Source organism: Phascolarctos cinereus, unplaced genomic scaffold (genome assembly GCF_003287225.1).
Source record: "Phascolarctos cinereus isolate Bilbo 61053 unplaced genomic scaffold, phaCin_HiC Scaffold_2;HRSCAF=192, whole genome shotgun sequence".
In the NCBI taxonomy this organism is placed as follows: Eukaryota; Metazoa; Chordata; class Mammalia; order Diprotodontia; family Phascolarctidae; genus Phascolarctos; species Phascolarctos cinereus.
Genome location: NW_027555625.1, coordinates 328,753,166 through 328,892,678, shown reverse-complemented (window position 1 = coordinate 328,892,678; position 139,513 = coordinate 328,753,166). Strand labels below are relative to the sequence as shown.

General features: G+C 42.1%; 3 protein-coding genes and 1 pseudogene across 7 annotated transcripts in view; 1 reads left to right on the top strand and 3 right to left on the bottom strand.

Annotated features, from left to right (window-relative positions):
* Positions 1 to 18,795: 18,795 nt before the first annotated feature.
* On the bottom strand, positions 18,796 to 90,588 carry L3MBTL1 (L3MBTL histone methyl-lysine binding protein 1). Of its 5 annotated transcripts, XM_020998758.2 has the most exons (22): positions 90,523 to 90,588; positions 84,582 to 84,735; positions 83,850 to 84,064; positions 83,231 to 83,372; positions 82,750 to 82,873; positions 82,113 to 82,236; positions 81,373 to 81,454; positions 53,108 to 53,199; positions 52,430 to 52,534; positions 50,125 to 50,260; positions 49,724 to 49,815; positions 48,753 to 48,904; positions 46,633 to 46,709; positions 45,746 to 45,831; positions 42,838 to 42,948; positions 39,246 to 39,360; positions 38,810 to 38,909; positions 37,008 to 37,205; positions 36,784 to 36,833; positions 29,811 to 29,968; positions 29,199 to 29,261; positions 18,796 to 23,744 (listed from the first exon to the last, which is right to left on the bottom strand). In XM_020998758.2, the coding sequence occupies exons 2-22, from the start codon at positions 84,706 to 84,708 to the stop codon at positions 23,610 to 23,612; spliced, it is 2,484 nt and encodes an 827-aa protein (XP_020854417.1). In that variant the 5' UTR covers positions 84,709 to 84,735; positions 90,523 to 90,588; the 3' UTR covers positions 18,796 to 23,609. The 5 variants fall into 5 exon arrangements, with proteins under 5 accessions (XP_020854417.1, XP_078006399.1, XP_078006401.1 ...); XM_078150273.1 differs by having other exon boundaries at positions 49,724 to 50,260; XM_078150275.1 differs by having other exon boundaries at positions 18,796 to 23,708; positions 49,724 to 50,260.
* Positions 90,589 to 101,728: 11,140 nt separating this feature from the next.
* On the top strand, positions 101,729 to 102,422 carry LOC110216802 (large ribosomal subunit protein bL12m pseudogene; annotated as a pseudogene).
* A 17,592-nt stretch (positions 102,423 to 120,014) lies between these two features.
* On the bottom strand, positions 120,015 to 126,397 carry SRSF6 (serine and arginine rich splicing factor 6). The gene is made up of 6 exons (XM_020998683.2): positions 125,981 to 126,397; positions 125,571 to 125,719; positions 123,981 to 124,108; positions 123,621 to 123,829; positions 123,169 to 123,252; positions 120,015 to 123,060 (listed from the first exon to the last, which is right to left on the bottom strand). Exons 1-6 carry the CDS (start codon positions 126,085 to 126,087, stop codon positions 122,712 to 122,714), a joined length of 1,026 nt encoding a protein of 341 aa, XP_020854342.1. The 5' UTR covers positions 126,088 to 126,397; the 3' UTR covers positions 120,015 to 122,711.
* A 13,051-nt stretch (positions 126,398 to 139,448) lies between these two features.
* LOC110216810 (uncharacterized) overlaps positions 139,449 to 139,513 on the bottom strand; it is an 829-nt gene continuing 764 nt past the window's right edge. Inside the window, 1 exon segment of the mRNA XM_078149084.1 lies at positions 139,449 to 139,513. This exon segment is cut by the window's right edge and continues 311 nt beyond it. The gene's annotated coding sequence lies outside the window, so the exon portion shown is untranslated.

Below are 139,513 nucleotides of genomic sequence, written 5' to 3'. Positions count from 1 at the left end.
AAAGGGTAGCTCTGCCTACATGAAGGGGGTGGGGCCACCCATGAGCAAGAGCCTTGATTTCTGCTAATCTAAACTCCCTCTAAGCCTAGACTCTCCTTACAGCAGGTTGATGTAAAGATTAATTGTTTTAAACCGCTTTCCCTGCCTTTCTTTGTTTGTTTCGTTTTTTGGTTACCACCCCTAGTACCTCTTCCAGCTACACACTGTTGCAGGAGCCCTGGGACAACTCTACCCTGAGGCTAACTTGAGGACTGGTAAGTCTGCCTGCAACTGCATATTATGACAAGGCCCAGCCTCTCTACTCACCCTTTCTACAACTGTGTCTTATCCCCTGCCCTGCTCTACCTCCAGCACTAGTTGCTTGGTTTCTTAGGGACAATGATAACCTGCCTGAATTCATTCCTCAATGATTGGCATACCCTTCTTATCTCAGTGATTCTGAACCCCTTGGCTATCTTCATACAAATCTTGTTCCCAGTCCCACACTGCCTGGTTTCCTTTTCCTATCCTCCTCAATCTGACCACACACCACGATGTTTCACTCAAAATCAACCCACCCCTTTCTTTATGCTCCCTGGAATGCCTGTTCCACAAGTAACAAACTTGTTTTCCACTTAATTCCTTTCCTTTCTCCTTCCATCTTCTTTCATTCACCCAGAACTGGCTCCCTCTCAATGACGCAGCATAATTGGCCCCCTGTTCAGCACTGGTTACACTTTCACTGATTGCCCCAACTTATGTGGGTCATCATGAGGGAGTTGAAATACTTTTCCAGACTCTCTCTCTAACACTGTAATTCAGGAACCTCTTTTCTGAGGTTCGTTCGATCTGTATCTATCACCCAATTAAGATTCGGTATGCTGTTATCTACTGAAATTCAGGACATTCTCTTTCCCTCCTCAATGAGTTCAGTGTCTGGCTCGAAGACTTGCTCTCCTCCCCAACTCTTCCTACTAGGGGACTTCAACATACCTATCAATTGATACTTCCTCAAACATCCTAACTTCCTAGGTTGTCAACTAACTCATTTTCCATTTACTCCTCTACCCCACCCAAGCTAATCACAGAGATGATTATGTCCTTGATCTTGTCACCATGTGGAAGTGTTCCACTTCCATGTTTGTGAACTCTGAAATTCTTTTATTTGATTATAATCTTTTGGTATTCCATATTTCTTTTTGCCTTTCAACTCCAACTATGTTCTGTGTTCTCACTGTGACCTCACCTCTCTCCACTCTTCAGTTCTTTCCCAGTTACCTCCTTTGCAGTGGCTACACTCTCCTCCGTTTCCCATCTTGACTTTTTGGATGAACCGACTCAGCTCTACACTATTTCTTTCCTTATCCTATTGCAGATCTTGACACGGCCTCAGCCTTTGATCACTTCTATCCACTGACTTTACTTCTATTCATGTGTTGCTGAACAAGCCTGGAGAAAATCATGAAACTTTGCTGAGTGGGTGTGCTATAAATCTGTTACATAATCCCATCTGAACCTTCACTGTGACAAGGCAATTCTTTTACACCTCCCTCACTGGCTCACTATCCCATTCACCACAGCAACTTTTCCAAGCTTTTTCATCCCTCCTCAAATCATCCATGTCTCTTCTCCCCTCAGCCTTCTTAGCCAAGAACCTTGCTCCATATTTCACTGAAAACCTTGAGGCCATTCCCAGAGAGCCCCTTCTTTTCTCCTTCCCCTAATCTCACATCACGCAGAGACCTTCTGCTACTGTGTTCTCCTTCTCCCCTGTCTCACATGAACAGGTGATCTTGGCAAGATGGTCTCTTTGCCAAGACAAACCCCTCTACACGCACATGTGGTCCCATTTCATCCTATCTTCTCCAAAAGATTACTCCTACTATCATTCTTACTCTCACTAATCTTCAGCCTCTTCTGGTCTACTGATTGACCTTCCTTAGGCTTACAATCACAAAAAGCTCTTACATGCATCCTGATGGCTATCGTCCTATAGCTTTTTTCCTTTTCTCCAAACTCTTTGGGAAGGCTGTCTATAATCAATGCCTGCCTCTACTTCCTTTCCTCTCACTCTCTTAACTCTCTGGTGTCTGGTTTCCAACTTCATCATTCAATTGAATCTGACGTGTACTCTGCATTATTTCTGCAACAACCTCCACTCATATCTGATCCATCATCTTTGTTATCATCGTCATACTAATGACAGCATCATAATAGCAAATAATGATAACTAACTTTAAAGTTCGAAGTGTTTTAAAATTTACAAAGCCCTTTACATGCATTATCTCATTTGAGTCTCATGATAACTCTATAAGATAGGTATTGTGGGTTATTTCCCTATTTTACAGAGTAAAACTGAGGTTCGGAGAAGTTAAGTGGCTTGCTCGTGATCACACAGATATTAAGGAATTCTTAATCTGGGGTTTGTGGGAGTCCCTCAGGAGAATCTCACCCACCAGCTGGGTCCACAGGTAATTAATAATTTCAGAGACTGATTGAAAACGGAATAATAAGTTTATTCAAAGCTATCTAAGGGTGCTATTTCACTAAAAAGTGACTTTGAACAAGGGTTTAGTTTAGCTTTTTGTAGACCTTGTGTTGTAAGGCTCATCCCCTTCCTCATACAGAGATTACACAGCCAATACAGCAGAATTTTTTTATGTTGCCTTACTTCTCTGAGTGTACGTTGTTTCCCACTAGTAAAACATAAGCTCCTTGAGGGTGGGGATGGGGACTTTCTTGTTGTTTTTGTATCTCCAGCTCCTGAAACAGTGTGCGCCACATAATAAATGCTTGTTCAATTCAATTGGGGATGAGTAGAGATAAACCGGACGGACTCATCCTAGTCTAGTGTAGAGTGGGAAATGGACACTTTAGTTGAGCAGAGGGAGTAGAAGAAATTCCTGCAGCAACAGGGAAAGACCCTTTGTGTTGAGGGCCAGGGCCCAAAGTATAAAAGATAGTAAGTTTTAAATAACCTCAAGGCATTTTAATTGCAAAAACATTCTTCTTGGTCAGGCTGCTTGAGAGCTGGCACCATTTTCTGAGGGGTGAACAGTAAATAGCAGGTATGAACGGCAAAGCGGAATTTAGGAGGCTGTCCAAGTTATTGTAAGATAGACCTATGATGCTTGCCGCGATCATCATAACATCAGGATGTTATGAATAGGATCATAGACTTAGAACTGGAAGGGCCCTTAAAAATCATCTAGTGCACCATCATTTTGCAGATGAGGAAACCGAGGCTGTGTGATGTTAAATGACTGGCCAGGGTGCCACAACTAGTGTCAGAGGTGAGATTTGAAACCAGATCTTCCAGACTCCAGCACCATCCACAAAACACTTTGGGTCCAAAGCCCACCATCTTACTTATGAGGTCTAGAGAGGGAAAGTGACTAAGTGGCCCAAGGTGACATTGATAGAGCCATGATTTGACATAGATATAGGGTTCAATGCTTCCATGTTCAGTATCCTTTCCAGCCTCCCGGCTGACTCTTAAAGTTGTGGGTGTCAGGGTCAGGGGAAAAAAACCCACTTACTTCCCCCCAAACCTGGATAGTAGTACTGCTGTAAGTCACATGGAGTAGCAACTGAGTCACCTAAGAGTAGTGGCTACCCTCAAAGGAGCCAAACTATCAAAGTTGCTAAGTTTTGCACAGGTGTGAAAAAATAAAGGTGAGTCTCCCAGATCGAACTCTGGGCCATTCAGGTCGAGAGGGAGTCTGTGACATAAGGGTTAGGAGTCATCTGGGTGCCTCTGGGATTTAGGAAGAGACTTTATAGGGAAATGTGTGGCCAGGTTCTCCCAGGGGACATTTTACTGATTAGGTAATGTCTGCCTCTGGGGTCTTGGGAACATAAATTGTGCATCCAGGCCCTCTCCCTTTCTCATTTATTACATTTAGCCACAGTCATGCCCTCCTGGGGAAGCAGGGTTGATGTATTAGAGCTCAAGATGTATGGTGACAGATACATCACATCACGAGTCCTGAAAGCTAACCTGGGGCTTCCAACCCTGGGTATGGGGAGTCAGGGAGGAAATTATTTTCCAAGGTTTGGGGGATTCCTATATCAACAAGTGCTATCTTTTCGGGGGCGGGGGAGAAGGGGGAAAGCGATTCGTTAATTTCCGGAGGAGATACAGACATCTCCATGGCATGACTTCCCCTCATCCTATCGCTGTCACATCCCTAGTCCTCTCCAGACATTTCTACTCTCTGGTTTTCCAGTCTGTGTGGCTACTCTGTGGTGTTTCCCTGCCTAGGTGGAGGAGCACTTTTTTCAGTTATTCTTTTTTGTCATCTTCAGGGGATGATAAAATTCTCAGAATTTGATCATAGGAAAGCTGCTCTTTCATAGACCTCCACAGCCAAGGACGGGCACATGGAAAGGAGAGGGGTGAAGTCACCGAAGGGGGCGGGGAAGAGGGACGGCAGAGAGGAAAAGCCTCATAAGACGGGGGAGGGGAGGCCACAGGAAGGGGCGGGGTCATGGGGAGGGGAGTGACTGGGCACTCCAGATGAAGGGCAAGTTCAGTGGTAGAGAGGAGCTCATAGAAGGGTGAGGCGGGGTCATAACAAGGAGTGAAAGCACAGAGAGGCGGGGTCACCGGAAGGGGCGGGGAAGAGAGAGAGGCAAGAGGAGAGGGAGGGAACGTAAAAGAAAGGGGAGGCCAAAGGGGAAAGGTAGGGCCACCGGAAGAGGCCGGCAGAGTGGGAGGGACCATAAAAGGAAGGGGAGGTCATAGGGAGAGGCTGGGTCACGGTAAGGGGCGTGCTTATGACTATGAAGGGGCGGGGAAAAGGCGGGGCCCCACCCCTAAGAAGGACCTCGGAGTGGCTAAGTCCTCGGGGGTGGGCGGGGCCGGAGCGCGGCGCGTGTCTTGTCTCCTGCGCAGCCTCTTTTCCGGGGAGCTCTGTGGTTGGGCGCTTTCTACCTCGTGTTGTGAGACTCCGGCTGGTCCCTCCCTCGCCCACCTGTTTTATTTATGAAGAATATCAATATATGCTTATGGAGAGAGGGAACAACAGCCACTTTAATAAAAAAGAAGAAAAATCACGGTGTCCTAATTTTTTATAATAAAGAAGAGATGGGGGAAAACCCCCCAAACCTTAAAAAAAAAAAGAGAAACACCACTGCCAGTGGGCTGGGGGTGCGAGGCTTGTCGGGGAGAGGGAGCAGGGGCATAATCACAAAAGTTTATAAAGTGCTCTGAGATCCCAGGCTGGATCTCTTGTCTCTCTCATAATAATAACAATAGCTAGCGTTTATGAAGTGCTTGAAGGTTTGCAAAGTGCTTTACAAATATCCTCACAACAAACCCTGTAGGGTAGGTGCTATTATTCTACCCATTTTACAGATGAGGAAATTGAGGTTTAAAGTTATTTCCCGACTGCCTCACCTCTCTTCCATTAATCTCTTTAAACAAAATCAAGATCTCTCACGCCTAGATACAACAGTAATACACACACACACACACACACACATGCACCCACCCTTGATGTCTTTTGTTTTTATATCAATTTCATATTGGAATTGTTCCTTCTTCCTAGGGAGCCCATCCGTTCTAACAAGAAATAAAAAAGGAGGAAAAAAGCAGTTCAGCCAAACTAATCAACTCATTAAGGGAGTTTGAGAGCATGTGTAATATTTCACACCCATAATCCCTCTCTTCTGTAAAGAAGGAAGGGAATTGTATTTTCTCATCTCTTCTGTGGCCAGTAAAGATGCACTGGTCTTTCTCAATCTTTGGGAAAAAAAATAGTTCCTTAGTCCTTCTACTTGTCCCATCCCTAGTCCTGAAAGGGACCTTAACAGGTCTGATAATCCAACTCCTTCATTTTATAGATGAAGAAATTTTGTTCAAGGGAAGTTAAACAGTTTGCTTGAAAGTCACCCAACTCTTAAATCAGGCTGAGATTCAAATCCAGATTTTCTAACTCCCCTTACTACATCAGGTAGCCTCTCTACAAGCCTCATTGCCACCATTACATAACTTCTCTTAGTGCTAAGCTCCCTGTTTCCAGATATAGCATGATCACAGATGGTGATGGTGGAGAGGAAGTCATTGTTCTGCTTATCTATCATGTGCTGGGGCAGCAAAGGATAGAGTGCTTTATTTGGAATTAGGAAGACCTGAGTTCAAATTCTACCTCAGACTCTCTCTAGCAGTGGAATCCTGGGCAAATCACTTAACCTCAGCCTCAGTTTCCTCTTGCATAAAATGAGCATAATAATAGCATGTACTTTATGGTGTTGTAAGGATTAAATGGGGGCAGCTAGGTGGCACAGTGGGTAGAACACTGGGCCTGGAGTAAGGGAGGCCTGAGTTCAAATGTGACTGAAGACACTTACTACCTGTGTGACCCTAGGCTAATCACTTAACTCTGTTGGCCTCAGTTTCTTCATTTGTAAAATTAACTGGAGAAGGAAATGGCAGAACACTCCAATATCTTTGCCAAGAAAACCCCACATGGAGTCATGAAGAGTTGGCCTCAACTGAACAAGGATTAAATGAGATAATATTTTGTAAAGCACTTTGCAAACCTTAAGGCAATAAATATATAAATGCCAGCCATTATGTGATAATTACTGTTGGGAATGCTGTCTGTATCCTGTGAGAGAGTAGAGGTCCCCAGGACTATCTGAGCTATCATGCCAGACTCCTTCCTACGCCTGCACTGGCCACCACTTTGACTTCTCCGTGCCTAGAACTTTGTCTTTCTCCTGCTCTCAGAACCACATTCTGTCTCCTGCATCCCAAGCTTTGCCTCCAAGTTCTGCAGGGGACCTAAAGAGATGAAGGAGGGGCAGCTAGGTGGTGCAGTGAGTAGAGCTCTGGCCTTGGAGTCAGGAGGACCTGAGGTCAAATACTTGACAATTACCAGCTGTGTGACCCAGGGCAAGTCACAACCCCATTGCCTAACCCCCCACCCAAAAAAAGAAAATGGGAGAGAGAGAGAGATGAAGGAATAGCCCACACATAGGGGTGGAGAACCTGCGGTCTCGAGGCCACATGTGGCCCTCTAAGCCCTCAAGTGAATCCCTTTGACTGAATCCAAACTTCACAGAGCAAATCCAATGTTTCTGTGAAGTTTGGATTTGGTCAACAGGCTGCACTTGAAGACCTAGAGGGCCACATGTGGCCTGGAGGCTGCAAGTTCCCCACCCCTGGTATTCACTACTGCCTCTGGAAGGCCTAAAGGGTAGAGAAATGACAGTCAAATTGATGAGGTAGAAAAGAGTGCTTGAGGCAGATGGAGCAAGCAGGACCCAGGATGTGAGATAGGAGATAAGATGCAGGGTATGACCAGCCAGAAGAGTGATCAAAGAAGACTACGCATTGAAGCCCCCCCCCAGTTGTGTGCTTTCACAAAGCCCCCAATTCCAGGACAACTCTCCCCCTCCCCTTTCCTATTTTCTTCGCTTATCTGTATGACAAAGGCACCTTGGGACTACCTGCCATCCCAGGCATTTGGAGCTTGCTCCTCCCATTCTCTTGTCCCCTGTCCCCCATAACATAAAATTGTATTTAAACCAGACACCTCACCCCAATAACCTCCTTTGCCTCCTACGAGAAGCAGAGCCTCGGGCCTGCCACCTGTGCTCTGCCTCCTATGTGCAGTAGAGCCCACTGGGGCTCTGCCTCACAGGGAGCAGGCCCGCTTGGGTGCATTAACCCAATAAATGCCTTTCTTTAACTTGGAGATTGTCCAAACGAATCCTTTCAGGATGTGTGCTACAATTACCCAGAAATAACACTCGGAGATTTTCTAGGTATAAAGTGAAATATTTATTATGTTCTCGCGAGAAGCAGGCTTTGTCCGGCAGTCCGAGTGAAGCGAGGCAAGGCACAAGAGTCAGAACAAAGGTTATATAGTCCTAACGCAGAGACACCCACCCATCACTGGCTGTAAATTCCCATTGGACAGGAATTTCAGCCTTACAATCTAAAACTCAAAAATCTACCCCAGAAACAAGGAATCTCCTTATAATACTACCAATCCTGGCTATTTTATCCTTATGTAGCATTAGCCATTACCTAATACTAATGTAACAATACAGATCATGTGTTTTCTAGGAACTTGAAACTTGGCCTATTCAGGCTAGCCTAACCAACCTTGAGTTTGTAACAGTCTACAAAACTGTTACACTCAGTCCATCTGAGAGATCTCACACTGTTTACATTGTCTCACTCAAGGACAAAGGGACCCACATGTCTGTTCTTCATCATTTCAGGTGGTACCCCAACATTCTTGGGGTGTGCTCTGAACTCATCAAAACTCAAATCAAACTTTAGTGAGCAAAATCACTTACGATCAGTTCTGAGGATCTAAACATGTACTTCAAATTAATAGAATAAAAATGTCCAAATTTACAAAGATGTAGTCCCAATACAGTTTCTACATTCAAAATGGCCTTTAGGCCAACTGCTAGTCCGAAATCCAAGGGCTAAATTACCTGGTCACAGTTTTCTCAACGGTATCTATCTATTCCTGTGTTTGTCCAGATTCCAAGTGAGCTTAGGTTCAATTCAGAAGCTTGTGGAATGTTTGAATATTATTGTAAGGCCTTCATTTTACAGATGAGGAAACTGGCCTAGAAGTAATTACCCAAAGTCATGCAACTAGCAGTGATAATTTCAAGCCTCTCATTTCCTCCCTTTCCTCATTTTTTTGTCTTTTTCTGGAAAATATGTTGCATTCAATTTTCTGTTCAGCCTTGAAAATTTTTGTTACTCTGGCTCTGGAGTCAAAGAACTTGGATTCAAATCCTGGCTCTATGATGTTGGACAAGTCAATTAACTTCCTTGGGCCAAAGTTTTCTCTTCTGTAAAATGAGGGAATTGGATTAGATGGCCTCTGAGTTTCCTTCCAGCTTTAGATACATGATCCTAAATTTTTTAAAAATAGGCATGAATAAAAATATCAATCACTGTTAAGCACAGTATTCAGACTTGAAAAAAGATTTATTCTGTTTTGAGCTTTAAAAAAAAACACACTAAACTAGGTATAGACCAGCTTCTCACTCTAAGTACCAAGATAATTTCCAAATGGTCATGTGACTTAGACATAAAAGGTGTCATCATAAATAAATCAGAAGTGCAAGGAAAAATATATCTTTCAGATCTATGGATAAGGAAAGAGTTCATGACTAAAAGAGAGAGAATATCACAGAAGATAAGATGGGCAATTTTGATTATATGAAATTGAAAAGCTTTTGCATAAACAAAATCAATGTGCTAAAATTAGAAGGAAATCAGGAAACAGAAAAATCTTTGCAGCTCAAGTTATTCTGATAAATGTCACATTTCCAAGATAATTGGGAATTGATTCAAACCTATAAGATAAGTTGATAAATGGCCAAAGGATAAGAACAGGCAGTTTTTAGAGGAGGAAATCCAAAGGATCAATAGCCATATGAAAAAATGCTTCTAATCACTAATAATTAGAGAAATGCAAATTAAAGCACTCATCTCATACCTATAAGATTGGCAAAGTTGCCAAAAATAGAAAACAACAAATGCTGAAGAGGCTGTGGAGAAAACTGGCACATTCATACATTGTCGATTGAACCGGTCCAGCCATTCTGGAAAGCAATTTGGAACTATGATTAAAAAAAAAAATTACCAAATTGTACATAACCTTTGACCCAATAACTAGTCTTATAATCCCAAAGAGATCAAAGAAAGAGGAAAAGAACCCACATATGCAAAAATATTTATAGCCACTCTTTTTGTGATGGCAAAGAAGTAGAAACTAAGTGGGTATCCATAAAATAGAAAATGGCTGAACAAATTATGATATTTAAAAGTAATAGAATGGTACTGTGTGTTTAGAAATGATAAAAGGAACAATTTCAGAGAAATCAGGGAAGATTTGAAGAAACTGAGGCAGAGTAAAGGAAGCAGAATCAGAACAATTTATACAATAGCAACAAATTGTAAAGACAAACAACTTTGAAAGAATCAGTAACTCTGATAAACACAATGACCAACCATGATTCCAGAGGATTATTGATGAAAATGTTACCAAGTCAAGACAGAGAGATGTTGAACTCAGAGTGCAGATTGAGACATACTTTTTGGACACAGTTAATGAGGCAATTTATATTTATACTGTATATATTTACACACACGATATATTTATGCATATTCACTACAAGGTCTTTGTTTTTCTTTTTCAGTGGAGGAGTAAAGGTAGGGCAGAGAAAGGAGGAAGAGGTAGATTTTAGACAATTAAAAAGAAGTTTCCAGGAGAACTCTTTCCCCTGACTCTAGGCTTTACCTACTGTAGCTCATCTTAGGAAAACTGCCTAAATAATTTGGTGAACACTGTTTTCTTGCACTATGCTCTTCAGGACTCAACAGTGACATCCCATGATCTAAAAGATCAAATCTAAACACTCAGATTGAATGAATATGTATCAAACGGCTCCATCCACAAAACCCTTCTTTGAAAATTGAACCAAAGTGTTTTGTTTCTTTTGCATCTCAAGAGTTTATAGAACAGCCAGACCCTGAAAGGGCTCTGTGATTCTCTGAAGACCATTTCCAGGCAGGTGGTTGGACAGAGGAAAGGATATGATTTGGCCATAATTAGCAATTCCCCCTCCTCCACATTCTAAATTAATCCAAATTCACTTTAAATATATTTAAACATAAAAGCTATGCCAACCGAAAACCTGTTCTGTTGTAACTTGAAATTCATGATGACATTTATGCATATTTGATTTTTTTGAATATTTCATTTCCCCCAATTACATGTAAAACCAATTTTGAACATTCATTTTTTAAAAATTTGAGTTCCAAATTCTTTCTTTTTCTCCCCTCCCCTTCTTGAGACAATAAGCAATTTGATATAGGTTATACATGTTTAGTCATGCAAAACATATTTCCCTATTAGTCATGTTGTAAAAGAAGACACAGACCCCTTCTCCTCCCCCCAAAAAATCAAGAAAAAAAATACAGTGAAAAATAGTGTGCTTTGTTTTGCATCAGTTCTTTCTCTGGAAGTGGATCCATTTTTCATCATGAGTCCAGTGGAATTTTCTTGGGTCATTGTATTGCTGAGAATAGCTGAGTCATTCACAGTTGATCATCATACAATATTGCTGTAACTGTGTACTGTTTCGGTTCTGCTCACTCCACTTTGCATCAGTTCATGTAAGTCCAGGTTTTTCTGAAATCATCCTGCTCGTCATTTCTTAGAGCACAATAGTATTCCATTACAATCATATAATACCACTTGTTTAGCCATTCCCCAATTGATGGATATCCCCTCAATTTCCAATTTTTGCCATTGCAAAAAGAGTTGCTATAAATATTTTGGTGCAAATAACTCTTCTTCCCTTTTAAAAAAATCTTTTTGGCATACAGACCTGGTAGCAGTATTGGTACGTCAAAGAGTATTTACAGTTTCGTAGCCCTTTAGGCATCGTTCCAAATTGCTCTCCAGAATGGTTGGATCAGTTCACAACTCCATCAACAATGCAAAGTTTTCTCATCCCAATTTTCCATATCCCCTCCAACATTTATCATTTTCTTTTTCTGTCATATTAGCCAATCTGATAGTGTGAGGTGGCACCTCAGAGTTGCTTTAATTTGCATTTCTCTAATCAATAGTGACTTAAAACATTTTTCATATGACTATAGGTAGCTTTGATTTCTTCTTCTGAAAACTGCCTGTTCATATCCTTTTACCATTTATCAATTAGGGGATGACTTGTATTCTTATGAATTTGACTCAGTTCTCTATATATTTGAGAAACAAGGCCTTTATTAGGGATACTTGCTGTAAGAAAAAATTTTTCCCCCAGATTTCTGCTTTCCTTTTAATCCTGGCTGCATTGATTTTGTTTGTGCAAAATCTTTTTAATTCAATATAATCAAAATTATGCATCTTACATCTCTTAATGCTTTCTATCTCTTGTTTGTCCATAAATTCTTCCCTTATCCATAGATCTGACAAGGTAAGCTATTCCTTGTTCTCCTAATTTGTTTATGGTATCACACTTTATGTCTAAATCATGTACCCATTTTGCACTTATCTTGGTATATGGTATAAGATGTTGGTCTATACTTAGTTTCTAACATAATGTTTTCCAGTTTTCCCAGCAATTTTTGTCCAATAGTGAGTTCAATTTATGCATATTTAACAAAATTTCTCCCATTATCTTTGTGGATGAGATACAGAAATGTAGGCTGAATAAATGAGTATATGAATGGATGAATGACAAAGTATTTATTAAGTCCTCACTATGTGTAAGCACTATGCTAAGCCCTGTGAATACAAAAACAAAACTGAACAGTGCTTACCCTCAAGGAGCTTAAATTCTAATTGGGGAAGTAGTGGCCAGTGAAGGGTATTTTAATTTGTGAAGTTATAGGAATAGTGAGTGGAGCCACTGAGCATAGGTTGACATGCCATTTTCAAGAGCAATGGAAGTATTAATTTGATTATGGCTCTGGAACTAGACAGTATGGGGGTAGGGAGTTAGGGAGGTCAAGTTTGTGGAAGCCAGAAAGCTGTTAAAAAGATGGCAAGGGAGTAAAGTGAATCATGGCTGGAGTAGCTGGCCTGAAATAGTAGACTTTTCTGATCTTACACTTGCCAGGACCTTGGGAGTCTTTTATTAACGGATTTGTTCTATGAAGTTTAGATTCAGCCAAAGGGTTGCACTGGAGGACTTAGAAGGCCACGTTGCCCTTGAGGCTGCAAGGTTCCCCACCCCTGGTGTATGTAGCACATAGTAGGTGCTATATAAATGCTTATTCCCTTCCTTTCTCCCCAATATCACTTGCAGAGAATGAGGAGGTGGAGAAATTCTATGTAGAATTTGATAAGAGCCTACAAATTAAATCAGTCTACGCTTTAATAGAGGCAGTTAGATGACTCAGCGGATAGAACATTAGGCCTAGAATCAGAAAGACCTGAGTTCAAATTTATCCTCAGACATTTATTAGCTGTGTGACCCTGAGTGAGTCACTTAATTTCTGCCCTAATTCACTGGAGAAGAAAATGACAAAATATTCCAGTGTCTTTGCCCAGAAAACCCCATGAACATAACTGAACAACTAAACAACAATACTTTAATAATAGTAATCTTCAATTCAAAAAAAAAATCTTTGTCCATCTTATCCATATATGGATAAGATGGATAAGGGAGATATGGGGATGACACTGAAGAACATGTTGGAAAATAGGGTTTAGGTATAAGAAATAAGAGACCAAAGGCTTATAGACTATACTGAAGCCTCACACCCATATATCATAAATACTTTTCTTCGGGAAAAGAACTGGTAGGCACTCAGTACCAAATAATATCATACTCAAAAATGAAATTGATCATATTTTAATAGGTAGGAAATGATTCATTATTAATGTGGGAGTCACTCCTGAATCAGCTGTCCATTTACATTCAGATCACTAATTTGATAGAGCAAAGATCAAAATTAATACTAAACCAGAAGAAATAATAAAAAATTAGTGCTGTGGTGTTCAATTAAAACAACCCCAACTGGACCAATTTAGCAAGTTATTGATGCTCAGTATCAATTAGTTTTCAGGGCTAAAATCCTGTGAGGTTGTAGTGAAGAAGCAGCATGATCTAGAGAGCAGTGGTGTCAAACTCAAGTAGGGGGCCACTAACCCCTATGTAAAGCTCTCTCTGGGCTGCATATTGACTTAGAAAACCACATTTTAATATTATCTATATTTTATTCCATTTTTAAAATTTTATTAAATATTTCCCAGTTATATTGTAATCTGGTTTGGGCTCCACTTGTGAGTGTTGCAGGCTGCAGGTAGTGTTCAAAATCTCCAAAGCCAGCTTTGGAGTAAGGAACATGGGTTCAAGTCCTGCCACTGATGAATGCTGTTGTTCAGTTGTATTGGACTATTTGTGACCCCATTTGGGGTTTTCTTGGCAAAGATACCTGAGTGGTCTGCCATTTCCTTCTCCAGCTCATTTTACAGGTGAGGAAACTGAGACAAACAGGGTTAAGTGACTTACACAGGGTCACACAGCTAGTAAGTGTCTGAAATCAGATTTGAACTCAGGAAGATGAGTCTTTCTGACTCCAGGTCCAACACTCTATGCACTGGGCCACCCAGCGGCCTCCTCTGATGAATACTGGCAGCTTGAACCTCCCTCCCAAATGACCTTGTATTTATTACATCTATTCTCTTTATATTTACTCTGTATATTTCTTTGTATATACCTGTTATGTTCTCTAATAAAATGTTAGCTCCTTGAGAGCAGGGATTGTTTTACTCTTTGCCTTTGGATCCATGGTGCCAAGTACAATGCCAGCTAAGTCATTCACAGATCATTATAATTATTGCTGTTACTAGGTACACCGTTCTCCTGGTTCTGCTCATTTTACTTTGCATCAGTTCGTGTAAGTTTTTCTCATGTTTTTCTGAGAGCATCCTGCTCATCACTTTGTATAGCACAATAGTATTCCATCACAATCATATACAACAACTTGTTCAGCCTTTCCCTAATTAAGGGACATCTCCTCAATTTCTAGTTCTTTGCCACCACTAAAAGAGCTGCTGTAAATACTTTTGTATATGTAGGTCCTTTTCCTTTTTGATTTTTATCTCTGTGGGATACAGATCTGGCAGTGGTATTGCTTGGTCAAAGGGTATGCATGATTTTATGGACCTTTGGGTATAATTCCAAATTTGCTCTACAGAATGGTTGAATCAGTTTGCCAACTTTACCAACACTAATATTTCACCAACAGTGCATTAGTGTCTCAATTTTCTCACATCTCCTCCAACATTTGTCATTTTCCTTTTCTGTCATATTGGCCAATCTGATAGGTGTGGGGTGGTAGCTCAGAGTTGCTTTAATTTTTGTATCTCTAATCCAGTAGTGATTTTGAGCATTTTTTCATATTTTTTCATATTTTTTCAGGACTATAGATAGCTTTGATTACTTCATCTGAAAACTGTCTGTTCATATCCTTTGATTGTTTATCAATTGAGGAATGGCTCTTATTTCTATAAATTTGACTCAGTTCTCTATATATTTGAGAAAGGTCTTTTATCAGAGAAACTTGCTGTAAAAATTTTTTTACAGTTATAATTACTATGTATTAGGAAATCCATCCTACTTCTGCCCCCCTCATTTATCCTACTCTCCTTTCACCCTGTCCATTCTGAAAAGTGTTTTGCTTCTGATCTTTATCTTCCCCAATCTACCTACCCTTCTATCAGTGCCCCTCTGCACCCTTCTCCAATGGTTTTCTATTGCTTTGTTTGGTTTTTTGCGTGTTTGTTTGTTGCTAGGCAATGAGGTTAAGTGACTTGGCCAGGGTCACTCAGCTAATAAGTGTCAAGTATCTGAGGTCATATTTGAACTCAAGTCCTCCTAACTCCAAGGCCAGGACTCTATCCACTTTGCCACCTAGCTGTCCCGCTTGGGTAGTTTTTAAAGTCCTTTACTACCTGGCTCTAACCTAACATAGTACATTCCTCCCCACCTTGTTTTGTACTCTGATTTAATCACTGGTCTTCTCTCTGTTCTTTACATGTAACACTCCAAGTCCTATTTCTGAACCTTTGCACTGGCCATCCCTCGTGTCTGGAATGAAGTCTCTCCTTCCCTCTGCCTCGCAGAATCTTTCTTTTCCTTTAAGATGTAGCCCAAACACTTACTTCTACATGAAGTCTTTCCCAATCTCTCCAAATGCTAGTGCCTTCTCCCCGAAAATACCTTGTATTTATTCCCTTTCTATTTGTTGTATGTATAATTTTAGCTACTTTTTATTTTTTTGTGTATAACTTTATATGTGCTTGTTCTCTTCCCTGTTAAAATGTAAGTTCCTTGAGAGGAGAGATTTTAATTTCTTTTTATTCTTTGTTCTTAGCGCAGTATCTGGCGTTAAGTACTTAATAGTTGTTTATTGATTAAGAAAGCTTGCAGTAGGGGAGTTGAGCAACCCTGGGGTCCCAACACGTTCCTGAGGCTCCTGGTGCCAAAGCTAATGCCTGAACACAAGCAGGTTTCAGCAGATCTCTAATACGCCTCAAAAGGCTTCTGCAGAATCTGAAGAGGAAGATGAAACTGAAACCTAACTTCCACCAGGCAAGTGAGTTTGGCATTGGTTTTCCTTCCCTGATATATTGGGGGAGTGAAAGGATTAGATTATAGTTGTTTGAAGACTTGTAAGGGGCTGTACAGATTTGAGTTTGGTGGTAAGGATGATTCCATTATTTGATTGCCCTGTATTACTTACTTGGCTATTATATCTTGATTAGACACTTTGACTCCTTGATTTAAGGTTCCTATTTGTTTTGTATAATTTCGGGTCAGTCAACAAGCACTTATATAAATGTCTACCAAGTGCTGATCCCTGGGGATACAAAGAAACCAAAAGAGAGCCCCTGCTCTTGGGGAGGTCACGGTCCACTAGGGGAGAACATGCAAGCAACTATGAACAAACAGAATATAGACAGGATTAATTGAAGATAATGAACAGAGGGAAGGCACTAGCATTTAGGGGAATTGGAAAAGGCTTCTTGTAGGAGGTGGGTTTTTAGTCAGGACTTGAAGGAAGTCATGGAAGCCAAGAGTCAGAGAGGAAAAGGGAGAGAATTCCAGGCATGGAGGAACAGCGGATGAAAATGTGGAGTCAGGAAGTGAAGTGTCTTGTGTAGGAACAGCAAGGACATCAATGTCACTGGGTCTCCCTTGACGGAGGGTCACTCCCTCAGAGTGGAGTCAAGTGTAAGAAGCCTGGGGTGGCAGAAGGGGACCACATTATGAAGGACTTTTGATCCTGGAGGCCATAGAGAGCCAATGGAATTGACCGAATCAGGGGGGGACGACGGGGATGTGGTCGGACCTGTGCTTTAGGAGAATCATTTTAGTGGCTGAATGGAGGATGGATTGGAGAGGGAGACGCTAGAGGGAGGCTGACTCACCAGTAGCTATTGCTGGAGTCTATGAGGGAGGTGATGAGGGCCTGCACCAGGGTGGTGGCAGTGTCAGAAGAGAAGGGAATGTATTCAAGAGATATCACAAAGGTAAAATTTTGGTAGGACTTGACAACAGATTGGATGTGGGTGGGGGTGAGAGTGAGGACACCTACGTTTGTTTGCTGGGGGGACAGAGGACAGTGGTACCTTCAATAGTAACTGGGAAGCGAGGAAGAGGGAAAGACTTGGGTGGAAAGGTGAGTACAGTTTTGGACATATTGAATTTAAGATGTCTATAAGACAACCTCGTCAAGATGTCCACAAGGCAAAGTTTGAGCTGCAAAGGTGATCTGAAAATTATCAGCATGTAGGTAATAATGGAATACACAGCTGATGAAATTACAATGTGAAACAATATAAAGGGAGAAGAAGGCCCAAGCCATAAATGGTTATAACCTAGGCTTTGAGCTGTATTTGAATAATTATAATTACCCCAAGTACCTTACCTGGAGCTATCAGGGGGTTCTAGAGTTGGGAGGGAACTGGACTGCTACGTAACTCTAGCATCACCTACCTCACTGGGGATAAAGTAAGGTAACGCTTAAGTACATAGCAAATTTTTTTTTTGATGCAGTTGGGGTTAAATGACTTGCCCAAGTCACACAGCTAGTGAGTGTTACGTGTCTGAATCTGGATTTGAACTCAGGTCCTCCTGACTCCAGAGCCAGTGCTCTATCCACTGCGCAACCTAGCTACCCCTGCATAGTAAATCTTGATGCACAATTATAAGGTCAACTATTACTTTTGTTACTACTAATAAAGATATCTCCACTAAAGTCCTATGCTGATGCCTTATTGTGGTACTGAGATGATCCTGGGTTCCCCAAGGCTATTTCAGTTGAGGATGAGTTATAGAAAGTCTTACCAAGCTGAAAAGTCTTCAAGTACCGGCAGCATATCACCAGGTGGCGACTTTTTTCTTTTTAGCCACAGTAACTCACAAAGATCATTTCATAAATCACAGAGAGATTGTGATGTGTCACTGGAGATATTCCCAAGGCTTACAGAGGCAGTAGATAATGCAATGCATAGGGCACAGGGCCTTGAGTCAGCAAGGCCTGAGTTCAAATCCAGCCTCAGGCACTTACTAGCTGTGTGACCATGGGCAAGTCACTTAACCTGTTTTCCCCAACTGTAAAATGGGGATAATAACAGCACCCACTTTCCAGGGTTATCATGAGGATCAAATGAGATATTTGTTAAGGGCTTAGCACAGTGCCTGGCAATAGTCGGGGCTCACTAAATGCTTGTTTCATTGCTTCCTATGAAATTGTAGATCCTTGTAATACTGGTGTTGCAGAACAGCAAATGACGAAAGAGGAATCTAGAAGAGAAGGAATCATAAATTGTAGGACCGCCAATTTCAGTGGTCTCTTAGAGGCAATCCAGTCTACTCTCTCTCTCATTTTTACAGAGAAAACTGGGGCTCAGAAGGAAGTTTCTTGCCCTAGGTCATGCCAGTCTCGACTCCACATCCAATGTTCTTTAGCCAAGAACCTTAGACCTCACTGCATTCTCCTTTCTGGCTGGGCTTCCAGAAAACTCACACAGAGCTAACTTTTGTGCTCCACAGTCAGAACTATTTATCCTTGGTGCCTGGTTGCATCTACTTCTCTGCCCCCCAACTTTTTTCATTGAGAAAATTTTTGTTTTGTCTTATACTAGGTTTATATAAACTACCTCAGAACCTTGTGGGAAGCAGGTGACGTGTGAATAAATATTGGGAAGCAGGCTGCTGTTTGTCCTTCGTTCTCCAAGAGGACCACGACATCAGGGAAGCAGGTGGAGTGTAAAGAAACATATGGAGAGAATCAAGACATTGTTTGATTCAGCTGTTCACATTTATTTACTGGTAATTTCAAAACACTGACAAAACACATCACACTTTGCTTGTAACTTCCCCCCCACTTAAATCTCTGTATACTTGGGACATAAAGCTCCAGATTAGCTGCATCCACTTGAACTAGAGTATTTTCCTCATGAAAACACAAAAAATGGTGCAAATATCAAAAACGTGCCCAAAAAATGTGCAAAAGAACAAAAGTGCAAAAGTTTCCTTCGTTGTTGTCACCATAGTTATCCCCCCACCCCCAAACGCCAAACTTAAATGGAAAGTTCTTCTCCCTTCTCAAGTCCAGGGCTAGGCTGGGGCCAAAGGGAGGGATTTCCCCTCCCTCAGAAACTGGTGGGGTGGGGGTGGGGGGATGTGAGGAGAGGGGTAAAAGAAGTTAGGCCAGAAACAGCCTCCATTGCCTCCCCCACATCCAAGTGCAAAGATTTCATCCTGGAGGGGTAGAAGGCAATGGCTGAATTTTCTCTTCTTCTGTGATTTTTCTTCCACTCCAAAGTGCTTGACATTGATGCAGGAAGTATGGATGCTTCCAGGTTTGGAGAGGTGAGGGCCTCTTCCTCCAAGAGTCCCTGGCTCCTCTTACTTTCTCCACAACCAAACTACACAAGTCTTTGCTGGCAGATTCATCCCTCAGTGGAAACAAATACCGTCCTAGCACCTCACCTAGGGTTCCTGGAGAGGCTAACCTAGCACCAGTCATTTTGCCTCAAGGCAGGGGGTGAAAGAGCATTTCTCTCCATTTAACAGAGTCATGACTAGAAAAAATAATGCCAGGCCCAAGAACCAGATTACAGGAGGGTCAGTCAGCCTGCTTGCCCTCTTTGCCCCAGCGTGGCCTTGACAAAACTCAGCCCCATCACCCCAAAGGACTTTAGAGCCATGCCCTTTTGGAATGAGTCACCCGTCTTCCAGGGCTGGGTTCTGAGGTCTCTCTTCACTTTGGAGCAGTAATGCAGAGGTAATGGGGTATGAGTGATTCAGCTGGCACAAGCCCCAGACAGCCGAACTCAGAGAAGTGGGGGGGGGGGAGTGGAGAGCAGGCAGGACAGTGACGAAACGAGATACCCTCCCCCACCAAGGCACCAAGCTGCCTCATCAGCTGGGGAAGAGCTTCACCACCAAAGAGGAAACCCCAGAAGTGGGGGCTCCTGCCAGGTCCTGTAAGTCCCAAGTCACTCTGGGCAAGCTGTTGCAGCTCGTTTTCCAGCCCCCCTCACCCCATCCCAAAATGCCTTTGGCTTTAGAGTCCCTGGTCAGGATAAGCAGTAGTCGCTGTAGCACCATAGACAAAGACAACAGCAAGTTCTCATCCTTCTGAGGGAGTGATGCAGGTGGCACCAGGATACCCTTTCCCACAGTTCCCTAGGACCTGCCCCATTTGCCCAAGGACCCCCTCCTCTCTTCCCCAAGAAAGGCTCCTCTGTGACTCCAGAGGTCCCATTCCCAACCCTCCACCCTATGCATCCACAAGAATGTCCTTCTGCTTCTGCTTGGCTCTCTGCAACTTGCAGACTGAGGGCCCAAGGGCCTCTCATTTCAGCTTCCCCAGCTTCAAGCGAACCCTAGCATGGCTCCACCTTGGTGGGGTGAGGGGGTGGGAATGGGCAATGCTTTGGGTTTGTCTTTGTTTTGTTTTGAAAGAAAAAAAAATTCAAATTGTAATAGCCCTTAACTTTCTCCCTAAGTCCTGACCTTGTCCTGGGCAAATGGCCTTTCAGGTCAGCACCTATGGTCAGGGCTCCTTACACCCGAAGACGTCCCCCAGCTCCACATGCTCGTAGCATCTTTTCCATATCACACACTTAACCACAATATCCCCTCACACATAACACCCACACACTCACATACCTCTCTCACTGTGTTTATACTAGCTTCTCTTCCATACCACACACAGACACAACACCCTCTCCACCTCCACAAAATAAACTCTCCGAAATTCCTACCCATAGGCTCACGTACCCCTCCATATCACCCTCCTTTCCCCTCCCCACATGTTATCCATTTTCACAATACATACGTCCTCGTATTCTTCATATTACATATAGCCATACAACCCTGTGTCAATCTTATCACACACATTTCACATGCCTACAAAGGCCACACTCACACTCATACTATATACAGATAACATTGCTCTCACAGGTGCTTTCCATACTCATTTACCTCTCCATCCACATACATACATGTATACACACGCACACAGGGAACGCTCAACTACCGGTCACATTTCAGCTAATGTGGTCACACCATGCAGATAGACATGACTTCACAGATACTGTATATGGGTCCCCTACACAGAGATATCACACCCCCAGATCATATCCCCATCTCTCCCATGTTCACATTATACACAATTTCATCCACTCATATATTTCCCTTACACACATGATCCCCTCTCCCCACCCCCCACCCCCAACATGCTCACAACACACAGACAGCTACATCCACTCTCCCCCTGGTCCACTTCATCCAGGCTTTACTCCCCTCTACAACGACACATTCAACATGTTTAAAGGGCAGAGCCTGAGCAGATCCAGGGGCCAGAGCAGAGCTGGTCTGCTTAGATTGGGGCTGGGGTAGCTTGTGTGGGGCAGGTAATCGTCCTACCTGAAGCCCAGCCCTTGGGCCCCTTCCCACTGAGCCACTGGTTCTGGACGGTAGCCTGTAACCCCAGCAGGGCCAAGGCTGGTGCTCTATGGACAGATATATACTTTATGGTCTTGGGTTTGCCTTTGTTCTCCTTGGAGGCTGACTCTGTGGGCCCCCAGAAGAAGGTGAAAAAATGGTGTCCTCCCCCTGCCCTCCCCATCTAGTACAAGGTAGGTAGATACAGGGCTTCCTCTGGTCAGGGGTCTGTTTCCCTTGGCAAAGAGCTCCGAGTCACTGAAGTACTCAGGATGGGGACCACAAGGAGGGCTCATAGTAAGGATCTGGACCCAAGAGAGTCTTTTTTGCCCACATTCTCAAAATTCCTCACCGGTAAGGCCGGAATCAAAGGAATCCCACCATTCCAGCCTAGTCCCCTTCTCAGGAAAAGGGTTGGTGCCATCTGGGTCAAAGGGCAGGTTTGGCAGTGACTGCTCAGGGCCAGGGGTCCCTCTCCTCTCCCCACTCCCTCACCCCGAAGCAGAGAAGGGCTAGGTTCCCAGGAGTCCCCACCCTTGTAGGAAACAGTTTGGCAGTGGCAGAGAGGAAGGACAGTTATGAGGAAGGGACAGATGCCAGAGAACTCATTAAAAAAGATAGAAAAGTTTGCCTACATGCGCCCCCATACACACACACTCACAGCCTCCCCCCACCCCCAACATCTCTTCTTTTTAAAAATTTCTCATGAAGAGCAAGCAGCAAATATGTAAATGACAGGTCAGAAGTGACCCCACATATTCAGTAGTAAAGAGTCAAAATGCGACATTTCCATGGGAAGCCTAGCATGAGTTTGACCCACACACCAAAGTGGATTGTAGACATGTAGCAGTGAAGACAGGTTGCTGGTGTTACATGATGAGAGTGCCCATCCCCATCCTTGGGGGGCAGGGAGGGGCAGCGATTGCAGAAATGGGAACCTGACCCTTCCCCTGGCCCCACGAGCTGCTCAGGGATTTGGTAGAGATTGTCCTGCAAGAGCTAGGCCAACCTCTCTCTCACTAGCAGTCACTCCCAAGCTCCTTTGCTTGGGGGTGGTGGGATGGTGGGAACTTTAGCCAATGAGAAGAGAGCATGTTGGAAAAGCAAAGGAGTGGTCTAAAAAAATTATCTAAACCTTTGTTTGCCTTGAAAGAGACCTTAGACTGTCTCCCAAACCCTGGGGCTGGGACCTTGGCACTGGAATTTGGAACATCACATAGCCCAGGGTTGGTACTCAAGGCATGTTCAAAAAAGGCATCTTGGCTCAAATTCTGACCTCCTCAGCAATGGGGAGGAAGGCAATGAGGGATTTGCCACAGATCCTCTAAAAACAAATCTCCCTGTGGATTAGAATATCAGAGGGGAAAAAAGAGGAGTTGGGTCAGGCCTGGGTGGGCTCTACCAGCAGAGATGGCCTAGCCCAGGGAGCCAGGCCTGTGGTCAGGCAGGGTCACCAGTGACAGAAAAGGAGCTGAGGCCTTTGCTAAGGCTGAAGGAGAAGAGGGAAGCTGTAGTAAATGGGTGGGCCAACTGAATAGAATAGGAAATCTGACAAGGAGAGAAAAGTGGGTGAAGACTTCAGAAAAATTATGTCAGAAGAAGATGCTTCCTCTTGGATGCTTCCCATTCTGCCAAGCTTTTAAAGCTTTTGAAAAGTTGCTCTTGACTGCTCTGAAAAAGTCCAGTTGCCAAAAAAGAAAGTCCCAGGGAGAGTTATTGAGGAGATTTGAGGGACCATGTGATTACAGCCATTCCAGGTATTCCCTGATCAAAAGTCCTGTCCCTACCTCCCCCAGCACCCAATAACGCCCACAACAACTTTAGAATGTGTGGGCACAGAGCTGGACCCAAGATATTGGGCTAGCTTGGAAGGAAGGCCTATCTCCAGTCCATGCTCTGCCTTTGCGAGGAACCTCAGGAGAAAACTCGGCTTCTGGAGTTGGGGACTGCATTTTCTCCAAAGTCCCTTCACTCCCACTCCCTAAGGACCAACCCCAGAAACATGGAGACCAAACCTGGGATGGAAATAGACGAGACTCCCAAAAGGGAGAGGCAAGACAGAGAGAGGATAGGGTTGTAGGTTTGGGGAGCTGGGGCCAGAAGAAGATGTCAGCAGGAAGGGGAGGACCCCGATGACTGGGAGTCCTGACCCAGGAAAACAGTCACTTTAAGGTATCGTCGGCATTTCTGAACATGAGGATGGCATTATAGATCTTCAGGGCTGGGCCCAGCTTGATACACATGATCTTCACGATGTCCGCCTGGGTCAGCAAAAGGAAGGCCTCGCCATCAATCTTCTGGGGTCGGGGAGGATGGAGAGGGAAAAGGTGGTGAGGAGGGAAGGAAAGAGGGCAGAAAGGAAAAGGGGAAGTAGGAAAAGAGACAGAAAAGGGAAGACAAGGGGGGAAGATGACAGAGAGAAAGGAAGAAAGAGGGAAGAAGGGAAAGGAGAAAAGGGTGATCAGGAAAGAGAGAAAAGGAGGAACCAGGAAGGGAAGAGGAAAAGAGAGAAAAGAGAAGAGAGATGAAAAGAACAAGAAGGGAAGAGAGAAAGAGAAGGGAAAGGGAGACAGAGGAGAGGGGAGCAAAAGGGGGAACAGGGAAGGGAAAAGAAAAAGGAGAAGAGGAGGGAGAAGGAGAAAGGAGAAAAGAGGAGGATGGGGGTGGGGGAGAAAGGAATAAAGGAAGAGGGACCAAGAGATAGGAAAGAAAGATGTAGTGGCTTCTCTCTATAAACACACAGGCATTTGCACAGGCACTGATGGTTTAGGTACAAAATGTCTTTGGATTTCATAAAAATATCTAAGGTTGGAACACTGGATTCTGTGGTTTAAAAAAAGAAATTACAAGGAGCTTAAGATTTTCTTCCCCCTTAGGAACAGTCACCAAAAACTTCCTAATGAGGAAGATGTTTGAACAATGGAAAATCAGGGCTTGCTGAAAGGTATGAAGAATCCAAGCTTCTAAGCATAACCTCACCCCCTGGTAATCTCATCGAATGGATCATGGAACTCCCTCGATCATTTCTCTTTGCATACACAGCCTGGTAGCTACTGACTGAATTATGGGACAGGGCCAGGAGTGATTGGTGCTGAGGGAGAGATGATGGGGAGCTAGGTCTTAAGGATAGAAAGGTAAAAGCCTGAAGGGTTGTTTGTGACTCTGGGGAGCTTGTGGGTCAGAGACTGTTGTGGGGGGCATGGGAAGAAAAAAAGGGTTGGGCTAGGATCATTTCCAGCTCTAAAGCTATGAAAGTCCTGGGGGCCATGTGGAGAGAGCATTAAGGGAGCTGTTGGAACCAATGGGAAGTTAAAAGAAGAGCACCCTCACCCACTCCCACCTCTGTTCCCATGAACATCCCTTCTTAAAGGGACTGGATGGCTGAGAACAAAGGGAGCCTTTAAGGGGGGAGGCTGCCTGGGCACTGAGGGTCTTCTCACTGGCTATGATGTTCTGGCTGGCCTTCTTCACTCTGAGAATGACCTTACTTACAGATACAGGGCATCTCAGATATCTGCAAGCTTTAATAGCTTAAATAGCATTAGTTATTAAATAGGAATATTAAATAGTGTCAAAAAGCTTTAATAGTATTAATTATTAAATAGGAACAGTACCTAATAGCTTAATATTAGTTATTAAATACCAGTATTAAGTAGTGTCTAATATCTTATTAAATAGGAATATTAAATAATATCAAAAGCTTTAATAGCATTAGTTATTATATAGGAATATTAAATGGTATAAAAAGCTTTAATAGTATGTTATTAAATAGGATATTAAGTAATACCTAATAGCTTAAATAATATTAGTTATCAAATAGGAATATTAAATAGTATCTAATAACTTAAATAATATTAGTTATTAAATGGCAATATTAAGTAGAATAAAATAGCTTCTTAAATAGTATCTAAAGGCTTTAACAGTTTTAACTATTAAATAGGAATATTAAATAGTACCTAATAGCTCATTAAATAGGAATACTAAATAGTACCTAATAGCTTATTAAATAGGAATGTTAAATAATATCAGAAGCTTTAATAGTATAGTTATTAAATAGGAATATTAAATAGTACCTAAAAGTTTAAGTAGTTTTAGTTATTGAATAGGAATATTAAATAGTATCTAAAAGCTTTAATAGCATTAACTATTAAATAGTATTAAAAGCCTTAATAGTATTAATTATTAAATAAGAATATGAAATAGCATTTAATAGCTTTAATAGTATTGATAATTAAATAGGAATATTAAATAGCATTTAATAGCTTAAATCTAAACTAACTGGTTTGAAATATCCTATATATGCAGTATCCTGATCCATTAGATGAGATTACTAGGAGGTGAAACTCTGCTTGGAAGTTTGGATTGTTCACATTTTCTTTTTTTCTTTTAAAACTGTATTTCCTTTTTTTTTTAAATTGTATTTCTTTTCTTTCTTTTTTTTTTTTTTTTAAGGCACAGAGATTTTTTTTTAATCCTTTTTTTTCTCCCAAACCTTTCTTCCTGTAGATTATGGCCAGATTGCAGTCAGGAGGTGACTCCCACTGAGCCAGGGATGGGGGAGCTCTCCACAGAGCTTATGTACTTAAAGCCCTCTCATTCACTTGAGATGTTGCAAGCACTTTCATCTTTCTCAACTACGATTTCCCTGTCTCCTTTTTCACTAAGCTCTAGGAGCAGAAGTGAGGTCTCAGGCACAGTCTGCATCTCCCCCAAGTGCTTAGAGAGAGCGGGTTCTACACTTTAGAAGGTGCTAAACAAATTGACAACTGAATTGTTACTGAATTCATCCCTAAAGGTGAAGAGACTAATCTTCCCAGCAGGGAACAATGACCTCATCTTAGCATGGTAGGAGTGAAATAAAGGGACACAGGGCCCAGAGATATACCCAAGACTTAGGAAATTTGAGTTTTAAACACTTGGAAAAAAAATAGACATACGATCCCATGGCTAAGGTTGAAACCACGCTGCAATGAGGTACACTTCTCGTGAGAATGCCATGCTGATCTTTCAAAATGGAAATAGAGCAAGAGTCACACCTCCCCCCTCCAACCACAGGGACACAGTGACCGAGTTCCAGGAAGTTGGCCAGAGACTTTAAAAGGGAATATAGCTATGGGAGTCTCTAGAAGAGAAAACTTTGATCTCACAGTAGCAAATAGTTGCTATATGGAAGACAAAGGGGAAGCTTGTAGAGACACCAACGTAGGGAACTCTCTGATGAGCTCAGTTAAAAGGACGTATACAAAAGATGAAAGAAGTAGCCCATAACTAAGGACAAGTACTGTCCAACAGAGTGAGCCATTGTGTGCAAAAACAGTATTGCAAAGTTCAGGGCAGGCTGAAGTTTGCAAAAAACATTAAAAATAAGAAGGGCCTTTGAAAGCCATGCTTAAGACAAGAAGTAGAAAGGAAAAGTCTGCCACTTGGAGAGATTTATGATTTTAATTTTTGACAGGGAAAAGAATGAACTAGGCAGCTCCTCTTTTGCTCCCATCATCTCTAGCAATGAGAATGGTCTTCAAATTGGAAAGGACAAGACAAAGTCAAGGAGGAATTTCATGACACCTAAGACATTGAGCATTAGATTGTAAGCTCCTTGAGGGCAGGAACTGTCTTTGGCTTCTTTTTGTATCCCCAGATGCTTAGCATAGTGCCTGGTACATAGCAGGCACTTAATAAATGTTTATTGATTGATAATATATAATTATAAGCATCATAATGAGAATAGTAAGACAGTCCCTATTCCCATTACATTAGGTCTGGTCTCCAGGCCCAGATAAATCACAACCCAGGCTACTTGAAAGAATTTTCTGATATAATCTCCCAACTAATTGCCAATAATCTTTGAGAAATTATGGAGACCAAAAGAAGCCCCAGGAGACTAGAGATTGGCAAACGTCTGTTTTCAAAAGGGGAACAGGGTGGATTTTAGGAACTACAGAGCTAGATATCATTAAGTAACAAAATTGAAAAAGAGAACATCAACCAGATGGTTTGTAAATATTAAAAAAAATGTAGTGAACACTAGGAGCTAATGTTAGTTCACTCTAAATAAGGCATGCTAAACTAACCCCCTCTCCTTCCTTTTTTGGGGGACAGGTTTCCTTTGCATAAGTAGGTCACGTCAATGTTGCAGGTATCACGTGTCTTCATATCAGTAAAGCAGTTGGTAGAGTCTCCTATGATATCCTCAAGGATGAGATGGTGAAATAAGAATATGGGTGATAATACTATAAGGCCAATTGAATAACTGTACCCAAAGTATGTAGATGAATGGCAGAATATCCTTTAGAGAGAGCTAGTGCCAGCAGGGCTTCTATCCATGGCCTTATCATGTTCAATATTTTTACCAATGACTTGGATGACCAAAGGAAGATTTTCTTATCAAATCTGCTGATGAATAGCTGAGACCACTGATGATAGAAACAAGATTCAAAACAATCATGGGAAGTCAACAAAATCAAATATATTCTACTTAATCAATTGTCCAAGTAGAGGAATGGGGTGGGGGGTGGGGCCTGGGTAGATGACAACAGCTCAGGTGAAAAAGACCTGGGAATCTTTAATATATAACACAAGGCCAATGTGAAACAACATTGTAATGCGGTTGCTTAAAAAAAAAGGGGGTCACAATTAGGCTGCCTTGGGTAAAAGTCTATTGCCCAGAATAAAGGAAGTAAGAATCCCATTGCACTCTGCGTCGGTCAGACCACACCTAAATTATACAGTATGTTGAGTTCTGTTGTCAGTTCTGGGACTCCTTTTTCAGGAGAGATGTTGACAAATTAGGGAGTGACCACAGGAATGAGGCCTGATGAGGATGATGAAAAGTCTGGAAACCATGCTATCACAGGAATACTTGAAGAACTGGTTATGTATAGCCTGGTGAAAAGAAGATTTAGGGGAGATAGAATAATGATCTTCAAATATTTGAAAGGTTGTCCTTGTGGAAGATAAAGTATGTTTATTCTGTGTCCATCCAGAAGCAAACCTTGGAACAATGAGCTAAAGTTACAGGGAAGCAGATTTCATCTCAACCTAAGAAAGACCTTCCTAAAGAGTGAAAGCAGTTTTATAACAGAATGGACTGTCTCATGAGGTAATGAGAGCCCACCACCGAGGTATGCAAGCAGAAGTCAATAGGGCTTCACCACTGTTTTGAATAGTTAGACTAACTGGCTCCTCAGGGTTTGAATTAATAGTCATGAATTAGAGATTGCTTTCTACTTCTATTTTAAATGACAACCATTTATTAGCTCAAATAAGGCCCTGCCTCTTGATTTTAAATGTCATGTTTGGATATAAACCTTTATGTTATGCCTGTGAAATTTTAGAAACATTTATGCTGATTGGCACTTCAGGCAAATGCTGGTTAGCTCAAATAAACAAATGCCTAGACTGACAACAGGAGAATAAATAGAACCTGAATTAACTTCACGAGTGTTCATTATTGTCCTTTTCAAAATCTAGCCCACACAGAGAGCATTGCTGTCTCTCTGGGGGTTTTGCCATCCCCCTTTACAGCCCATGCCTCATTCCTCCCCAGGATATGTGTTATTAGTGAGATGTAGACACTGAGGGCCCTGGGGAGCCAGTGGCCTCTGATGGGATGAGACTCTCTGAGGTCTGGCTTCCAAACCAGAGGCTGCTCCAGCCTGCTCTTTGCAGCAGCTGGCAGGTACACCTGCCTCCCCCCGACCCCTCTGCCTTGAACAGCAGCCTCCCCACTGCTTTGACCGGGCCTTCCTTACCTCATCTCTGAAGAGTTTGGCTTGTTCATCACAACCCGTCAGAATCTGGACAAAGCTGAAGACCTTGGAAATCAGGGAAGAGAATATTGATAAAAAGGGAGAGAAGGAAGCAGAGGGGAGGAGAAGAGATGCGAAGTAAGAAGGTAGAATAAACAGGCCAGAAATGCCCCCTGGCTTCCCATGAGGCACCCAGAGGTTTCCTGTGCCCAAAGCCACCAGATGAAGCTGACCCCAGGCAGGATCTTGGAATGCTGTATTTGGTGACTGCTCCTGCAAGTCAGGGTAAGAAGCGGGGCCCTTGTACGTGAGGGCCCCTGATAGGAAGATTCCCATCCCTTCCCCCTAAAAGGCCCCCAGTAGACTTGTCAAAGTACAGAAAATTGAGGCAGCACCATTGAAAAGGCCAGGCCTGAACAAGCAAGAGTCAGAATATAGGCTGGGTGATCCTGCAATTGTGAGTTGTCACCAACTTTGCTGTGTCAGGCTCAGGGAGGGAGCACCTAAAGTTGGTAGGGGGCATTCAGGACACCTCTGCAAAGTTCTTTCATTAGAGGAGTGTGGGGGCAGGTGGGAGGAGGCTTCCTCTCCCCAGACCCAGTGGTGCCCTCATACCTCCTCGATGGTCCATTTGGTCACCGATGCTGCATTGACACTTGCTATCCCCGGCAGAAGTTTGCAGTGTTGCTCCCAGCATGTGGACAAAGAACGACCCGGGTGAGCTGGCAAGGCCGACATGAAGAAGGATTGGTGCATGTTGTCGGGGGGCAAAGCTGGAAACCAAATGCAAAGCCTGACAGACAAATGGGGAGGGGCGCTTGGCCCCCTCTGGGCAGTGCATGACGCTCCTGCAGGGCATCAAAAGCCAGCAGAGAAGTTAAGCCTGGGGGAGGCGGCATGCTTGGAAAGGAATGGGGGGCAGGGTCTGAGTAGGTGGGTCAACCAAAGACAGGTCACTCTCAACCTCTTTGTCGTCACAATCCAGATGAGTAAATACATGCTCCTGATTCCTAAGAGCTTAAGGCCTTCCACTTTGTCTCTGACACAGGACATCCACAGCTTCAGACTTAAGTTGGTCCATCCTTAGCCTTCTCCAAGGGCTGATCCTGATCCTATCTGCCCGCTCCCCATCCCCATAACAATGAAAGTGTACAAGCAACTTTGTGAGGGAGGCTGATTATTAATTAATTATTGATTATTAATGATTATTCCTATCCTTCCATGTTATACTTTGATGTATCGATGTGAGCTCATCAGTGTGAGTACTCCACACTGATGGGGCAAGGTGAAGCACTGGACCTGAAGTCAAGAAAACCTGGGTTTGATTCCTGCTTTTGAGCTGGGCAAGTCACTTAATCTTTCCGGGCCTCAGTTTCCTCATCTGTAAAATGAGGCCATTGGACTAAATGACCTCGAAGGCACCTTCCAGCTCCAAATCTATGCTCTTATAAGCTCGCACCAGTGATGAAAACAGCAACCCATTCCTGCCTTCCCATCCCATCTTATGTGACTCTTGGCCATGCCCCGCATCCTCTCATAACATCCCCATGGGGGGAGGCTGTTTGACACAATGGGGATTATCCTTGACGTTGTGAGGATGCAACAGATGTATATGTATTTCACACTGATTATCCAAATGAGGTGGGTAGTGTTTGGCCATGGCAACTTAAAATGAGGATGAAGGGCCTACTCAAGATCACAAAGGTTATGATCAGGTAGGAGATGGGGGAGGGGGACAGAGGAAAAAGCATTTATTAAGCACACCTACTGTGTGCAAAGCACTGTGCTAAGTATTATTTCATTGATGAGATGATTTGTTTTATTGATCCTTATAACAACCCTGGGAAGTAGGTGCTATTATTATCATCCCCATTTTACAATTGAGGAAACCAAGGCAGGCAGAGGTTAAATGACTTGCCCCAGGACCCACAGCTAGTAAGTGCTTGAGATTGGATTTGAACTCAAGTCTTCTTGACTCCTGGGCCACCGAGATACTCTAGAAGAACACAGCTTTTGTGCTTCTGATCCAGAAGCACCACACTGCTTCTCAGCAATTGGGGGTACTTATTCTTGAGGCTTTTTTCATGCTCTTTCTTATCTTTCAGTTACTATTTTTTTTTTTCGGTGAGGCAATCAGGGTTAAGTGACTTTCCCAAAGTGACACAGCCAGTAAGTGTTATGTGTCTGAGGCCACATTTGAACTCAGGTCCTCCTGACTCCAGGGTTGATGCTCTAACCACCGTGTCACCTAGCTACCCCCATAACCTTTTTTTAAAATAAAAGAAGATATGGCTTAAATGTTTAAGTACTACCTTTTACATAAAGCCTTTCCTACTCCCCCAACTGCCAATGCTCTCCCTTACAGACTACCTTGCATTCATACTTATCTATGCTGTTTATGCATCCCAAAAATCTTAGTGCAGTTTTAATAGCTAATAGCTTGAAGATATTAAGAGCTTTAATAGCTTAAAACTGCACTGTGACTTTTGGTTTCCTCTGCATTTATTCTGCATAACGTTCAGCTATGTACTGTGGCCTCCCCAGTTAGCATCTAAGTACCTGGAGAGTAAGGTTTGTTTTATTCTTTGTCATTTGTATCCCCAGCCCAATGCCTAGTGAGTAAGTCGCCTTAATAAATAGTAGGCACTTAATAAATACCTGTTCATTGTTGATTGATGGAGAGTAGCCTACATTCCATATCTCACTATTACATCCTTCTTTGATCCACATTCCACACCTTACTGTTAAAACCCTCTCTGATCCACCCAACTCCCTCTTCCAAGAGAACAAATAATTATAAGGGCTTGTTGTGTGCCCAGCCCTGTGCTAAACACCTTAAGATGCATTTTGTGTGAACACTTGAGCCCCTGCTATGTCCTCAACAAATAACAGTCATTTAATTCATACCTATTGGATGCTCAGCATTGTGCTAGGCATTCCCCGTTTACAGTGTGCCCAGCACTGTGCTCCAAGTTTATTTAGGGCCCACTGTGTGCTTATAAGAGAAGTGTAGAGATAGTACTGCCTTAACAGGCAAGAAGACTTGGGGTTATATTCCCCTCTGACATTTATTTGCTGGGTGTGAACCTGGGCAAGTTATTTACTTTTCATGAGTCTCAATATACCCGTCTTAAGATTGACTGTATTTCACCACATAATAGTCACCTTCTGTGTTTTTTTACAGTCCAAAAATTGGTTTATACCTTTCATGAAGTAATTGTTGCATGTATAATTCTGTTTGTCAAGCTGCTTAAAAAGTAAACAGAGCAGCAATGTATTCAGCGGTGGCATACGGATACGCATTTATCTCTCACTGTGAGCCAGGAGCCTAGAATTCTCAGCACACAGCATTGGCAGTATTCAATATTAACATATATTCACCAGTATTCCATGCATCCAAATCTTGCATCAAAGACAACTTAGTAGTAAATGATTTTTAAGTAATACTGGCACATGTTTTTAAAAGCTTCACATAATGGTCACAACCCACTTTTTGTAAAAAATTTGGCAAAAAATCTGCAACGATTATACAGTAAAACACGGTTTCTGCTAAGCTATAGGTAGTTGCAGCTTACTGTTGGTGGAAAGATTCCTTACCCTGAGGGTTCTTTAAACTGATAAAAGCACAGACCCTTCATGTATTCCTGTCCCATGCACTCAAGACTGTGTTAAAGGTTGGGGTAGAGAACAACCAGGCCATGCCAGTGCCAGCCAAGACTAACCCTCCCTTCCCAAAGCCTCTCACTGGGAGACAGTGTGGTACAGCGGAAAGAATGTCGCAATTGGAGTTAGTGGACCTGGGTTCAAATGCTGGTTTTGTCATTTACTATCTCTGCACCTTGGGCAAGTCACGTCAACTCTCTGGGCCTCAGTTTCTCCATCTATAAAATAAGAGTGTTGGACTAGATGACCTTTATGCTTCTTTTCAGCTCTAAATCTGAACTCTACCTTTCCCCTCATTCTTCTCTCCTTTTTTCTACTTTCCGTTCCTCTTCTAACTAGCTAAAGAACTGAACTGTGTTTTTTTTATTATTTGCTGAACTGAGTTTTATGTTTGGTGTTCTTAAGTTAAAAAGTGGATGCCTAGAATACCTCATTTTTTAAAAATAAAAATCAAGTGACTTTTAAATATGTGAATCTCAGTTGATTTAAAAAAATTATTTTCTTGGAGGCAATTGGGGTTAAGTGACTTGCCCAGGGTCACACAGCTAGTAAGTGTCTGAGGTCAGATTTGAATTTAGGTCCTCCTGACTCCAGGGCTGGTGCTCTATCCACTGCGCCACCTAGGTCAATGAGCATCAAAATAAAAAAGGTTCCTCACTTTTGCACTGAGAGTTTGAGGACACATCTTCTTTTTCTAGCTGTGGATCCAATTATAGCTTTCTTTCCTTTCTCCTCTCCCCCTACTGAACTGTATGGTCTACATCTCCTGCCTCTAAGATAGTTTCTCCAGCTTCCTACTCATCTCTCTCTCCTCTGACTAGGGGCCCAACTTTGTCCACAGACATTGCCTTCTATAAGGTCCCAAAGGATCTCCTTGTGGTCAAGTCTGAGGGAAGTTTTCCCATTGTGCTCCTTTACTCAGTTCAAGAGAGTCCACTCTCTACAACTGCAAGGGCTTCTGCCAGACAAAATCTCTGTCCAGGCTCTCCAGGTCATCCTGTCTGTCCTGATAACTTCAAGAAGTCTTTAGCACTGTCGGGAGAAGGGGCATACTCTATTCTCACAAAACACCAGAGAAATATTTTATAACTTTTCCTTCTTCATAGCAGGCCAATAACTGGGAATTTTCCAATCTGGATAAAGGGGGTAGACTGAGTGGGGTAAGGGGAGCTCACCTGAGATGTGGTCGTTGGGGGTTGTGGAAGGAAGCATGCCCAGGGCTGGTGTTGTCAGCACCCTCTAAATTTTGATGTCCTGGACAAAGCTCCAGTCACCCCACCCTAGTTATAGCTCTGCTTCACAGTAACCCAAGCCAGGATTTCTCCCATCATAGCCAGCTTCTTCCTCATGTCTACCTGTCATCCCTCTAGCTGCATCTCAAGGCCACTTCCTTTCACTCTGACCTCAGGGGAAATGGAAAACAGGTGGTTACCCAACAGCTTTTTTCCCCAACATACCTTTCCAAAGGAAGAATTCTGGGGGTGAGCCCACTATAATAAAGCTCAAAGAAGGATAAATGAGAAACATTGCAGTTTGTTCAAGGATTGGCTTTGGAGTCAAAAGATTTGTGTTGCAATCCCCATTCATACTTATCATGTGACCATGGAGAAGTCATTTAAACTCTGAATCTCAGTTTCCCCTTCTGTAAAATGGGGAGAATAATCCTTGCACCACTTAATCTGTAGGACTGTTGCAAACAATTTAAGAACTTCAAAGTCCTGGGAGCCATTAAGAAACTCATCATCAGCTTCATAAAAAAGGCAGCAAGGAGTGGTAGGAAGAGTGACTGGGGAGTCAGGAGCCTTGGACTCTGCCACTGACTAGTTATACTATGGGCAACACACTTCTCCCCGCCCCCCCACCCCATCCTCTGCAAAATAAGGAGAATGGCTATAGAAATTGTAGCACGTGGAAGCCATGAAATATTCTGTGTTCTAAGAAACAAGGAATATGAAGAATTCTGAGAAGCATGGGGAGACTCGTATTAACAGATGCAGAGTGAAGTCAGAAGAACCGAGAAAACAATATACACAGGGACTGCAACAATGTAAATGGAAATAACAATAACAAAAAAACCCCTGAAACGGAGTGCTTGGTAATTATAATAGCCAAGCTTGGTTCTGGAGAAGACAGGAGAAAATGTATCTCCTTTTTTTTTTTTAGAGAGGATGACAGAGAAGTAACAATGCATATACCATCAGACACAGGTGATGCATTCGTTTTGTGGAATAGCTTTTTTTTTTAAATTTTTATTCTTTATTATGAGGAATGGTTCACTGGATGGGTGAGGGGGGGAAGGGTATATTTGAAAATGTAGATGATGTGAAAACAAAACAAATTAAATTAAATTAAATAATAAAAATAGTAAATCAAATTAAATTATTTTGAGTGAAGGAGCTAGACTAGAAAATGTTCCCAGAGATGCAATTTTATAAAGAATATATTATTTACATTGGCCTGTCTCCTTCCCTTTGGTGGCTAAAGCAACCTGAGAGAGCTTGCCCAGGGCTGACTCCACGGGAGTGGCTGCTCCCTTGATCTAGGTGCCCACTGAGAGGGATAGGCTGAAAATACAGCAAGAGGGAGTTAGGCTAGGCATCAAAAAAAAACCTGCTAGATAAAAGGTGAGGATATAATAAAGGGGCTAGCCTCAACACATCACAGCCCCATATAGCCTGTGGCAGAGAAGAAAGGGCAAAAGTCAGCTTGGGAGAAGTCCTGGAGAGCAATCACTTACACTGATAGGGAGAGAAAGGGCAGAGGTAGAAACTGCCCTCACTTTTACTGAAACTCAGCCTCTTCTTTCTATAGGTCTGGGATACAAGGGAAAGACCTCAAAGTAATGACTCATTTTGGGTACAATGATGAAGCCAGAAGCTAGCTGTTGACATTCTCCTTGTAGTCACCCTATCTTTCTGCTTTTCTGCCCTATGTTTGTCCTGAAGGGCTGCTATGCCTGTCTCCTTCCTCCACTCCCCTGGGAACCTCCAACTTTAACAACCAAGGAGCTGGAACTATACACTGAAACCTTCATTGGCCTCGGCTTCTTTCATGGGAAAATACCTATCTTGCTGTCTCGGGCCCACCCTTCACAAGCTGGGCCTCTTTCTACCTATCCAAATATACTTGTCATCACTCCATCAAGAAGTCATCTTAGATGTAGCCTTCACATTGTCCAGTGAAGAAGACAAGCTTGTTTTCAGTTTTGCTCATGCAATTTTTGCCTTGCATACAAACCCTCATGTCCTTTTCCCTCTTTTCCTTATTCCAACTCCCTTGAGGTCCATCTAACATCCCATTTCTTCTGTGAAGCCACCTCAGATACATGACCTCATAGTGATTACTCCTTATCTAAACTCCTACTGAATTTATGGTTTCTTTCACAGGCTCTTAGAATCAAAATGTTTGAATCTCCCTGTCTGCCCCTGGCTCCATGGTCTGGTTATGGACCTAATGAGTCCTCTCTGCCTCTTAGCATTGCTCACAGCCACCCCACACTGATGAACTCATTGTCAGTGAGTGGATGTCTGCACTGTCAGGCTGACCACTGAAGAGCCAGCGGGGTAATAGCCCTAAGCAGCCTCTCTTCAGTTTATTAAATGTAGCATCAGGCAGCATTTCTCCCTCTCTCAGGAAGAAGTCTCGACATAGTGAGCAAAGAAATAGAAAAGGAGAGACCCTTTGGAAGGGATTGGAGATGGACCAGCAGTTGCCCAGACAAGAATCCCCCAGTCCCCTCCTGTTTTCTCTGGCTTCATTCACATCGTTCATCCAGCAAACATTCACTTGGCGCCTACCGAATGCAGAGTCCTATGCTGGGTTATGCGGGGATGGCAACACCAAGACAAAGGAACAAGCCAGGAAGCTGCTAGAATTGATGGAAAATGTGGTCGTTCCATGCCAAGGAAGGCTCCTGGGCACTTACCCGGGAAATCGTCCTGCTGGATTTTCCGGTACTTTGGAGGGCGCCCAATCCTACAGAGAAACAGAGAAAGGCCGTGGAAGTTATGGGCCCGACAGGTGTGGTTGTTGTCATGATCTAGATGACCACATCCCCCTGGGCCTTTCTTACAGGACCTGAGGCCCTCCCCCCGAGGAGACACCCCTCACCCAGCCCCCAGCCCTGGGAGCTGGGGGGCCTCTTCCTACCGGCCGTGGTGTCGGGATTTCTTCCTGGGGGTGAAGCCAATGAGGTTCCTCTTGCGTGCAGAGGCCTCGGTGTCCGACAGCTCAGCTTTCACTCGGCCCTGGTTCCTCTCAGCCAGTGGGCAGCCTGAGAGGCAATGATGGGCTGTGAACTTTCCGGTGACGTGGCCAGAGCCGTCACAGCCGGGCGTGGGGCACTTCCTGGGAAGGGAAAGGAGACACAACCAAAGTGACCGGCAGTCTTGGGATCGGATCCTGCTTCCTGGATGCCTAGGCCTGAGTACCCCTGAGTCCTCTGCGTAGACACAATTCCTGGATGTCTCTGCGGCCCCTTCCTCTGATCGGTGTTTTCCTCCCAGAACCTCCATTTTAGGGAGGCCAGCCACGTTCATTCCTTCTTTCCTCTCTGGGCCCCATGCCTGACTCTCCAGCCTTCTTTCTCCACCATGCCCTCGTTCAACTTCTTTTTATGCATTGTCTTCCCCATTAGAATGTAAGCTCCTGGAGGACAGGGACAGGCTTTTCTTTTGCTTCTATTTGCATCCCCAGTGCTTAGTACAGTGTCTGGAGCACCTAATAAATATTTCTTGACTTGACTTCTGATCTGTTGCTGCATCTTCTGGTCCTCCGGAGGATGGTTATCCTGCTCATTGCTATGCTCTGTTCCACAAGGCCTCACGCCTCCATGACCCTGACTCAAACCTCCCCCCAGTTATGTGACCCACACTGGCCAGGACTATCTGGACACATTCAGGGATGGATGGTGGGGGAGGGGGGAAGTGGGGAGGAGGAACAGGCTGAAAAGAGAAGACTCACATAGGTCTCATGTAAACACAGTTATAGCTGTTTACAGAGTTCATAACCACAAAGTGTTAGTTAGAAGGGACTTTAGGGGGTACCCAGGCCAACCTCCCACTCCAACAAGAACCTCATCTATAACACACTTAATAGACAGTCATTTAGTCTCTGCTTCAACTCTTCCAGAGATGAGGAGCTCCCCATCTCACGAGGCCATTCATTCCCCTGTTAACCAGCACTGACTGTTTTCAAGTTCGCCATCATATTGAACCAAAATCTGCTTTCCGGTGGTTTCTGTCCATTGGTCCTACTTCTACTCTGAGGTCAAACGGAATTCATTTAATCCATCATCCACATGACAATCCTTCAGACACTGGAAGCCCACGTTCCATCATGTCTTCCTTCCCCAAGTCTTCTCTTCTTCAGGTTAAACATCCCCGGTTCCTTTGATTCACCTCCATATGACATGATTTCCAGTCCTCTCTCCATCCTGGGCAGCATCTCTGGGAGCTTCAGTTTGATAACATCCTTCATAAAGCCTGGTGTTTAGAACTAAAGACAATACTGCAGATTTGATCGGAGGAGTCTCCTTTCTATCTTGTTTTTCTTTAGTGTTTATTTTCAATCGAACTCTTTGAGCATCTTCTCTTTCTCCTTGTCCTTTCAGTTTCAAATCCTCTTTAGAAGTTCACCAAGTCTTCTGAAGTCCAAAAGTTCTTCCCAATACCCAGGAGATGTCCTCTGTTCCTGACAGGGGCCCCAGGGAGAGGCTAGCAGCAGGGTTGGGGGAAAAGGAAGACAGGATCACCCTACCCAGCTTAGGTAAGTCTCAGCTGCCCACCTCGCACCTTGTGGGCAAGTTTGGATTTCTCAAGGTATATGTGTAAGTGCCGACCACAACTCAGGGAATGTGCCCTATGGCATCTCTCCAGCAGAGAATGGTCATCCAGGGCAGGAGGAAGGGGAAAGTTTTGCTTGCTCACTCATTCACTCATTCACCCACCCACCTGTGGTGAAAACTGTACTTGGAGGTCTTAACGTGGGGTGGGCTCTTACAGCTGAGTGGGGGGCAGCCCCCAGGAGAGGAAGAGCTGGGTTCTCTGGGTCCTAGAAAAGAGAGAACAGGAAAAAAGGATCAAGTCAGCCCAGGTTCCTGGGGCTGCCTCCCCCAGCTTAAGGCCTCTATGTAGAGGACACAGGATTACTTAGTTCCTGAAAGCGCCTGCCCATCCACCCTCACCATCCCTCCCCCTGACTCCCAAACCCAGGGAGGGGTGGGGCTGTAGAGAAGAAAGTATCAGATGGACTCCATGAAATGGAGGGAAGGGATCTGTACTAAGGGAGAGAGATATGAGGAGTGTCTCCAGGTTTCTGCTTGGTAGGGGTATGCACAGAGTCAGGGGTATGTGCCCAGGGGTCCTTGAGGGGAGGACAGGTACATACTGAGTGGGGGCTGTAAGGGATGGCCAGTCTTGGAGCACCAGCCCACAGGGTGTATGTCAGGATGGTCGGAATCAATCCAAAAGTCGTAGGCGTGACTCCAGCCATCAAAGTGGAGCTGAGGAAGCAAGGCAGCCAGGCTCCAACTTCCCCAACCCACTGCCAGGAACTCCTCCCTCCCCCCGACCCACGTAGACTGCAGGGTGAGCAGAGGCAGACAGCTGAAGGGAGCTTTGCAGCAGGGCCCCAGAGAGCCAGTGAGGAAGCCCACAGCCCCCACTGGGCAAGAGGGGACGTGTAAGCCATTTCTCCTCCGATTCTTCATCTGAAGCTTTCTAACTCCCCTACAGGGACTCACATTGAGCAGGATGTCGATTCCCTTTCTGAGCCTCTGACTCAACCTAGCCAATTTAATGGGGAGATCCCCACAAAGTCTTAGAATAAAGAAGGACTGACAAGAGAAGCTCAGAGGATGAAGGCATCCCGGGCTACATCCTCGGCTCTCCTCTCTTCTCTCCTTACACTCACTCCTTTGTTGAGCTCATTCACTTCCATGCCTTGAACTATCACCTTTATGAAGATGACTTTACCTCCAGTCCTGACCTGTCTTCTGAGTCGAAGACCCACATCTCCAACTGCATAAATGGTGTCTCCACCTAGATGCCCTACCTGCACATAAAACTCAACTCTTCCCAGGCTAGTGTTACCTTTCCTTCCAAACCTTCTCCCTCTGATCTCCCTCGTTCTGTCTCTGACTCCACTAATAATCTAGTTTCTCATGTTTGAAATCAACTCTCCCGAAGACCAGACCTATCTCATCCACCCTGTCACTGTGGCCCCTGCCTTGGGAGTGCAGGCTCTCTGATCCCCATCTACCTCAACCTTCCCCCCAGCATCACTCTTCATATCTACTCAATCTTTCTAAGGTGCCCTCTGGAATTCCTGTTCTATAATGAACCAACTCCTTCATATGACACTTTTTTCTCTCACATATTCCTTCCATTTTCTGGCTCTCATATCCCTGGCCTTCCTTTCCAATATAGGTTGGGCCTTCTCTCATATTCCCAACTCATTGAACCTGAAGATAGGGTAGGAATATTCCTGGTTCCCCATTGCCCCTATCTGACTCTTCCTTGAATGTTATCATCCCTCAACAACCTCTCCTCATTGTATTTAAATTTATCATCCAACTTAGATAGTGGTGGCTATTATTTATCTCCCTGCCCCAAGACATGCTCCCTTCTTTGTCAGTGAGCTCAGCACCAGGCTTACAGCCTCTCTCTCCACTCCAACTGCTGCTGTCCTAAAAACTTCCAGCTTACATGTTGAGTTATCCCAAATATCTTAACCTTCAGTTCCTCAATCTATCTTACTCCCAACCCTACTCTTCCATTCTACCTCGGCTACACACATGTCACATTCTTTTTTTTTTTCTTTTTGGTGGGGCAATCATTGTTAAGTGACTTGTCCAGGGTCACACAGCTAACACAGGTCATACTCTTGACCTTGGCATCATCCAAAAGTGTTCCACTCAATGATCAAGACCTTTGCTTTTTTTTTTTCTGGTCAAAACATCTTATCATTCCATCTCTCCCTATGCCTTATTCTTCCTCACTATAACCTGTAACTTCTCCACCCCTTAGCATTTTGTCAGGCTGTCTCCCCTGCTCTAGTTACACTCTTCTTCCTTCTCAACTTTGACCTTCTGATGAACCAGTTTATCTCTATACTATGCTCTACTCTCAAATCCCTCCATTCCCTTGTCTTAATATTAACCCTAGATCCCTCCCACCATCTGTGTACTTTGTTCCTACTCATAAAGGAAAAGGAAGGGGACAAGCATTCATCAGGAGCCTACTGTGTGCAACACCCCATGCTAAGCACTTTTAAAATGTTATTTTATTTAATCTTCACAACAGTCCTGGGAGGTAAGTGCTTTTATTTTTGTTTGTTTGGAGGCAATCAGGGTTAAGTGACTTGCCCAGGGTCATACAGCTAGCAAGTGTCTGAGGCTGGATTTGAACTTAGGTCTTCCTGACTCCAGGCCCATTGCTCTATGCACTGCACCAACCTAGCTACTGGACAGAGTGAGAGCAAGTCTCGTGACCCTGCAGACTGGATCTGCTACAAAATTATGTTATCTCATCTCACCTTGGCCCTCACTGCAGCAAGGCAATCCTTTTATTCCTTCCTAATTGATACTCTCCATAATGGTTATTCCAAATCTCATCTCTCCTCAAGCTTTCAACATCATTCCCTACCCTCTCACCTGAAGTCCTCACTTTATACTTTATAAAAAAAAAATTTGGGTCATTCACTTTGATCTCCTTCTTTCTCCTTCCTCCTCATCTCATGACTTCTTGAACATCATCCCCACTATTTCCCCCTTTACATTAGTCCCCAATGAACGCACGGTTCTCTCACTGAGGCCAAACCCTCTGATCACAACCTCTCCAGTATACTGCCCCAACTATCATTCTTTCTCTCTTTAATTTTTATCTCTCTCCATCTACTGATTCCTTATCTTTTGCCTATAAATATACCCTATTTTCTCCCATCCTTAAAAAAAAAAACCCTCACTAGATCCCACCACCACTGCTACATTTTGACCTACATCCTCCCTTTCTTGGCCGAAATCCTTGAAAAAATGATTTACACTCATCACTTCTATTCCCTCCCCTTTCACTCTCTCCTAAACATTCCATAATGCAACTTCTGACCTCATCAGTCAATTGAAACTGCTCTCTCCTAAGTTACCAGTGATGAAAAGTCAAATCTAATGGCTTCTTCTCAATCTTCACCCTTCCTGAACTCTCTGCAGCATTTGACACTTTTGAGTCAGGAAATGAGAGGGTTGTATAGATGATCTAGGAAAGGACCTGAAGGTGCTTTTTCAGCAATAAATTCATGACCCTACTCAAAAATCTTCAATGGCTCCCCATTGCCTATTGAATAAAGAATAAACACCTGTCATTCAAGGCCCTCCACAATCTAAAGCCAACTCACCCATCCAGACTCTACTATTTTCTTTCATGTTATCTATATTCCAGTCACACTATGTAAACTCTCTTTTCCTCTTTTCACTTTTCTCATTCTGCCCTCTCTCATCTTTGTGCTTTTCTCATACCATACCCCATAGGCCTGGAATGAAGGCTCACATAATCCATCCCACTTCCATTTCTGTCCACTGAATTTCCTCCTTTACCTCAAGGCCCAATTCAGCTATCTTCTTCATGAAGCCTTCCTTGACCACCAGGTGAAAATTCTAGTTCCCTTCAAATTTCCCCCCAAAATTTCTTTGCTTGTAACTTTCCTTTTTTTTTTCCCTCTTACTCCACCCAGTTTCAATTATTTTTGTATATGTTTTCTTCCTGACTATCCCCTCTCCCATCAGATTATAAATTCCTTGAATACTCTGTCCTATATGTATCTATCTTTGTGTTTCTAGTACCAGGCACTGTGACTTGCATATAGCAGACACTTAATAAATGTTTTTTGATTTGCCTTAAAGGGCAGGGGCCAGGATAGAGTCTGGGGAACAAAGTGAGACTCCCACCCCATTAGTCTATTCTCCTTTCCCAGCCCCTGGTGCCACCTTTATCCTATGGTCTTCTACGTCCTCCACGCTGGCCACTCGGATCAGAGCTGGACTTCTTCGATCCACGGCTTCAAGCTTCATGTTGATGAGGAAGCCATGGGGTGGTCGCTGCAGGAGGGACAGGCCATCATACAGAGCCTAGCTCAGCAGAGTTCCAGTATGGGTCTCTGATGGAGCCACCAAACCTGAGGGTGTCTGACTGGCTCTGTCCACTCTGCTGTTCCTCTGGGGCTCACCCCACCCCTGCTAGCACTTCAGGGGGACAGTTGACGACACAAGTGCTCTGAACCTCTTCTGAGAGGCCAGACCCCATGGGGGTATTCCCTTCAGGGCTCCATAGGCAGCTATGTGTACCATTGTATGCCCTGTAGTCTGAGGAGAGAGAATGCTGGAGTGGCTGCGGAGTAAATCTACCACCTGGGCCACTGGATCTCAAAGCAGGAAGGTCACTCAGAGAGCATTTGGTCTAACTCAGTGAAGGAATATCCTCTATAAAGACAGGTGGTCCGCCTCAACACCTCCCCTGAAAGGGAGTGGCACATTCTGTTTGGGGACAATTCTAATTATGAAGAAGTTATTCTTTAAAATGAGGCAAAATCTGCCTCCCTCTATGTCCACCCGTTGATCCTTGTTCCACAGTGGGGAGCCAAGCAGAACAAGTATGATCCCTCCTCCACATGGGAGTCTGTATTTTGTGAATATTAGAGGCAACTTGGGAGCCTAGTTGAAGTACTCTGATTTCTGAGGTCATGGAAACATTATGCTTATTTCATATTTCCTTTATTTTTCTCTTGGTTGGGTGTGCGTCATAGTTAGGTAATCTCCAATTAACTATGAACTTGGGCGGAACAGCACCTTCTGTTAAGTAATGAGAAAGCTTCCTGATTGCCTAAAAATAAGCCTGGGGTTACAGAATGGTCATGGGCTCGGGCCTGAGTATCTGGGTGGGCATGCCACATTAAGAGGTGGGGAGGGATTTGAAATAAGAAACCCCATTCTCATTTAATCATAAAACTCAGATTTTATAGATGGCCCAGAGAGGTTGTGACTTGCTCCAAGCAATAATCACGATACTAACATATCATTTATAAGTTAACTTTAAAAATAACATTAACTCTTAATTAATTAAGGATGGGAAGAATAGGGCATATTAATTAATAACATTAACTGATTTGAATCTCACAACAATCCTGGGAAGTAAGGACCACAAGTATTATCACCCCATTCTACATATGGTGAAATTGAATAAACTTCAGAGAGATTAATGAGTAGTTCGTGATTATTTGACTAATAAGCCTCAGAAGTGAGACTCGAATTCAGGTCTCTCTTGGCTGCAAGTCCAGCATTCCTTCCACTACACTGAACGAGGATTCAAACTCAGGCTTCCTGACTCCAAACCCAGGATTTTTCCTGCTTTTCCACCTTGCTTCTCATTAGGATGAATGAGAATGTGGACACTCCAACCTGGAAGGGAGTCATCTGGGCCCAGCAAGGCCCAGGGAACAGCGCCTCAACAGAATTTAGCAGTTAAATACTATCCAATTTGGGACTTGGTAGTTTTGTTTGCAGTTCTAGCTACCTTACTCTGCTATATTAAATCTGAATTTGAATTTTCTCTTTGTAGATGCAACCTCGACTCTGCGCTCTTGTGGCTTGGAGTGAATGGGGAGGTAGGGGAAGCGGTAGAAGGGAAAGAAGTAGGTGCTGGACCTGGCCACTAAGATATTGTGGCAGTGGCAACATCAGAAGAGGCAGAAGGAGCAAATGCAGCTGATCTTCCTTCAAGGTTTAGCTCAGGTGCCACCTCCTACAGGAAGCCCTCCCTCATCCTCCTAACGCTTAGTGCTGCTTCCCTCTTACTATCCTATATCCAAAATATAGCAAGTATTTTAGATTTATTTATCACTTTACAAGTTGCATCTCCCAATAGAATGTAAGCTCCTTGAGGGCAGGGACTGTTGGTTGTTACTGTCTTTGTAAACCATAGAACAATACCGTGCACATATTAAGGCATAGTTCTTGTTGAACTGAATTGGATTTGATTTCAGGGATCCAGGTCGGAAAGGACCCAGGGTAGGTGACCTTTGGTTGGGGCTGATTATTTCATCCATTTATTTCAACAAGCATTTATTAAACACCTACCATGTGCTGGTCCATTAGACTATGAACTCCTTGAGAGCAGGGACTGTTTTTTGCCTTTCTTTGTATCCCTAGTGCCAGGCATATAATAGGTGCTTAATGCTTGTTGACTGACTACTAGATTCTGGGTATTCAAAGACAAAAAGGAAATTTTTCCCTCTTTCAGGGACCTTACTTCCTATTGGGAAAACAACAGGTACTCAGAAAAGTAAATATAAAATATATCAAAGAAATCCAGAGGGGTTAAAGGTCAAAGCCCTGGGGTCAAGGTAAGGGTCATCTAGAACTTCTCCAGAGAGCTGGAAATGTCCTTAAAGGCCATCTGGTTCAACATTCTCATTTTACAGGTGAGGAAAGTAAGGCCCAGAGAGGTTAATTGACTTGTCCAAGGTAACATAGGAATTTAATCCAGGTCTTCCAACTCCAAATCCAGTGATTTTTCTTTTGTTTTTCCTTTTTTTGGAGGGAGGCAATGGGGTTAAGTGACTTGCCCGGGATCACACACCTAGTAAGTGTTATGTGTCTGAGGCCGCATTTGAACGCAGGTCCTCCTGACTCCAGGGCCGGTGCTCTATCCACTGTGCCACCCAGCTGCCCCAGTGCTTTTTCTTTTGCACCACACTGGTGTCATGAAAATAGAGGGCAGGTCAGTGAGGTCCAGCATCCCTCTCTGGATTCTTCTAGTGGGTCTTCAGATCACTGAAAGTAGCAGCTATAGCCCTCTGTTAGGCCTCATTCCCATAACTGCTCCTCCCTTGACACTTACCACTTTGAAGGCCCAGGAAGGGACAGCAGAGGCTCCAGTCTCTTCTAGGTACTTTTCCCAGCAGAAACTATCAGGATCTGGATAATCTAGAGGGGAAAATGGAGAGCAAGCTATGTGGGGTGGTGGGTTGGGAGTTGCTTCTGTTCCAGGAGTTTTCAGGTATGCATGAATGAATGAATGAATGAATGAATCAATCAATCAATGGATCAGGGGCTACACTGAATAGCTCCTGCATAACTATATCCTGGACCTCACTTCCTAGGGTACCCAAATGGGAAAGGACTGAAAAACCCCTAGCCAAAGGGAAAAACAAAGCCCCCAGCTTTTATCTCCTGGCTCTAAGGCTCTGGACCCTTCAGAATCCTGGCCACTCAGGCAGGCAGGCAGCAGGCAGGCAGGCAGTACTGGGTGGAAGGAGACTGGGAATGATCTGTTTTATCCACCCAAAGAGCCCAGAAGGTCCTTTCTGAACCCTTCTCTATTTCCCCTTTGGGTTTTGCTGCTCTGGCTCTACTATCCTACTTGTCTCTCTTTCCTGATTTTTCCCTAGAGACACTGAAAAGGAATGATTTCTAGGAAAGCCTGAATTATTTAACCTCAACTTGCTTTGCTCACTGGTAGTGTCAGGCATGTGTCCTTTCGGCTGGACTCCTAGGTTGCTAGGAGTGCTGACCTTCTCTACAGCCTCTTGGAAGGGTCTGAAGGACTCCAGGATCTCGGGCTGAGACACTTTTCTCTACCAACACAAGGTAACCAGGTGGGTGGTGTCCATAGACTGAGAACCAGCATCCCTCTTACCAGAGTTTCCCACAATTGAAATGTACTTGATGAAGGAGGGGCATAGAAGGGAAGGATGGAGCATGGGGGAAGGGGATTAGCCAGGTCACCTTGTGGAGGTGTGAGGGGTTTTCCTTGCTTCTGGCACCAGCCAACAGGGTGGATGTAAGGACTGCTGGGGTCACACCTGAAACACAAGGAGACCTCAATATTCAGAGTGCAGCTCTCAGACTCTGGGCCTCCTTATGATGGTCAGGACTTCAGGGACCAAATAGCTCTGGCTTATGATTTTTTTAAAAGTCTCTTTAATGCTGAAAACATTAACAACAGAGTTTTTAAAAAGCAGATGGTGATGGAAAATCTGAATAGCATAATCTTGTCTCAGTAGAAATTATGTTTTAAATAATTAATTTGTCTTAACCTCATGATGCTTTTCAGATTAATTATCTGATTAATTAGAAAGTGTTTCCTCAACTTTAAAATAACATAAGGAGACATTTGTTTTTTTTTCCCTTAAGTCAAAAAAATCAACTGGGTGATGCTCTCTATTTAAAATGTTAGCTGGTGGAGGATGAGGAAGTTTGGTCTTTTGTTTGTGGCCTGATTGGGAACCTAATTCAGTGAGCCCCCCCACCCTCTTATTCCAGGTTATCCCAGTCCCCACATTTTCCTTCTTTCCATCTTTTCTCCTCATGGTTTTAGTGGAATTTCCTCGCTCCCCTTGTTAGCCCCGCTCTGCTAAGGCCCTCAGGGCCTTGAGACACCCTCTACCCTTGAATGCCCAGGTCTGTTAGAAAAGAGGGGATGCCCATCCATTGGGAAATGGCTGAACAAGCTGTGGGATATAAATGTAATGGAATACTGTTGTGCTATAAGAAATGATGAACAGGCTGACTTCAGAAAAACCTGGGAAGATTTATATGGTCTGATGCTGAGTGATGTGAGCAGAACCAGGAGAACACTGTACACAGTAACAGCCACATTGCGTGATGACTGATTTTGACATACTTGGCTCTTCACAGCAACGCAAGGATCGAAGACAACTCCAAAAGACTCAGGATGGACATTGCTATCCACATCCAGAGAAAGAACTATGGAGTCTGAATGCAGATGGAAGCAGGCTATTTGCTCTCCTTTTCCTTTGTTGTTTTGTTTTATTGCTTCATTCTCGTGGTTCCTCCCATTAGTTCTAATTGTTCTTTACATCATGACTAATGGGAAGATATGCTTAATACGAATGTATAAGTAGAGCCTATATCAGATTGCACGCTGTCTTGTGGAGGGAGGAATGGGAGGGGCAGAAAATTTAAAACTCAAAATCTTATGGAAGTGAATGTTGAAAACTAAAAACAGGGGCAGCTAGGTGGCGCGGTGGATAGAGCACCGGCCCTGAAGTCAGGAGGACCTGAGTTCAAATTTGACCTCAGACCAAACACTTGACACTTACTAGCTGTGTGACCCTGGGCAAGTCACTTAACCCCAATTGCCTAAAAAAAAAAAAACAAAAAAAGACTAAAAACAAATAATTATCAAGAAAAACAATAACAAAAAAAGAAAAGAGGTAGCAGCCACCTTTGAAGAAAAAGGAGAGAGGAACAAAGAAAGAATGGGTGAAGTAGAGGAGAGAAAGAGGAAGAGATGGGGATGAAGGAGTAGAAAGAAAGAGGCAAGGAACCTACAGTGGTCTGGCCTCAGAGTATCAAGTCACCTCCTCGAGCCCCTGAAATGAGGGTCAGAAAATGGAGGTTCAATTCTAGTTGGTCCTGAAAGGGTCTCCTTGCCAACATTGGTCCCAGAGTCCTGATAACCTTAATAAGAAGTGCAGGGACTTGAGGTCATAAAGGTGGTGCTGACACTGTGGTTAAAGGATTGTAGATTGAGAACTAAAAGGGCCTTTATATACTTGGATCATATATTTAGAGCTGGGACAGGCCTTAGAGGTCATCTGGTCTCACTCTCATTTTTCAGGTGAAGAAACTGAGACCCAAAAAGGACTTGCCCAAAGTCCACAGGAAGAGTGTGGCAGTGACGGGTAGGATTTGAATGCAAGGCCTCTGACTCCAGAGTTCGTCAGCATTCCCTCCACTTTACCGAGGTGACTACTGAGGGGTGGCATGGAAGTCTCAGGCTAAGACAGCACCTGTATCTTGTGTTCTGTCACCCCATTCCCCCACTTATTGGTCCCAAGATGACCACCCCACTCCCTGCACAGCAGGACTGCTCCCACTACCAGTAATCGTAAGTGTCGTCCCAGTTGTCAAAGTGCACCAAGAAACGCCCGTTCACCACGTCGGTGACACTGGCCACGCAGATGAGGGAGGGGTTCATGCGGTCCACAGCCTCCAGCTTCATGCCCACCTGGAAGCCTGTGGGCACTGAGCTCTGTAGGGGAACGTGAGTCCCTCTGTCACAGACCAAACTAAGACTTCCGTCCCTGCCCAAAGCCACTGTTCCACTCTTGAGTCCAATGACAAGAGAAGAGACAGTAGCTTCAAAGTCACACTTGGGGAGAAGAAGGCTGGGGAAAAAGGGGTAAGTTTGGTGCCAAGCCTTCAATCTAATTCGATTTTTAAAAATTATTAAGAACCTACTATGTGCCTGTCACTACTAGGCACTGAGAATACAAAACCAAAAACAGTTCCTACCCTCAAAGAGCTTACATTCGACTAGGTTTTTCAACACACTTTCAATCTTGCAAAGCTCATTCAGAGGGAGTTGGCCTGAGGGATTGAGATGGATGACTGGACAGGACATAGCATTCATCAGGGGAAACTGAGGAAGGACACAAGGAGAACGCCCTAGGGAATGGAACTAGGAATGTACGATTATCTTCTCTACCCAGAATAGAACTATGTGGCCCCCACTACTTCCCTGAGACCAATGAGCTCACTCCCTGGATCTGGACCAGGCAAAGGTGTATCCTTTTTGCCTATGTAGGGAGGAGAAATCACTCACTTTCCTGATCCAAGGAAAAGGCAGGATTCTTGGCTCACGGGTCTAGAGGTGAAAGCTACCTCAGAGGACATCTAGTCCAACTCCTACCTTTTACAGATGAGAAAATGGAAGCCCAGATAGGGTAAAGGACTGCTCAAAGTCACTCAGGCTTGGGGATGCAGTTGCCCTCTCCCTGGTCTGAAGGAAGAAGAAGAGGAAGACCCTCTCCTGGCACGGCAGGGTGGGGGAGGTGACTTGGACACTTACGTTGCTAGGGCTGGAAAACAGGTGCTTGGGGGCAGCCTGGGCCTTAGTGCTTCGGAGGTAGTTGCTCCAGCTGAACTCCTCCTCCTTGTAACCTAGTCCCCTCAGGGGGAACAAATAGAGAAGGGTATGGAAGCTGGGGCATGGCTTGGTCCTTGGGGACAGGGGAGCATGAAAGGGACAGACCCCAGCAGTCAAGTCAGGCACCTCCCTCCAGCCCCAGGAGCCCGGCAGGAGCCTCTCTCCTGCCAAGGAACACCAGACCCTCCCCCTTCCTCCAGGACTCGGTGGCCACGCGGGGAGTGAGTGGGGAGAGAGTGCTGGAGTAAGGAAGGAGTGGAAGGACAGGGCAGACACATTCCCCAGCCCGTACTGGTCGGGGGCTGGCCTCGGCCAAGCCTTACCTTTGGGGGGCTGTAGTCTGTGTCCAGTCTTCTCAAACCAGCCAGCAGGGTGGATGTTGGGGGAATCCGCATTGAGCCAGAAGTCATGGCACTCAGAGTAGCCATCAAAGTGCAGACGCATTCGGTATCCACAAACCTAGCAGGAGGGGAAACATGAGAGCTCAAGGGAAAGGAAGACCAGTGTCAGGCCAGGGGCTGAGCCAGGGGCCAGCAGGCTGACCTTGACTTCTCTCCTGCCCCTCTTCTTCTCAATCCCTACACCTTTTCACCTTCATGTTCTCCTCTCCTCTCATTCATTCATTCAACAATCATTGGTTAAGCACCTACTGTGTGCCAGGCCCTGTGCTAGGTACCGGGGGGTGCAAAGACACAGGCACAGAGTTTAGATCGTGCCCGCTTTATGGGGAAATGGGAACAAGAGGAACCCGGGAAACTTCGCTCTGGCCCTCTGTTTTCAGTCTCACTCTAAATTCTCTCTCTTGGCAGAATCATCTCCTCCCAGGGTTACCTTTACAGGGGTGACTCTCGACTTTAAATCTCTATCCTTGACCACTCTCCCCTAAGTCCCAGGTCAGCCTCAGCAGCTTCCATGGGCCATGGACACCTCCTCCTGGATGCCCATTTAGCACCTCAAGCTCAACGTGTCCCAAAATGAGCACAGCATATTCATCTCTTGCTAAAAACCCAGTCTTTTTCCTGACTCCTCCCTCCACCCCACACCCTCATTCTCCTGAACAACCATGAAACCCCAAAGCCATCACTGACTATACTGAAAGGGACACTGATGCTGAAGTCATAGGGCCCGAGTTCAAGTCTCACTATTGCTTCTGCAACCTCCGGTAAGTCACTAAAACTTCCCAGGCCTCAGTTTCCTCATTTGGCTGCTCATCTGCCTCGTCACTGACCTTCACTTAATTAATTAATTGATTAATTTATTTATTTTTTGTCTTTTTTTTTTGGTGAGGGGTTAAGTGACTTGCCCAGGGTCACACAGCTAGTAAGTGTTAAGTGGCAGAAACTGGATTTGAACTCAGGTCCTCCTGACTCCAAGGCCAGAGCTCTATTCACTGTGCCACCTAGCTGCCCCTAATTTATTTATTTTTGACAGTCAAAAAACATGTGCCCACTATGTGCCAGACTGTGAGCCAGATACAGAGGGCACAAAGACACACAGGAACCAGTCTCTGCCCTCAGAGAGCTCACATTCTCAGCACAAAGGCCACTTTTTACAAAAGGCCTTTCCTAGTCATCTCCACTGCTAGCACCTTCCCTCTGTTATCTTCCATTTACACTGCATATCTCCTGGATGTGGTGGCTGACATTTTGTCTCCCCATTAGACTGTAAGCTCCTTGAGGGCAGGGACAATCTTTTGACTTCCTTTGTATCCCCGGCACTGAGCACAGTCCTTGGCACAGAGGAGGCATCCAATAAATGCCTGCTGATTGACATTCTATGGGAGGGAGACAAGATGAGCATACACTTATAAGAAGGGGTACCCTGGTAAGACTTAAACAGAGGCTGGGGGTCTGCAGAGATAAAAGGCAGACACTGAAGGGCCTCTTCACTTGGGACTCCTGGGGCTTTAGTTCTGAGATTATCTGTTTCCTCTATGAAGGACACAGCTCTAGCCTCTGGGTTCAGATAATCCTGCCAAGCTGAAAAGCCCCTTCCCTCTGTAAGCTACTCCCCACCGGTTCTGGATCTCACTTCTTCTTCTTTTTTTTTTTTTTTGCTTTTTAGGCAATTGGGGTTAAGTGACTTGCCCAAGGTCACACAGGTAGTAAGTATCAAGTGTTTGGTCTGAGGCCAGATTTGAACTCAGGTCCTCCTGACTTCAGAGCCAGTGCTCTATCCACTGCGTACCTAGCTGCCCCTCTGGCTCTCACTTCTTGACTTGTGTCCTAGCCCTGCCCATTCTGGTGATGATAATGGCATTCAAAGCCCTTTACGATCCAGCCCCAATCTATGCTTCCCACTTATAGCTGCCCAACATGAACTCTGAACTTTGAACAAACCACTTTATGTAACTGTCCCTCAAACATACCCTTTGCACTCCAGCTTCAGTCTTTTTGCCCATAAGGACTATTTCCCCTTTACCTTTGTACCTTTCCAAATACTACTCCTCAGTGAAGTCATCCCAGGTAAGCTGGAGACCCAAGGGACATCACTCATTTGTAAGCCTGCAGCACTTACACATACCATTCGGCCTATAAAGCTTCACTGTCTGGTGCCAGGCTCTGCTTAGGCTCTGAAGGCTCCTCCCAAGCCTCCCTCCCCACTAGCGGCATGCCATACAGGACTCACCTCCACCACTGTGAGGATGAAATACATGGATGGGTGCTGAGGGTCAATTCCTTCCAGCTTCATGCCCAGTTTGAAGCCATTCTTGTTCTGAGGGAAAGCCTGGCACTGTAAGATAAGGGTATTGGGGAAGTTCAAGGGGGATGTCGAGGAGACCCAACCCCAAGGCCTAGCTAAGTATTGTTGAGGGAGAGAAAGAGAAAAGGCCTACAGGGCATGATGCTTCCGGGAAAAATCAGGAGAGAGAGAGAGAGAGAGAGAGAGAGAGAGAGAGGAGAGAGAGAGAGAGAGAGAGAGAGAGAGAGAGAGAGAGAGAAGGAGAGAAAGAGCTGGCTGCTTATGAATAAGACCAAGGCACTGAACTTTGGCGGGGTGATGAGCTAGCACATGGGTTACATCTATTACCTACCTTTTCCCCCACCAAACATACTCATGGATTGAGAAATAGACACTAGGGAGCAAGGTAGGAGAGCACAGAAATTTAAGGAACAGGAAGCCCAGAGGTGGGTCAGGGAGTTGGCCAACACCTGGGGCTCCTCGCCCTTCCAGCCTCTTCCCAGCTCTGGCCTTCTCTATCTCCTCTATTAAGTACATCAATAATATCAGAGACCACGCAGCAGTGGGCCTCCCCAGGGGTAGAAAGGTAGGTGGGATCTCCCATATGGAAATTCCAGAACTCACATCATGGAAGAGATCCAGCGGCGCAGCGATGGCCTTCTGCTCCTCCAGGTACACAGCCCACGACCACCCATCTTTCTTCTCCTCACCAGGTCCTGCATGGACAGAATCCTTGCTCACGGCAGCCCGGCACCTGACTCACTGCTCTGCTCAGAATTCCCTCTGAAATGCTCCATTAGACGCTATAACAGGGGTCCTGGCTGGATCCCAGGTTTGGCCAACAGGAAAACAGAGGTTATGGCCATCTGGTTCTGGTCTGCCAGGACAGAGCTGTGTGATGTAATGAGGGCTAGATGTGGAGTCCCGGGGCACAGTCACTGATGCTTGAATGATCAGTTAACTACCTGAGGCCTTACTTATATGCAAAATGAAGGAATTGGACTAGCTGACTCCCAACTTCCCCTCCAGCTTCCTGTTTATGATGCGATGTTTCCCCAGGCCTTTCAGATCCAGGGCCCAGAGGCACTGTGAATCTCAAGGGACTGACCAGCGCCAGTGGGTGTGGTCAGCAGACTCCAGAGATGGGTAAAGAAGAGAGGGAATTATTAGGGTTCGGGTTAAGGAGGTCAGAACAGGAAAGGAGAGGAAGGGGGAGAAAAGTCAGTCAACGAGCATTTATATTAAGCATCGACCATTTGCTAGGTACTACACTAAGTACTGGGAGTGGGGGGGAAGGCAAAAGACAGGCCCCTCCTCTCAGAGTTCACAGAGAGACAATACGCAAACAATTAGTTACAAACAAGATACAGAAAGGATAAATTAGAGATAATCAACACTAGGGAACACAGAGAATGTCACCAACTCCACAAGGAAAAGTGCTGGACTGTAGGCAAGTGACTTTCTCTCTCTGGGCCTCAGTTTCCCTAGTAGTAAAATGACGGACAAGATTGTCTCAAAGGCCCTTTCATACCTAACATTCTAAAGTTCTAAATCTGTGCTTGAATTAGGCCCCTATTTTATCCTTCCGTCTCTCTTTTTTCTAGTAATCTTTTTTTATTAATTTATTTTTAGTTTTCAACAATCATTTCCATAAACTTTTGAGTTTTAAGTTTTTCTCCCCCTCCCTCCTCAAGAAGGCATGCAATGGGGGCAGCTAGGTGGCACAGTGGATACAGCACCGGCCCTGAAGTCAGGAGGACCTGAGTTCAAATCTGGCCTCAGACCAACACTTGACACTTACTAGCTGTGTGACCCTGGGCAAGTCACTCAACCCCAATTGCCTAAAAGCAAAAAAAAAAAAGGCATGCAATGTGATATAGGCTCTACATATACATTCCTATTAAAGATATTTTCACATTAGTCATGTTTTAAGGAAGAATTAGAACCCATAGGAGGAACCACAAGAAAGAGGAAACAAAACAGAAGAAAAAAAAAGCCAATAGTATGCTTTGATCTGCTTTCAAACTCCATAGTTCTTTCTCTGGATGTGGATAGCATTTTCCATCATGAGACTTTTGGAGATGTCTTAGATCCTTGTATTGCTGAGAAGGGTTACGTCTGTCAAAGTCAGCCATTGCACAATGTGGCTGTTACTGTGTACAATGTTCTCCTGGTTCTGCTCACTTCACTCAGCATCAGTCCACACAAGTCCTTCCAGGTTTTTCTGAAGTCTGCCTGCTCATCATTTCTTATAGCACAATAGTATTCCATTACATTCATATGCTACAAGTTGTTCAGCCATTCCCCAATGGATGGGCTCCTGTCTCTTTTTCATACAAGCAGCTTTGCCCTCACTGGGTGACCCCACAGAACCTCCCTGTAAGGTTCTGTCTTCAGTGCTCAAACACTATACAAGGTAAGGAATGAATCTGAATTTCATTCCCACAGAGCTTAGACAAGCTGAGGTCTTGAATGAACAGCTTGAGTCACTCCACTGCTAGGACCCAGGTCATAGTCAAGACCCTGAGTGAGGAACTGTTTGAAGCTGACAATGCAGAATCCAACAATCCCATTCTCTGGGCATAGCCTCAAAACTACACCAGCCTATTTTCCTTACTAAAAACTAGATTGTCTCCTATGAAAAAATGGGATTCTCTAGAATTCCATTACAAGAAATGCCACTGCAAAGAAGACATCCATTTAACAAAACTGCTCCCACATCTCTGCTGTGGAATGGCTCAGAGACCCAAGCCTCTGCTGTATAATAAGCCCAGCAATGGGCTTTCTCTAGGGCGGTGGTTCTCAAACTTTTTGGTCTTAGGACTCTTTCATGCTTCTAAAAACTACTGAGGAGCCCAACAAACTTTTGTTTATGTGGGTTATATCTATATTTACCACATTAAAAATTAAACCCGATAAATTATTAATTTATTAATCATTTTAAAATAACAATCATAAACCCATTGACCATGAACATGTTTTTTAAATGAAAAATAACTATTTTTTAAAATAAAAAGAATTTACATTATTGATTAGAGAAATGCAAATCAAAACAACTCTGAGGTACCACATCACACCTATCAGATTGGCCAACATAACAAAACAGGAAAATGATAAATGTTGGAGAAGATGTGGGAAAATTGGAACACTAATACACTGTTGGTGGAGTTGTGAAATGATCCAACCATTTTGGAGAACAATTGGGAACTATGCCCAAAGGGCTACAAAAATGTGCATACCCTTTGATCCAGCAATAGCACTTCTAGGGCTATAGCCCAAAGAGATCAAACAAATGGGAAAAGGACCCACATGTACAAAAATATTCATAGCAGCTCTTTTTGTGGTGGCAAAGAATTGGAAATTGAGAGGATGCCCATCAATTGGGGAATGGCTGAGCAAGTTGTGGTATAGGAATGTAATGGAATACTATCGTGCTATAAGAAATGATGAACAGGCTGACTTCAGAAAAACCTGCCAAAACTTGTATGGTCTGATGCTGAGTGAAGTGAGCAGAACCCAGAGGACTTTGTACACAATAACAGCCACGTTATGCAATGACTAAGATTGTTAAACTGAACCCTTCTCAGCATTACGAGGATCTAAGACATCTCCAGAGGCCTCGGGATGGAAAATGCTGTCCACATCCAAAGAAAGAACTATGAAAGTCGAATTGCTATCATTTATTTTTACCTTCTGTTGAGTTTTGTTTCATCTTTCTGATGGTTCCTCCTGTTGGTTTTAATTTTTACCTACAACTTCAATAATGTGAAAATATGCTTAATAGGAATGTAAATATAAAACCTATATCAGATTGTGGGCCATCTTGGGGAGGGTGGGTGGGAGGAAGAGGGAGAAAAATTTTCAACTCAAAAGCATATGGAAGTGATTGTTGATAAATCAAAATAAACTAATAAAATTTTTAAAAAAAGAAAAAAATAAAATAAAAAGAATTTAGTGAGATGAGTGGCACTGCTTTGTACATTTTTTCAAATCTCCTTAATATCTGGCTAATAGAAGACAGTTGTATTCTCCTACCTGCTTCTGCATTTAATCAATCTCTTGTGATATGTTGCTTTGGCTGAAGTATATGAAGAAAATCTAGACTTTTGTAGCTATGTAGTTGGAAAAGAGAGGAGTATTTTAATGGGCAAATATCTTAGTATTATTACAAAAATAGTTCTGACCTTCTGGAGCCTCTGAAAGGGGTATCCACACCCTCAGTGTTTACAGACCACACTTAGAGAACTGCTCTCCTGGTTCCCTGCAGGTGCTGTGATACAGAGAGCTCTTTACTGTTCTTTTGTTCTGCCATCAAGCGAAGGTCACTCTTCAATTCCCTCTCACCGAACTGGACTCCTAAACAAAACCTATCTAAACTCCCAAGGTCACCCATCAAAACCCAGAAGGAGCAAACACCCTGCTGGGGGAAGAAAGAAGGTTGAGGAGTATGTATGCGTGTGGGGGTGGGGGGAAGACAAGAGGGGATCCAGCTACTAACTCATGCCTTCTCTCATTGGATTCTAAGCACCGGGAGGCTGAGGTCACTTGTTCCATCTGCAGCGCCTGCAGATGGATAAAACATCGATTTTATGAAATCCCATCGAAAACTATTCAGCGGCATATACCTTCAGACATGGCCAATGCGGGATTATATGTTACAAAGCCTTTTCTTATTCTTTTCAAGGGAGCGGGGAGGGAGGCAGAGTAGGGGGGAAAAAAAAGAAAAAGACCCGGGAGTTTTAGTGGACTGCAAACTAAGGCCAAATCAATGGAACAGTCCAACATGGCAGTCTAAAACGTTCCAGGCAGCATGAATACAATAACGTCATGTACAAAAAAAATAAAAAGCAAAGATTACTGCTCAATGTCACCAAAGCCCATCTATTTAACATCAGCATTATCTCACTGTTGCCATGAACATGCAAATCATGGAACACCGTGATCTCATAAGAATCAAATTGACAAATCATCCAAAGGGCAGTGGAAATAAATAGTTTGTGCATGAAAAGCGGGATAAAAGACATCATCAAGGTGACATGTATTACTGGAAAAGGAGGTAGGCCAGGCGTGTACCGACAGCAAGGGTTATCAGAGAGATGGCCCAAGTAGTACACTGAGGACCTCCAAGATATTACAGGAATTAGAAGAATGGATTCAGTATGTTAGATGGATCTTCCATACATGATTTTGGGAAAAAAAGACAGCCTAGAATAAGAGAGTAGGAAGTAGCTACAATCTGCACTGACAGAGATAATTTTTTTTTAAAGTTTACTTATAAGAAAACTGCTGAAGAGATCCCATGGAATTCACAGAGAGTCAGGGCTGGAATGATTCTTGAAGATCTTCTAGTCCAAACTTTTCAGTTTACCAATGAAAGAGCCGGAGGATTAGCATTTTATATAGCACTTTAAGGTTTGCAAAGCACTTTGCAAATATTATCTCATTGTCTCCTCACAACAACCCTGGGAGGAAGGTGCTATTATTATCCCCATTTTACAGATGAGGAAACCGAGGCAGACAGAGGTTAAGCAACTTGCCCGCATTCATACATTTAGGAAGTATCTGAGGCAAGATTTGAACTCAGTTCTTCCTGACTCCAGGTCCAACGCTCTGTCCATTTTGCCACCTACCTGCCTGTTATTATTTTATATGCTGCCCACCTGCTGACAGAGAGTTAAAGGACTCAGAGTATACAATGAGGCAGTTTTTTGTTGGGTGTGGCCAACGCAGAAATTTGTTTTGCTTAACTATACATGTTTGTAATAAGGGTTCGTTTTTCTTTCTCAATTGGGAGAAAGGAGAGGGGAAGGAGAGAAGATGGATTTTTGCTGTTTGAAAAAAATACTTAATTAAAAAAAAAAACTACGCAAATGAAGAGTCCAAGGTCCAGAGGAGAAGGGACCCAAAGGGGATTCAGTTAGTTCTAGTTTTTCTGTACACCACTAACTGGTTGGGTGACCTTGACCAAGTTCATATGATTCTCAAGCAGTTGTTTTTCCTGCTACACCTTGCTGAAATTATGAAGTTAAGAAACGTCCTCCCCCTGAACATATCACCAAACCTCCAAGACCTAATAAGAGTGTAATAGGAATTACTGATTTTTTATTTCCTTTTATTGCTCTATTGTTTAACTGCAACTATTGTTTAACTGAAAGCCTATCTTCTATTAATATCATGTAGGACGGCTAGTTGGCGCAGTGGAGAGAGTACTAGTCCTGGAGTCAGGAGGACCTGAGTTCAAATGTGAACTCAGATCAGATGCTTGACACTTACTAGCTGTGTGACCCTGGGCAAGTCACATAACCTCAATTGCCTCACCAAAAAAAAAAAATATATATATATGTATATTATCCTCATTTGACCAAAGCCTGTCCAATGGGATATAAAAATTTACTTAAAGCCTTAAACATTCCTTAGATAAGAAGTCAGAGGAGGAATCTCAACTGTCCCTGTCTCCTTGGTGACATGTAAATCTTCCTCCTCAACCAGACTATTTGTGAGCCCTCTAAATGTAGTTTAATCTGTAATCTGACTTAGTTTACCTATGAAGTGTGCTTGATGAAGTTTGTTTCCTTAGGAGATGTATGAAATTATGGACTCTGTTTGCTAAGTTTGTTCAACTTTTTTAACACTGAAGGAAATATGCTGTCTTTTCTTTAACTTTTGTGGCCTTAGAGGAATGTATAACATTGTAATATATAAAATAATTATTTCTCTGTCACTAATGCAATTTTGCCTGTAAGAGGGCTTGAAAGAATCCTAATGATTATTTGGGTTTTCTCTGAAGCCGGAACCTATGGTAGAGCATAACAACAAAATCTAGGTTTTCACCTCCATAATTTCTGCATTGTGGTAAATTTATTTGGTAGCAGTTACCTACTATATGAACTCAGAGAGGAAATATCTCTCTCATAACAAGGAGTTCCCAAAGTTTATAGCAGTATGGGGAATATTTGGTAAATATCATCACTATTATCATATTGAAATATTCCAAAAGGCCTTTTCTGTTTGTAACAACCTCTCTCTATAAATTAAGATTTTCAGCTCTGTTCTCAATCTGTTTCATTTCCAATGTGCATATATTCAATAAACTCAAGAATTTCTTCCTTTTCATATAGAATAGGAAATAGTATGGAAAGGTTTACTGAAAGTTAATGGTACACAGACTAGAAAAGTTTGGGAACTGCCCAAGCTGGTAGATAATCGTCAAGAATTACTGCGGTTAAAAAGTTCACTGTCCTTTTGCCAGTCTACTAGAGATTCTATAAACTCAGCTCTGCTGTTTCTCAGATGACAGACAGGTTTACACCGGGTCCATTCCTGAAGCCTTGACAACTTGGCAAGATCTGTGAGAGCCTCTGCTCAGCCAGCCTGCTCTTCAAGTGTCCCTCCATGCCATGATGAACTGCTCCAGAAAGAAGGTAAGTGGAGGCGAAGTGTATGATGTGGGCAGAGGAGTGATTTTATGGCTGGCAGGAGCGCAGAATTGGTTCCCTCCCCCTCAGATATGCATGAGCCGCTGATTGGTAGAGGTGAGTGCACAGGAATTTTCTCACTCTAAGTTCAATAAAGGATTGCACTCTAAGAACAGTAGCTCAGACAGAATCAAAAGATGCACTTTAAATGTATAAAGGCTTCTCCAAGTGGGTAGAATCTGCATCACAAAAGAGCTAAACTTATCCTCTGGAGCTACAAGCCCAAGAACAGGCAGAAATAACTCTTCCTCTAGTGGAGCAGGGGCTGGAGAAGTCACACCGTAACCGAAGACTGGCAGGTGGCACTAGGGAGCCGCAGCAGCTCAGCAGGAAGGGAGGACACCAATGGGCATTCATGGTTCTGCAGCATTGAAGATAGAGCTCACATATGTTCGCTTGCTACATGTTTTCTATTATGTGTCCCCTTTTTCTTTGCTCCTTGTTCCTGGTAGCACATATTCCCTACCTGTGCTCCTAAAGCAGTGATATGAACGATCTTCTCCTATGTGAATGGAAGAGATTGGATTTTATCTTATCATTTATTTTGCTTTGCTGTTTAATTTTTTTTTATCTTGAACTAACGTGTCCTCCGGTGGTAATGGAAACTCGTGAGTTAGTTTTCATAGTGCTCAGCACAGTGCCTGGCACATAGCAGGCTTTTAATAAATGTTTATTGATTGATTGGTTAATTGATTAATTCAACGTATGCTAATCCACAAAGTGCCTCAAACCTCAGGTAGTTATCTTAGGCCTACATATTGGGGAGGATACTCGGACGCTTGTTTTGTTCAGTTGTTTCAGTTGTGTCTGACCCTTCAAAATCCCATTTGGGGTTTTCTGGCAAAGATACTGGAGTGGTTTGTCATTTCCTTCTCCAGCTCATTTTACAGATGAGGAAACTGAGGCAAACAGGGTGAAATGACTTGCCCAAGGTCACACAGCTGTCTATGGTTTCATTTAAACTCAGGAAAGTGAGTCTTCCTGACTCCAGGCCTGGTGCTATGTGCACTATGGCGCCACCTAGCTGCCTTGCTAGGTGTTCAGAGGCTACCATTAAATATTTGGTACCCTCATTCTCCTCCCCCCAATACAGACACCCCCCCCCCCAAATTTTCTTCATTTTTCTCCCTAGCAGCAAAATCCATTGGCCCATTCCCTCTCAGATTCCTCTCCAACTCTAACCTGGCCCAAGAATATGTAGCCCCTTTTCTCTAACACAGGCAGAGGGTAATCTTAACTAATGAAAAATGAAGTCCCTTGAAATTCAGAGGAGTCAGTCCACTGTGTGGGGTGAAAGGAGCAGTCCACCTAGGCTTGCTTTGGCTCAAAGGCTTTAGTCAAGCCTAGCAAACAGCTGGACCTCAGCAAACTCTCTACCATGTCCTCCTTGGGCTTTGTGGTGCTGAGGCAGCCTCCATTAGTGAAATGAGCCCTGAGGGTGGAGAGGGAGGAGCTGGGTTTGAATGTCAACTGGCCACTTATTTACTACCAGTGTGACTTTGAGCAAGCCATAAGCTCCCTGGGCCTCAGTTTCTTCATCTGTAAAATAAGAAAGTTGGACTCAGTGGTCTCTCAGGTCTTTCCTAACACTTACATCTATCATCTATGGCCCTGCACCTGCACTGCTTTGCTTCTTTCACTGGCCCTTCTGACCAGCCTCAGCTCAGCCTCAAGACCTTGCTCAGGCTTGCTAAGACTAGTTATCTGATGAGCAAGGTCCCTGGACCTCTCCCTGAGCTTGCTTCCTGTGAGGGACATGGGCGGTGAGACACAAGATGCATGACCCAACCTTTAGATCACAATCTTGAGCACTAAGACCCAAACCACCTGATCTTAAATTCTAGGACACAGCATCACTGGCCAGGTTGGTCCATAGCATTCTCTCCCATGACTATGCACATTCTTAGCATGATATACTTACATACCCTCATACGCATAGTATGCATACTGACATCTCCCTCAACAATGTAGATATAGTACACATGTATACCCTTGCATACTTGTACAATCATACCCAAATCACTCACATACACACATATGCAGGTACAAGGCATACACTGATTCTCATATATATATATGTATATATATATATATATATATATATATATATATATATATATATCCACAAATACATGCAAACACACACTATCACAAATACAGAGCACACATATATATTCACATACATAAAATCACACTCCCGTACCATACACATACACATATTTTTATACTTTCACACATATTCACTAGGTATACATGTCTATTTCTAGAGGCTGGTAGGTGGTGCAGTGGATAGAGGGTTGGTCCTGGAATCAGAAAGTCCTAAATTCAAATCTGACCTCAGACAATTGCTGTTCAGTCTTTTCAGGCATGTCCGACACTTTGTGACCCCTTTTTGAGGTTTTCTTGGCAGATGCTGGAGTGGTTTGCCATTTCCTTCTCCAGCTCATTTTACAGATCAGGAAACTGAGGCAAAGAGGGTTAAAGTGACTTGCCCAGGGTCACACAGCTAGTAAGTGAAGTCAGATTTGAACTCAGGTCTTCTTGACTCCAGGCCTGCTGCTCTATCCACTGAGCCATCTAGCTGCCCTCAGGCAATTACTAGCTGCCCAGTCACTTAACCTCTGTATGCCTCAGTTTTCTCAACTGTAGAAATGGGAATAATAACAGCACCTACATGACAAAATTATTGTGAGGATCAAATGAGATAACATTGGTAAAAAGAACTTAGTACAGTTCCTGACACACAGTAGGTGCCATATCCTTATTCCCTTCTCCTTCCTTCTGGCAGGCATACCCCTAACAGGGCATGTCTGCTATTCCTTCACCAGAGACACCAATCCTGTTCAGACATTTCGCTGCTCCTCCAATTCAACTCATCTTCCCCTGGCCCTAAACACAGCATCCACTGGCACCCATGATTTTTTTCAGCCCCTTGATTCTCACACCCCCTGACCTTCTGCTTAAGCCCACTTTGTTCCTTTCCTCAACCTATAAGGGCTTCTGAAATCAAAGGCCCTTTCACACCCAAGAGAGGGCAGTCAGCACCCTGGGAAGCAGCAAGTGTCTGTATAGATGTAGGACTCACTGCCTTCTCTAAAGGTTAAAGTCCACCATCGCTCCTTCATGAGACACCAGACACTAAGGGATTAGAGTCCCACCCTACAGAAGCAGCTCTTCTCCTGGCCCACCTGTGAGCATCCTAAGTCTCTTTCAGCATCTCCTACTTAGTTGGCAGCAGCCTTAGGGTTCCCACTGGTCAACAAAGGGTCTCAGGGATGTCCACATCCTTAGGGTCAGAGACAGGGTTAGCATCTGCCATGGTGGCTCCAGGACCAGCCAAGGGGCTTATATCAGGAAAAGCTACTAGGAGGCCCTCAATGTCTATTGGAAAAGTACTAGCTTTGGTTGATTTTAGAAAAACATAGACTTTCATGAAATAATGAAGAGCGGAATGAGCAAAACCAAGCAAATGTTGTACAAAGTAACAGCTATATTGTTCTGAGAACAATTTTGAAGGACTAAGTCATTTTGAGTTTTATAAATCAACTACAAAGGACCTATGAAGGAAGATGCTATCCACTTCCAGAGAAAGAACTAACAAACAGAAGTATGTATAACATGGTTTTACACACACACACACACACACACACACACACACACACACACACACACACATTTTTTGTGCCTAATGGTAGTCTTCTCTTGGGGGGGGGAGGAAAGGAAAAAAAAGTATATTGCAGAGAACAAAAGAAAAGTTAGAAGGAAGTACAGAAAAGCAGGGTAGATTTGAGAATGATATATAGTATTTATTATATAGTTTTCAAAAAAAAGTAAACAGTGTGAAATGGAAATACATGGTTTTATATTGAATCCCCTTTTTATGTTGTGCTGGGCACATGGAAATTTTTTTTTGTCTTTTTGTATTTAAGCTCAAAATGAATTTTTAAAAAGCTAGTAAAAGAAAAAAAAAGAACCAGCTTCAACCTGACCTTTCCCTTCATCAATCAATCCATGAACATTTATGAAGTGCCTATTATGTGTCTAGCACTGTGCCTGGAAAAAGAAAGAAATCCTTCAGTAGTTCAGGAAGGGAGGGGAAGCCTCCACAGTAACCTCAGACACTTGGAGTAGTATTTGAAGGAAAACACCCACCACAAAAGTTCAGCCTGGGATGTGAATAGGTCCGTATCAAAGAACAAACAGCCTGGTGGCATTCACCCAGTGCATCAGAGAAGCTTGAATTTAGCCATACTTTGTTAACTCAGAATGTAAGCTTCTAGAGAGCAGAGTGTGTTCTTAATCATAATGATGGCTGGCATTTATACAGTGCTAGAAGGTTTGCAAAGAGCTTTACATATGACATTTGATCCTCACAACAACTGAGAGGTAGGTGCTACTATCTTCGCCACTTTATTGAAGAGGAAATAGGCCAAGACAGATTAAGTAACTTGAACGGCACAGCTCTGCATGATGCCACTTATCCAGATACTTGGAGGAAAGTACAGCATTAACAAAGACTTTATTCCACTGAAACAAAAGTAGTAACCCTCATAAGTCAATGTCTCTCATTAGCCAAGTATGTGAGGGATAGAGTCCAGAAAGCAGCCAAAACAGAGCAGCACGGTGTCATGGAGACCTGGGTTCAAATGCCTCTGACACACATAAGGCTGTGTGGCCTTAGACAACTCACCTGACCTCTCAGTGTACCCTGACAGCTCTCTAAGGATCTAAGTCACAAAGCAAGGGTTAATCTGCTTTGGCTGAGGGAGTTTCCTACCCCAATGAAATCACGAGCATGGTCTTAAAAATTACAATAATGAAAATGATAACAGCAGCTCACATCTTGATGGCTTCTTAAAGTTCCAAAGCACTTCTCTCATAACAACTTTGTGAGTTAGAGAGTGCAAATATTATCATTCTCCTTTTACAAAAGAAGAAACTGAATTGTTTGGGGATTTTTCCAGTTACACAACTGGGAAGCAATAGTGATATATATTTATATACGCACTTCTTGTCTTCCCATTAGAATCTAAACTCCCAGTAATTAGGGATTGTTTCATTCCTTTACTTGTTTAAAAATTTTTCTATTTAGAATTTTATTAGTTTATTTTCATAGACTTTGTCTCCCTATCTGACCCAGGCTGAAAATTCAGGGATGACTCATGAGCTCAATGCCACTATTAATGGACACAGGAGTTTTAATTTGCTCCATTTATGACCTGGCCCAAGTGCCTGCCCTTCCTTAGGCAATTCCCACTCCTAGTGTCTAACCACATGAATGTCCATCTCAGTTCTGACACTCCCTCAGCAGAGCCCACTGTAGTTTAGAACTCCTGAGCTCAAGATCCTCCAGCCTCAGCCACCCCTGTAATGGTGGGAAGTACAAGAGGGCATTGCCACACTTGGCTTTGTACCTGTATCTCCAGTATTCAGCACAGTGCCTGGCATGTAACAGGTACTTAATAAAATGCCTGTTGATTGTTTGGCTAATTAATCCCAACTCTTCTATCTCTAGGTCCAATCCTCTTTCTACCACACTGCCTAAAGTAAAGAAAAATTCAGAGCAAAAGATGGTAATAATATGGACCAAGGATGAAGCTGATGACAAAAAGCCATGTAGAATGCTACTCAGGCAGTGAGTGAAATGGTATACAGGGGAGATGCTCAGGGATAAAGGTAGGCATTGGTACAAGCAGGCAGAGGAAACTGTCAGACTGTAAACTCTGACCAGAATGGGTAAGTTTGGAAATTCCAAGTAATCCTTTAATTTAATCATCTTCTTTGGAAGAGAAAAGTAAGGCCCAACAAATAATAGGAAAGGGGAGAAAGGAGTAGAGAAAGGGAAGAAAGGTTGAAAATCCTTGAACAAAACTAGACAGACACTTCAATAGCTGAAGGTTAATTAACTCTGAGAAAGGTCACAGACTGTCTTTGGAAAGTCTTCAGCCTTAAGCCTTCTACAATTTGGTTGTTTTCCATTTAATAAGGCCAGAGCTACCCCCAGCCCACTCAGTCCCTAATGACTGGATCTGCAGGGTAGGAGAAAGACAATGAGACCACAGCCTGAGGAAATTCCAAGAGCCCAGTGATGTGACAGCTGCTGACAATAGTCTGTAAAGGGAATTTTATTTCTATTTTTTATTTCCTATGATTAATTTTTATTATTCATTGCTCAGGGCCATTCCTCTTGCAACTTTTGATTAACTAAAAGCCTGTCTTCTATTAATATTAACCTCACTGGATCAAAAACTGACTTCTGGAATAATATTATTAAGGGAAGACACTTGTCATTCTTAAGATAAGAAACCAAATGAAAGGGAGAAAGGAGTACAACACCTTTAAAACCTCCCCAAAATATTTTCTTTGGGGAGAATTTCCCTGATGGCAAGTCTTTGTGACATGTAAATCCCTCTCTCAATTAGTCCTTTATGATTTCGTCACAATGTAGCCTTATAGTTTTATAAGTGTAGGATTTTTCAAACAGTGTTTAATCTATAACCTGACTTAGTTTACCTATACAGCATATTTAACTGGGCTTGTTTCCTTAGGGGATGTACCTGATTGTGACTGCTTAACCTGGGTGGAAAGTTTTTCTACAGCAAACTTGACCAGAGGTCATCTAGCCTCTAATTAAAGATTTTCCTTCAAGGTGAAGTCACTACCCAATGACATTGCCCACTACACTTCAGCTGGTTCCAATGGTTAAGAAGCTTTTTCTTTGAAATTTCTCTCTTGCTAAAACTTCCACCAAATGATATCAGTTCTTCCCTTAAACAAATTAACTTTAATCCTTCTTCCACATTAATAGCCCTTCATGAACTTGAAGACAGACAATACAGGCCCTATAAGTCTCTTCCAGGTGAAACATCTCCAGTTCTTTCAACTAGCCTTCATAGGGCATGGTCTCTGGTCCCCTCACCATCCTTCCCTTCCTCTAGACCAGAGGATGCCAAACTATAGGCCAAAGGTCAAATCACCAGCCATGGGAGAAGCCCACAAGTTAAGAATTGTTTTTACATTTTATGATAAAGTTTTATTGAATTTTAAAAATTAAAATTTAAAAGCTATACTTAGCTTGAGGAGATGTATGAAAACATAGGCATAATCTATATCAACTCATTTGCCTTCTCAAGGAGGGGGTATGGGAAAGAGGGAAAAATGTGGAACTCAAGAGAAAAAAAATGTTAAAAATTTTTGTTTACATGTTATTGAGAAGAAAAATAAAATAAAAATTAAGTGGGAAACAAAAACAAAAACATACAGTTAGCCATGTAGTTTGCAGAACCCTATCTAGACATAGTCCAGTTTTTCCTCATTCCTAAATGTTGAACACTCAGAACTGAATACAATACTCCTAATGCAGCTGACCCAGGCAGAGAAGAGCAGACTTAGCTCTCTCTCATCTTGGAGACCTCACCCCTACCAAGGGGGCCTAAGATCCCATTAGCTTTGTTGTGCCACGGCCTCCATATTGAGTTTGCAGGCTACTTAAACCTCCAGATCTTCTACACATAAGCTACCGTCCAGCTCCCCCACTTTGTGCCTGCGCAGTTGATTTTTTTAACTCAAGCGTAGGCCTTTGATAATATTAAATTTCATAGGGATAAATTCAGATTTGGCCCATTGTTCTTTCTAGCCTCTCAAAACTTTTTGTTTTCTAATTCTGCCATCCAATACATTAGTTATTCTTCCCAGCCTTGTGTCATCTACATATCTGAGAAGCATGCCATTTATGCTCTCATCCAAATCACTGATAAAAAGGTTGGGACAGTAAGCACACAAAGACTGATCCCTGAGCTACTTCACTACAGGACACCCCCCCCCCATTATTGACATTGGTCAGCCTGATTCCACATAACTGTACTATTATCAATTCTACTTCTCTCCATATTTTCCACAAGGACAGCGGAAGAGGGTTTGTCAAATGTTGTGCTGAAATCCAGGGATCCAAAGTCTATGACGTTCCTCTAATTTACTAGTCCTACCAAAGAAGGAAATGAAGTTAGTTTGGCATGAGCTGCTCATGATGAAGCCAGGCTGGCCCTTAGGGAACATTCCTTCCCTTTCTAGGGGCTCACAAAATTTGCCATGAATTGAAGTCAAGCTTAATGGACTATCTTTGGAAGACTCCACCTAATTCGTTTGTTTAAAACTTGAGGAACCAGGGTGGGGGAATGAAGAAAGGGAAAAAGCATTGATTAAGCATCTCCTATGTGCAAGGCACTGTGCTTTACATTTGATCCTCACAATACCTGTGAGGTAAGGAGGGGAGTCACATAACTAGAGTCTGAGGCTGGATTTGATTCAAGGCCCAGAGCTCTATCCATTGTACCACCTGCCCAGAGCCCTCTTCCCACTGCGCCACCTAGAGGCCTCAGACATCTGCTCTCTTCAGTATTACACCACCTTTACTAATTGCCATAATTTGCCAAAGAAAATTCAGCAACTGGTCCTTTCAATGTCCTGGAATACAACTTAATCCAAGTGACTTGAGGGTACTGAGAGCATCGAAGAGCTCTCTTCTCATCACATCATTTATTTTGGGTTTTACTTCACAAAATCAGAATCCTAGAATTTCAGAGTTGGAGGGAACCTCGGAGGCCATGTAGCTGAATGAGAATCTCCTCTACCATACTGCAAGTGGTCATCTAACCTTTGCTTGAAGCCCCTGAGTGAGACTGACCCTCCTAAGGCAGCCTATTCTACTTCTGGATAACTCAGATCAATCAATAAACATTTATTAGGCCCCTATTGTGTGTCAGGCACTATGCTTAGTGTTAGGGACACACAAAAAGACAAAAGATGGTATCTGTCCTCCAGAAGCTTACAATCTAATGGACTCTACTTGTTCTGAAGTTTTTTATCTCATCAAATTTAAATTTGCCTTTCTCTAATTTCTACCCACTGCTGCTGATTCCGTCTTCTGGAGCCAATTCTTTGTTAACCATTTTTGTTCCATCTTGCTCAGTCTGAAGATAATTCTCCTTGACAAGGAAAACAGAAGCAGAATAAGGTTTGACAAGTTCTGCCTTCTTCCCTTTGTCCTTCATCATGGTCCTACCTACCCTAAACAATATCATATATCCTCTTAGTCCTTCTTTATCCCTCCAATAGCTTGGAGTGCCCTTTTTGTCATTCTTATCATCCACTGGCACCTTCATTTGAAGAATTAAGTTATTATTAAGGCAAGTCAAAAACTCATCCGATAGCATATTTTTGGCACACAGAAAGTTTCATTAGATGACCAGATAGTTGAAATAAGTTCCCATCATTACTTTCTGTGTGTGTGTGTGTGTATGATATGTATGTATGTACTATACACACATATACACATTTACATATATGCACACACATTAATGTATATATTAGACATATATAAAATCATTAGACATACATACACATATAAAATCACATATTCACATATATAATGTATATATGACATACATATACATATATAATCACATATATATTTAGACATATATACATATATAATGTATATATTAGACATATATACACATATATCATCACACATATATTATGCCTCCATACCAAGTTTGTGATCTATTCTCCATACTTAACTATTTCCCCCTTCTGTCCAAGCAGTCTATACTCTATACCAGCAATAATATCGCTTCTGGGGCAGCTGGGTGGCACAGTGAATAGAGCATTGGCTCTGGAGTCAGGAGGACTTGAGTTCAAATGTGCCCTCAAACACAAAACACTGACTAGCTGTGTGACTCTGGGCAAGTCACTTAACCAACTGCCTCACTAAAAAACAAAACAAAACAATATCATTTCTATTTCTATCTCAGCTGATCCTTATTCAAATGTTCTCCACCTTTCTTCTCCTTCCAATTTCTAGATTTCCTTAAAAGAGTTTATCTTTTTGATACAAACGAAGGTATTTTAGGCCTTGGAAAATCCATTAACATCTTCATGTAGCTTAATCTTCCCTATTTTCCTCTAGAGCTTTTAGTGCCTGGAGGGAAGAGCCAGAGGAGATGGTGATATCAGGCATTGTGCCCCACGTAGAATTTTGAAGAGAGAGCAATAGCCAGGCTGTCTCCCCTGTATCCAGTTTCTGGGCTTCTACTGGCCTTAAGAACCAGTAAGCATCCATCCTTCCTAATGAGAGTGGGGCAACAAGACAGATAAGTGTCTAAGCCTATGATTTTCAAGGTCAACGAGTTTGAAAGCTGAAAGAGCTGGACACAATAGGTACTTCCACACATACAACCTATCTCCTGGGATCAAGGAGTGAATGCAAGTAGCCTCTCCTATACCTCAGTCTGTACAGTTCAGAGGTGAGTGGACCAAACCAAGCCCAGCAAGAGTGAAAGGAGTCTCATGGACTTCAAGCCAACACACTTATTGTGGGTTAAGACTGTGTCTCCCTGGGGGCAGCTAGGTGGCACAATGGATACAGCACTGGGCCTGGAGTCAGTAAGACCTGAGTTCAAATCCAGCCTCAAACCAGACACTTGACACTTCCTAGCTATGTGATCCTGGGCAAGTCACTTAACCCCAATTGCCTCACTCACCCTGCAAAAAAAAAAAAAAGAAAAAAAAGACTGTGTCTCCTCACCCTTTGTGCTTCTCCTAGGATCTGGGATATTTACAGCCAAATATAGATTCTGATGGTCCTAGATCCCAGATTTTGGCTGGGGGGAATATACACAACAAATTGAACAGGGATTTTCCTGTCTGGGTAGTTGGACCTGTGATCAAATGGAATGTTTAAACTACATTACATATGAGTGATGCTTCTGTTTTTATTATCCTTTTTTTCCTAATCCAATTAAATGGCTTACTAAGTTAATGACCCTTCAAGGCTGACTGACATACCACACTATGAAGAAAGAGGAGTGACCAGTGGGTATAAGGGCATAAGCTACGAGACGGAATGCATTTTACTCCTTAACAGATACATTAAAATCCTGGGAGATAGATGAGAGGGCAGAGTGCCAATGGATATCAACGGCCACCATATACCTGGGTTCTAACAACTTTAGAGGACTCTGTCCTAAACTGTCCTCTCTTCCTAACTTCTCTGTAGTAAAGGGTATTACCATCCTCTTAGCCAACCACGATTGCAACCTTGATGTCATCCTCAATTTCTCAGTCTCACCCTCCTCCATTCCACTCCCCCCCCAATCTAATCTGTTGCCAAGGCTCATATATTTTACCTTAGTAACATCTCTGGTATATGCCCCCTACTCTTTTCTGATACTGTCATCACCCTGGGGGGCAGACCCTCATCTCCTCACATCTGCAATATTGCAATAGCCTGCTGGTCTCCCCACTCCATTCCATTTTCTACTCCCCTGACAAAGCGACCTTCCTGTTTTGTTTTTTTTTTAGGCAATTGGGGTTAAGTGGCTTGCCCAGGGTCACACAGCTAGTGAGTCAAAGTGACCTTCCTAAAGAACAAGTCTGACTATGTCACCCCCCATTCAATAAACGCTAACAACTCCCTAGCACCTCCAGGATCAAATATAATTCTTTACTTAGAATTCAAAATCCTTTATAACCTGCTCCCTCTCTCCCTTTCCAGGCTTCTCGTACCTTACTCACTTCCATGTACTCTGTGATCCAGTGTCTCTGCCCTAGCACAAGACCCTTCATCTTCGGGCATTTTCTCTGGCTGTCCTCCACGCCTGGAATGCTCTCCCTCGCCTCACATCTCCTGGCTTTCTTCAAGCCCCAGCTAAAGGCTTCTACAGGAAGCCTCTCCCAATCCCCCTTAATTCTAGTGCCTTCCCTCTGTTGATTGTCTCCAATTTGTCCTGCCTAGATCTTGTTTGCATGTTGTCTCCTTCATTAGACTGTGAGCTCCTTGAGGGCAGAACCAACCATCTTTTGCCTTTCTTCGGATCTCAGCACAGTGCAGGTGTTTAATATCTAACGATTAAGGGTAAAACAACTGACTGCACGCTCCTACAGCACCACCTTGTGATTTATAAAAGGTGGTTCATTACAGTTTTCTTTTTTTTCTCTCTTTTGACCTCGTAAAAAAAAAATTTTTTTTGCGAGTCTATTTGGTATAGTTTCCTGTACCAAATTTCTGTTTGACTAAAACTTTTTTTGTTCTTCCTTTTTTGTTGCTTTTAGGCTTCACTATCAGTTCAAAAATTTGTTGTTCCTATGGAGATTCAATTCTTCAATAGAACAGCTACATTTCATTCCCTTCTACTTTTATGCTTTTGTTTCTAAATTTATGCCACTGCTGTGTTGCATTGCTTGTTACTACTGGACTGTTGTGTGAACAAGAATTCCAATTAATCATAGTGCTGTGTGCAATTTAAGCAGAGAGCTCAGCAGAATGGATGCAACATGTTTGAAACACTGGCATAAAGCGAACTTGGAGCCCCCCAGGGCTAGTTTTAAGGGTACCCTATTGATGTTGATGACAAGGGTCCTGAAAGCAGCATATATGGTGCTGTGAACAACTTGGGGAGATGCGGAGGACTTATTAAAGCCCTGCTTATGTTCTGCAAATTAGTGGAATTAGTGGTGCATTCCAGCATTCCTAGAGAGATGAGTTGTTGGAAATACCCAGAAACTGATCACTAGATCTTCCACTGAGGATAAGAAGTTGCTTAAAGTCTGAAACCTCGTGGGAAGAGAAAGATTGTCTATAGATAGACTGGAATGCCTTTGGGGGAGAGGGGGAAGAGACTGGTAGCTTTTCTCACAGCAGCAAGAGATGGACATTAGAATATATTCTTACTGGTGCTGCCGACTCACTACCCCCCCCCCCCAAAGCTAAGAAGCTTCTCAGGGAAAACCCCACACCCTACCAGAGGAGGAATCATTTGAGTCCTAGGTAAGACAAGCCAGTGAGATACTGTGGTACCTACTCGGGACTGATGTGGATAAGACCAATTTAGAAAAGTCTTCAAGGTCCAGAATTTAATCTCAAACTTGGTCTGAATCACAGACCACAATGCGGGAACACTTGCAAAGATTAGACAGGCAATATGGTGGAGCAGTGACTCTGTAGGGAGGCTATGTCCAGTTCATTAATACCTAATAACATAAAAGGGGAAAACCCTCTTTGATTTTGTGCTATTTATGGACAGGCTTCACTGGAAGCTGGGAGTTAGATGATGATGAAGAGATGGATGCTCTGACCCAAATGAGCCATGATTTGCTAGGTGACAATCTATCAGTGCACCCAGCTTGCCCTGAAGGGAAAAAAAGTAGATTGCATATGACCACTGGCTGTAGAGATCAGAATGATTTGAAGAGAAGACAGAGAATGGGAAAGAGGATTGCAATGAAGAAAAATGCCTTCAACTGGCTCCGAAACACCTTGTCTCATATAGGCCATAGAGGACAAGTGAGAAACCATCCCTATCACCCCGACTCCAAGGCAGATGTACATAGAAAGTCTGCTGATACATAGAATGATGAATTGAATGGCCTATACCAGAAAGACAAAGGGCGGCGGTAACAGAAAACATGGCAGCCTGAACGAAGCTAGACCACCAGCAGCAGGATGGGTGGTAGCTGAAGGCAGGGAGAACTGTGTTACTCAATGGTGTCAAAACTCAAATAGAAAGAGATCTCTGCCCACAGCATTGACTTAGAAAACCACAAATTAGCATTATCTAGGACATGTATTTTTATTTATTTTGTTAAACATTTTTCAATTACATTTTAATATGGTTCTGCACTTGAAGTATTTTGGACTGCCTAAGGGCCTGTGAGTTTGACGTCTCCGGTCTAGATAGACATGGACATGCTGAATAGACACGAGAGGCAAATGGAACCCTGGTTTAGCAGAAGCTGATGAAATGGCAATGGGGTTGGGAAGAGGGTGCTACCCAGATTCCAGAGAACCTAAGGAGTGTTTCCCCTACAACCATTCCCGAGTTCATCCCACTTGGAAGGAATCCTGGACTTGAAAACTTGTGTTAGACATCTACTAGCTGTGTGACCATGAGCAAAGTCACTTAACCTTAGGTACCTCATCTTCCTCAGCTGTGTAATGAGAAGGATGGCCTCCAAGGTCCCTTCCAACTCTAAATCCATGATTCTATGACTTAACTGACCTGGTGAACATTCCCAAAGTGTCAGCATTGATCAAGACCAATTACTGCCTATTCAAAATATTAACAGAATAAAGGAGGCAATGACCCAGGTCACAATCCATGTGGCCCCTTTACCTTGGCAACAGTGCATCCAAAGGAAGTTGAATTTGGTGACTCTTCAGTGTCTGAGGAACAGAGGGATTATTTAAGGAGGAGACAGCATAGTGTGTCCTCACTGCAGGAGCAGGATGCGGTGCGTGCTCATGGAGCACGCAACCCAACTTACTGTTTCAAGAGCCTTCTCAGAAAGCTGCCCTCTATGAGACAGAAGACCTTAAAAACCATCTGACCGCGTTGATCATGTTAGTCAATAGCATCATTATGGCATCCTGTAGCTCACATACCTCCTCCAAAATGGTGGGACAGAAGAAGACTAGAAAGATCCAGATGTGTGTACACTCTTGGACTTCTGAATGAGAGAAGAAAAGTAGACCAGTCTACCATGCTACTACCATGCTACAAATTTAAGATGCCTTGGACTATCTGCCAGGTAAGCCACTGGTTTTCACTCCTGTGCAAAGGATATATTATTAGAATCCCAGTGGCAGGAGGAGACAGCCTTCGTGTGCCTAACAAGAGTCTTTAGGTCATCTATGACTTTTCAATAGCTTATGGAGAAGGTGGTTGGGAACATGACCTACCTAGAGGTCTTGGTGTACCTAGAGGGTATCATCATCTTTGGGAAGACTTCTGGAAGAATGTGAAAAAATGAAACAAGAGTGTCACATCAGCTGGAAGATGTTGTCCTGAAGCTGTCAACAAACAAGTATCAGTTTTGCAACTCCTTTGTTTGGTATGTGTCTCCACAAGGAGTGAATTCTGACTCAGATTAGATAGAAACATTCATTAGCTGGCCACATCCACAGACCTTCAAGAGTTAAGAACTTTTCTAGGATTTGGTTACTATCAAAAATTTTGTGAACAAGGTATAGAGGTATAGGTACAAGTATAGAAGAAATGTGTCCTGGAGACTGAGGTCCTTTTTTTTCTTCTAGGCAATGGGGTTAAGTGACTTGCCCAGGGTCACACAGCTAGTAAGTGTTATGTATCTGAGGTAGGATTTGAACTCAGGACCTCCTGGATCCAGGGCTGGTGCTCCATCCACTGTGCCATCTAGCTGCCACCAGACTGAGGTCTTAATAGAAGTCTCAAAGGAATCACCACTTAGCATTTCCAGTGGTTACACACAATGCTACAAGAATGATGTTACAGGCTTAACTCCATACCTGTTGATATTTGGGGTCACAGTTGCATATAAATCTGTCATTGGAATCTCACAGAAGACATACTCTCAACCTGGCTGAAGGAGGCCTCCCACCCAAGTTGTGGCCTCAGCTCTGAAAACTTCTGATGGCTATGGCACTCAAGTTCTCTTTCAAGTATTTCAGCAAGGGGACAGAATTAAGAAATCTTGGTGTATCGGGTAACACTTATGCTATCAGACCCATAGAAAGCTTTCCCATACCAAGGCAGCTTGGATAAAGCGCTGGAGTCAGGGAGACCTACGCTGGAATTCTGCTCTTGATACTTGCTAGCTGGGTGACCCTGGACAAGTCACTTAACCTCTCAGCCTCAGTTTCCTCCTTTGTAAAATGGGGATGATGACAGCACCTATCTCCTAGCATTGTTATGAGGAAACGATGAGATGATAATATATGTAAATTGTTTTGCAAACTTCAAAGTGTTATATAAATGTCAGCAATTACTATTAGCTACTAACCAAGAAGATGGAAGGTTGGATACATGTCATTTAACATGACAGCTCCAAAGAGTGGTTAGACCCTGTGAAGAGCCATGATTATCTCTCTATGCACAGAAAAGGCCTTTGGCAAAGTGTAACACTCATTTGTGTTAAAAACCCTACAAAGTATAGGCATAGAGGGACCTCTGTTTAAGAGTATAAAAACCATCTACCTAAAACCACAGGCAAGCATCATTTGCAGTAGAGATACACTAGAACTCTTTCCAGTAAATACGGGAGTGAAACAAGGATGCCTACTCTAATCCACTGTTATTTGATACAGTTCTAGAAATGCTAGCAATAGCAATAAGGCAAGGGAAAGAAGTTGGGGCAGCTAGATGGTGCAGTGGATAAAGCACTGGTCCTGGAGTCAGGAGGACCTGAGTTCAAATCCGACCTCAGACACATAACACTTACTAGCTGTGTGACTTTGGGCAAGTCACTTAACCCCCATTGCCTCACCAAAAACAAAACAAAACAAAAAAAGACAAGAGAAAGAAGTTAAAGGCATAAAGACAGGTAAGAAGGAGATAAAACTATTACTAACTGCAGATGATATACTTAGAAAATCCTTGGTAATCAGCAAAGACACAGATAATATAACTTCAGCAAAGTTGCAGGCTACCAAATAAACCCTCAAAAATCAACTGCATGTCTACATAATAATTACAAAAACCCAAGAAGCAATAATAATAGGGAAATCCTATTCTAAATGACTACAAAACGCATAAAATATCTGGGGTCTGATCTACCAAAGCTCACAAAAGACTTGTATAGATTCAATGACAAAGTGCTCCTTAAAGAAATAAATAACAATTTAAATAGTCGGAGTAATATTCAGTGTTCATGGCTAGGTTGTGCCAATATAATAAAAATGACAATGCTACCAAAGTTAATTTACAAAATTACATTATAGATACTTTATAGAACTTGATAAAAATATTAACAAAATGCCATTTGGAAAAAAACAAAAGACCTAGAATATCAAGGTAAATGAAGAAAAGAAGTTGGGGCAAAGGGGTAATAGTACTTCTAGACTATATTATTATAAAGCAGCAGTCATCAAAACTGTCTGGTATTGGTTAAAAAAATAGAGAAGTGGATCAATGCAACAGACTAGACAAGGGTAAATCAGAAACAACAGAACTCAATAACCCAGTTTTTAATAAGGAGGCCCTGTGAAGAGATACATCACAACCACCTACTGCCCTACTGAGAAGTTGGGTTAGCAGGAGGACAAGAGTGATGGACAGTTAGTGAAGAAAAGAGTCTATTCTTCAATTATAGAGAGTCTCTCAGAGGAGGAGAGTAGCTTGGAAGTTAGCTGAGTTTAGGGGGCACCTCTCTCCAGAGGGAGGGAAGAGGGAGTCTAGTCCAGAAGAAGCCTCTTACCCAATATCCCAACTCTGCCAGAAGGCTACCAGGAAACTTGGAGACAGAATTAGCCACCTTGGGCCATCTACATGCTCAGGATAGGGACTGCAGGCCAGCAGGTCTGAGGATGCTAACATTCAGCCTGTGTATCCCACAAGTCATGGCTACAGTAGAAGTGCCAGGATTGTTGGGCTAGTGACCAAGCTAATTAATGATACTTCAAAAGCAATAGTGGGGGAGTGGTTCCCCATGTAGCTAGAAAGCATGTAATGTGTAACTTTGAAGACCTAGGTATTTGTTATGCAGTATGCTTATAACGCTGCATGATGCTTTGTTGACAAACATGCTGATATGCTAGTGCTCACAGGCTATTGTTATATGTGCCTATATTACTCCTACATCTGCCCTCTGTGACATGTATTAATTGCACACAACCCTGTGACAGAATGCTCTGTGTTATATATTTCATGACTTTTGTCCTTGGGCTATTGATTGTGGAGTTATCATAAATATTCTTTTTTTTTTTTAAACATGTACTCATGCTTGCTGCATCCAATTCTAATAGGTTAAAGGTAAAGGACCTGCATAAATACTATACAGGGTAGTTGAGATAATTACCTGTAGCTATGTCATGGCAAATTGATAGATGTTTATAATGTATGTATTGATAGATGCTTATAATGTATGCTTACAGGTGTCTCAAATGTACTTCACTGAATTTGTAGAAGTAACAACATTTTTCCACTGGAAGCAAGCAAAAGAATGCAACAGAAGGCAGTTTAACCCTTTGTCAGGCCACTGTCCATTAGACTGTAAGCTCCTTGAGGGCAGGGATTATCTTTTGCCTTTCTTTGTATACCTACCACTTAGCATAGTTCCTGGAACTTAGTAGGTGCTTAAAAAATTCTTATTGACTGACTGACATCCTGACATAGCTTCTATCTGTAAAGAAGACAGATGGATGGTGGTGATATTGGAATCATGCATGCACTTTTGAAGGAGGAGAGAAGAGAAACATGGGTTCCCATATCCAGGCTCCAAGCGAAGACACAAATTCTACTGGACCTAGCAACCTTAGAAGCTTTTAAGCATCAACACTTCCTAACAAAGGCAGGCTTCAAGGGTAGATAAAGTAGCAGACTTTAAAAGTAAAAGAAAGTATAGAAGTGGAAACAACACGGGAGTCACAGGATCCAAGTTCAAATCTCACTTCTGCCACTTCCTAACTGTGAGGTTGGGCAAGTTACTTGGGCCTCACTTATTAAATTACCAAATAATTTAAAACTAACAACCAATAACTATTTATTTAATCATCATCAATAATTAACATTAACAATTATTGCATACAATTATTGATAATTGACATTAATAATTATTAATATTGATTATTGTTTATTGATGATTATTTAATAATTAAAAATTAAAAATTCTTTAATAAATTACTCGCTGACTTCCTCACCTATTAAATGAGGGGGTTGGACTGGGTGGCTTCTAAGGCTTTTCCCTTCCAGTTCTAGGTCAATGGCCCTATGAGTAGAGACTGAGATAGATATAATAAGCAAGTTTCTGCTTGCTAACACAGGTATTCTTTGGCACTGGCTAAGGGCTTAAATAGCCTTTCATTTGCTTGAGTGAATAATATGGAGGCAAATGGCCCAAACCAACTATAGCAGAAAGGAAAGGGGTCTTCTGGATTTCAAGCCTCTTCCCTTACGGTGAATTAAGACTCACAGAATGAGTCCTAGGTGTCTCCCTACACCTTGTGCTGCATCTGGGAGCTGGGGCATTTATGGCCATATACTGTTTCTATTCTTAGGGGATTAAGACTTGGGCTTGGGAAAAAACAGATGCTAAACTGAATTTTCTTCCAGGAGCTGGACATGGGATTGAAGAGAATGTTTTTGTTGTTGTTCAGTTGTTTTTGACTTTCTGTGACCTCATTTTGGAGTTTTCTTGGCAAAGATACTAGAGTGGCTTGCCATTTCCTTCTCCAGCTCATTTTACAGATGAGGAAACTGAGGCCAACAAGGTTAAGGGACTTGCCCAAGATCACACAGCTAGTATATGTCTGAGGCCGGATTTAAACTTAGGAAGATGAGTCTTCCTGATTCCAAGCCCAGCACCTTCCTCACTGTGCCACCTCACTGCCCTTCAAATGGAATGTACATGCTGCCTATGTTTTAAGTGATTAACATTTCTGCTTTTATTGTTCCTTTTTTCCAGTTCGATTAAAACTGTTTACTAAATTAATGAACTTTTGTGGATGAAGGCAAGTGGAGTAAACAGTGTATGTGAGCAAGAGCTGAGAGATTCATTCCTTAATATGTTAAGAACCTGGGAGAAGGAGAACCCAGAAGGGAGAATCAGTAGATATGAACAGCCTTCACACAAATGTCTCCTGCTGATGGCCCTGGAGGACAAGGCAGCTGGCTTTTCACTCCTATGTCACTGCCAATGTTCATAATAATACTCTACTTTTCTCTTATATTTTCTGTTCCCTTCGAATCAGGTATACCCTTACATAGCCACATTCCATGAAAAACCATCCCAACAAGTTTCAATGATACCTAGAAGGTTGAATTTGTCTCCTTGTATGGATTTTTCCAGTTCACCATATTTATCATCTATAGTTTTCCTATAGATATCTGAGACCAGATAGATGTTTTAGTGCTAACTAGGTTCTTAGATATTATTTACCACAATATTGTACTGGCTCCAATATAGCTTGGCAGATTACATATAAACATATATGCATATATACTATATGTGTAATTTTTTCCCCTTTTCAGTTTAAAGCCCTCATGCTTAGATTTGCAAATTCCAGGCAAATATGTATTTTATTGGTCTCGTTAGGAATACTCCAATCCTGGCCAAGGGTCCATCATTCCTAATGGTGTAAGCCGTGGTCAAAATCTCGATTCTGTCCTCAGATACTATCTTAACCAGCTTTTTCACTTCCCAAACTGACCCTCCCTTGAAGCCCCCACCATCAATTTGGCAACTAGGATGAAAATACCACCGATGATCTTAAGGAATTCCATTTCTTACCTAGGACTTCATAATTCTGAAAACTGAACAAATGTACCTATTCACTGAAGCTATAAACACACATCCGGCACAGTGCAGTCTCACAATGCACTCAGTTACGGATGATTACGCTCATGTGCCACCATGTCAAACTGATGAGAATCAATGACAGGCAGGACCTGGACAGGGCTACTTGATACTTCTAGTACATGGGGACAATGGGTGACAGAGGGTTTAAACCTGAAGTAAGCCAATAGAATAGCATGAAATAGATGAAGCTTGGAGTATTCTTCAACTGTGTGACTTTCTGTGAAAAAACTATAGAGTTTCTCATGTGAGAAGTTTAATTTTGTTCCTAAAAAAATAAATTGTATTCTTTCTTCCCCCTTTCAGATTACTTCCATTCATTCTGTATATATTGTCTATGTACCTACTTATTTACATGCTGCCTCCCCCATTAGACTGTGAGCTCCTTGAGGACAAGGGCTGTTCTTGGCTTTCTTTGTATCCCAGTGTTTAACATAGTTCCTGGCACACAGTAAGCACTTTAAAAAAATGCCTGTTGACTGACCAATTAAAATCATTCTTGTGGGGGCTAGATTGCCAAAGACTAGGTTGGAGAAACAAGCATTCTAGAGAAGCTGGGGGTGGAAAGTGAGAAATGGGGAACACCCAGAGCCAGGCACAGTTTTATAAAAAAATAATCCCACCTCCTTCTCCTCCAACTCACACATAAGGTAATGAGATGGGAATGAAAGGGGAAGAGAATAAGTATTTATTAAGCACCTACTGTATGCCAGGCATTGTGCTAAGAACTTTGCAAATATTATCTCATTTGATTCTCAACAACCCAGGGAGACAGGTGCTATTTTATCCCCATATATTATCCCTACTTGAGGAAACTGAGGCAGACAGAGGTTAAGTAACTTGCCAAGGGTCACACAACTAGGAAGTGTTAGAGGCTGGATTTGAACTCAAGTCTTGCTGACTCTGGCCCAGTGCTCCATCCACTGTGCCACCTGGCTGAGAGTAGCTGGTCTGGGGCTGTGCAGCACTGTTTCATTATAGTTTCACAACAGATAAATCTACTCATATACATTCACGATAAACATTCTTGTCTACAGACACACTGCCACCCATGTGAACTCACTGTTCCTGCACACACAGGTACCATACCAGGCTGGCTACTCCATTCCTCGCTTTCAGGGGTGTCAGCAGTGGGCTCGGCATCTAGGCTCTTCCGTTCTTCTTGTTTCTCCTGTGGAAGATAAGCCTCTTCCCAGTTTCTAGGATGAAGTCTCTGCCCCAAATGAAATTTGTCAGCTTAGCCCCCTAGATGCACTTTCAAACATGTACTACCCAAAGAGCTTTGGACCAATGAGTAGCCACAGATAAGAAAACTGAGGCCTCAAACACATCCAGTGTGCTGGGCTCAGGCCAGGCTCCCAGCTGCTAGCATGGGAGCAAACTGGACAACACTTTCTCTCTTTATTCCTCCCCAATACCCCACCCTCACTTGTCCTTAGCACCCTCAAACCTCCAACACACACACTTCTCTCTCCCCTTCAGGAAAGAGCTGTGTGACTCAGTAGCCACTGCTACCCAGGCCCGTAATGTCCTCTTCCAACAGACTTTGCTGCTGCTGTTACTCAGGTGAGCCCAAGGACTCAGAGGATGCCCATCCTATAGACATCCCCATCTTCTCGCCAAGTCATGTTATCAGCGAACTGACAACAGGAGTGGCTCCAGCCCAACTGTCCCCACCCCCACTCCCCAGCCCATGGCCCCATACACAGCGAGGACTCTAATAAGTATCTTAACAAATGGACAAAGGCATGTGTGGCACTGGGGACCCTCTAGTCCCTGCCTGGGTCACCACCATCATCTTCTTCATCTCCCCAGACCTTTCTCCCTACCAGAGGTTCAGACTCGGATTCCTCCTCGGAAGGGCTCTGGTACTCCTTCCTCTTCCTCTTCTTCACAGGCTTCAGGAGCTCAGATGTATTGGTGCTGCCCCCCGAGTTCTCCACAATCACAGACCTGAAGGAAGAAAGAAGAAACAGGGAGACCTGAGGGAAATGAGGGTCTTATCTCTCTCCATAGCACCCACCCCAGGTCTCGAGTTCTTATCCCCTCAAAATACAGGCATCTGGGGCTGCCTTCCTACCCATCTCAACCAATTCCCTTCAGGATCCAGTGAACTGCATATCTACATGAATGAATGAATGAATGAATGAATGAATGGAAAAACATTTATTAAGAACTCACTACGTGCTAAGCACAGGGATACAAATACTTTGTAGACTTTTCCTGCTCTTGAGAAGTTTATGTTCCAAGAGAGAAGACCACACATATAAGGGAGAGGAGGCCAGAGGGGCCCTGGTTTCCTAACCGGTGAGCTGGGGGGTGATCCCTGGCTGATGACCTAGATGTTTGATGATGGCCCTGAAGAGCCTCCCACTCAACGAGGGGCTAAGGGCCAAGGGATCTCGTATTCCCCAGTCTGCGATGGGGGAGTCCTTTACCCCACTTCCAGGTCCCCATTCCTCTTACCGTTCTTTGAATTGTCGATGGCATTGCTCACTGCAGAAACCCCTGATTTGCCCTGATACATTCTGACGCCCACACATGTGGCAATGGCCCAAAGTTTCCTCATCTTGGCGCCCCTGAGGGCATTCTACATCAGGACCAAAGGATGTGAAGTGGTTAGTGTCCCATAGCTCCCGGCTCTATTCCTGGCCCTTGCATCTCTGCCTCCCTCCCTCCTCTAGGGTGAAAGGTGAATTTAGAGAGCTCTTGAATTCAATGACCCAAACTCCCCTTCTACCCACCCCACCCCAAACGTCCTGCTCCTGCCCTGAACCTCTGATTTAAGCCCAGGAGGATCCCAATGACAATGGATCCTAGGAAAAGAGAATCTGGACTCAGCCTTCCTGGGAAGAAACCCCACAAAAGCCCCCTGCTTAGGGGTAGACAGAGCCTCTATTCTCTTCTCTGGCCTGAGGCCCAGAACTCAGCCTGGGGAATGCCCTACCCTGTATCTGGGAGGCAGCATCACCACCACCCACTGGGCCCTGAGGGGCTCTGTCTGGGTCCGAGTCTTCCCGGAGCAGCTCTGGGGAGGTTATTTTGTCTGTGCCCACCACCTTCAGTGTCCCGTAGTCACTGATCCGCAGCTGGTGGAGAGAGAGGAGGGTAAGCCGACTCCAATCAGCCCTCTTCCCTCTTGTTCCAGGCCTAACAAAGGTAACAATCCCCCTTCTACCCTTCATGCTGGCAGAGGCCTTCAAGCAATGGAAGGCCTTGGGGGGATGGGGAGAAGGCCTAGAGGGGGCTCCATCACAGGGTCATAGCTCAGGGTTGGAAGGGACCTCAGAAGTAACCTAGACCAACCCCCTCATTTTAAAGATGTGGAAACAGAGAACCAGGGAGCCTAGGTGACCTGCTCACAGTTCTACCAGTGTTGTGTCAGAAGGGCACATTTGAACCCAGCTCCTCTAATTCCAATGCCAGCCTTCTTAACATTGTATCCCATTGATATCACACCATAGTGGGCTTAGCCACCTCCCTCAGAAAGGCCTCCAGCCTTCCCCACCACCATGGTGGCCGCCATGGTGGCTGAGGATACTTTCCTCCCATACTGACTGACCCACCCGTAGGTTGCTCCCAGGGAGGGAGGTTGCCCCATCCTTCCACTCCAGCACTCGGACAGTGTTGCCAGCCTGCCCTGAACTGAGTTGGGGGAGGACTGTGGCTGTGACAGGCTCGCTGCCTGGGACCCGCTCTGAGCCTCCTGCACGTGTGGACTCTCTGGGGAACCGTGGGATCTCTAAGGTGTTGGTGGGGAGGCTGATGGTTGTGGTGTTGGCTGAGAGAAGAACATAGACAGAGCATGAACAAGACACCAAAGATGTAAACTGACGTCCTAAGCCCCACTTCCTCCATGTCCCACCATATTCCCTCGTGCTGGGAGCTGGTGGGGACCATCACACAGGGTTGAAATACCATTTATCCCAGTCGCCTCTTGCCTACTAGACAAAGTCTGGGAAGAAAGGGTCCTCCAGACCTGGCCTAGAGATCTCTAGCCAGGATGCTTCCAGAGACTCAGGGAGCCCAAAGAGGATGAGCTCAAGTCATCCCAGGCCTGGCCTCCCAGATCCCTGGCCCTCTGGTAGAGCAGAGGCAAGAGAGGGTTTCCAGGAGCACTGGGACCCTGGGTATACTCAGGGAAGCCAGACAACATGGCTGGAATGCGCCTGTGTGGCTCCTCGACTGACTAGTGGGAGGTTCTTTCTGAGCTCCCACCCTGCCATGAGTCATTGGAGGACAAAGGAAAGGCAGTGATGGGGCCCCAGGCTGGCTGAGGACTTGGGGCCCAGGGGCACCTGGGATGATGAAGGTGGTGGCTGGTAGGTGGCCAGTGCTGTCGTTGGCAACCAGGTGGACGCTGACCTCCCCAGCAGCAGCGCCCTTCAAGGTCCTCAACATCTCCATCTCCACTCTCCCATCCATGGGCCACGCAAGGGCCCCACCAGCTACCTACACACAAGACCGCCAACAGAAAAGGGATGATTAGTTCAATGGAAAGCAGGCCCCAGAAGAGGTTTCAGCTCCAGAAAATGAGTTTCCCCAACAATGGGCCTGACTCATCCCTGTTGGCTCTTACCAAAGGTATATTTATCACAGCATGTTGGAGTTCAAGAAAAACTTATTCAACCTAGTGGTGTCCTGCCCCAAGAAGGCCCCCTGGCCTACCTGGGGAAAATCCACACAGGCCAGTTCTCTCGATCCCAGGCCTATCCAGCTCAAGCATCAGGCGACGTAGCAAAGGTGTGCATAGGGACCTTCAAAACTGTTTGGAAGATCCTGGGTCTTAGGAAAGAGGGAGAGGGTAGAAATCCATACCCATATTACAGAATTATAGTTGTATTGCTAGAAAGGACCTCGGAGGCATTGTATCCAACTCCCTCATTTTGTAGATAAGAAAACTGAGGCCCAGAGAGGCTAAATGATTTGTCCTAGGTGACATAGGTAAGAGAAAGTAGGATTTCAACTCTGTTCCTCTGACTCCAGAGTCAGTTTTCTCCCTTCTGTATCAGGAAAGAAGCATTGAATACTATTCAATATTCAATATTCAATCCAATAGAACAAAGACACTCACAGGAAGAATCTCTGATATAACTAGATGTGCTCAGACACCACGTAATTAGGAGCAAGGCACCCTGCTCTGAGGTTACATTTCAGGAGGGACACTGAAGAGCTGTAGCAAATCTAAAGGATAATGGTTAGGATGGGGAGGCAGGAGATCACATCACATTTAGGACTGGTTGAAGGAATGAGAACTGTTTAGCTGGAAGAGGACCAGACATAGGGCAGGGGTGGGGTTGGGGGAGATGGGGTGGGGGAGAAGGTAGATATGATCACACTCTTCCACAGCTCAAGGACTATTAAGACATAGAGGGATTCGATTTGTTCTGCACAGTCCCAAAGGGCAGATTGAGGACCAATGACGAAAATTACAGGGAAGCAGATGTCCATAAGGAATGTTTTTTTAAGCAATTAGAGCTGTCCAGCAATGGAACTTGGCTGCCTTATGTTACTTACTGCCTGTGTGACCCTGGCAAATGTAGAGGTTGTATTAAATGACCTTGGGGGTCTTTTCTAATTCTAACTCTATAGACCTATGGCTCTCCATTACAGACAGTCTTTGAGAAGGGGCTGCATGATTATCAGAGAAAGTGTAAAAAGGAAGCATGCTTTGGACCAGGTGGCCTCTGAGGGCTCCTCTAGGTTTAAGATTCCACCATGGTGGAGAGGATGAAAAGCCCTAAAACCAAGAGGGCTATACTTCAAGTCCCACCTCTGACAAATTCTGGTTGTGTGACCTTAGACATGTCAATGAACCTCTTAGTGCTGCAGACAACTTCTAAAGACTTTGTAAGTTGCAGAGAAGGTCCTTCTACCTGCTTTGTTAGAAGGAATTTTCTCATCTGGGAGTTCCTGATAACAATGAAATCATAGGTTTGACTTCTATGAAGTAATCTGCTCAGGGCTCCAGGGTGAAGGCCTTGGGCCAAGGCCTTTGTACCCTGAGATCTTCCTATGACATTCTCTCCTTCCCCACTGCCTGCCTAGCTGGCTATAAGTCGACAAGCATTGGGAAGAGAGTGACCAGTCTCCACTGATGACAACAGACTAGAGCTACACCAGCCCAGGCCAGGTAAGGTTAATCTCACCATGTTAGGAATAGGAGGCCAAGGAAGTCAATCCTTGTCTTACGTGTTTAAAAAATAGGCGCATCTAGGTAGTGCAATGGATAGAGCATCAGTCCTGGAGTCAGGAGGACCTAAATTCAAATCCGGCCTCAGACACACAATACTCACTAGCTGTGTGACTCTGGAGAAGTCACTTAACCCCAGTTGCCCTCATCAAAACAAAACAAAACAAAACCAACCCCCCCCAAAAACCAAACAAACCTCTAAACCCCAACAAACCCAAATCATTAACCTGAAGCCAAAAGACGTAGAAAGAAACTGAAATTTTTCCCCAAGAAAAGAAAGGCAGGTAGAAAGCACAGTGGATAGTGCCCTTGGGATAGTGAATAAGTGGACTTGGGAGACAGGAAGGCCTGAATTCAAATCCTATCTCAGTCACTTATTCTCTGTGTGATCCCTGGGCAAGTCACTAAACCGCTCCCAGACTTAGTTTCCTCATCTGTAAAATGGGGACAATAATAATAGCACCTTCCTTTCCAGGGTTATGACAGGACCAAACAAACAAACTTGTAATATACTTTATAAATTGTAAGTGTCAGCTATGTGGAATTCTGACTTCTACGCAGATCCTGATCAGCTCCTGGGGCACAAAAGACCCAGTAGGGAAGAAGGCCTGGCCCTGGCTGTTGAATGTTCCTGATTCAACTCTAACCTGGTCTCTAGGTTTCTAGGGAAGTAGCAGCAGCAGCAGCAGCATCCCTGGGGATGAGCCTTATCAGACTCAAGCAGCTACAAATCAGCAGGGACACTGTGTAGGACAGAACAGAAGAATAATTACCCTCAGGGAGAAAACCGTTCATTTTTTTAAGTGAATGGATTTTTTTCTAAGGCAGTTAGGTACTAGTTAACATTCTAGAAAGGCATTTAAGTATAAATGGTACATGGTACCATGAAAAGTAATTTGCTTTCCCAAACAAGCAGTTTAGATAAGTGTATTATAAACAGCTTTTCAGGTGGCAGAGTGGAACAGTGGAGAGAGAAGCCAGATTTGGAGTGAGAGGACTGAGTTCAAATTTCATCTATTCTACCACTTCAGTGTATGACCTGGGAAGTCACTTTCTTTTCTGAGTCTCAGTTTCTTCACCTATAAAATGACAAGGTTAGACCAAACGAACCCTTCCAGATCTAAATCTATGGTATTGTGATCTGGCAGTAACTCCATGAGCATTTATTAAGTGCCTACTACATGCTAAGCACCCTGTGACACCCGCGGGGAAACAAAGACAGAAATGAAACCCCCTGCCTCTAGTTTACCCTCTACTGGGGTGAACCAACATGTAGGCAGATAAATCAGTACAACATACATACAAAGGAATGGGGAGAGGGAAGTTGGGAGGGGAGAGACCTAAAAAACAGGGTGGGAAGGAACAAAGGTCATCAGCACTGTGGCATGTCCCTTAAAGGAGCTGGGGATGTTCAGAAAACGTCCAACAGCATCATTCAAGGGACAAGGCCTTTTCATCTGAAAAAAGGCCTTTTCATCCCTCTTCCAGCTGGGGAGGGGCAGCCTTTGGGGACAGCTGAGACTCTAGAGTCATGAAAGGGTGGTGGGGAGAAGAGAGAGTTGTTCACCAAATCCCAGATTCTTCAAGGGGACTCAACACAAACTTGAAAGAGGTAAATTTAGGACAAAGCAAAGGAAGTCTGACCATCCACATCAGGGAGTCAACTTATGGAACATGTTATCCCAAGAGGTGAGATAGGCTGTACAGATATAATTAGCTTTAAATAAATTCACAGAGGACAGATTTTTTTAAAAAATGGGAAGTTAGGAATCTTTGGCCATCTCTTTCCCCAACCCCCATTAGGCTGGCATAAAAATAAAATAAACAGACCCTTTTCTGCCAAGTGTCAGAGCTTTGACAGATACAGAATTCAAGGGTTCAGGAACCAGAAGCCTGATTTTGATGCATCAAGCAGGAACTCAATAAATAAGCATTAAAATGAATTCTTATTTATCTTTAATTCAGACCAGTAACAGAATCTGGGAATAAGTGAAATCAGGGAAGGCTTCCAGGAGGAAGTGGTGTCATACTTGGACCTGGAAGGAAGGCAAAGATTACAAACAATTGAGATGCGGGTGGGTTGGGCCACCCTTCATTCACATTACTCCCCTCCCAGGTACTCTAGGCGCCAGACCTGAGGTTCCCCTTTACTTTCCCATTTCCTTGCTCCCAGTTGCCTAAGTCTAGAAGGGCCTCTCCCAAACCACTCCAGTGCTGGAAATTACTTTAAAGCTCAATTCTAGGAAGCCTTCCCTGGTACCCTGACTGCGTTCTGTCCTAAGATCTCACAAAACATTTTGCTTGCACCTCTCACGCCTTTATCATCTATTATTTGCTGTTATTTTGTATTCTAGTTATTAGTATCATAGATTCAGTGCTGTAACAGACCTTTGGGGACCTCAAGTCCACCTACTCATTTTACATTGGTAGAAATTAAGGCTTTGAGGTTAGGTGACATAATCAAGGTCACAGAGCAAATGGCAGACCCTAGGATTCGAACCCATGTTGCTTGAATCCAAATTCAGTATTTTTTCCCCCACTGCAGCCTACCTGCCATATTTGTGTATTTATCACACATGACTATGGTTTACAAAGTAACAATCTTTTGGAGCCTCAGTTTCTTCATCTGTAAAATGGGAGTGATAACAGCATTTCCCCCCTCAACCAGTGTCGTGAAGTATTTTATATAACAGGTTTTAAGCCTGGAGGACCTATATAAATATTATAATTATAAGTATTGAAATATGAGCTCCAGAGGCACAGCAGTGTCCCTGTTTTCTCTAAACTTTGTATCTCCTCCACAGCCTGTTTAATAAATGTTTAATGAATTGAATTGTCTCCCCCAGTAGGCTGTGGGCACTCACAATGCAGTGATAGTGTCCTAACGCAGATGGGGGACCATAGTTCCCAAGGTTTCCGGGACAGTCCGGATTTGAAGAAAAGAAAGTTTACTTTGATCTTCTTACAGAAGAGATAGGCATGTATCAGGATTTGGTTGAGAAAATACTGTCCCTTTACCTACAGGACTCTTCCACCTGCTGACAAGGCCAAGGCCACACAGCAGGGGCACAGGAAAGCTCTTTGCTGATGGGGATGGGCGGGGTGGGGTGGGGTGGCCCTTCAAGCCTGGCCGTGGACAGGCCCCAAACCTCTGCTCTGCTCTTATCGCTCAGCATACGTCTGGTCCTCTCCTCAGTCCCTCCCATTTCTATCCCTCTCTCCCCTGAAAACATCAGGGACCCTTCCCCTTCTTCTCCCCTCCCCTCCTCCCTCCCCAGGAAAAAGGGCGATCCCTGCAAACTTCCACTCCTGCAGGCTCCCGGCCCTCCTTCAGCACCTCCGGCCGCGCTCCACCCAGCGCGCTCTGCGGGGACAGCTCCCGAGCCGTGCCGGCGCCCCGGGCTCATCTCCAGGCTCGGCAGCCCTCGCCCACCCGGAGCCACCGCCCCCGCCCCCCGCCTTTGCAGCCCTGGCTCCGAGACGTTGTCATCCCGAAACCACTTTACTTTTTTTAAAACATCAAAATGGCGGAATTCTTTTTATTCCTGTCCCCCCCCGCCCCCGACACAGATCTCATTTTCCTTTCCCAGAAAAAAAAAATCAATGAAAGGAAAAAAAGTTTGGGAAATGACCCATTTTCCAGAAAAGGAAAAATCTGCCCTCTCCGGCCCCTTCCTCCTCTGCATTAATTAAAACTCTTAATGGGTTGCATTAAAAAAAAAAACCCAACACACCCAAACTCTCCCAGGTTAGCCAGAAAACGCCCCAAAAACGGGCCCAGCCCCCCCTCCACTTCCTGCCCCGCGAGGCAGCCAAACCCACTTCCACAGGGATTTTCTCGAACATCTTCATCCCCCCCCCCTTGCATAAGACGTGCCCACGGAAGGCGGTCCACTTGGCCGAGGCCGGAGTGGGGGCTGCTCAAAAACCCCTGCCCTGCCACGCAAAAGGGGAGCCGAGGCCCGGGAGCCCGAGAAGCCCCTCCGCGAGCTGCATTTTGATGATTTAAAGAGGTTTATAAATTACTTTCTTATCTGATTCCTTACCTACAATAACCAGCCTGTGGTCACTGAACGCGGAGCCTGCGGCTTCCCAGGCTGGGCGCGCGCCTGCGCGCACGGGGGGCGGACCCGCCTCCTCTGCAGAAACGTACGGGCGAGAAATTGACAAGCGAAGCATATTTAATATACACTGAGCTGGGGTGGGGGCCCAGCACAGCGCGGAACCCCCGCCTTCAGCCTGGGCTATTTGCAAAACGTAAACCTTCCATTAGAACGAAGGGGCCAATAGAAAAGATGGGCATCAGTTCAGGTGTCGGGGTGACGAGACCAGAGAGATTGCAAAGCGTATTTCAGTTCAGATTAGGAGTGGGGGTGGGAGCTGGGGGCGACCACCTGGAGTGCACGTTAAAGGAGCCTCCAAACCTGCGTCACGGCCTGCTGGCCAGAGCAACCTGTGGTCTAAGACGCTTAGAACGCGGCTGTCTGGATGTATGGATGGGTACACGGGGGCCAGGCACACAGAGTGGTGAGCTGAGTTTGAGCTGCTCCATACCGGTTTCATTACACTGCACTGGGACAGTGGAAGAGCTCGGACGCCCAACGCCTGGTTTATCTAGACAATGTATGCTGATCTCCCCTCCCCCCAACCCAGGAGAGTTGGGCGGATAGCTGTGGCCTCCCCTTCCTTGCCCCTCCAGCTTGAAGCCACAAACCCATGATCTTTTTTAGCTGCCCAGCTCAAAAGCCCGGTACAAAGTAGTTAACTCTCTAGACTGCTACCCCACGCCCTGCTGGAGAGGGAGGGTCCTGAAAATTGTACTCTTCAGGATCAGGAAAGAGTTGGGGGTGTCAGGCCTGGAGAGGGAAGGCTTGAGGTGGGGGCGGGTGGGAAATGATCACAGTCTTCAGGACCAAATACCTGAAGGTTGTTATGTGAAAGAGGGACTAGATTTTTTTCTGCATGAGGATGGCTGTGGGGAAAGAGTTAACAGAGAGATAAATTTTGTAATTTTCAGACCTTGCCGCAGGCCATTCAAAACACCTTGTCCTGTCTGGGACCTCACCTTAGCTCTCCTCAAAATGCCTAGAGGCCCATCAGCGGCTGTTCTTATTTACCTTGGGCCCCGGACCAATTCCAACCCTTGCCAGCATCTCTTCTCCTAACCTTCCTTCCCTCTCTGATTCTCTAAGGCCATCTGTCTCTTCAGCCCTCCCTATCCCCTACACTACTGGCAAACCATAGTACTCTTCGGTCCATTCACCGCTCTGAAACTCAGCGTCCTCATGTGCAAAATGAGGCAATAATCTTTGCACTGCCACCCTCGAAAAATAATGTGAGGATCAAATTAGTCCATATATAAAAAACATTTTCTGTTCATAAAGTGTTATATGAAACGAGATCATTATTCACCCACATGTGCCTTATAGCACCCAGCACACTGACTTACACATAGGTTCTCAATATTTATCAAGTGAATGAATCATGATAGTTATAGGATGACAGAGCTGTGAGATGCTTTCAACAACATTTAGTCTAACCCTGCTTCCACTGCTGGACTGGGGAAGAAAGAAGCCTAGGGAAGTCACTTGCCCAAGGTCACATAGCATTTTGGTGGCAGAACTTGGGCTAGAACCCAGGTCTCCTGATTCCCAGTCCAATGGTCTTTTCTCTATACTACATTGCAAATTGGATGACAACAACCTTTTAATATAGGATCATAGCTGGGCATGCTAACCTATTCCTGTAGTCCCTACTTCTCGGGAGGCTGAGGCTAATGAATCACAAGAGTTCTGGAGTTCCGAGCTATAGAAGGGCTAAAGCTGGGGTGTCTGCACTGAGTCCTGCATCAATATGATGAGCTTCTAAGGAGGGGCAGGCTGGCATAGGCAGTGGTTGGAAAAACAGAGCAGATTAAAGCTTCCTTGCTGATCAGTATCAGAATCAGGCCTTTGAGTGGCCACCACTGTACTTCCAACAGGGATGGAAAGACTCAGTATCATCATCATCATCATCATCATCATCATCATCAATTTAGAGCTAGAAGAGACCTAAGGAGCCATTTAGTTCAACCTCTTATTTCATAGATGAGGAAAAGGAGGTTAAATAACATACTTCAAGTCACACAGATTGTAAATGACAAAGGAGGGTTCTGAACGCAGGTCCAGAGATTTTTGCCTTCACTTCTCATCCTCCTACAGAAGTTGTGCTGGTTTGGGAGATTCCATTTGGTAAAAAGGTTCAAAAAATGGAATTCTACCAAATGGAAAGGCAGTTCTGGGAGAGGGTCATGATGGCCACAGGATTTTGGGGATTGACGGCTCAAAACGGGAAAAAGGGAACAGACCAGATTGGCAGATTGGTCCAGGGAGGAACAAAGCATGTTGGGGATAGAGTCCGGACCACTCTGTGCTGGTTTAAAATCTGGCTTCATCAACAGCTTTTATATTTAAGTGACATATCACACCCATAATATGGTGCTGCCAAACTTTTATTATTTCTGATAAAGTGGCACTACTGCACACAGATTCATCTCCAGGGAATAATGGCAAATGGAGTAATTGCTCTGGGCTGGTGTAAGGAAGCCATATTTCTGGTGTATTTGGAGTCAGGAAATTATATACTGTAGATATAAACTAAGTAGGTGTCATTTTTACCCATAGGACACGTGCAGTGGAATTGGAGCCCACAGCTTTAGAAGGAAAGAATGGTGGGGTGAGCTTCTCACTGCTATAATCTCACAGGCCTGGGGCCCTGGCCTGATTTCCAGGTGAAACTAGCTAAGATTAGGAAGCTTATCACTAGCTCCAGACATTTCTATTGATAACTCTGTAGTGGTTTTATACAGAGGTTTACTCTGCCTCAGAATAGAAAGCCTTTATTAAAATACAGAGGTGACTTAGAGTTTGAAGAGAGCCACAGCTACCAGGGACATCAGACACCAGCTCTCTCATTTTTACAGATGAGGAAACTGAGGCCCAGGAAGTGACTTGCCCAAGGTCACAGAGACAGTAAGAGGGAAAGGCAATATTTGAACCCAGATCTTTTGACTACAGAGCCAGTGTTCCTTCTAATGTACTATGTAAGAAGGGCAAGCTGTCTCACCTAGGAGATACCATGAGTGGCAACAAGATAAATTCATGGACCTAATAATAATAATGCTAGCTTTTACATAACACTTTAACATTTGTGAAGTACTTTACAAATATTATCTCATTTTATCCTCACAATACCCTTGAGAGGTAGTTGCTATTATTATCATCCCCATATTTTACAGATGAGGAAACTGAGGCATAAAGAGATTATGTGACTTGCCCAAGGCCATACAACTTGTATCTGAGGCTGAGTTGGAACTCAGTTCTTCCTGGCTCTAGGTCCAGTGCTCTATCCATCGTGCCATCTCACAGACTCCAGGAAAAGCAGATCAGTAGAGAAAGAAAAAGAGAAGGGATAGAGATTCCTACCAGAATGAATAGAATGTGTTTGTTCCCAAATCACCCAGTGACCCAGCTTGGATCCCAGGTCCCACTGGAAGTTATTCAGAGCTCCTTAGGAGACTTGCAATGTTGCTGAGACCAGAAAACAGTGACTCAAAGAGACAGGAAGTGTGTGTGTGTGTGTGTGTGTGTGTGTGTGTGTGTGTGTGTGTGTGTGTGTGTGTGTGTGTGTGTGACTCTCGAGCACATGCTCATGTGTAAAAAGGACCTGAAATATTCACCTACGTGCATATATAAAGGGTGCAGGGACTTTTTGCTGTGGCCAGTAGGATTGCAGGATGAAGGGCATCAGCTTCACCTGTTGCACTCCAGTGTTAATGTCTCCTTGAGGCTTGTTGAAATGAGGTGATTTGCATGGTTGAGCACTAGCTGCTGTGATGGACTTTGAAAAAGTAAATGGGCAGTTGTGCATACATTTATTCCCAGGCTCAGAAAGACTCAGTAGGAAGTGTAGATCACGTGTATGGTGGCAGAGGAGAGAAGCTCCAAGCCTGTACTCTGAGTCAAGGAGAAGAAATGAATTTATTTAGCCTGAGTCAGCTAGGAGTGAGGACATTGGAATTTTGGGGGCTGGGTAGGAAGGAGGTGTGGTGTAAATGAATAAGAAAGATCTTGACATCTGAGCAATCTTTTTGTGTGACAGTCAAGAGTGGTGTATATAGACATGACTAATAAAAGAATTAAAAATGTGTGGGCAGCTAGGTGGTGAAGTGAATAGAACTCTGGCCTTGGAGTCAGGAGGACCTGAGTTCAAATCTAGCCTCAGACACTTAACACTTACTAGCTGTGTGATCTTAGGAAAGTCACTTAATCCTGACTGCCTCACCAAAAAAAAAAATGTGTTAATAAGCCTTGGGCTTGTTGACTAAGAGTCATATAAGATTAAGAGTCTTATAAGAGTCATAATCCCTTTGAGGAGGAAATAGTAAGCAGACAACTTCAGTAAACAGCAACTAGATGGTGCTGGGAATAGAGAGCTGGGCCTGGGGTCATTAAGACCTGCGTTCAAATCCAGCTGCTGACACTTAACAGCTCTGTGACCCTGGACAAGTCACTTAAATCTCTTTCTGCCTCAGTCTCCTCACCTGTAAAAGGGGGATTATAATAGTACCTATTTCACAGGGTTGTTGTGAAGATCAACTGAGATATTTGTAAAGTACTTAGCACAATGCCTGGCACATAGTAGGCACTATAAAAATATTAGCTATTATTATTTTTAATAGCAATTCAGAAAAGAAGCAGTGAATGGCAGTTTGGAAGGCACAGGGAGGCACTGCATCAAATGATAAAGGTGACATAGAGTAGCAACAGCAAGGAAAGCTGCAGGGCCAAACTGGAGAGACGTCGCACAGTTTCCCTACCTTGGAGTACACATTACTAGGGGAACTGTTCACTTTCCCACTATCATGAGAATCTCCTGAATTTTTTGCTATCTCAGGTTCAGCATGGGATATTTTTGGTAATAAAAATTATGCAAGTATAGCTCCAGCCCCCATTTGGCACATTCTCAGAGCAAGCAAGAACCATCGATAAAATTGTAGATCATTTAACTGAGACAGACTAGAAAAGTAAAGAACAAAGAAAATAAAGCAATCAACTCACTCTCAGTGGGCTCCTCCACCCCACCTACACAAAAAGGATACAATCTCTCACAGTGGGAAGGAAAACAATTTTGAGAAAATCTCCAAAGTGAAGTACCAAATGCCCTTGGTGATGTCCCAAAGTGTCCCTTGTTCCTCTCTGCTGCCATTATTCATTCACGTCCTGCTTTCTGCTGCAATTCTCTCACACCAAAGCTAACACTCACTGTTTTTCCACTGAATTGTTACTGACATTTCTTTTTGTGGTTGCTTCTTCCTCAGGGGAGTATTATGACTTGGTGAGATCATCCTGGGTTAAAGTGCCTGCAAGCTAATCGATATATTCCTAGCTCTTCCATACTTGGCTAGTACACAAAAGAATTCCTCTCAAGCAATTGTTGAGACCTTTCTCTCTCATCCTCTTCCCTTCATAGAAACATTGCGGTCCTTACTCCTAGCTGGGTCAGGATGAATAAATTCCCTTTATATCATTCCTAGTTGAGAGGGTGGAGCTGCTGCTCTCCTCTGGTCTTGTAATTGTGTGTGACCCTGGGCAAGTCACTTAACCCTATCTGCCTCAGTTTCCTCATCTGTAAAATGAGCCAGAGAAAGAAAGGGCAAACCTCTCCAGTATCTTTGCCAAGAAAACCCAAAATAGAGACACAGAGTCAGACACGACCAAAAAAACGACTGAACAAATGTACCAGGCAACTTACAAATAGTATCCCTTTTGATCCTCACAACAGCCTTGGGACCTGAGCTGCCTCTCCTCTTCCTTCACTAAGCCTTTCTGATGCTGGGGCTAAACACATACATCACTTTTCATTTATCCTTCCATTTCTCATCAACATACCTTAGGCAGCTAGTGCTTATACCACAAAATTGTCCAGAAGCTTAGTAATGGGGGTACTTAGTAGGAGGACAGAAAGAGCTAGTGACCTTTGTCCTGCATTCCTGCCACCATAGGGAAAAACCCCCCAGTCTTCCTTACACATACCAGAGGCTGTAACTGCTTCACAGGTTGACCCAAGACCCCAGGGACTCTCCGCCTGCCCCATTCACCCACCTGTACCTTGAGAAGCTCTTTTCTATTTTAAGCTGTCTCTTTTAAACAGACTCAGGAGTTGGAGAATGGTGTAATTTACCTTAGAGAGAGCCCTAGACATTCACACTACAGATAACAGATAACCCAAAAAAGATTTATATTTGACTTTCAATCTGTTCCTAATTAGTCTCCTGGCTTCTGGGCTCTCCCTTTTCCAAATTACGTTCTACAAAGTTGTCAAATAATGTTCGAAAAGACATAGATCTGGTGGTGTCACTCCTCTGGTCAAAAAACCTTCAGTGGCTCCCTATTGCCTCTAGGATAAAATGCCACCTCCTGCTTAGTCTGACATTTAAGTACTCTTCATTATGATTCTACTTCCCTTCAATCTAGGCAGGTAATAGAGCTCTGGACCTGGAGTCAGGAAGACCAGAGTCCAAATCCAGCCTCAGACACTTACCAGCTGTGACCCTGGGCAAATCACTTTACCTCTGTCTGCCTCAATCCACTGGAGAAGGAAATGGCCAACCACTCCAGCATCTTTGCAAAAGAAAACCCCATGGACAGCACTGGAGTGCTATGGTCCATGGGGTCATGAAGAGTCAGGCATGAATAAACAAGAAATCACTTAGCCTCTGTTTGCCTCAGTTTCCTCTACTCTAAAACGGAAATAATAACAGTATCTACTTCCCAGGGCTGTTGTCAGGATCAAAAGGGATAATATTTGTAAGTTGCCTGGCACATTTGTTCAGTCATTTTTTGGTCGTGTCCGACTCTGTGTCTCTGGGCTTTTCTTAGCAAAGTTACCAGAGTGGTTTGCCCTTTCCTTCTCTAGCTCATTTTACAGATGAGGAAACTGAGGCAAACAGGGTTAAGTGACTTGTCCACAGTCACAGAGCTGGTACACAGCTAGAACATGTCAGAGGCCGGATTTAAACTCAGGAAGATGAGTCTTCGTAACTCCAGGCCCGGCACTTGTCAACCTCTAGAAGTTTGGTCTAAAAGAGGCAAAAAGGAATTAGGTTGTTGTATATGTGCTATTTATTCTCTTTAAGCTAGAGAAAATATACACATATGGGAGTCAAAATAATTCTGAACTCAAAGAAAGGTCAGTTAGAGGAGACTTTTATCCATACAGTAAGAATCCTTTACCTAACTCAGGATGTCTGTGTCAGCCAAAATTATAGCTTCCATATCTGTCACCCATAAACATTGGAGTATCATAAAACATGGATGTCATATCAGGACAGTATCCATAAAATATCAAGAAAAGTCCCATTATTCAAGATAGTGTCGGGTTCGAGGCACCTGGTCCTTATCAGTCATAACAGACGAATGCTCCTGGTCAGCTTCATCTGGCTGACACAGAAAGGGGCATTTTGGGTTCACTCAGAGAGCATGCAACACATTATGGTGGGCTAACTCAAAAAGTCTTTCTCCTGATTGGCCAGTCCAGGTTTTTGGCTTTTTTCTGGTGATGGGGGGCTCAAGCTGGTTCACACTCTATCCACTGCCCCTACTTGCTTGTTTCCTTCCTGCAATCTTCCCCCTCCCCAGCTGTCCAGTGGGAGGTATTGTGAAGAGAATACTGCTTCGACAGTCCGAGGAGCTGGGTTCATATTCCAGCTCTGATACTTACTACCTGTGCAACTATGGGTGAGTTGCATTATCTCTTTCCTTATCTGTAAAATGAGGAGATAGGGTCAGATGACTGCTAAAATCCTTGATAGTTCTAAATCAGTCATCCCATCATCTTTATTTCATGTTACTCGCCTTTACATAATCTCCCTTTTAGCCTAACAAGATGATTAACTCTTCCCTGAATTTGGCATTTCAACTCCCACAACCACAAGCACAAGCCATCCTCCTGCACTAGGATGTCTTCCCTCATCTCTGAGGATCTTCTATCTTCCAGACACAGCTCAGGTGCTTACTATTCTTTGAAGATTTCCCTCTCAGTATTCTCTCTCCTCAAATCACCTTCTATCTCCTGATCAGTATTATTGTATTCACCAGTACAGGGTAAACTCTGGGAAGGCAGAGATTGTTTCATTTTTTTCTTTGTGGTTCAGCGCCTTGCATGCTTAAAAGGTTCGTTGGATTGAATTGATCTTGGTCTTCCAATGTAAGTGTGTTGGATGATCTAGGGTTACACTTCAAAGCAAATAACAGAACGTACTTCACAGCATTTCACAATTAGAAGGGGGTTCAGCAGTCATCTAGTTCTGCCATACTTGGATGGGAATTCCCTCCAAGACACCTCCAAGTGTTCATCGAGCCACCGCTCAAAGACTTCAAGTGAAGGAGAACTCACCACTTTTCAGAGCATCCAATTCCATTTCTGGACAGGTCTAATTATAAGGAAGTCTTTTCTTATGTAGGAGTGTGCAGAGACCCTACGTTTCCACATAGTGATTGGGACCCAGACAACCCCCCACTTTAGAGAAATTTTTCTGGAATTAAATCACCTCCCAGAAGCCTGTGGGTGGGCTCAGTCTGTACCATGGCAATGTCACCTAGTTTATACTGTGATTGGGTAGGCTTGTTGTTAACCAAATGTAGAGCTGGCTGTATGGATTCAGCTGCGAAGGGTCTCAGAAATGGTGGCAGCCATGTCCAGACCATGTTAAGGCTATGGATGCAAGACAAGTTATCTATCATAGGGAGTGGAGATGGTAGAGACACAGAGAGAAGCAGCAAAAATGTTCCCTTCCAATATCCAAGAGAAGGTAACAGTTCTCCTGGGATTGCTGCTGTACTGACAAAAACAGTACTGTATCTGCTATGCTAAGAAGCCTCTGTTCCCAACACTGCTGCTGGGGAGAACTGGAAGGAGAGGTAACTAAGGAGAACTGCGGAGCACACTAGTCACTTTCACCTTGCTGTGTTTAGACTGGGTCCCTCTCCTGCCATTTTGGGTAGACAGAGAAGTTAACTGGGAGTTGACTAGCACTCTCAGGAGACATTTGGGATGGCAGCTATTTGGGAATGAGTGCCAAGAGCATTTCATACTTGATCCAATTGTTTCTTATTACATCATCCTGTTTTAATTAAGTGTATTTGCTTTGAATTCATGCATCATCTGGTTTGGTCTGGTATGGAGAGAATAGTAATGAGGAGCTTGGAGCTATGGATTTGAATCAGTGTGGAACCAATGAACTTGAGTGTGGTTAAAAAGAAGGGCTAATCTAGGGGGACTGGGGAACACTATATAGAGTGGAAATCTGTCTTTGCAAATTCTGCTCCCAGTTCTCGACTTCTGGGGTCTAGTTTAAGCTTAAGACCTCCTCTAAATGAAATCCTTTTAAACACTTAAAGCAGCTATCATATTCCTGACTAAGCCTTCCCTTCTCTAGGTAAAATATTACCAAGTTACCTTGATTGGTTTTCATATGGAATGGTTTTCACTCTCCTGTCCATAGTAATAATAGTTAGTATTTATATAGAGTTTTAAGACTTGCAAAGCATTTTACGCATCTTATTTCATTTGATGTACACAACAATTATTATTACCCTCATTTTACAGATGGAGAAACTGAAACTGAGAAAAGTTGAAAGACTTGCCCAGGGTTACACAGATGGTAAGTGTTTGAGGCAGGATTATGAATTCAGGTCTTCCTGACTCCAAGTCCAATACTCAATGTACTGCACCAGTTAGCTGCCTCCTTCTAGCATGTCAATCTCTTTCTTAAAATATACCAAGAACTTATATCAAACATATGTCAAATGTGTTCTGAACAGGGAAGAGAACAATGGGAATTTACCCTCTTCATTCCAGACAATACAATAACATACTAAATATTTATCAAGCACCTACTATGTGCCATGCACAAGGCACATAAGGCAGCTAGGTGGTAAAGTAGATCGTATACCAGACCTGGAGTCAGGAAGCCTTATCTTCATAAGTTCAAATCCAGCCTCAGACACTTATTAGCTGTGTGACCCTGGGCAAGTCACTTAACCTTGTTTGCCTCAGTTTCCTCCTCTGTAAAATGAGCTGGAGAAGGAAATGGCAAACCACTCCAGTATCTTTGCCAAGAAAACCCCAGATGGGGTCACAAAGAGTGGAACATAACTGAACTCCTCTACAATTTTTTATTTCCATCAAGCTGTCTTCGTAACATATTCTCAACTTTCCTAATTCCATGACTTTGCTCCTGCTATTACTTCCACCTAGAATACCTTTCCCACTTTTTAGCTCAAATATTTTCTTCCCTCTAGTGCCTTCTCTTATCTTCCACTCACAACAGAACCCTCATTTGCATCTTTCTTAGGTACTTATCCCATTCTTCCAGGTATTACATTTCTGTGTGCACATTGTATCCCCTGTACTAGATTGTAAGATCTATGAGGACATTATTTTTGGCTAATCCATTTTGTGCCACCATTAGTAACATACACAGGACTCTTAAAATAGTACTACAAGGCTCCAGTAAAGTTGTGAGTTTATTCATGTGGATATTTCCTCCATAACAGAGACTAAAATCTATCCATGACTACCCATCCCATGTGATACTAGTTCATAATCTACATACCATGACTTTGCTATAGGGAGTTTACTCAATATGCTGAGGACTGTCTTTACTTAAATTGTATATATACGTGTGCATACGTATTTACATATATTCTCTGATGAATGTATACATCATGATATATTATAAATTTTATTTATTTTATATATGTTTATGTACATGTATATATCCCTAATTTTTGCATAGATATTCATTATGAATGTATTCATTAGAAGTAATTGCAAGATTCACTGGCAAACAGGATGGAAAATTACTGGATAGTATGATTTGGGACACAGGGAAATTTCTACTTTTGTCATAATCTTCCTCATTAATCGATACTTCTAAGAGTCAGATACCATGTCTAAAAAAGGAAGAAGTCAAGATCTACAAAAGCAATAACAGAAATTAGAAGAGGAAATTTAAACTTGCTACTTTAGAAACCGTAATTCTATGACCAACAATGAAGCTAAAGAAAGAATAAATAAGTATACGGACCATGAATTAAAGAATAAAAGTTTAGGATAGGTAGAATGGCAAGAGAATTAATGAAAATAACAAGGTAAAAAATCCTTATAGAAAAGTTTAAAGAAAAAACCTTAATACTTGCGCCCACCGCAATGCTGGCTGCGGCTGCTCACCCCCTGCGGGGGACCTGTTTGAGGATCCTGCCCCGGCCCTGCTCCAGACCAGGCTACCATTATTGGGTGTTTGTGCCCTGAGGCTAATGAGAAGCAGCTGTCATCAAAGAAGAAGTGAAACTCTGCCTGGAGCTACTCTGGACAACCACCCCAAGGAGTACCCTCCTAAGATTCAGCAGTTAGTACAGGACATCGCTGGCCTCACTCTACTGGAAATCTCTGATCTCAACGAGTTATTGAAGAAAACACTGAAGATCCAGGATGTGGGGCTGGTGCCAATGGGTAGCATGGTACGAGGTGCTGCTACTGCAAAGGTAGCCCCTGAGGCAGCAGACGAGGAAGAGGCACCCAAGCAAAACACATTTCACTGTTCGACTGACAGAAGCCAAGCCTGTGGATAAAGTGAAACTAATCAAGGAAGTAAAGAATTACATCCAAGGCATAAATCTTGTTCAGGCAAAGAAGCTGGTAGAGTCCTTACCACAGGAAATCAAAGCCAATGTTGCCCAATCAGAAGCAGAGAAGATTAAAGCAGCCTTGGAAGCAGCTGGCGGCACTGTGATTTTGGAGTAGGAATTTGGGGTTCTGAAGGACTTGTGCAAAGTGGGGCTTACTCTAGTCCAGCCTGACCACTTGGGCAGTAGCCCCATGTGTATTACTGCCTGCAGACCCGAACAGATGCGTTTAACCAGTGTGGGTCGTTTGAGTGAGAACTTTCTCAGCTTTTCAGGGGAGGCCCATCTGTCCCAGGCCCTTTTAAAAGGCTACTGTGAAGAAGGACTCTGTGAAACATAAGAGTGGGGAACAAGTTTGTTCGAACAGTAGTCTATGAGGAAAATATATTATTACCCATACTTCCAGTGTGTTTAGAATCGTGTGCTGAAGACCAAAGACAGGCAGCCAAGAATTGACACAGCAATATCTTAAACTACTGAAGTTGGATGTTGTGGGGGATAACTTAGGTTTGTAGGGTGGTCTAGGCCCTAAGTCTCCCTGCTTGTCCTCTTTGTTGTGGTGCCAGGTAAATACTGTATTTCTCAAGTCCTTAAAGAAAGGTACTTCCTTCATTGTCATTTTTACCAAAAAAGAAAAGAAAAGAAAAAGCCTTAATAAACAAAAGAAGTTAGAGGGAAAAAGGGTGGGGCAGAGTGGGGATTCTGAATTAACCACTTAACTCAGAGGGGAAAAAGGAAGATTTAGATGACCAAATAACGAGAAAGGAAAAGATATGAATAAGTTAAATAAAACACCAAAACTAAGGAAAGGATTGACAGGAGGAAATAGGGTTGAAGGTGAGAGGAAGAAAGCCTGTGGGGAGGGAGTTTCCCTGAAATATATTAAGCAAAACTAACAATAGGGACAAAGTACTGACTTAAAAAGAAGAAGGGAATGAAAATAACAACAGGAGGGAGACAGAAGAATATCAGGACAACTCTTAAATTTAAATATGAAAGGATTAAACCATCCAACAATATCAAAGAGATTGGATAAGAAAACAAAACTCATAATCCATCGCTTCCAAGAAATACAAAGAAAAAGCAAAGACATACATAGAATAAATATAAGCAGGTAAAATAAAATTTACTATTCATCAGGTGAATTTCCCAAAGCCACAACTGTACTCATGTTTTCAGATAAAGCAAAAACAAAAATTCACAACATGGAGATAAATAAGGAAATTACACTAAGGAACTACTGAAAATAGTCTTTTGACTTTGATTTTTTTCTCTTTCTCTCTCTTCTTTTTTTTTTTTTGAGATTGGGTCTCCCTATCTCACCCAAGCTGGAAGTGCAGGGGCCACACACAGGCCCAACTCCAACACTGATTGTCATGGAAGATTTGACCTGCTCTGTTTTTCCAACCCGCACCCTTTGCACCTCTTTAGGAAGCCTGCTTGCCCTCTAATCCAAGGGGGCTCACCATATTGGTGCGAGACTCAGTGCAGACACCCAATCAGCTTTAGCCATACTACATCTCAGAACTCCCACATTCAAAGGATCCACAGCCCCAGCCTCTCTGGTAATGAGAACTACAGGATTACATGAACACACCCACCTTGTTTCTATGCATTTTCACTGGTTGTCTTCTATGCCTGGAATTTTCCCTCTTCTCATCTCTACCTCCTGGCTAGAGGATTCTTAGCTAAAATTCAAGCTTCTACAAGAAGCCTTTCCCAGTCTTTAATATTAATGCCTCCCCTCTGAGATTATCCTCAATTTGTCCTATACATATTTTGTTTGTACATAGTTGTTTGAATGTTATCTCTTCCATTAGACTGTGAGCTCCTTGAGGGCAGGGACTATTTTTGCCTTTCTTTGGATCCCCAGAACTTATCAGAGTTCTGGGCACATAGTAAGCCCTTAAAGAATAATTGTTGACTTGGTTCTCGTAGAGATGGACAAATCTGACAGAAAAGGAGAAATATGGAATTGAACAAACTGCTGGAGAAATAAAAGCTAAAAGACCTATGGTATCTTTTAAATGGGTCTATTAAAGAATATATATGCACATATTCTTTAATAGACCCACATATTTCTATATATAATAGACACACACATATATATTTCTCCATACCACATGTAACTTTTACAAAAAAGGAGAGGATTAATGAGTTGAATATGTATTGAAAAAATTTAGAAATATGACAAATAAACCAAAAATAAATACAAAAGCATTTTGTCTTCAAATATACAAGTCTTGAAAATGAGAGGTAGAAAATAGACAAACTGGAAACCAAAAAGGCTACAGAAATGATAAATAAAACCAAAAGGTAGTTCTTGGAAAAGATTAATATGAATTTATAAAGCTTTAGTCAATTTGATTTTTTAAAAAGAGGACAGAAAATCAAAGCAACAAAATAAAGCATTAACGAGAATTACAACAAAATTACAACAGAACCAGAAGAAACAAAAATAATTACTAGAACTTTGCACAGATATATCCTTATGAATTTGAGAACACAAAAGAAATAGAGGATTAACTCAAAAAACAGAAATTACTCAACTAACAGAGCACCAAATAGAAATCTTAAACAATCTAACCTCAAAAAAAGAAAGAAAGAAAGAAAAGAAATAGTACTAGCTGTAAAGGAATTAACAACAACTCGTGGTCTTCACGGATTTATAGAAGAATACTATCAGACTTTTAAAAAACAATAACAATCCTACAAAAAAATTATTCTCAAGAATTCCTTTCTAATAGCTAAAGAAGGTAATGACAAAGCACAGATGAAGAGCTACAGATGATAGGATTAATAAATACAGATTAAAAAGTTTTAAATAAAATCCTGTCAAAGAGAAAAGAAAAATCCTGTCAAAAGAAAAGTATCCAAATTCATCATAAACAAGTTGGATTTATATCAGGAATACAAGAATGGTTCAACATTTGGAAAAAGTCGACATAATCATATTAAGAACAAAAACATACAAAACCTCATGATTATCTCAACAGATAATAGAAAAAGCCTTTGAAAAGTACAACACTCATTTATGTTAAAAATCTTGTAAGACACAGACAAAGAAGACATTTTTTAGTACAATAAACAGTATCTAACCAAGACAAAAATCAAGCATCATATGCAATGGCAAGCCACTAGAAGCTTTCTCCAAAAAAACAGTATTTTTATTTATACACTGTTATTTAGTATAGTTCTATAAATGCTAGCAACAGCAATAAGATAAGAGAAAATAATTAAAAGCATAAAAACTGGGAAACGGGAGATAAAACTATGTCTATTTCGTGATGACATGATGGTTTTTGTAGCAAATCCTAGTGAATCAGCAAAGAAACTGACAACAGCTTTAGCATGGTCAGCCTACAAAATAAACACACAAAAATTAAAAACATTTCTATATTACGAAGGTATAATCCAAGAGGCAATAATAGAAAGAGAAATCTTATTTTTAAAAAACCCACAAGATACATAAACTTTTTGGGTGTCATTCTATCAAAGCACACTGAATACTTAGTAACAGTTCAATTATGAAATGTTCCTTGTGGAAATTAAAACTTAAGTAGCTGAGTAAAATTTAATGCTCATAGCTGCAGCATGCCAATATAATAAAAATGACTACTATCAAATTTATATTTTTAATGCTATGCCAATCAAACTACTAAAGGGATACTTTACTCAGCTAAATAAATTAATAATAAAATCCACTGGAAGGAACAAAGATCTAGATTATCAAGGGAAATCATGAGAAATAAAAGCAATGAAGGATAAGCAGTAATTACAGACCTCAAAACAAATTATAAAGCAATGATGATCAAAAGCATCTGGTATTGTTTAACAAAACAGGAAAGTAGAGCAATGAAACCAGGTAGACAAGGAAGAATGAAAAAATAATGGATATCAATAATCCAGTGTTTGATAAACCAGAAAACATTAACTACTTAGGAAAGGACTTCCTATTTGGTAACAATTACTGGAAAAACTAGAAGGCAATCTGGAAGAAATATGGTATATTCCACAATGAATTCAAATGGATATGACTTGGATATTAAAGATCACATCATTAAAAAATTAGAAGAGAAATGATAATAAATTTTTCATAGCTATGAGTAAGAGATAAATACTTAAACAAGAGATCCAGACAATTCTAAAAAATAAAATACATAATTTTTATTGTATGAAATTCAAATGCTTTTGCAACAAATACTCAGGAAGGAAGGACAATCTAGAAAAAGAGAAGCAAAAAACCACATCAAAAGAAAACATGCACTAACTGATCTTGAAGACTGTTTGCAGAGACAACTTAAAGATCACAGGTCTCCTAGAAGAACATGACAAGACAAAAAACCTGAACACTGTAATTGCAAGATATAGCACATGAGAACTGTCCAGAATTTCTGAACACAGAAAATAAAATACCAGATAGATAGGTATAGATATCATTCTATACCTATCAGGTTGGCTAAAGTGATGGAAGAGGAAAGTGACAAATGTTGGAGGGGATGTGGAAAAACTGGCACCTTAATTCATTGTTGGTGGATCTGTGAGCTGATCCAACCATTCTGGAAAGCAATCTGGAATTACGCCCAAGGAATTATTAAACTGCCTATGCCCTTTGACCCAGCAGCACCACTGTTAGGTCTGTTTCCCAGAATGACTGGTGAAAAAGAAAAAGAACCTATGTGTTCTGAAACATTTTAGCAGCTCTCTTTGTGGTGGCAAAGAACTGGAAAATGTGGGAATGCCCATCAATTGGGGAATGGCTGAACAAATTATGGCATGTGTTTGTGATGGAATATTACTGTGATATAAGAAATGATGAGCTCAATCATTTTAGAAAAACATGGAAAGACTTGCATGAAATAATGAAGAGCAAAATAAGCAGAACCAAGAGAATGTTGTATGTAGTAACACCAATATTGTTTTAAGAACAATTTTGAGTAACCAAGTCATTCTAACTATTATAAATACCCAGATTAACTGCAAAGGTCTTATGAAGGAAGATGCTATTTCCATCCAAAGAAAGAACTGACAAACATATGCATATATACATATGTATATTTATATTATATATACATGTAGATACATACATATTTGTGTCTAATGGTAGCCATGGGCAGGGGGAGAATAGGGAGGGAGGTGAAAAAGAAAGTTAACAATAACTTGGTTGTATATTTAAAAGGAATAGCAAGTTGTACATAATAAACCTACAGTTTCAAGTGCAATCTTCTTTTTTCTATTCCACTTTGTTATGGAAATGCTTGTTTTATTTCTTAAGTTCAGAGGAAAAATAATTAGAAAAAAATGGAAAAAAACCCCTTTAAATGTGAATGGATCAAACAATTCAGTGAAACAAAAAAGCGTGAAACATTTGTTAAGAAAACAAAATCTCACAATCTATTGCTTAAAAGAAACACATTTTAAAAAAATACAATAAAACTGAGAGGATGGGGGAAAATCACTACATATCAAGTGAATACAAAAAAAGCAGGAATTGTAATCATGTTATCTGACAAAGCAAAAACAAATATTCAAAGAAAAAAAAGACAACTATATTATGTTGAAAGGAACCATAGATACAAACCAATATCAGTAATAAACTTATACTCTCCAAATGTCTTAGTATCCAAATTCATAAAAGAAAGTAACACAATAGTGACAGGAAACTTTAATATTCATCTCTCAGTTTTGGATAAGTAAACAGAAAGATAAAACAAAAGGCAAAATGAACAAATTCCTGGGGAAACTAGAGTCATAAGATTTATGACATCTTCTACATGGGACTGAAAAAGAATATGAATATTTCATAGCATCATATGGAGCTTTTATAAAAACTGACCATGTATTAAGGCACAGAGATATTGCAGACAAATATAAAAAAAGCAGAAATAGCTTGGTCCTTTACAGACCATAACACAATAAAAAGAGTCGTCAGTTCAGAGCCCACAAACAAAAGACAGAGACCCAAATGGAGACTTAACAATGAAATACTAAATAATGAGTGGGTGAAAGAACCAATCATAGAATCAATGAATTATTAGGTGAAAGAAAATGAAAATAGTAAAACAATATACCAAAATTTCGGGGATGGAGCTAAAGCAGTTCCCAGGGGAAAAATCACATCCTTACAAACATACATTAATAAAATAGAAAAAGAGAGGATTAAGAAACTAAACATGCATTTTTTAAAAAAATCAGAAAATTAACAAATAAACAAAGCTAAAATAAGCCCAAAAGAGGAAATACTAAAAATTATAAAGGAAATTGATATATTATAAACAAAAACAATAGAAAAGATAAAACTAAAAGTTGGTTCTTTGAAAAAACTGATAGATTGGATAAATCTTTAGCTAATCTGATTAAAAAGAGAGCATAAAATTAACTCAGTAAAATGGCAAATGAGCAAGATGAAGTTACAGCAAAACCAGAAGAAATAAAAAGAACAATCAGAATATATTATGTAGTTACATGCTAACAAAACTGAGAAAACAAAAGAAATAGAGGAAGACCTTAAAAAACATAAAATATCCAAACTATCAGATCAAATAGAGAACTTAAATAACCCAGTCTCAGAAAAGGAAACAGCTCTAAGTGTAAAGGAATTACCAAAGGGGGTGAAAAAAACTCCTGGTCCTTAGGGACTCACAGGAGAATTCTATCAAACTTTTAAGGAAAAATCAGTGCCCATACTTTACAAATTATTCTCAAAAATTGCGAAAGAAAACACTCTCCCAGAGTCCACTTATGAGACAATTATAATCTTAATACCTAAACCAGGGAAAGATAAAACACAGAAGGAAAGTTTATTACTGACATTGGTTTGTATCTATGGTTCCTTTCAATATAATATGGTTTTCTTGTTTATTTCTTTTTGTTCTTTGAATATTTGTTTTTGCTTTGTCAGACAACATGATTATGATGCCTGCCTTTTTTGTATTCACTTGATACATCGTGATTTTCCCCCATCCTCTCAATTTTATTGTATGTTTTTTTAGAAATGTGTTTCTTTTAAGCAATAGATTGTGAGATTTTGTTTTCTTAACAAATGTTTCACTCTTTTTTGTTTCACTGGATTGTTTGATCCATTCATATTTAAAAGTTTTTTTTCCATTTTTACTCTGAAGTTAAGAAATAAAACAGGTATATCCATAATAAAGTGGAATAGAAAAAAGAAGATTGCACTTGAAACTGTAGGTTTATTATGTACAACTTGCTATTCCTTTTAAATATACAACCAAGTTATTGTGTAACTTTCTTTTTTACCTTGGCCAATATCATTAATGAATATTAACTAAAAAACTTTAAACAAAATTCCATCAGACTACAGCAAGATAAGACAAGAATTACTGAGAAGAATTAATTCATTATGACCAAGTGAGATTTACAGCTGCAATGCAAAGACGATTCAAAAACAATCAACATAATTAATCATATGTGCTAGGTGGAGCAGTAGACAGAGCACCAGCTCTGGAATCAGGAGGATCTGAGTTCAAATCCAGCCTCAGACATTTGATACTTATTAGCTCTATGATCCTGGGCAAGTCACTTAACCCCTATTGCCAAAAACAAACAAACAAACAAAACAAGAAAAAAACCCAAAACATCCCAAACCACAGGATAACCTCAATAAATGCAGAAAAAGCCTTTGATAAAGTATAACAATTTTTTTCTGCTAAAAATCTTACAAAGTATTGACACAGAAGGACTTTAAAATATATTTTTTTAAAAGCATCTATCTAAAAACAAAAGCAGACACCAAATGCAATGGGGATACACTTGAACTTTTACCAATAAATATGGGAATAAAGCAAGGATGCGGACTCTTCTTACTAATATCTTCTGGAAATACTATCAGCAGCAGTAAGACAAGAAAAAGAAGCTAAATGCATACAGATATGTAAAGAGCTGATAAAATTATCCCTGTTTGGGTCTGATGTGATGGAATATTTGGAAAATCCTAGGGAGTCAGCAAAGATACTTTTTTTTGGCTTTTTATTTTTTTAAATTAATTTTTATTGATGTCTTCTGTTTCTTACATCATCATAGTTATCCCCAGTAATTGAAGTCTCTGCTTCAAATGGGGAAAATATACTAATTGAGATAATCAATAGCTTTAGTAACATTGAAGGCTATAAAACAGACCCTCAAAAACCAACTACATTTCTATATAATAATAACAAAACCTAAGAAGCCAAGATAGAAAGGGAGATCCTATTCTAAATAAATATAAAATGCATAAAATATCTGGGGCTCAATCTATCAAAGCATACAAAAAAACTTGTATAGATCCAATGACAAAGTGCTCCTTAAAGAAATAACAACTTAAATCACTAGAGGAATATTCAGTGCTCATGGTGAGGTTGTGTTAATATATAAAAACAACAATGCTACCAAAGCTAATTTACACTATTAAAGCATATGTATTAATAACATTACCAATAGGATACTTTATAAAACTTGGTAAAACAATAACAAGATTCCATTTGGAAAAACAAAAGATGCAGAATATTAAGGAAAATGATGAGAAGAAACAGAGATGAAGGGAGAATAGCACTATCAGATCTGAAATTATATTATAAAGAAGCAGTCATCAAAACTATCTAGTATTTGTTAAAAAATATAGAGATAGATCAATGGAATAGGCTAGACCAGGGAGAATCAGAAGCAACAGAACTCAAGAATCCAGTATTTGATAAAACGCAAAACATAAATTACCTAGAAAAAAATTCCTTATGTGATTAAAAATTACTGGAAAAATTGGAAATCAGTCTGGCAGAAATTAGGCTTATACCAACATCTTATATCTTCACAACAGATTCTAAATGAATAAGTGACTCTAATATTAAAGATCATACTATAAAAAAAATTAGAAGAGCAGACTACATTCATCTCACAGCTATGACAGAACATGTATTTTTAATCAAACGAGATAGAGGCCATTACAAAGATAAAACAGGTGACTTTGATTAGATGAAACTGAGAAAGCTTCTGCTCAGAAAAAATTAATTTGCCTGTGATAAAGGAAGTAGTCAAATGGGAAAAAAAACTTTGTATCAAATAAGGATTTGATATCAAAAATATATAATTTTGTGTACAACTAACAGCCATTCCCCAATAGATATTAGGTCAATGACATGAACAAACAGTTCTCAAAAGAAGAACTGCAAAGAATTAGCAAGCACATGAAAGAATGCTCCAAATCACTAATAATAAGAGATATGCAAATCATAACAGCCCTGAGGTGTCATCTCACACCCTGGAAACTGGCAATAATTAACATTAGAAAGTTTGCAGGACCGGTACAATAACACACTGTTGGTGGAGCTGTGAAATGGTAGGACTGTTCTGGAAGGCTATTTGGAATTACGCAAATAAAATACCTAAAATGTTCATACGCTCTGAACCTTTGAATAAGAAGAATATCCCAAGTACGCCTACAGGAGCACTTTTTGTAATAGCAAAAAATGGGAAACAAAGTAAATGTTTATCAGTTGTGGAATGGCTAAACAAATTGTGGTACATACATATAATGGAATATTACTGTGCTGTAAGAAATCACATATGTGATGAATACAGAGAAGTACAGAAAGATCTAAATGAACTGATGCAGAGTGAGGTAAGCAGAGCCAAGAAAACAATACATATAGTAATGACAACGAAAATTAAAAAAAAAACAACCACATCCTCAAAAAATCATAAATGATGTAATGAAATTATGTAGATTAAGCACGACTTAATGAAGAGATATGAGAGGACACCCCCAAGTCATCCCTTTGTGGAGAGGGGAGACCCACTGGTATTATACATTGCACATATTTTTGGATTTTTCCAATATCCATCATTTGTGCTGTTTTTTTTTTCTTTTTAAAAAAATACTATTTGTTATATGAGATGGTTCTCTGGGATGGGGAGGAATTCTTGGCATAACTATCATGATGTCAGAAACAGAAGACATCAATAAAATCTTATTTTTTATGTAAAGAAAAATAAAGTCGCTAAAATGCCTATAACCTTTGACCTAGTGATTGTACTGCTGGTCACATACCCCAGAGAAGTCACATATATGTATGTGTATTTATACATACATATATACATATATGCATGTGTGTGACATAAACCAAAATATTTACAACAGCACTTTTTGTGGTAGCAACAAACATGAAATAAAGCAGATGCTACCATCAATTAGTGAATGGCTAAACAAACCGGTACATGAATGTAATGGGATATTACTGTGCTATGAGAAATGATGAATATGATGAATACAGAGAAGCATAAAAAGATTTACGTAAACTGATGGAAAATTAACTAAGTAGAACAAAGAAAAAAATAATCATAAAACAATTGAAACTGTTTCAATAAAGTGAACAAAATTATGAAGAAAAAGCTTGGCCCCAAAGAAGGAATATGAAGAGACACCTCCCCACAACTCTTTCATAATGGTAGCAGTTTCCAGGTGTGGATCATTGCCTGTAATGTCAGATTTTTTTCTTTTTTTCAATAATTGATTGGTTTTGCTGAAAATTTCCCCTCCTCTTCCTTTTTAAAAAAGGGGAAGAAGTGGGAGAAGGGAGAGCTGGGTGATGAAAAAAAATGATATTAATAAAGATCTACTAAAATTATTTGGAACTGGTTAAAAAAAACTGAAAAGCTGTTCATTAGCTGGGGTGTTCGGGTTTACTGAATAAAAGACACATAAGCTTGCACACTTAAGTGTTTTGTTCAGTAAACCCAAAGACCCTACCTACTGTGGTAAGGACTCATTTGACAAAAATTGTTGAGGAAACTGCCAAAGTAGTCTAGCAGAAACTATTTATAGGCCAATACTTCACACACTTTATTAGGATAACCTGAAAATGGGTACATGATTTAGACATAAAAGGTGACATTATAAGTAAATTAGTGGAACAAGGAAGAAATAACCTTTCAGTTCTATGGATATGGAAGGAGTTCATGCCTAAACAAGTGATAGAGACTATCACATAAGACAAAATGGGCAATTTTGATTATATAAAGTTAAAAAGTTTTTACCCAAATAAATTGAATACAGCTAGAATTAGGAAGGAAACAGTGCACTGAAGGAAAAAAAATCTTTACATTAAGTTTCTTTGACAAAGGTCTCATTTCCAAGATATATAAGGAAATTGCTCAGATGTATAAGATTAAGGCCATTCTGAAATGGACAAATTGTAAAAGTTTACGAACATCAGTTTTCAAAGGAATTTAGAAATCATAAGCCATCAACAGTCACGAAAAAATGGTCCAAACCACTAATAGAGATGCAAATTAAATGACTCTGGGGCCCTTTACCTCCCCCCCATCAACTGGTAAAGTTGGCAAAAATGGAAGATGGCAAATGTTGGAGCAGCTGTGGGAAAACAGACTCAGATATACAAGATTGGTGGAGTTGTTAGTCCAACTATTCTTTTTTTTTTTGAATACTTCCAAGTGTTTTTTTTTAATAGAAATGAGTGTTGAACTTCATCAAAAGCTTTTTCTTCATCTATTAAGATTAAAAAAACCCTTTTATTATTGACTTAATCAATTATGTTAAGTTTTCCTTATGTTTCACCATTTCTGTATTCCTGGCATAAATCCCCATTTGATTTTAATGTATAATCTTTGTAACACAGTGTTATAATCTTTTAGCTAATATTTTATTTAGGGTTTTTGCATCCATGTTCATTAATGAAATTCACCTATAATTTTTAAATTCTGTTTTTACTATTCCTGGTTTAGGTATCAATATAATGTTTTATAAAAGGAGTTTGGTAGGATCCCTTCTTTGTCTATTATTCCAAATAATTAATTTAATACTGGAATTAGTTGATCTTTAAATGTTTGATAGAATTCACTTGTAAATCCATCTGGTCCTGGTGCTTTTTTCTTTATTTTTAGTTTTCAACAATCACTTCCACAAGCTTTTGAGTTTTAAATTTTCTCTCCCTCCCTCCCCACCTCCCAGTCAACTATTCTTGTTTTTGTTTTTTTTTTGCTTAGGCAATCGTGGTTAAGTGACTTGCCCTGGGTTCCACAGCTCATAATTGTCAAGTGTCAGAGGCCGCACTTGAACTCAGGTCCTCTTCACTCCAAGGCCAGAGCTCTATCCACTGTGCGACCTAGCTGCCCCCAGTCCAACTATTCTTAAAAGCAATTTGGAACTATGCCGCAAAAATCACTAAACTAGGCAAACCCTTTCATCCACTGATACCACTACTAGGTCTATATCCCAAAGTAAACAAGGAAAGAAATAAAAAATCCATATATTCGTAAATTTTTATAGTAACCCTTTCCGTAATGGCAAAGAACTAGAAATTAAAGAGAGATCCATCAACTGGGGAATGGCCGAACAAATCACAGTACATGAATATAATGGAAAATTATTGTAATGTAAGAAATGATGACAAGGACAGTTTCAGAGAAATCTGGATTAGCTATATGAACTGATGTAGAATGAAGTGAGCTGAATCAGAGAACAATTTATAACACAATAATATTGTAAAGACAAACAACTTTGACATAAAGGGTGATACCACAAGCAAATCAGGAGAGCAAAGAATAGTTTACCTATCAGATTCATGAGAAGGGAAGAATTTATGACCAAACAAGAGATAGAGAGCATTACAAAATACAAAACAGACAATTTTGCTTATATTCAATTAAAAACAAAACCAATGCAACCAAAATTGGTAGGAAAGCAGGAAGCTGGGGAACAATTTTTATAGCAAGTGTCTCTGATAAAGGCCTCATTTCTCAAATATACAGAGAACTCAGGCAAATTATAAGAACACAAGTCATTCCCCAATTGATAAAATGGTCAAAGGATATAAACAGGCAGCTTTCAAATGAAGAAATCAAAGCTATCTATAATCATATGAAAAAATGCTCTAAATCACTATGGATAAGAGAAATGCAAATTAAAACAACTCTTAGGTACCTCACAACTATCAGGTTGGCTTACATAACAGAAAAGGAAAATGATAAATGTTGGAGATGTGGGAAAATTGGGACACTAATGCATTGTTGTAGAGTTATGAACTGATTCAACCATTCTGGAGAGCAATTTCAAACTATACCCAAAAGGCAATCAAACTGTGCCTACTTGTTGATCCAGCAATAGCACTACTAGGTCTATATCCCAAAGAGATCACAAAAAAGGAAAAGGACCCACACATACAAAAATATTTGTAGCAGTTCTTTTTGCAGTGGCAAAGAATTGGAAATTGAGGGGATGCCCATTAATTGGGGAATGGCTGAACAAGTTGTGATATATGAATGTAATGGAATACTATTGTGCTATAAATAATGATGAGGATTTCAGAAAAACCTGGACTTACATGAACTGATGCTGAGTGAAGTGAGCAGAACCAGGAAAACACTATGTTGTAACAGCAACATTGTGCAATGATCAATTATGAATGACTTTGCTCTTTTCAGCAATGCAATGATCCAAGACAGTTCCAAGGCTCATGATGGGAAATGCTATCCACATCCAGACAAAGAACTGATGGAGTCTGAATGCAGATCAAAGCATACTATTGTCACTTTATTTTTTCAAGTTTTTTTCCCTTTTATTCTGTTTCTTCTTTCACAACATGACTAACATGGAAATGTTTTATATGATTGCATATGTATAACCCATATCAGACTGCTGGCAGTCTTGGAGAGGGGAGAGAGGAGGGAGGGAGAAAATTTGGAACTCAAAATCTTATAAAAAATGAATGTTGAAAATTATCTTTATATGCAATTAAAAAAATGCTGTTAAAAAGTAAAAAAAAAAAGACAAAACACCTTTGAAAGACTTAAGTACTCTGATCAATGCTAAGACCAAAGATGATTTCAAAGGACTGATGACTGCTACCCATTTCCTGGATTCAAGAATGCAGACTGAAAGAATTTGTTTTACCTCACTACAAATGAATGTTACAAGGATTTTGTTATTTAACTGGGTAGGGAAGAAGTGGAAGAGTAAAAATAAATGCTTGTTAAAAAAAATATTCGAAAGATAACAGGTTAAATAACTGGAAGCCTATGGGGTTCAGAGAAAGTCTATTTCCTACTTGATCAAATCGTTCATGTACGCAAAATTCTGTGTAACTGAACTTGGCTTTATTGGAATTACTATTATTTTATTTGGCATAGTCTACCAATTGAGTAAAAAGTTGTGGCTTTTTTGTTCAATACCAAAAAGTCTGGAATTAAGGAACTCGTCACTCTGTAGGGTAGTACAGGCTGAAAATATAAGTATAGTCATACTGTTAAAAGGATGCATTTGAACAGCATGCTTGTCATAAATTCTGACAAAGGCAGAAATAGATTGTACTGACAAGGTTTGACTCAATGGCCTCTAAAGTTCCTTCCAGCCCTAAATCTGTGATTCTTATGAACAGGATACTTAGAATGCCCAATAATGGACTTACAGTACGAAAAACATTAGCAATTTCAAATGCGTTGGTTAATAACTATGCATTTGGAGTCTTTAGGACAGAGGAAGGGAAGGGGCTGAATTGGGCTATGGTTGGGTTCTCACTGTTAAGTACAGAAGGAAGAACAATCATCTAGGTCCTAGAAGGACAGGTGATAAAGGACACCTGTCCTCCTAGTCTCAACAATTTCTTGGAATAGACTCTCAGATGGAGTTGGTCTCCATCTTTCATGGAGCAAAGTTGGTATAAGAGGCATTTCCCTCTCTCCTTTTGCCACAACAACAACTAACCAGCTAGCTACTTAACATCTTTCTGGTTGTTTGTTGATACACAAAAGACCAAATGGCTCTCAAAGTCTGAGCAAGCCCTCCAAGACTTAACACAATTTATTAAACATCTATCTCAACTCACATTAATATGCTGCTTTATGACAAAGCACATCAACTTACTTGATCTGAAAAATAAATTTTGACATTTGAAAATAAAAACAGCGTTTTTCAGCACAAAAAAATGTATATCTTCTTTTATTTCCCGAGTTAATATTGAGGTAGTTCCTCAACATATATAAAACCAACTTACTTCAGTTTACTGAGTCCAATTTTGCACTCCTGTTTCACTCTACGTTTTCTTACTAGTCCCAGGTACAAATAACTTTCTTACTGGTTTTAGTCCATCTTGCTCATTGTCCTCTAAACTGAACACATTACATTCCCTACTAAAATACCTAACTTTTAAATGTTTTATATTCTCTCCTCCTACCCTAAACAATTTAGGTTGCTTTTTATTACAGTAGCCTACAATTTTTTTTGGTGGGCCCTTGGTTTGAAAAAGTTTCCAAGTCAGATTAAATTCAAATGTTTCAACATCTGCTTACACCCAAGGTACTAAGAATATAAAGATGTAAAAACAAGACATACCTGGCCCTCAAAGAGCTAATTGAAGGTGGAGCTGTATTCCTAAGTATGATTTACAAAACAGAAGTGTGAAGTATTAATATGGATTCACAGAGGAGTTAGCACCTAATACTACCTTGAAGCATTCCAACTTTGGGGTAAAGGAGCCTTCATGAATGCCAGAGGACTGGAAAAACTCAATGAAGATAACATCCAGTTTGGCTAGATTAGCACATATGAAGTAAAGAAAAAAAAATATGGAAAGGTAAACTAGAGCTGTCGTTAGATTGTGGAGACCCTTGAAAACCAAGTTAAGGAGGTCTGTGTCTTATTCTGCTCTACAAACAGGAAGAATTGCTTAAAGATATCCATCAGAAAACACTATCACTTGTATTATTTGCTGTCAAAGTAATGCCGTACAAATTAAAAGAGGACTAAGGCCAAATAATTGAGGAATATCAGAGAACAGTTCATCTCAGCTATTTTGGGCACAGTAATGATGCCACCATGACCATCATCCCAAGGTATGAGGCCAACAAGAGTCTGGACTAAGGCAATAGCAGTCAGGGCAAGATGGTACAGATACAAAAGGCCTTAAGAAGGAACTTGGTGACTTAATGTGGAGATTATAGGATAGTAGATTTAGAGCTGGAAGGCCATCTAATCCCACCAACTCATATTAAAGATAGAGAAATCCAGGCCCACAGAGGTGAAAATGACTTGCTCTAGGTCAAATCACGGGATGTGAATCCATGTTCTCTAACACTGAAAACTCACAGCTTACAAACATGGCAAGAGCAGGACAAACCTAGTTTCCAGCTCCATTAACTAGAACGATTAACAGGAATTAAATTTAGGAAAGCTGGGCAAATTCAATCCAACAAAAATGCCTTTTGCATACCTCCAAGATTTTTGAGGGCTCAAATTAAGTACTTAATTAAGGTGAAAGAACTATCTAAATGTAAAACACAGCTTGATAATTCTACTTCAGCATTTGCAGGCATGGACAAACCACCTTCCCACTATGCACTCATTTAAAAGCGGATCATGACAATCGATCAAACCCTAAAACCCTACAGCTTAAACTCATTTCTTCCAAGTCTTCTTTATACCAAAAACTTTTTTTTTTCATTTTTAATACTGGGTAAATTCAAATTACTCTACCTTCTTGAGGCTAATCTACTCGTTTCCTCATAGAATCATTTCTGTTCCTCTCTATTCTCTATGTATAATGTGACACACTAATGCAAAGTTTAATGGGACAGCTTTACTTACTGCTGTTATGATAAGTATTTAGGCCACCTAGGTGGCACAGTGGAGTGCTGGACAAGTCAGGAATACATCGTCCCTAGTACAAATTGAGCCTCAGACACATGGCAGTTGTGTGACCCTGGGCCAGTCACTTAACCTTGTTTGCCTGTTTTCTCATCTGTAAAATGAGCTGAAGGAAATGGCAAACCACTGTAGCATTGCTGCCAAGAAAACTCCAACTGGGGTCATATAGTCAGACACAACTGACAGCAGTTATATGACCTTTTAGACTATACTTAGTTCAAAATCAGTTTAACTACCACTGAAAAACAAGGATACCATGGGCAACTGGAATAATTCTGTACTGGTTACCTTTGTGGCTTAGCACCTCAGAGAAATGAAATGCCCTAGTTTGACCTTCAAAAGTTATTACTTTGCCCCTCCCTCCTTTCAGATACTTTGGCACTACTTATAATTTTGAAAGAATAGGACCCCGGATAGCTGAGTTGTGACGGATCTTTTGATTTAAAATCAACTAGTCCAGTGGTATTTAGCAGAAATGGGGGCAACTAAACTGTAGTCTAAGGATTTCTGCTGGTCACATGCTGACTTAGAAAACCTATCAACATTATATATATGTATACATACACACACATACATGCTCTATTTTTGCCTTGTTAAATATTTCATTACATTTTAATGTAGTTCCAATTGCATCTGGGAGCTTTTCAATAGGCCCTGTTTGACATCTCTGAACTAATCCAATTCTCTCATTTTGTATATAAAGGGCTGGAAAAATTAATTGGTAAAGTAGGGAGTCCAATGCAGGTCTTTCACAGAGGCAGCAAATCTATACCCATGACTTGAGGGAAGTGGGAAATTGGATCCCACTTGTCTCAGCTTCCCTATTCCATCATCCCTAGTAAGCATTTCGCAAATAAGTAAATGTTTACTCTATTTTAGGAAACTGAGTTCCTCTAGTCTGAATCCTTTACCTTTCAGCTGACATCAAGATTTACTAGATTTCTAAATTTTGTCTCAGGTGGGATGGCATCCAGTTTACATACAAGGTTGGTCAGTCACAATAACAATTTTTGGAGGAGGATTCTTCTATTACCCACTATATTTATGACGAGTAAAAATATTTCAAATACTATAAACAAAAACTAACCTAATCAGAATCATTAAACAAGTTTATGTTAATGTGACCAGATAAATTCAATAAATGCAGTAGGCTCTGTAGTTACTGAAAAAAATTTTATTTAATAATACAGCTAAACAATTATCTTTATAGCCAAGGCAGTAGTCAACAACGTCCAAACATGCTAATATTGCTATATACTGTAGTGTAACTTTTAAAAAGAAGAAAGTCCAAATTAAGGACCACCTTGCCTTGGAAATTTTGAAAAGTCAGTTTCATCCCCCCCCACCCCAAACTACTCTTAGCCTGAGGGAAAAAAAATTCTAGTCAAGTTCCTCAAAGAATGAATCCACGAAGGCCAAAGGTGAGCTATTTTACGGTTTTTATTTTAGCTTAGTGCCCGAGAGATAATACACTCAATCATTTACTTCTGGTCACTAGTATGGGTAAAAATAGTAGATAGCTACTACTCTCTAATCTTACAGTACCTAGCTAGCTCTTCTATAAATGAAAAGGGACATCCTCTGTTGTAGCAAACATCTAAAAATATTAACCAAACAAGCAGCTCATTCTCTATAACTTACAAGGAAAACCCAGTTTTATCACAAGGCAAAACACCAGTATTTTTGCACCTCATCTTGTCTTGGCAGCCAGTTAAATGACCTCTATTACAATCTCTAAGACAGTTCAGAATGCAAAGTTCGTGAAGGAGACTAGACTCCAAAAGTTAGGTTTTAAAAGCCCAACTCCTTGACAGTTTATACCTTTAGACAAAGTGGACCAGTCCTCTCAGTCTCCGTCCACCACTCATTTTGCTGATTCAAAATATGAGGCAATTTTTTGTCATATCTTTCAACATCAACCTCACAGACTATTCCAATTTGATAAAAAATGGATACTAGGATTTTTTGGCTGAGACTTGATTTTTGATTTTTTCTGATCTAAATATTAAGAAACAGCTAGAAGTAAAATAATTACCCCTATTTTATATCTTGCTAGTTAGAGAGCTAGAACGTTAGATCTTTCCACTATGCTCATTTAATTAATCCCATTTTACTTCGCATACATTTTAAAAGTGAATCAATTAAAATAGAAACCTCAGTCCTAACATTTGTCTTCACTGATTGCACTACTGTGGACCTTTGTTTTATGAACAACCCTTCTAAGCCACCGAGATCAATATTTTGCTGACTTGTGAACAGAGCTGAGGGAAGGCCTCAGTTTTAAGTGTCAAGGTAATAAAAACTTAAATGTATGCATCCTGAAATTAATTCCCCCTCACTCAGCTGACAGACATCTCTCAATTTCTTGTCTTTGCACAGAAAGTCAAGTTCTAACAGGCATGTAAGATCTTGATCATACATGTACACACTCCAAATTAATCTAAATGTAGTTATCATAAATGTGAATTCAAGTTTCATGTTACTAGGACTGAAATTTAAAAGTTTATGAGGAAAGCAAAGGTTTGGAATTACCACTGATTTAAAAAACCCTACACTGTATAAAATGTACACGGAAATTCTAATCGCACATTATTAAATTCTCTTAACTTAAAGGAGATAACTGGGTGGGATTTTACTTAATAAAATTAGATGCAGCATCACTAAGCAAAGACAGCAAACTTTTTTAGACAGAAAGACCTGGCTGTTTAATCCCAGATATGATCACTTAACCTTAGTGTTCAAAGGAATTGTCTGACACTAAGTTGCCCACCTATATCAGTACACAAGTTTCGTTTAGGAGTTCGTCTTTTAAGGGAAATATTAGGTCGAAGTCCCTATCCTCCAACTTAACAAATTGGACTCTCTAATTCCAGTTTTATGAAAGTAATTGTTAACCTAAAAAAGATGCCCTAATGTTCACACATCCCATTCTGAATATAGTGGAAGACTAAGGAATAGCTGCTGCTGCTGCTGCTCCTGTTCAAGTTGCAAGCCCTGCAACTAAATATTAGATGTTAATGACACTGACCACTACCAGAAAATGTTGGTAATTAAGACAATTATCCAAAAATATTTGGAATGTCATTTACCTGGGGCACTAGCAAACCTCAAGTTAGAACATTTCCATATTTCCTGCATTATGCAAGACAGCCTACAAAGACCTTCTGTTTCTACTGTGGGGGGAAAAAAAAAGGAAGGGGTGGGAGAAGACTCACTTTAGCAAGTTTTAATTAATAACATGGAAATACAATGGTATACCAAATTGAATTTATTGCTGATTTGAGGTTTGCCTAATTTTACACTTAACCATACACAACAAAGTTCATATTTTTTTTTTTTAAAAAAGGAGACAAAACTGCTCAAAAGCCATTTAATATTGACCTGTGGCTTTCATTCTCTTGGTAGCAAACCTTTAATACAACTCAGGATTATTTGTAACTTGAACATAATTAAAAAAAACAAAACCAACACAACTGAGTCCTCTCCAAAGCTTTAAAAGTTTAAAGCATTTCTGAGAGTTTAATACTTTAAAAGAAAACTTCATTCAACAGCAGATCCTGCTGAAATGCTAAAAATCATAAGTAAGCCTAATCTCTACAAAAGTTATTACTGCTGAAATACTATAAAATCAAAGAGCTTAATTTCTAGAAAAGGGGGTCTTTGCTTGCTTTGTGTCACCATTTCTCTAGAGCCTCATTTCTTCCCCATTAATTTTGCTTCCAAATCAAACCTTTATGCCCCTATGCTCAGGTTTTCTCCTGAGAAGAGGCCAACATCGGAAGTACTAACATCACAGAATAATTTGCCTGGCAAGTAAGAAAGTGTTCCATAAGTGTGCAAAGGAGTTCAGGACTTTTTAATCTCTTGAACTAGATCTCGACCGTGACCGAGATCTAGAGTGAGATACTGATGTAGCCCTTTTGACTGGAGGAGACTCAGAACGAGCCTTTGATGGTGGTGGAGGTTGTGGTGAATTGGAGTGAGACTGGCTTCTTGATCTTGATTTTGACTTTGTTTCTCCTTTTCCATTTTCTTTGGGAGATGGAGACCTGGACCTACTGTGTGACTTCTCCGACTTTGCCTTGGATCTGCTACGAGATCGAGAGCCTCGATCGGACTTGGCCTTAGATTTGCTCTTTGATCTAGACTTCCTGCCTTTAGATCGGGACCGTGAGTGATCTTTGCTTCGAGACCTAGATTTGGATCTTGAAAAGAGAAATTATAAAAATTTATCAGGCACACCATCTTATGACTATACCTTGAACAGGCCAGGACTTCAAAAAACAAGCAACCAAACAAAAAACACCCCTTACCTTGAGCGACTTTTTGAGGCACTACGAGATCTACTCCGGCTGCTTCTTCGACTCCTACTTCGAGACCTTCGCCTAGACCGGGATCTAGAAACAGAAAGCAAGAACTGTACTGTTTTTCCATTCATGTATACAATGAAAACCCATTCAGATATTATTTAATAGGCATTCAAACTATATTGAGGATGATCACCCCCAGGAAATCACTTATCTAATAATAATTTTACCATCAATAACTGATGCTGTAAAACCTAAAGACAGTAACTAATCACCAAGTTACATGATATATAAAGCAAATAACCTTAAGTTTTATGTAGCCTCTTCTATGTCATGACATAGATTAAGAATCTTAGTTCTGACTCCAAAATACCAGTGTACTTTCCACAGTAGTACGTGAAATCCTAATTGACTGTACTTGAAAGCTGGTCTTAATGGTAACCAATGGCTTAAATTACCTAGATCTACTTCCAGAATAGGATCTCCTATGGCTTGTCCGTGGCTTATCTTCAATGAGCCTTATATTTCTGCCATTTATTTCTGTGCCATCCAATTTATCTAAAGCACGCTTCATGTCAGAGTAGGAACGAAATTCAATTACACCTTCATTTGTGCGTTCTTTGTGAGCATCTGCATATGTTACTTCTCCAGCTTGTCTCATGAAATCCTATTAGCAAAGAAGTCTAGTCAGTTCCTGAAATCTAATACACAACTGCTTAATTTTAAAGTAATTATTGCAAGACACAAAATGTTCTTATCACAACACTCACCTCCTAAAACATATTAATAGGGAGTACCTTTAAAACAATTACATATACCTTTAAATCCTGCCAACTGCAACGACTAGAAAGATTTTCTACAATCAGTCTGTACTCTGTTCGAACAGGTGGTCCATATTTATCTCTGCCAGTGGCTCTTCGACTGCTGTATCCTCCTCCTCCACCACCTTTATCACATAAATGAATAGTTAGGTGTTTCATAATGCTAAGAGCACAAAATGTTTTGAAAGTTAGTACAAACAAAGTAATTTATTTACTGGAGTAGGACTTTGCTTTTATCTTGCTAAACCTCCAATATAAATGTGATTTGCCATACATTATATTAAGGGCAAGTCAAATAAACTAAAATCCTACTAAATTTCTCCTACAATCTGTTAGAAAGTGACTGCTCCTTTATTCAATTTACCTCGCTAAGTTTTATTTTACAGAACATTGTAAAATATAAAACTTAACTGATTACATGCATTTCTACATTTTACAAAAATGTTTACTAGTTACACTAAGTACTTACATCACAGTGTGAGGTTTTTGGTGGTGGTTTGGCCACAAAACACGCAAGGTAACAGTCACCTAGTTCAGATTAACCAGTTTTGTCTAACCCTTGGAATCCTCACCATCACCCTGCGTCTAATGGCAAAAGGCTGCTGTCGTCATGGCTTCCGGTAAGGTCAGCCAAAGGGTCATAGGGCAAGGGTCACACAATGTATGGAAAAGCCAAGGCCAATCAGGAAAGGCAGTCATCTTAGCCTCAGTGGACACAGCCTCAGCCCCATTGGTCACTTTCAAATTGAAACATCAAGGACTTGTTAAAAAGTTTGAATTCAACATGCAACAATTTCAACATTTAACATTTTAATTAAGTAGTAAATAACTACCACCTCCCCCCATAACATGCCCCAACCACACTTCAATTACAGCAGGACACTAGCTTTAATTCCCAATCTGAATAAACTAATTCAACATTAAGTTGGTTCTACAGAAGCTACTTATTGACTATCTATTGGAGAAGTCTCAACGCTGCCAAGCACTACCACCTCCCCCCACCCCCCAACCTAGGATTCTCAAATTCTACTTCTCCGAAGGGTATCTGCCTGTACACACTTGCGTTTAGTGCACTAAAATTCAGGGAGCGCATCTCTGCGGGTGTTAACACCCCCAGCAGCGGAATTGGTTCCGGTGGTGCCTTTCTGGGGTCAGTTCGGAATTCTTACAAATTACAGAAAAGCAAAATGCAGAGGCAGTTTCTGTTATGCGCCCGATCTTCTCGGGATTCTCCCCCCACCCCCTCCCCTTCCCTGGTTGACAATCAGCCCGAGGTTCCTCTGTATGGAGTTTTCCTCGGTGCAAGAGCTAGGACAGCGGTGCTCTGGGCAAGCCCTGCACACCAAGTCAATTCTCAATCTCCCTCGCCGCCCCTGCACGCAGCACACCTGCCCTAGGCCCGAGTGACTAAGAGCGCCTGGCTCCTTTGTGCTGAGTCCCCGCCCCACCTCCCCTCCCCGCCAGGGGGAGCCACCGCGGTCCGCCTGCCCCTCACTAGCCTGCCTGCCTGCCTACCCACCCCCCCCTCCGGCCCTCCCCGCCCTCTTTTCCCCCGAGGCGTCGCGGCACGCGCGGAACTGGACTCACTGCGGCTGCCGTAGCTATAGCCGTCGCGATCCCGGCGGGGGCCCCGGGCGTGCTCCACAATCACTCGCTCGCCGCACAAGTCCTTGCCGTTTAACTCGTAAACGGCATCGTCGGCGTCGCGGGAGTCCTCGAACTCCACAAAGCCGTACCTGGACCGAGGGGAAGGGGGCGGGGACGCCCGGACGCGGTCAGGCCCCAGGCGGCGCGCGCCAGGCCCTCCTCCCCTCGCGTGCACGTGAAGCCCCGCCCCCCGCCTCCCCCGCCCCCTGTCAGTAGGGCCGCCGCCATTTTGAGAGCGAGTTCCGCCACGCGGCGGCGCGGACGCTCGTTTCCACCCCCCCACAAACACCCCGCCCCACCTCACCCCAAGAGACACCGCGAGAGCCAGGGCGCCCAGGCCGCGCGCTCACCCGTTTTTCAGGTCGACTTCCAGCAGGCGTCCGTAGCCACTGAAAAAACGCTGGATGTCTTTCTCGCGAACATGGTAGCTAAGGCGCCCAATGTAGACGCGCGGCATTTCCGCTGGTGGGCGGGGGGAGGGAGGGGAAAGGAGGTGGTCTCAGGGGCGAGGTGGTAGGAAGGTAGAGACAGAAAAGGAAAGAGACAAGGGGGAAAAAGGAAAGAAAAGGAGAACAAGAGAACACGAACAGAAGACGAAAGAACAACGGCGGCCGAATCCCAGCCACACAATGGCGCGCGCGCTTTGAGGCCGTGGCTATAAGGGCGGAGCGGGGTGGGGCTTCCCGGCACGCAGCCCTACGTCACCGCGCAGGTGCGGGAGGCTGCACGCATGCGCGAAACTCGCGCTCCCTGCACCAAACCGTGCCGACTGGCCGCGAGCAGCTTCCAAACCCCCTCCCCTCTATGTTCCTTCCTCCCGTCGAGTCCCACGCAGCCCCAGTATATGTGGCTATACGCGAGTTCCCTTTCAGGGCTCCTTTAACTGTTGCGACTGCAGGGTGAAGGAACCGCCCACTCTGTCTTGCCTTAGGATTGGTCCAGAAGAGGGGAGGATGGGAACATCTTCTCTGTCCATTGGCTAGCGGGACACCAGGGTGGGCTCTGTGCCTCGGGATTGGTCCTTTGGTGCCGGGTCACAGCGTGCTCCGCGTATCTCCCCACCCATATCCGGTCTGGGCACGCGATGCCATCTAATTGGTCCGGGGCGCCTGAGAGAGGGATGCAGTGCGCCGCTTTTGGTCTCTTGGGAACCTGGTTGGTTCTTTCCCTCCCCCCCCTTTCCTGCGGGAAAGGAGTTCCCGGTGAATAGGACTGCTGTAGGTAGAGCCCCGGACTGGGAACTGGGCCGACCTGAGTTCAGATTCTGCCATATACTAGCTGTGCGGCCGTGGACAAGTCACTTAACTTCCCTGTTGTCCAGTTTCTTCGGTGGATGATAACAGCACCTCCCTCAGACGGTTGTCGTGAGGGGCAAATGAGTTAACATATGGAAAGCACTTTGGAAACCTTGAAAACCCCTCTGTGAGCGCTGTCAGAGGGAGAAGGGGGAGATGCCGTCTATTGGGGAGGATCAGACGGAGCGCGGGTTTAAACCAGGACTCTGAGGGAGGGGTAGCATTGGGGAGTGCCCCAGCTCCACCCGCCCTGTGCCCTGGGCCGTCCCGGGTCGTCTTGCCTGCTTTTCTTCTTTCGTGTTCCCGTGGTCGAAGCCGCCAGACGTGTCGTGCACTGACCCCGGCTTTCCGATCCCTGGTCCCTTTGCCGTTTCAGTGCCCGTCCCGGGATTCGTCCCCACTCCTCGGGTGCTAACGAACAGCCTGGAGGAAGGCTCGAGATTTGTTTTTACCGGATTCACTGTAAATTTATCTAATCCAATTCGACCTTTAGGCTGCACAATCATCTTTTTGTTGTTGTTCAGTTGAGTCCTATTCTTTGTGACACCATTTTTGGGGGTTTCTTGGCAAAGCTACTGGCGTGGTTTGCAATTTTCCTTCTTCAGCTCATTTTACAGATGAGGAAACTGAGGCCAACAGGGTTAAGTGACTTGCCCGGGTCACACAGCCAGTAAGTGTCTGAGGACAAATTCGAACTCAGGTCTTTCTGAATCCAGGCACCATCCAGCTGCCCGAATCATTTTAATCTGTCTAATTGTTTTGCATATAACTATCCCCTTGTTGCAGGGGCTATTCCATACGTTTTCACTCCATTTCTTCTCTCCACAGAGGACCTTTCGTACAGTTTTATTGAGCAAATAGGATCCATCTGCTGTGAGCTCCTTCTCTTCTAGTTTAAACCTCAAATCCCCTCAACATAATTCTTCATTCTCTCCTTTGCTCCATTCTCTTCCCCTCTTTGTGTTCCTTTGACCCTATATATCCTCCTGTTGCCTCTAGCACCTTTTCCCTACATCCCAGCTTTCTCTAATCTTCCATCTTCTTCTATTTACTAGCTGCTTCCTTTCCTACTACCTATAAACACATCCAGATCTTCCCATTCTTTAAAAAACAAACAAAAACACAACAAAATAGTAACAAAAACTTCTCTTTTCTTCCCGCTATGCCCTTGTCATATGTCTCTTCTCTTTCATAGCTTTCCTCAGCTTCCTCTCCTCCCACTCATTTCTCAATCCTTTGCAGTTTAGCTTCCAACCTCACAGCTCAACCGAAACTGCTCTCTTCAAGGTTACCAACATTTTCCTAATTGCTAAATCCGGTCTCCTGTTCTCAGTCCTTATCCTTTTTAGCAGCGTTGATATTGTTAAACATTGTTTGTTTGAGATTGTTGAGCACTAGTTCTTCCTGTAACTTCTCTTCTCCCTGGATTTTTGTTTCTTTTTCTGATTACTCCTCAGTGTCCTGCACCTAAACGTGGTTGTCCCCTAAGGACCTCTTCTTTTCTCTCCATATCTCCTGTGTCAAACATGGTACTACTTCCATGGGTTCAATTCTCATCTTTATGCAGATAATATGACATATATGATCTATAAATGTGCCCCTAGTATCTTTGCTAAGCTGCAGTAACAACTGCCAGTTGGATATCTCCAGCTGAAAATCCTTTAGGCATTTGAAAAATAACATATTCAAAATAGAACTCATACCTTCCCATAATCCCCCAGAGCTAGCTAATCAATCAAGAATCATTTAATAAAGCACCTACTATGTGCCGTTCACTGTGCCAAGCACTGGGGATACAAAAAGAGGCCAAAAGACAAGTTCCTGCCCTCAAGGAGCATTTACAATCTGAGGGGGTGATAAATATATCAAAGCAAGCTATATGCAAGATAAATAGGAAATAACAGAAATAAGGGGTTGGGAAGGCCTCCTGAAGAAGGTGGAATTTTAGCTGGGATGTGAAATCTAGGAGGTTAGGGGTCAAAGCTGAGAAGGGAGAGCATTCCAGGCATGGGAGACAGCCAGAGAAAATCCCCTGAACTGAGAGATGGAGTGTATTGTGGAGCAGTGAGGAGGCTAGTGTCACTGGATCAAAGAGTACATTTGTGTGTGTGGGGGAAGGTATAAAAAGACTGGAAAAATAGGAGGGGACTAGGTTATGAAGGGCTTTGAAGGCCAAACAGCATTTTGTATTTGCTCTTAGAGGCAATAGGAAGCCACTTGAGTCTATTGAGTAGGGGATGTGGTGACATGATCAGACTTGCACTATAGGAAAATCGCTTTGGTGACTCTTTCAGATTCCTCTGTTTCAGTTGAGAATATCTACATTCTTCTAGCCACTCAGGTTTACAACCTTGTTCTTCTCCCTCACCTTCCACATTCAGTCTGTTCTCAAATTTTGTCAGTTCCAACTCCACAGCATATGTTGTTTCTGTCTCATTCCCTCCACTCACACAGCCATCACCTTATTTCAGGTCCTCATCAGATTTCTCTTGGACTATTCCAATAGCCTCATGATGGGTCTTTCTGCCTTCAATTTCTCCCTTTTCCAACCCATCCTCCACACAGCTGCCAAATGGATACCCTGTAAGAACAGATCTGATCATGTCACTCCCTTGCTCCAGAAATGTTATTGACTCTAGATTCAGCTTAACAAATGCTTGATGGATTGAGATCCTTGGAGGTATATATTTGGGGCGTGACCCTGTCTTGTGCTAAGGTTCAGATTCAGGAATGGAACAAAATGAGACACATATAGACCATGTAATATTTAACAAAAGAAGTTTTACTTAACAAAGATATAGAAAAGATATTCAGTAAAAATAACAGCATGGATTCAGTTTAGTGTAGCTGCTCTTGGATCCATATACGTCATGGTAGTGCACCTGATCAGAAGGCTGTGTTGATTAGCATGGCAGTGAAAAATCAAGCCTGAGGTGTGCTGAGTACCAGTGTTCTGGTATTAGATGACTGGGAAGATATGTCAAGAGTTCAAGATTTAGTTCCCTGGACCAATAAGGTTTCAAGGATTATTTCCTTGTCTTTTTAGGGACAGGGGCAGGATCTTCTAGACTTACTGCCTTGAGTCTCAATCAGATTAGTATCAAATGTTGCTCTTACGAGAGGCAAGGAGTGACCACTGGAGAGACAGAGTGATGTGAAGTGCATTTCAAGGATATATAGGAATAGGAAGAGATCAGTAGCTACTTCGCTAGTGAGTATAGTCATTGCAAGCCCTGGTTTGGACAGACTCTTTGGCCTTGTAGTTATCCAGATTCCTGATTTTTGGGGTTATTCTAGCTCCATCTATCCAACAATGAAAAGTGGCAATTAGAATAGCACCTATTAGCTGAGTATACCCACCTCATTTGACACAGAGGGGCTTTTTGTATCCCTCAAGTCAAAACACATCATGTAGCCAGTTATGTTTTCTTTTTTGTTTTCACTGAGGACAGCGGGATAGGGAAATTTCTACAGGATAGAAGAGTACAGACAAGGATCACAACCTTTACTGGGCGTGTTGTCATTGTCTCAAAATAATATCCTCTGCCAGTTAGGTTTGTACAAGCTGTCAGAGGTGAGGTAGGGGTTTAGGACAAGTAGAAGGTCTGGCTCTGTCTAGGAGTAGAGAGTGGGGCAGGGGAGAAGGAGGAGGGGTGAAACAGGAGCTAGAGGAATCCTAAGACTGAGAAGCAGAAACTCAATAAGGAAAGCAAAACAAGAGATAAAGGTGGTAAGTACCACATAAACAGCTATAGACATGGTAGACTTAGGCCTTTCAAGCCATTTACAATCTACAGTATTCAGCTGTAGTTCTGCAGAAGTCTTAAATACATTGGTGATTGATTTCTTTTTAGAGACCTTCCAAAGTCAACAGAGAGAAGCCAGTTCCTTACAATGCACAGGTTGTCCAATACAAATGTTTCTTTTTCAAGCTTATATGAACCACTTCCCCTCTAAACTGTGCTGCTTTCCCTCTAGAAAGTTCTTTTTCTGTCTGAAATGCATTTTCATAGTCATCAGTACTTGGTTTTTAGGACATGAACAGAGAACAGGGAAAAGATTTCTGCCTCATTCCTTCTCTTTCCTTTGTGTTATCACTTTTATACACCATAATTTTCATTCATTCCTCACTGCCTACTAATAAAGTTTAACTTCTGCCCTTATTTAATTAAGGCCCTTCACAATCTAGTTCCAGATTATCAGTCTAACCTCTTCTCACACTGCTTCCCTTACCATTTTCTACTTTATAGCCTAACTGAACTATTTACCCCACCCCATTCTCATCTTGCTCATGCCATCCCCCAGATCATCTGATTGGGCTGATGTCAAGTGGGTAGCAACTCCACAGAATGAGGGAGATGCACAAATAAATATATGGAGTTCCTTTGTTAGCTGGTCCATTAATTTAAATTCAACAGACTTATCAGAATATGTACTGTTGGGGAATTCCTCAACCCAGAGGTCCTAAGACCCTCCTGGAGGACCCTCCCACTTTGGTCTACTGGACTGGAGAATAGTAAATCAAGAAGGAGGGCTAGAACATTTTAAAAAAAGGGTAGCCTGGAGAGAGGAGAGACTAGAGTCAGAGGGACTAATAAGGAGGATACTAGAATAGTCTAGGTGAGTAGAGATGAAGGTGAGGGTGGGAGTGAAGAATTAATAACAAGCCTTTAGTAGGTACTTTTCCTGTACTAGACACTGAGCAAAGTACTGGGGATACAGATATTAAGCCAGAGTACTCCTGACTACTCAGGCCTCCACTGCCTGAAAGCCCAGTATGTTACCCTTCAGCCCTGCCCTAGGGTTCTCAGTATCCGTAAGGGTACTTAAGTCTTGGCTCTCTGTCAGTGGTTCTAGCCCCCTCAGATGGCGTTCCGTCAAGTACGGGGGGTGTCTTCTGTACCTCAGTTCTATTTAATCACCAATAATAAGATTAGCTTCTGTAAAGAAATATTGACTTCAATACTGAATTGCAAAAAAAATATTTACTTGTTTGACTTGTGTAACCACAAATATACAAATTTACCCTACGACACATGGGAGGCATAATTTACCTCTCCTCTCCACTTGTACCACTACCTCAGTCTCTGGGGAGGAGAGTGGGATTAAGTTCTTAGTTTTGCTCAGTTCTGAAAGAGCACAGTCCTGGCTGCAAATCCCAAGACCCCAATGAGGCTCAAGTCGAAGGTGCTCTGGCTTTCGTCAGTCTCCTTGCCCGGTTGCCTGGCTACAACATCTCCCCCTGGAATCATTGCTTCAAGGTCACTATCATTTGAACTCCAAGGTCCAATGGCACTTAGCACTGGCACCTAAAACCAAGGACAAACAAAACAATACTGAAACAAACACCCCAGGCCTATTTCTTTGGGGTAGAAGGAAGGGGAAATATATCCACCTTTCTGGTTCAGTCCCTGACACCTGAGTTGTGGGTGTGTTCTGTGTGATTTTTGTAGCCCTAAAGAGTGTGCAGAAAAGAGGAACTGTCCCATTCTGCCAGTTTTAAAGAAGTAGCCTCTCTTGTCTAAGAGGCCAATCAAAGGAGGCTCCTTCTACCTATGTGGTAGGGGAAGCAGGGTACCTTCATGCTAGGTGACGGAGGTTTGACATTCCCCCTTACACATGCAAGACAGTCCTTGACTTTACATTCTAAAAGGAGAAGACAACATATGAAACAAAAAGGGGTGGTGAGGAAGACCAGGCATGGATTGGAGATATCTGGAAAGTGGGCTTGGAGGCCCTGTGACCAGGTAAGAGAAGGTGAAAGTTCACCAATCAGAGCCCAAGGGGTAGGATTTGATGGCCTCTAAGTTCTTACCAACTTTAATTCTACATACCTATAAGCTTATATTATTAATTATATACCTATAATTCTATATGCCTATGAGCTATGACCCTCTGAAGGAAAGAGAAGAGTCAACTGTGACTTGAAGGTAATGAACCTCAGTAACTGGGAGAATGGTAGCAACATCAGCAGAAATAGAAAAACTAGAGGTGTGAGAAGGAGCATTTAAAAGGAAAGATAATCGAGTTTGGGATATGTTGAGTTAGAAATTTGAAAATACAGAACTGGAACTCTGGAAAGAAAGTAAGTGTAGAAATATAGATTTGGAAGTCATTTGCATAGAAGTGATAACTGAATCATGGTGTAATGGAAAGAAGGCTGAACTTGGAGGCATAGAGCCTGAATTCTAATGCTGGACTATCTCTTATTACACTTGTGACTTTGGGCAGGATATTTACTCAGTTCATTTGTAAAATGAGGGGCCTGCACCTTTAAGATGCAACCTCTAGGGTATCCTCTAGGCCCCTTCCAGCTTTTCATGGTTCTATGAAGATGTAGGAATAGATGAGACCATCAAGGGGGACAATGAAAGATAGAAGAAGATTTAGGGAAAGAGCCTTGGTGAACATTAATGTGGAAGGGTGGGAGGCCATGCTATTTTCAGCGAAGACTTTCTGTATTTGGGCAAAACATTGTAGTAAAGGTTTGGGGAGATCTTGAGCAAATTGAAGAAAAAGCCCTTCTGTTTCTCAAGAATATTGGTCTAGATGGAGAGACAATAAATATGCATGAAAGTAACTTTAAATGTATTATAAGAAATGTCATCACAAAAATAACATGACATTTCTAAAAATAACCTGATATAAATAAATATAAATAATAAAACCAATTAAATATACATTTAAAATTATTTATACTTTAAAAATGAAATTTTATATACAAATGTGTATAACAGTTATTCTCTCTATGTTCTTTCCTATTCTACTTATACATTTACCTCTGTATTTGTGCCTTCTTTTATATAGTCATAATATCTATACTGTTGTAATTTTATTTTCTCTGCTTTATATTGTTTTGCATATCTCCATATTTCTTTATAGCTTTCAATTTATGATTCTTAAATTATTTTCTACTCAGGTCCTTTTTTAAAAATTAAATTTTATGTTTTTTATTATCAAAAATTTATTTTTCTCCCTTCCTAAATGGAAAAAAAAGAAAGAAAAACACATGAATGAATAAGCAGCTTTTTCAGCAACATGGTCACAGAAAACCAATTTCCACATGCACACGCAGTCCAAAAATGTGTGTCTCAAATTCCATGTGGAATTTCCATATTCCATATTACCTCTTTATCAGTAGATGGGTAGCATTCTGTATCATTTATCCTCTGGAATCTTGGTTGATCAGAATCTTAAGTTCTTCCAAATTGTTTATTTTTACAATGGTGATGTTATATATTGTTCTTCTGGTTCTGCTCACTTCACTCTGCATCTGTTCATACAAGTCTTCCCAGGTATTTCTGAAACTATCTCATTTCTTAACAGCACAATAGTATTCCATCACACTTGGTTAGCCATTCCTCAAATGAGGAATACCCCTTTAGTTTCCAGTTACTTTAAATTTTTTAAAAAAATTATTTATTTTTAGTTTTCAACATTTACTTTCATAAGATTTTGAGTTCCAAATTTTCTCCCCATCCCTCCCCAACCCTCACCCCAAGACCATGTGCAATTTGATATTGGCTGTACATATACATTCATATTAAACCTATTTTTACATTAGTCATGTTATAAAGAAGAATTAGAAACAATGGGAAGAAGAAACAAAAGAGAGAAAGAGAGAGAGAGCTCGAGCAAATGATGTGCTTTGATCTGCATTCAGACTCCATAGTTCTTTTCCTGGATGTGGGTAGCATTTTCCATCATGAGTCTTTTGGAGTTGTCTTAGATCCTTGCATTGCTGAGAAGAGCTAAGTCTATCAAAGTTAGTCATTGTGCAATGTGGCTGTTACTGTGTACAATGTTCTCCGGTTCTGCTCACTTCACTCTGCATCTGTTCATACAAGTCTTTGCAAGTATTTCTGAAACTGTCTTATTTCTTAATAGCACAATAATATTCCATCACACTTGGTCAGCCATTCCCCAAACGAGGGATACCCCCTTAGTTTCCAGGTTTTTTTGCTACCACAAAAAGAGCTGCTATACATTTTTTTGTATTAGTTTCCAGCTTTTTTTGCCACCACAAAAAGAGCTCCTATAATTTTTTTTTTTTGTACATGTAAGTACTTTTCCTCCTTCTTTGATTTCTTTGGGTGATAGGCCTAGTAGAGGTATTGCTGGGTCAAAGCCTATATCTCAAAAAAGATCAAAGAAATAAGAAAATGTCCTATAAATACAAAACAATTATAATATCTCTTTGTGTGTGTGTGTTTTTCATTTTTGATGCCTTGTTATGACACAGAGGTGACCCCAGGCTCTTGAAGGCAATACCAAGTTGACTAAGCCATCTCTAGAAGGTAGAAAGACTTGGAATGTGGCCTTGGCAAAAAACTATCTGTCATCTAAAGACCAGCCTAATTAAATTCAGACTAACTCAATCCAGGGGCATGGTCAACATCATCACAGTATTAAACCATTTACTAAGGTGTAGAAGAATTTCAGCTAGGTGACTCAGTGGATAGAGTGCTGGATGTGGAGTCAGGAAGACTCATCTTGAGTTCAAATTGTGCTTCAGACACTTACTAGTTGTGTGACCCTGGGCAAGTCACTTAACCTGTTTGCCTCAATTTTCTCATCATGAGCTAGAGAAGGAAATGGCAGACTACTTCAGTATCTCTGCCAAGGTAACTCCAAATGGGGACACATCTGAAAAGAATAAACAGCAACTGATTTCCAATTCTACAATTAATGCATTGTAATGCGTGGATGTACCTGTTTCTTTACAAACCCCACCTGCACTGTTTTGTCATTTGTGCCAATTTGGTTCATTGGAGTTGGTGCCTTGGAGCTGTTTCAATTTGCATCTCTTAGGGAGCATCAACATTGAACTTCATTTTATTAGGCATAGAGACTAGGTAAGGAAGCTCCCTCCACTCAGGTACATTCTCTGCAACTTGCTATCTTAAGTTGCCCAGAACACTGGGAGTTTCAGTGACTTGCTTAGGCCCACGTGGCTAATAGGTGCTGGAGGCTGAACTTGAACCTGGGTCTTCCTCGTTTTGATTCTGGCACTCTATCCACTATACCAAGCTACCTCACCATCATCTTATTTGTACATTTTTCAACAATTGTTTGTAATTTGCATTTTTAAAAAAGGCAGTTGGGGTTAAGTGACTTGTCCAAGGTCACACAGCTAGTGTCTGGGGTTGGATTTGAATTCAGGTTCTCCTGACTTCAGGGTAGGTGACCTAGCTGCCCCAGTTTGTATTCTTATATAACTTATCTGTTCATATCCTTTAATCATTTTATCTACTGGGGATTAGGTATCAATAGTTGTATCAGTTTCTTGTAGGTATTAAGTTTTAATGTTACATTTACTATAAATATTTTCCCTAATTATTTTCCATTTATCTTGCTTGTATTTTTTTGTTACACAGAAATATTTTATTTTTATGTAGTTTAATCTACCTACCTTATTTATAATGATTCCTTCAATAAACATCCCTTTTCTACAAATGAGATAAATATGTAAGGCCAGTTTAAAACACTTATTATTCTTTTGATGTTTTATTCATTAATCCAGATGTAATGTAATGTGTATAATGCTATTAAATTCTTTTTTTTTTGGTCACTTTGCTATTTAGCTTTCCCAACAACATTTATTGAATCATGAATCCATTAGAATGGAAACTCTTTGAGGGAAGAAACTGTTTGCTTTTTCCTATTTGTCTCCCTAGTGCCTGGTATAGTTTTTTGGCAAGTTAGTACTTAATAATAAATATTTGTTTAATTTAATTGAATCACATATTTCCCCTGTATTTTATTGTTTTTATCCTTACGTTAGTCAAGCCCTAATGTTTTCTATACACTTGATTCTATTTTGGGGCTCTTTATTTTATTCCATTAATCTGTTATTCTTTTTTTGCTAAACTGCCAGATAATTTTGGTGAAAATTGATTTGTAGTATGTTTGAAAGTCATGTTCAATAAATCCTTCATCATCTGTTTTTTTAAAGTGCTGTTTCATATTTTAATTTTTCCATATAAATTTAATTATGATTCCATACAGCTTTATAAAATAATCAGCTGGTATTTTGCTTAGTATTCCATTAAACCTATAAATCAGTGTGAGAAATATTGTCATTACGATGGAAGGCCAAGCTGATTAGTGCTTGGGTTCTAATCAAGAAGCGTGCGAAATGACCACATGACAGACTAGCAGTTGTAGAATGGAGTTTATTGGAGGCATAAATAGAAACAGGTGTCAATTACCAAGCCCATCAGCAGAGCATGGTTCATTGCAGGTCCTGGACCAGAGGCTCAGACAACCAAGAGATATCGTATATCCCAGACCCTTGATTACATAATGGTAATATGCTCAGAATAGTTGAGATCACTACCCCTAATACTGAATGACTTATTAAGGCCTCTCAACCTGAATGGAGATGTTTTTATACTTTTCAGGGGCCAGGTAGAGAAGTAGTGCATAACAGTAACAATAATACCTACCATTTTATTCTCACAACTACCTTGGGGAATAAGTGCTATTTTTATTCCCATTTTATAGATAAGGAGAGGAAACAGCGATTAAGTAACATGCCCAAGGTCATATAGCTATTAAGTGCCTGAGCACGTTTGAACTCAGGTCTTCTTGACTGCTGCGGTCTAATGTGCTATATCCACTGTGGCTGATTCTCACAGGGTAGAGGAATACAGTTGAGCCTATAACCTTGGGTATGGATTTTGTTACTGTTTTAAGGTGAAATTCTCCCTTATTGACTTTGTAGATGTCATTGGCAGAAAACAGGAAGTATGAATCTTGGGTCATGTAATTTCTTCCTTTATTTTCTCTGATGGGAAAGTCAGGGTCTGAGAGAGACTGATTTTGGGGAAATAAATTGAAGTTGAAAAGCAAAACTTAAAACACATTCATGTTGCTATCATGTGGAAAGCAAATTGAGTAAGTACAAGATTTTCACCTTTCAAGCTGATTCAAAAGTCACAGTCGACCGTAGTCCACTCTTTGGTAATACAAAGTCAAGTCCTAGCGATGCAGTAGGTTTTTGGAGAGGTATAATTAGCTACCCTTGAGTTCGTTGTTGACAGCTCTGTGGTGGCTCTGCCCGAAAATAACAAATATAAAGGGTTGGGGTTTTGGAATGGCAATCCCTATTGAGGCCCACAGCATTAACTGGGTTATTTCAGTTAAGACTCCATTCGTTTGGGAGCAATGACGGTATCATTATGACGGTGGCTAATTCTGGTGGTGTTAAAAATCAGGCTCCATGGATGAGGAAATTGGTGATTTTCATGTTCAGGAACATCAGGATGGTATTGCCTAAGGAAAGGCTGTTCTGACAGCGGACTGTGAAAATAATTTGTATAAACCAAAAAGATGGGGCTGAAGTCAGGAGGACCTGAGTTCAAATCCAGTCGTAGACCAAACACTTGACACTTACTAGCTGTGTGACCCTGGGCAAGTCACTTAACCCCAACTGCCTAAAAAGAAAAACAAAACAAAACAAAACTAATAAAAGAGACATAGGATAGCACTGGGAGATTTAAAAAAAAAGAACTGTCAGTTTTAGAGTTATTACTACTCCTCTTATCCTGCATCCCTTTATTCCTTCTACTATGGATTCCCATGAAAGGGGTGTCTTAGAAGCATTCTTCTGTTTTAGCATATCTCTTCCAATTTCAGGCTGACCTTGCAAACATTTATTTCTTCTTTCTATGTACAAGTCAGATAGCTGCATAAAAGATGCTTATGGAGCAGCTGGAAATTTTTCTCAAGAACAATAGTAGAGGAACTGACTGTAAAAGGGAGGGAGGGACACTGGTGGTGATGGAGAATTTGATGGTGTTCTGCCAGGATTTGATTTGGACAGACTGATCTTTGAATGATTTGCTGGACCTGATTTCATTTAATTTTGTAGTTTTTTTTTAAAAAAAAGTTTTATTGATGATTTTGCTTTATACCACAGTCATTTCCTGATTATAAGAATCAGGAAATCAAATCTCTCCCCCTGCCCCATATTCCCTTAAAACAAATTAAAACAGTTAAGCAAAATCAATTGACACAGCAACTATCTGACATTACATTCAACATTCTGCACTCATTACTCTTCTCCTTCTCCTCTACCTCCCACCCCGCAAAGGATGGAAGTATATTTTATCATCTGTTCTCCTAAACCAACATTGGTTATTCTAATCCTATTTTGCTTCTGACTAAAGTTTGCTTCCTGCATTGTTAGTTCATGTAACATGTCTTCATACTAACCCAAGGATGTCATAGCCAGGCCTTCTTGTGGTCAACCAAGTTGGAGTCTGATCCTTTCAGGGATCAGAAAACAATGGGATCTTCAGAAAACCCCAACCATCAGCTTCTTGAGGCCCCTTCTTCAGTTTCTCTCACTTCCCCAATTTATTCACCTGGAGGAGATTCTATAGATGCCACTTGGGATTCTTATTAGGACTTTAGTATGTCATTTATGAACAGATGTATGTCATTTAAGTAACCTGCTCATAAGCTGCTTCAGTTGCCAATTCATCAGTGTGCCTACCATATCAGGTTAGAGCAGGTGTTCTTTTTTTTTTTCTTATGACTCACCATTTTCTTTATGTGTACAAAATAGTGAATAGAATAATC

Bases quoted from the DNA above. Each gene is read 5' to 3' on its own strand.
- L3MBTL1 (XM_078150273.1), bottom strand. From the start codon at position 84,708: ATGGATGGGAGAGTGGAGATGGAGATGTTGAGGACCTTGAAGGGCGCT. The intron at 48,905-49,723 runs GTAAGTGTCCAA...GTTCCCCTACAG, and splicing joins TGTTTTCCAGCCCTAGCAAC to AGCTCAGTGCCCACAGGCTT. The intron at 37,206-38,809 runs GTGGGTGGGTGA...TTCCCTTCCCAG, and splicing joins AAGTACAGTTTTCACCACAG to GAAGTGCCCCACGCCCGGCT.
- SRSF6 (XM_020998683.2), bottom strand. From the start codon at position 126,087: ATGCCGCGCGTCTACATTGGGCGCCTTAGCTACCATGTTCGCGAGAAA. The intron at 123,253-123,620 runs GTAATTTAAGCC...TTCTGTTTCTAG, and splicing joins TATTCTGGAAGTAGATCTAG to ATCCCGGTCTAGGCGAAGGT. The intron at 123,061-123,168 runs GTAAGGGGTGTT...TCTCTTTTCAAG, and splicing joins GCCTCAAAAAGTCGCTCAAG to ATCCAAATCTAGGTCTCGAA.